The sequence below is a fragment of the Magallana gigas genome, chromosome 9, assembly GCF_963853765.1.
Source record: "Magallana gigas chromosome 9, xbMagGiga1.1, whole genome shotgun sequence".
In the NCBI taxonomy this organism is placed as follows: domain Eukaryota; kingdom Metazoa; phylum Mollusca; class Bivalvia; order Ostreida; family Ostreidae; genus Magallana; species Magallana gigas.
In genome coordinates, this window is record NC_088861.1 from 33,096,246 (window position 1) to 33,240,424 (window position 144,179).

The following is a 144,179-nucleotide window of genomic DNA, read 5'->3' on the forward strand; positions in this document are numbered from 1 at the left end:
ATAAACAATTTACCCGCTCCTAAAACACAAACTTTCTTTTTGTGGATTCAGCTTACCGCTGATTGGCTGCTGTTGCAGCAGACAAATAAGATATGCACGCACAAAACACAATGAACTTATCAGAGAATGAGTTGAGTTTATTTAAACTGTTGGAATTTGGGTATTTTTTTTTAAAATGTATACTTGTGACAAAACATATATGTGGTACATACAGCTGTAGCTTTATGAAGAAAATTTTGGTTAGACCATATATACCTATCATGCAAGTAAATGATATTTACAAAAAACTTGCAATTTATGGCGCACGAAATATACGCTAGTTTTATAAAGATTGACATACATGTAATGTACCACATTCTGTGAAAAATAATCTATTAAAAATTCTTCATTAAGTTTACTCATACATGTTTTATGCTTATTACACGTAGTATTGTTTTTAAAACATGTAATTTATAAGAAAATAAACAAAAACCCTCGCTAAATTTATTTGCAAAAAAAAAAAAAACACAGTAGAATTGATAAAAAATGGTATACCAGAAGCTAATACCAGTACATGTACTTTGACGCTGTTCGGTGGGTAATATTCGTTTGTAATTTACGAATTGAAATATTGACTGTTGCACTACAAGTATGGTAATAAACTCTCTCTGGTAATAAACTCTCTCTCTCTCTCAAACTCTCTCTCTTTCTCAATTTGATAAGTGTTTATACCTATGAAAATTTTTTAATATTATATTATGACTTGATATGCAAATTTTTGATCTTGTACTGCCTAAATGTTATGTCATGTATTGGGATATGTCATACTTATTACACTGCATGGTCAGTGTATTTTTTACAGAAATACTATGCATTTGTTAATGTAAACACAGCTATTACTAGTACATGTATGTAAACACAGCTAATTATTTTTTTTATTTATTTCAGCTCAAAACGGACTCTTGTTACCACATGGCTTTTACCGGTACCTGTTGATTCTTGTGGGTCAGCTCCTGAGATTAACCTGTCACCTCTATCCACATGCATATTCCTTGTGTTCTACAGACTATTTACCGGTAATTCAAATTAAATCCGATAATGCATGAACAATAATGGAACTTGAAGAAAGCATCATGCCATGTTGTGGTTTGTGTTTGATAAGAAATTATGAAAACAAAATTAAGGCTGTTTAAAGAAATTCATAATTGCTGTGAAAATTTGTTTTTCAATAAAAGTATACAATTATGTTTCCTTTATTTTTTATTTCATAAAGATATTTAGATGTGTTTACATAATTGAACCCCCCCCCCCTCTATTTAATTGTCTGCATTAAGATTACATGTAGGATATGTAAATGTACATTTGACTTTGAAATACCATCTGCTATGATAATTACTTTTGAAATGAACAAGAAACAACCTATTTCTACCTTTCTAAGGTAAATATGCATAAAAAAGTAGAAAAACATGTCAAATTTGAACATTTTTCATTGAAATCAACTCTGTCTCCAGCTACCTGGGTGTGTTTGAATTTAATTCTAATTTAAGGCAGATGTCTAACTTGTAGGTTGTAACTTACTGTTTTAGCATGGTTAGAAGGAGACTAGAAATCAGAATAGATTAGATATTCACTAAATATGATTGTTAACTTAGCTTACTTTTTTCATGAAAACAAGAAATCACAAGCAGGACAGCTGTTTATTTGTTAATTAAAATGGTACAAATCATACAATAAACAAATAAAGATCAAATTTTAGAATCATTGATGATTGTTTTCAAATATGTGTGAGAAATTACTCAAGGAAATTGCCACACGTTTCATAAAATTAGGTAAAACATTTCAAACCATGACTTTTTATGAAAATCAAAAGATTGTGGGGTGGGGGATATACATGTAAGGGTATTTCTAAGTGATGTGAAGCTTTTATCATGATTATATCATGTAGGCATATGTTGTATTGAATAAGGTTTCTTTTTAAAGGTGGTTGAACAAAAGTTGACCTCTAAAAGGTCAGGTAAAGATGTTTTACTATGGAGAACCCTGTAAATCTGTGTTTACTAAAGGAAATTGGAAATGGTGGGTTCACTTAAATGGCCATATTTTTATTAAACCTCAATGGAATTGGCAATATGTGGTATTCTTTTTCTCAGAATTGCATTAGCTTTCTTATTCTAAGACAAACCGTCTTTTCATAAAAATGTTAGTGTACTAAGTTAAAGGTACAAGGAACAGTTTCGGATAAAGTACCGTCAAAATTTTTGTAAAATTGAGAGTGACTGTACTTGAAGGTTTATCATTGTTGCGTAGATTCATGAAATGAATTTTAATGATTATCAATAGTTAGAGGGATGTCTCTTGTTGGAATTGGTAAGCAATATTAAGGCCCCTAATTTTAAGTACATGAGAAGCAGAAATAAATTGTGAAACTTGCGGCTATGACAGATATGTTGACTTTACAGTGAAATTGAAGGTTACAAACGGGAGGTTATATAACATGAAATGTAGGTGGATGGGATATTATATGCCTATTTAGTATTTACTGGGTATGAGGACAATATCAAGTTTATTGTCCCCCAAGACAGCAACTATTTAATGAGGCAAAGCCAAGGGAAATAGTTGCTGTGGAATGGGACAATAAACTTGCTATTGTCTGAATAGTCAGTTAATTGGTATTTCATTATACAGAAGAAAACTTTATTTGTCAGCGATGCAGAATTTCTTGATGATAAACAAATTAGAGTTAAATCAAACTTTGTATTTAATGCGGCGATCTGATTAGGTCAGAGGTGTTCCGAGTTTAAGGTGATATGGGACACTTCCATGTTGTGACGTATTGTCTATCGAAATAAACAATAAAATAAAGTGTAATTATATAAGTACATGTAGTTTCTTTTCAAAAATGGTCACCTAACTCCTTAGCACAGTGGGTTAGAGGGTTTACTAGGAACCTGTAAGTCATGAGTTCGAATCCCGCTGGGGTTTTTACAATTTTTACCTTTTCAAATATTTTTAAAAGCTATTTTTTGGTTAAATATTGTAAAATTTGAAAATTCTAAACCGGTGAAAAGTATTCAATTATATAGTACTTTAATCCACATTAATATCGACAGATGTCCCATACCACCTTAAAAAGGAGGGAAATCAAATTCTGCTGATGAATGGTTTTGATGACTATTCACCATGGGCAGATAGCATGGATACTATTTTAAATTAGATAAAAAGGCATGTTTATGCGGGCGCCTTCTAGTGATCAATTTGTCCGTCTGTCCATCCGAGATGGCTTGACAGGAGCATAGCTTCTCTCCCCTTGGCCCAATCTGGCTCATACCTCATCCACAGGGTTCCTTTGGTTGAAGGATGTGCAGTGACCTTGAACCATGTTTTTAGGTATAAGGTTAAGGTCATAGCAGAATTATATATATAAAATCCTTGTCTGGGGCATATCTTTTTTCCCTTTGGTCCAATCTGGCTAATACTCACAGAGTGTCTCTATGGTTAAACGATGTGCAGTGACCTTGCATGACATTTCTAGGTAACGGGTGAAGATCATATCGGATCGTGCAAAAATCCTTTTTTGAGAGCATATATAATTTCTACTAACCCCTATTTGGCTCAGACTTCACATAAGCAGAGCTTGTGAGTAAAGGGTGTGTAGTGACCTTGAACCTATTTTCAGTGAAAAGAAACTGTGAAGGTCATACCAGAATTATATTTTTAAAAATCCTTGTCCGGAGTATATCTTCTCTCCCTTTGCTCCATTCAGCCTCATACTTCACCCACATGATGCCTTTGTTCAAAATATATGCAATGACCTCGAATGATATTTGTAGATGAAGAGTCAAGGTCATATCAGATCACACAAAAATCCATATTTTAAGAGCATAGATATACTCTCCTTTTAGCCCCTATTTGGCTAATATTTTACCTTTACAGAGTTTATTGGTTAATGGCGTGCAGTGACCTTGAACCAAGTCTGTCAATGTGAAGGTCATAGCAGATCTTTTAAAAATTAGTTTTAGATAGTAGATTATTTTCCAAATATTCTTAATCTTGGTCAGATTGAACAAAAATGCATGTATGTTAGGGGGAATGAAATTGAATTAAAAGTTCTATGCCAGCTGGAAAAATTTCAAGTTATAGGTCAAGGTCAAAGCAGAATTCTCTGAAATAACATAAGCGGGGCCCTTTGAAATGTTCACCATTTCAATGTTGTCTGGTTCATAGTAATTTTACATAGAAAATATTCACAGAAGTACATTAAAGTAAACTTTACATCGATAAGTTTCTGACAATTAATGACGCAACGAGCACACAGTACGAAAGGTCAACCCTTTGAAAAGCAGTGAAGAGGAAAAGTTGCTCAGAATTATGTTTTAAACAAAATTGATTTTTTACATAAATTTTAATTTTGCATTCTGGGTTAAGAAAAAAGATGTTAGTTCAAGGTAAAGTAAACTTGTACCTAAAATGAAGTCAAATTTGTTAAGTCGTACTTAAACACATTGTTTTTTTTTTGTTAAGTCGTTCTTGAAATGGTTAAGGGTTTTTGGTTAATTCGTACTTAAAAACATTCGGATCATGTTAAGTTGTACCAAGAATCATTCGATTTTTTTTTATCTTTTTGAACTTATGTTTCTTTGTTACTAGATTAAGAACTCTGCTTCTTAGACGTACTTCTAGCGTTGCTTTCGACATTAGCGGAAAACCCACTCGTTGCTTTGCAACGAGCTTTGCTCTAGTTTATATTGTATTATTTCTTTTACAATACCATACAATTAAACTCTAATAAATTGCCAAATACACGTTTTGATTAGTCACATCGCGGTGCTGATGTTCATTGTGTGGTGAATCACTGGCAACAGTTACTTCTTTGACAGTTGTATCACATTCATTTTCAGTTTCTGGTGAATTTGATGCGTCATTTATTTCATGTTCATTAGGACAGCGTGACAGAGTACGTAGCGTCAATTTCATTTCATCCTGAAGTGATTCATATACCGGTTTGTCTTCTCGATCCCGATTTGTTTCCTCAGCTTTGAGGTATACGGTGTCAGTTGGTGTTTGATGGTTTGTGGTTCGAATTTGAACATGATACGAATCTGTGTCGTTGTTATAGAACATTGTCATGGTTGCATTGCCTTCAAATATTTTATTTTTGCTTTGTTTAAATTTGGAACTAGCTAAATTACGATCGCCATCAATGATAGAGACTGAATAGAAACGCCGAACAGCGTGTCTATAGAATAAACAATTGATAACAATGACAATAACAACAAAGGAAAACCCTCCTGTACAGATATATATCACAATGTATCCGAAATCATCAGGAGGTACTTGTACATCAGAGCTTGTCTTGTTAAGTGGAGATGAATTTGTAAGATTTGAATCCATGCCTGATGAGAATCCAGTACTTTGGGTCGTTTCATTCTGATCGGGCTGCAAGTCTACAGATGATGTTGTCTGATCTAAAAGTTAGCAATGCACCGGTTATTGATTTATATTTACATGTTTCAGTGTCTTTGTGTGTGATAACACTACGAATAGATATTGTACTCTACAGTCCGATAAATTCAAATAACGTATTGTTGGGGCGCAAGCGGGGTTTGCATAAAAAATAAAAGGAATGAAAATCACCTAAATATTTCAATATCTAAAATTTAATTGTACAATTGATCAAAATCATATACATTTAAGTAATAAGGAATCATTCTTCATTATTATGAGGTGATTATTTCGGTCGGGCATGATCAAATCAATCATAAAGCCCTTTAGGCTTCATCGGATTTGACCACGCTCCGACAATAATTGTCACCTCACAATACTCAGAGAATGATTCCTTATTCCTCAAATTGTTACATGTTCCTAATGCATATTTAAGTATGTTATAAACACCAAATTTCAAACCCTTAATACACATTAATCTTTATAGTTGATTAATCTTTTTTTTTCTTTTTTTCAAATGATACAGTTTTGTAAATTGTTACATTGAGCAAAAAGATTTTCAAATGGATGAAACTTACATAAACATCCAACTGACATATTACAGTACTGTTGTAAACATTTACACTCTCCGTTGCAGTTTTCACCATAATACGGATACAGACAGGGCTCTTCACAGTCAGCCCCATAGTAACCTATAGCACACTCTATAATAAAACATATCATACAAATCAGAATATACTTTACATTGCCTGAACAACGTGTCTGTTCTTCATGCATTCATTAAATGTACATACATAAGAAAAGTCTTTTTTGCGCTTCATAATCGGTAATTAGATATAGACCTATTTGTATCATTTTGTTATAAAATATACTTTTACAACAAAGTAATATCTGTGCTCTTTCAAATTTCCTGAACTGTTTAGTTCAAAATTGCAGGAAATCAAAGCTTAATCGTTTTTAATTTATTAGATCTTTCTACGTCTATATATTTAGAATTCAAATAGAACTATCAATACAATAAAGTAAAATGATGTAGATACATGCAATTACTTTTACACGTTTGAAGTGCTTCGTTCCAAGTATATCCAGCACAACATCCGTTTTTCCTATCAAATAAAATAAAACCAAATTATTTCCCATATGCTATCTTGATTTGCAAAAGATAAACTAAAAAAAACCGTGACAAATACTATACGAAGCAATGGAAGCAAAAGCTTAATAATCATTAGAATCCATTGTGACTCAATTTTTTGTGGTATTCGTGGAATTTTTGGGTAGCACCCCTCCCCCCCCCCCCACCCCCCAACAAATTTGCGTCATCAAAGAAAACAAAGAACAAGAGCTAGTGAAACTGAAACAGACGAATCCATAGAAAATACATCCAAACTAGTCAGCAAAAATCCAAAATCTATGAAAATCTCCTCCCACGAATTTAAATGATCCCGCAGTACTTGTTTATCTTTAGTTTAGTTTTTTAATGTTTATTTTGCTACACTTAAGAATGATGCATCACGAGTTTTCTTTTTCAGTTTCTACATTATCATAATAAAATATTCAAAGTGTGTATGCCATACATGTATATTGGTTTTAGAAACGTAACATGTAAATCAATGGAGTCAGGTCGGAATTTTAGACAATCCGGCATTTAGGAGCAATATAAATATCTTTTTTAGTCTAAGATGTAAACAAATGACGATTAAAAGGATATGGTAACCGTCTAAAACATAAGTCTTAAAGTGAACGTTCTAATACAGTCGTATAACTGACTATATCAGTCGGTAGTCAATTACATAGCCACATTTTTTAAATTATAGATTCAGTTCCAATTGTGTATTAGGCAAATAATGTACAATATGATACATGCGACGTTAACCACGTAAAAAATGACAGTGCTATGTATAGAGGAATTTCGCCAAATTATTAATGTTGGACGTCTTTATGCTCTAATGAACTATATGTATATGGATTAGTACAGATTTAATGACAAATAAATAAATCATCAAGTTATGATTTACAAATAAATAGAAATGAATAGAAAAACAATAATCTAACCCTTTTTATTCATTATGATAATTTTTTGCACAAATGTCCTTTTGTAAACGTTAAACGCATGCATTAGATATAGCGATAGGTGTAATATTTGATGCAATGGTTGATGTGAATAATTGATTGTTAAAATACATTATCACCAGTAAATAATTTTAATCAAGGTCCATTTATTTTGAGTTTACTAACACGTTTTAGTAAAAATAAATCGAGTGTCAAAATAGTATGTTATTCAATAAACATAATTAAGTTCTTACCCATCACATAATCTGCCAGCTCCTTGAGCAGCAGTCTCTAAAAACCCTGTATATCCAAAATATATTTGAAACGCTAGTAGGAGCCTCCAAAATGGCATTTCGAAAAAAAAATCTAGATGTAAGGTTTATTGAATTATTTTTTTTATGTAAGTACTTTGTCTGCGGAAATTACATTCTAATGGTTTTCATTTTAATAATTTCCGGTTTGCATCGCATACATGTACATCATATCGCATTTATAAATAGAGAACCAATTTAAGTACAAACTGTAATTCAAACTCCTCTCTTCTCTGCGTTCCGTTGTGAAAATTCAAGTCTTTTTAGTTGGATCCCTAAATTGGGAACACGCACTATGAAATTGGTTCATTGATTTCGTTTAAAATGCATAAACATTCATTTAAACTAAGTAGCACTGTTTAAGCTGAACTTTCTTTTTTTTTGGGGGGGGGGGCAGGTTTTTTAAAAATGACATACTGGTACAGTGTCAACAATACGCCAATAACCTTTTAAATCTATCCTTCTTAACATATTCTATTTCAAAGAACTTAACATTTTTAAGCAAGAATGTTTCAATTTTCATCAACGTTACTCATACATATACTTATCCAAAGTTTCTGCAACATTCTGCAATATTTTATGATTGATAAGGCTTTCAATTCTTTTATGAATTAAAGTATGAACGATCATGCATATTTAAAGCTGATAGTCTTGCCTTAAAATCCTTTCCATATAAACAGGTAATAACGGCTCTAAAACGAGTCTTATACGAGAACAGCACGCTATGCATTTGTTTAGCAAAGATAGCGTGTTTAGCGGACAGAAGTCGATATTGAAGTACATCACATCTGTATTTTACATTCATCTTTGTCTTAAATACAGTATAGCCGATAACCTGCAGTTGTGTCTGATATTTGGTAAGCAAAATAAAAGATTATCCATAATCATGGTAAATCCTGCTTAATTTGCATGATTAAAAAAAACGTACTTTAAACGTGTTATTTAAAGGTATTTAAATTACTTCCCTGTACAAAAATAAATATGAGTGACGTTTCTGTTTCGTTTTAAAGGAAATTCCAGTGAGTTTACCTGTAAAAGTACATGAACTGCATGTAACTAAGGTAAATTAGAATTATTTTAAGCTATGTATTTGTTTAATACATTATTCTTGTCGAAGAAATATGCAATTATTGAGACACAGCATTGTCGATTTTCTTAACGTTTTTATTGTAACTCCAATCAAAAACGTAACGAATTAATTAAAAATTGTCTTTCAGTTTCGATTTGAATGGTAGAATTTCTAACATCCAGTTAGTAGATATCAATACATTTCAAAACGTTAAATGTATACTAAACTGTTGCTTGAAAATATATATTTTTTTGTGTTATGATGCTTGTTATAAAATTCTCAGAAGAGAACATTTGCAACACATTTAAAGTATGTAATTTCGCTATTACATTGTATTTTCTCATTGCTGCTATGTTATGACTATGAAAGGAATAAATATCTTATACATTTTATCTAAACTAAACAATTCAATTTTAGTTGAAAAGATAATAAATCTATTTTTTAAAACATCTGTGAATTTACGTGGATTGTTTTTATTATTTAGTTTAAATCATGAAGATGTCTTCGAAATACATTAAAAAGTGTATGCAGATGACCACGACAATTCCAATATTAGCCGTTGTGTGTTTTTTTAGGAGAGCTCAGGTGGAATCTCTCTCTCTCTCTCTCTCTCTCTCTCTCTCTCTCTCTCTCTCTCTCTCTCTCTCTCTCTGTGTAAGATGAATATAACAAAACTAATATAGATTTTGTGGGGAAACTATATGGATACAGGATTTTCTTTAAATAATAGGATTCGCGGCCTAGCAAAATGCCTCACACATATTTTTTATTGCTTTAATCTGGAAATTGTTTGCTAGGGACGATCTATCTCAACCTTCCTTTTTTCTTCATTAGTTTTAAAATCACATTCTTGTCAAATCTAGCTGGACTTCGCGCGCGACAAACTTGATGGAATGACACGAGTTATAAGAGTAGGAAACTAATATCATGATCGATGTTTCCTTTGTTAAGCTCAGCCTCCCTTAGTGGCGTTTTTGCGAAATTTCTGCGTTGACCATTACATAGTAACGATCATTGTCATAATCAAATAAGACTCAATGCCTTAATTATATAATTATATCGAAATGTTAGTTCAAAGTGAGCAGAAGAAAATTGATTTTCGATTGGTTTATTGTTTACAACTACAGCAATGGATTGTTAAGTAATATTGTTTAGCAATACGGTGAGTCATTGCTGCTGTCGGACCTGGCGTATACATTGTTTTAAATAATCTAAGAAAATACAGTAATTTGAAGATTCAAACAAAATATGTCAACTAAAAAAGAAACAAATTACAAAAAAACGTATTTTCATAAATCTTTTAAAACTTTTCTTTTTTTAGTCTTCGGGTTTTTTTTCAAGGGTTATTTCAAACTGTTCTATGTTTCAAATTTTCATAGGCTGAATATTCACATGCATTCTTTTTATACATCATTAAGGTTCAGACAGCATACTTGGATGCTATTGTTTGTTAGGTAGAGTTATCTAAGAATCAATGGCGTCTTCTAGCAAGATGATGGTTTTGAGCACATCATTGTTGATTATAACAAACTCGGAGTTGAAAGAAGCACCATCAGCGGAACTGGACAGTTAACAACCAACATGCAACTTACAAAAAGTCCTTACATTGTTTCCATGATAATTGCAAATCTAGCAGACACTGCATAGAAGGGCCAATACACAGTTTGTAGTCCAACATGAGGTAATAAAAATAACGTCTTTAAATACTATAAATGATATAAATTTGTATGTGTACTTTTGTATACATGAACATTGTAAATGTAGAGCTTCAAATACTGCTATCTTTTTCTTTTTCAAGGAAATCAATGATTTTAAATAGTGTGGAACATGCAAAATGATGCCGCTGCTTGGGATACAATCCTGCTGTATATAAATACCTCAGACTTACAGATTCTAAGATTTTGAATTGTAAAGCGGAAATCGACTTGACAATATGAGTTATATAGAGAACATACGTCTCTTTATGATATGTAAAGCGTTTTGAAAATGTGTTAATGTTACCATTATATGAGTATATGCTAAAATAAAATACAACATACTAACAGAAGTTTATCTTTTCGATTTTTTGGCATCTTGTTCAGTTATTTACGTTTTGGTTTCAATTGGTATAGTCCACTTGCATTTCCCATAGGCGGTAATGTTAACGTTAGGGTTCATAGCTCCAGCCCTAATTTTCGTTCAGCAACAAAGAACCTCTTGAATGTAAGCTCATCAAATTGTCTCTTTCCTGTTTAAATTTCGTGGTGTGAAGTCAGATTCGTTTTCCGGCAAAATGCATCTGTATTGAAACGTTCTGAAAATAGGGAATTTCATAAATTTGGAAAGGGTGAACATCAAACAATTTCAATTCTTTTCTTCAAATGATGATTCAATTTTGACATGTGTCTTTTCTGACATGTGTCAAGCATTTTGATTTAAATCTTTATACACTCTGCAAGTATAGGAACTATTTTGTTTAATGGCACTACTTTGTTTTCCTTCCTATTCTAAAAATAGTTATAGGGATATACCCAGTTAGAAAAGATTTGTCATTGAAAATGCATTGTTGTATATTTTGTTTATATTTAGGTGCTTTATTAAACCATATTGTTTAAAAAATTTATTAGCGGAGATCCAAGCCTACAATTAAATAAGGTGAGGTCACCAGACCTCGTACACGACAAAGAGCACACGGCGGGTATGACCGGTCAGCAGAGGATGCTCACTCCTCCATGGCAACATATCTTACCTCTACCTATTTGGAGGTCCGTGTCGCTCTGCTTTGAATTTTTTGTTCGTTTTAAGGATTTTTGATATGGTTGACGGTTTGTTATTGTCATTTTTTCATTCTATTTCAAAATCAATACGCATATGTTGTGGCAAATGAACAATTGGTGAAATAAACCATGAGAAACTTAACAGATCTGCATAAGTTGTACATACAGTGATTATGACATGTTTAAATGCAATAAATGGCAGGGTTTAAAAATTTCACAAAATAGTAATGTGAAGGGTCATAACTCAAATAAAACTTATCACATAAAAATTTCATGTAAGTATAATATCTATCAATTTATCATTTCAAACTACAGAATTTCGTGAAACCGTACATATACTTCGTGTTCGAGAGGAGCTGCACTAAATATATATATAAGTGCTGTAATCGATAAAGGTGTACCTATAACGTTACAGGAGGAAAACATTTCGTTAAAATAATCGAATCAAATTCTCCTCTATATTTGCAAATTCAATCAGTACATATTGAGTCATCATTAACTACGATTTTCCTTGTAACTCTATTTAGTAGTTACCGAGGAGATGCGTTGAATAAGTGTTTTATTACTATAACTTGGAACAATTTTTAAAAAAAAAGGGCAACATTCCTCGAAAATCAATGAACACGAACTTTCGTGGGAATCTGCAAATAATATGAATTATGTCCTTGTAACCTACATAACTGCTGAAAGTATTTACACCGTTTAAAAATTTTAAAGGATTGTGTTGAAAAAAAAAATACTCTTTTCAAAAATTCCAAAATGCCACGTTCCTACAAAACTAATAGTAGCCGGTTTTTCAATTGAAAGGCACATTTTTACATTCTGTAATACTAAGTTTCTTGGACTAACTGACTTTCTTACGAGTCATGAACGATTTACTCCAGCGACTTGTTGCGTATGGTATACTAAATATGAGATAATATACATGTATTCTACTGAAAATAGTATATAATAGTATATAAATAGTATATTAACTAAACATTTAATCAATATTTGAAAAATTCGGTAACATTGAGTTTATATAGAAGATAACGGCTCCCACTGATTAATGAATGCAACGTGCTATTTGAAATTAAGGGGAACCCTGTATACACATATGAAACAGCAAATACAATGTCTATATTGTATGATAAAAGCAAATTACATGACTGTATCGAAGAAATTTTATTTTTTTCTCATTTTCGTTAAAGTTTTTACATTGTGTTATGATGTGTTATACTTTGTTTGTTTTTTAGGCCGATTCTGAAGAAATAACCTCCTCCTGTTACGCAGCAAAATTACAAATTGAGGATCGTTGCCCGTCGACTGAGTCTGGATGGATCCGTCAAGCAAAACTGAAGCAGTGCTCAAACATTGTTTTACCGTGTCAAAAACAACTTACTTTGGAGTATCATTGTTTACAAAACACTTGGCAGAATCGAACAATATCCGTTTGTACACTGCCTAAATTCTTAAATGGTAAAACGTTGTAGAATATGTTAAAAGCAAATGCAAAAGAAAATGTGCATTGAATTTAATAATACAAGGTGCGTAAAATTCAAAGTAAATAGTAAATGTTTTATTGCCCGCCAACATGTTTTTGTCTCAGATATTGTTGATAGTAAAATAACATTTAATTTTTTTTCATATGAAAGAAAAACACGAATAAAAGAAAACGATACAGTTAACCACACAAACACTGTTATAAAATGTTTTTTAGAATTAAAACTTTTAATCCAATGCTTTCAATGTTATAAGTGCGATAGTTACATGTAAATGTGTCTTAGAGAAATCGTATTTAATATTTAAATCATATAAACAAAAATGTTTATCGTTAACAATGTGTTTTTCACATTTTAGGCCACAAGTGTGCAGAATTCAACCTTAGAGGAAATAGCATACAGCCTCTTTATGAAACAAACTGTAGCCAATACATCCCCCCATGTCCATTCCGATATTCTTCAGTGGTTGCTTATAAATGTAGGCACTAACTTCTTTTACTAAATATGTATGTCAAATTAAAACATTAAATCATTGATGTACAGAATTCAATTAATTATATTATTTTACACGATCGTTATATATATATTTTTTTTGTATTTTAAGACCAAATGTGCTATATACAGAAAAACAGTAAAAAGACTAAAGAAGAAAGTATCAAAGTTGATCGAAAAAATGATGGGACTCAAAAAGATATTAGTGTCGACAGTGTGTGGAAATTTTTTAAAGATGTTGACATAATCTAACAAGAAATAAAATTGATGTGGAATTAGAACTCCCCTACACATAAATAGTTATTGTATAAAAGCTACTATATTGGTATTGAAACCTTTAATTTCACTAAATGTATCTACATTGTGTGTTTCTCTAAATCATTTTTTGTAGGTCTAATCTAAAATATCCATGGCCTCTGGTCGTATTAGTTTTATTTGTATCTGTCGGAGTTGGAGTACATTGCGTATGGAAAAAAATATGCGGGAAACAACAACGTTCTAGTATGTATAAAACTCTCAGGCTAAACACTGTCTAGTAATCGGGTTTTTTTTTTTAATTTTACATTTTTTAAGGAGACAATATACATTTTATCATTTAAAAAAGACAGTATAACATAATAAAAAAAATTGTTGTCTTTATAGATCATCATAATAGATTGGTTACAACGGCTGTTGTCACAGAGAATTCGTCCTTAACAGAGGTGGAGTTGAATGGTCATCTAGTTTAAAGTACTCTCTAAGTATGACGTACATACACGTGCTTTGCACTAATTAGACCCACAGATTTCCCCCATTTATTTAAAATCTGCATTAACGAATTGCCAACTGTGTGCAATCTTTCATACAAACTCTATTTTTTCAATGTTCTTACCCGCCTCTGTTTTGTATACAGTGTATATATGTTTATTAGTGATGACGTCACTCGAGAAGGGGCCAACCTAAGTGAAAAGTTGACATGTGTTTATGTGATAAATAAACATCAAATGCACATTTACTACGTTATCAAGCCAATTGTTGATGAGAAAATATCTCCACAATGTAAACATGTTATGAGTTGTTTAGCTTAATATATAATTTTTTAAGATTAGAATTAAGGAACTGTTTTATCGAAAAGCGGCATGTACAGTAGCCAGGTGCTGTTTAATATTTTACGAGTAAACAATATTATATAGGATTTAAACACAAATTATTTTTTGGTATCCGTGACGAATAATAACATATTGGTATAAACATACGAGTTGATAATATTGTAATCCGATTCTCATACGTACGATTTATTAATGCGGGATACAGGTAAATTTGTTACCTTGTCCCAAACAATTTCAATTTAAACATCCAATATTTTCAAAATTTACGGTACCTAATTGATTTGATTTTTTACTCTAAATTTTAAAGGGCCTAAATGAATTGAATTCCTTTCGAATGTGTATACAATGTACACAAAATTAATGCGTATCGTATTCTCATTTAAAAAAAAAAAGGGGGGGGGGGATAATTGTTAAGTTTTAAACGGGGAATGGGTAAGCTTGACCGCTTTCATTCAACGTCTCTCTCCTGCTAATACGATAAAAAGTATGTGTCAAGATACAATAGATGCTTGATATAGGCTAGTTATAATTTAAAGTAAGTATGCAAGACTAATTCGACCGAACAAAGGGTTGAATGAGTTGTTGAAATACTTTCTAAATGTATTGAACGACCAAAAAGAGAATTGTTTAAAACCATCAGCACTGACATGACACATTAATGCTAACAACTGTCAATTTTCTTTTATAAAAAAAAAAAGGTTTCAATTCACATTGTTGCATTGTTTAAATAAAAAACTTCTTGTCGTTGTTTTAGAAAAAATTCTGGCATTCCGTAAAAAAAAGTTATAAAACGGAAAATTCGCAAGATCACGCACTATTACGCATGGTAAAAACGCAAATTAATTTTCCCAATACACGCACGAGCCTGCACGTTACACGAACGATCACCTACCTTACACAAACTATTTGACACGATACGCTTGTTAACAATAACATTGGTATCACCGTATCAAGTAATTTTAGTCAAGGGAGATGAAGCCGGAATGTTTAAAACTCAAAAACACTTTCAGTTACCGCGCTTGAAGCAGCTTTAAATAAAACATCTGTTAAAAAACAACGCTTACAAATCTATCATAAAACTCTGTTACTGAAGATTTATTTTTAAATCAACATATTGCATTATAATAGCATCGACACTTTGAATCAATGATTGCTTGATGTTCCTGACAGATACGGTGTTTAAAGAGTAATTTTAGACTCCAACAATATTCTTGATTTAGATTCATTAAGGTAATGCATCACTGTCTTCTGAGGGGATCCAAAAAAAATAATTCAATTAACGGGTGTTTAAACAATCATATTTAAAAAAATTCATAGAACATTTTGTAACTAAATTTCTGTTAAAAATCCAAAATTACTTTGAAGCATTTAACTGTGAAACGAATGGGTCACATGAAAGGTTTAATTTTTGTATGCGTAAAATGATAGAAAGAATGTCAAAAATACTTTAAGTAATGTACAGTGTTTTAGAAAGAATCAACCGAAAAACCATTTATCAATTGTTCATTAATAGCCATATTTTATTAATAGAGACAAAAGTAAGATATATAATTTAAAGGAAAATCTTCAAATCAAATCAACGCACTACACATCTTGTCTTTTTTACTCATGAACAACGCGCGAGTTAAAACAAAACCTTTGTTGTTTGAATAATTAAGCAAAACATGTAGATGGAAATGATATTTTTTACGTTGTTGAATACTACTAATATGACATTACCCATACAAAAGCTTGACAGAGGGAGATGAAGCCGGAATTTTTTAAACTCTATTCATGTAAGTTTTTGTGAACTTCCATTTTTTTAAAAGCACCATTCAAAACTCTATATCATAAACACTCATTTGATTTCACCCCCCCCCCCCCCCCCCCCGAAATTTTATATTGGATTTACGAAGCATTGAAACTTTGAGCCAATGTTTGATTAATTTTCCTTACAAATATCATGTCAGAAAAGTTATGTAATTTTTGAAAAGGATAAATATCATTAATATAATTTATTAGTACAAAACATTTGTAAAAAGAAAATCTAATTTTATCTTAACCAAACGCAAGTTCAAACATATTTAAACAATTTCTATATGATTATTTACTTTTTAGTGTATTTTTCAATAAAATAAATAAAACTACTTGGAAAATATATAACTTGGAAACGAATCGGTCACATTAAGAATTTGACTTTACTGTGTGAAAGAATGTCAGATTTTTGTTATAATGTACATAAAGTGTTTTGGAAAGAAAACACCGGAAACTCGATCATAAAAGTTCATTTATAGACATATTTTATTAAGATAGATAAGAAGTTATTATAAAAAAGATATATAATGACCGTTTTCTACGTACAGTTATATGTTTATAATTGGCGAGGAGTTCATATAACGGGTTTTCAGTTACATTATAGCAGACGATGTGTGTAGTTATTTCTTCAGCCTGCACTAACGCTATTTTTAAACTATGTAGCACAGTAAAAGCTGACCCCGTTTACAGCGGAAATGCACGTGGTGGTTTAAATTGCACACATGTACAGTGTCAATGTTACCAATTACCTCTTAAACATGCATCTTAAATGTACTTTCGTTGACTCGACAGAATATAATCACATTTTCTTAAACAGAAAGTAAACGTCAGTTCTCACAAACGTAACGTTTTGCTTTATGTTTGCATATCCAAAGTATTTAATATTCACTGAAGATCTAATTAGAATAAATATATACTTACCTCTAAAAATTTTTTATGAAGTATAGATAATATTGAGACATCTTTAAAGCTTATATATGTCTTCCGTATTACGGGAAAATAAGATCGTGTTTATAAAATTATATTAATATCTGATAAAACACGAACTACATGCTATCATATATTTTCAAATCATACTTCTTGATTAAAGTAAAGCTCATATTTAATCAATATGAATATTGGGAAAACAGATTTAACTTCAGAAAAATAGTTTTCCACGTTATGATTTACCATTCTGGGTTTACTTAATAAACGTCTTTTGTTAAAACATTGTCATTGTCTAGTTAAATCATTAACAACAAGAAATATGAAAATCAAGCTACATTGTGCGGAACAATATAAAAGGTGTAACATATTAAAGCAATGGTATTTGTATTTAGTCATTAAATCATTAAATACCTACATGGCAGGAACTTAAAGTAACATTAATCAAGGGAGATGTTGCCGGGATATCTCAAGCTGAAAAGTACTTTGAGTTATTCCTCGTGAAATAGCGTCGAATACAAACATATGTTTAGAGGCGGCATTTAAAACATTGTTCTTAATTATCCTGATCCATTTCAATTGCATTGTCAAGTTATATCAATATTCGCCAGGAATTCCTTTTACTGTACAAAATACATGTAGTTTTAGGAATAACAATTTCAATGTGGTATTGGACACTTGTGTACATGTATAATAATGTGGATAGAAGTCAGGCTTGGGACCAACTACATTGTAAAGTAACGTATTATATTTCCATTACTTCATTCATATAGGCATTAAATATCATTACCATTACTTTATTTTCTCGAAGTAATGTATTACATTACCATTACATACTAAGTAAAGTAATGCATAACCATTACTTAATTTAAAAGTCAATGATAAGTTTTAAAAAAGTAATTCAAAAGTTAAAAAATAGTTTTTGCTAGCGTATTTTCTATCAAAAGAAACACGCTTTAACAGCTTCATGTTCACTATCAGGTTCAAAAATGACTAAGACAAGAGTACTGTTGCACTTTGTGGTTATCAAAGTTTCAAGGGTTTCGTCTTTTAATTGCATCCTGTCTAGTTTGAAAATCTTCCCAGCTGTATGAAATAATCATTCGACAGAAACAGTGGAAGCTGGAACTGAAAGAGAGAGAGAGAGAGAGAGAGAGAGAGAGAGAGAGAGAGAGAGAGAGAGTAATGATTTGCCAATGGATTTTAATACTGGCAGAAATTCTAAAGATTCTAGACATAATGGTAAGACAGTGCATTCAGTATTACTTTTAAGGAACTGTTTTCTATTCTCATTGAACAAAGCCAAGAAAAGGGTAGTGATTGGTGTGTTTAGCACCTCTTAAAACAATAGATTGTTTTGATACTTAGATTATTCTGAGATCATTTCGTGTTGTCGACGCATTTTTCACAGAAATAATTTATTAAATGCACAACTAATTGGAGTAATGCTTCAAATGATTTAAAGGTCTAAACAACAACACTCTTAAAAGTTTTTTTAATTGTGTTGTTGTAGCTTAGTTTATTCTGACAATTCCAACAGAGTTTTTTTTTTTTTTTTTTTTTTTTTTTTTTTTTTTTGATTTTTCAACTACATTATTTTATCTAATGAATTATTCCTTTCTTCTTTAAAACAATTTTTAATCATGACAAATACAATTTCAGTTATTCAATACATTACGATTTTAAACATGAACATGCATTAAAAAGCATAGTAATGCAAATTAATGCCATGGAATGCCAGCATTACCATAGATTTTGGAAAGTAATGCATTACATTACCATTACTTGTAATGCTAAAATTACCCCAAGCCTGATAGATGTAAATTATAATAAATTATACTCTCACCGGTTTTAACTCTTCAAATTTAATATGTTTTGGTCCAAAATATGTTTCAATTCTTTGCAAAGGCAAAAAGTATGAAAGCCCCAGAGTGTTTTGAACTCATCACTAACAAATTCGTAGTTATCACTCCAGCCCATTGTGCTACGCTGTTATCTAACCATCTTGGAAAATAATAAAATAAAATATTATATTTGATTTTTTTAATAGAAAGTAAGACACAAAGTGGAGTTATTTCATAATAGTTTAATATAAACAGAGCAAAAACAGGAAGCTTTTACTACCGGTTTTTAAACAAACTAATGCATTATTTACATGGACAGTATGCAACAAACAGACGGAAATGTTTTATCGTAAACACGAACGAGATACAAACCGGTAATCCGTTTTGGAACGCAGATCGTAGTTTTAGTTATTTATTTAAAATTTAAAGTGAACCGTATTTTAGGATGCAATTTGCAATTCAAAATTTATTATAATTTTTGGGGGTGTAATTTTCAGGGTGAACTATTTGTGGTAAACCTTAACCCTATGTAGATATTATGGTTTTAGATGTGACCTATGATCAACTAATTGCAGTTTATAAAAACAAATATATTATGATTAATTGTTTTAAGTGAAGGTACACTGTTCAATTCTAATGCAACTACCGCGTAAAGCGTGCAGACATAGACAATCAGCTGGGTTTAGAATTTGCTGTTAATTTTTATGCAAAAATATAAAAATCGAATATTAGCTAGTTAAAACCAATATCCTGCAAGCACATGAGGGTTATACATGAATGGATCTGATAGTAGGTTCTTGGTCCAAAGGTAGAAATTAAAAAAAGAATTGTCATCGTTAAGTATAGAAAAATAGACATAGACAGTACAAGCCATGTAAGATGGATTCAAATTAAAGTACAAAATAATTATAACTAAAGTTACTTTTCCTACTATTAAACATGAAACTCTTTCACCTGACGAGATCAGAGTTACACTTTTCATACGGTGACATCTCTAATAGAATTATTGTAAGTAATTAAAGTCAATTTAAATTGGGTCTGATGTCTTAGGCTTTTACTATCATTTGAAGTGGTATGCTTGCTTCTTCCTTTTAAACGCTGAAGTATGTCAATTGCAAGGAATTACTTATTACATGTATAGGGAAATATTTGCCCACGTTTTATTATTGCACCTTCACCTTTGTTGTCAGCGGGCAAATTTAAAACTTGGCGAATTCCCTTGTCTTAAATTATCTTTTTTTTTCCACAACTTTGTCTGGGCGAATTCAAAAGGAAGCAAAACCGTTTGCAAGTGAAAAAGGGTAAACTTACGACGGGGCGAAAATAATCCTTCATATTGCAATATTGCACACTACATTACCAATCAGACACGCCCTGACACCAAAGCAGACCCCAAAAGATTACCCCAGTTTATTTTGTGTCTGATTGGAGTCTCCTTTCTTTAAATCTATGTCTACTCTAGGTCTGATTGAGGTCTGCTCTGGGTTTATTCAGAATCAGCTGGTTTTGGGGGGTCCATTTTAGCACGAAAGTGTGATGCAGAACCGCCCTATCCATAACCATGTTAATTCCAAATACACATGTAGTGACATATTGTTATTTTTCAGTCTGCTTCTGAATTCGGTGTCTGCTTTCTATGTCCGCTCTAGTTTTGGTTTTGGTCAGCCTGGTCAGTCTGCTTGGGGTCAGTTCTTGGTCCGCCAAACCGGAAGCAGACTCTGAGCGCGGACACAGAAAGTAGACCAGGAGTTTGGTTAAGGTCGGTATGTGGTGCATTTAAACACAATAAACAAGTATTGATATTTTTACCGGCTAAAACCGACCTTGTTATGCAAATATCTTTCTGCAATGTGTGGATTTTGGATGACTCACTTCATTTGAAATATTGATGCTGTGATCTGCAGATGTTGCATCTCGTCATGCAATTTTATCAATCGTATGCGCACAGCTTCTTATTCATTTCCATTCATTTCCAGCAAAGTGATCATGGACACATGTTTCTCCTTGGTATGACGCCAATGAGGACAAGTATTCCTTTTATCGGAATGACTGGCACATTGTATCAGTTGTCAGCATTATCTAATGTTCTATGTACCTCCGACCGAAAGTATAGATCGCCCACTCGTGTTACTTTTCCAAAGATAAAGGAATAGATTAACTTAACTTTTTTTGGCGAAATGTACTTCTGAAAGAAATTCATCCGCATGTAAAGAAAATTATGATTAAAATTGAGTTGAAACTGTATCAATGTTTGGATCCCAATTCTCTTAGTTATCATAGTATTGCCAGGCGTAATGTGTGCAAAATACTCTAATTAATTTGCAGATACGTCATATTTACGAACACATTCGTCAAAGTTGATTACAAAAAAAAAAAAAAAAACCAAACCAACAAACAAACAAGAAAAAAAAAATAAAAAAATAAAACCGGATTGGCCAAAAGCTAAAATTATTTACACGTCAAATTAATACCTGATTTACCATTAGCAGTCCATATCAAATTTTTAAAATGAAGGAATATTCAAAAACAACAAATAACAATTCTGATATAAAAAAAATACCCGAGATTTAATTTATTCCTCTGTAAGTATATAAAAAGTACTGAAAATGCAATGCATAATATAAATAAATAATACACAACTTAACAAAATAAATTTCGAATAAACACAACCCGATTATTTTTTTCATTCATTTAATATTTTTGAAATTTTGTCTCATGGCTATCCCATACAACTAAGAATAAATCATTATTGTCATGTCATTCATTATGGAATAGTGATAATATTTCTATTTTGAAGTTCATGATATTGTTTAGTGTTAAAATAAATGTTTGTGTAATTTACAAAAAATAAAGCAATTTCAGTGGGTCTTTTAAAAGAAATGCTTGGTGTAAAAAAGAATTGCTGGTTGCTTAAAGGGAAATGTAAGTAACGATTTTTCTGGAAAAAAAACAAAACAATGTTGTCTTAACTCTATTCATGAACATTTTGTATGCTAGATTCCAACATACACTACGAATCTCTTTTCAGTGGATTGAAAATGAAATGGTCATTGTTGAAAACTATCCTGGCAAACAGTTTTGATACTACACGTGGTTCTGATATTTACACAAATGGTTATATGTAACTGGAATTCAATTTAGTATGTTTTAAACTTTTTAAAACTTCAAGACCTCATTACGAAAATTAACAAAATATAAAGTTACGACATAATAATCATGACACGGTTATTAAGATTATCATAATAATTTGTTTTTAGATCATATGCCTAAAGTATGTTTGAATATCAGGTCTTTGCTTTAAAAGAAAGAAATGCTACAAGTTTTCAATAACAAACTAAGTTACACATATAAAATGAAATATACCATTCAAATATTCAATGTATGTTTTGAAATTTTCGACATTTATGTTGGCGGTAAAATATGTACTCGAATTTTTTTCTCCAATGCAAAATAAGGACTGGTACAATTTCTTTTTCTGACCAAAACGGAATAAAATTGATCAATATAAAGAACTATGCTCTTAATTTATTAATTTATTTATTTATTTATCTTTTTTATTATTTATCTATCTATCTTTTTTGTTTTTTTGTTTTTAAAGTTGTAGGTTTAAAAGCCTATTGATGTCAGTGGTAATGTTGCGTTCTAGTTTTGGTATCATATTACTTACACTTGTGAAGGTCGACAAGTTTTAATTAATATATATGTATGGCTTTATATATATATATATATATATATATATATATATATATATATATATATATATATATATATATATATATATATATATATATATATATTGATATCAAGGTACGCAGAGTAACAGAGGAAGAGAGGCACCTGATCCTACCTCGAATGATGGCTCAAAGTTTGCATTTTGACCATCACAAACAAACCAAATCATCAACGTTACGTTTTATCCCTAGTATGATATTTTTTTTTGGACATTTACGTCGATTATGACATGGTAGATTGTGACAAGGAGCACGCGGCGGCTGTGACCGGTCAGCAGAGGATGCTTACACCTTTTAGGCACCTGATCAAACCCCTATCTATTTGGAGGTCTGTGCTGCTCTGCTTTGAATTTGTATTTCGCTTTATGGGTTTTTGAAATAATTGAGAGTTTGTTATTGTCATTTTATTTTCATCCAAAGTAAAATATTCTATGATTCGCACTACATATTCATTAGGTTCTGTTACTTTATTAAACGATTTCGTAGTTTCTATATCAAAATGCAACAAATTAAATACCTAGTGCCAACCTTTGTAACTTTGAGGAAAAATACATGATAATGACTCATTTTTAAAAAAAGTGCTATCTTTAAAAAATCCCGAGATGTCATATCCATTAACAAAAGAGGCTATTTTATAGTATATGGGAAAACAAAAAACCCAAATAGTCTATCAATGCCTCACTATTTTCCCCCGAAAACAACCAATCTCGCCTCAATGTTTTAATATAAAGCTTGATCGTCCTTCAAAGCAATTGAGTCCTTATTTTCTCTATTTTTAACAATAGTTTCATGGAAAATTCGCGAATATTTCAACATTTTTCTCATTCTTGTGGGTGTGAAAGACACATTTAGAGGACGAATGTGGGGATTACATTGCTTCTCATGAGTGTCAACAGTTCCGGGGAATGTTATGCACGCATATTTCAATTTAATGTAAAAAACTGAGAACAAATGGTAAAATAAACCAATACAGAAAACTGTACTTTTTGATCATTAATTATATTTTTAAAAAATCATTTTAATTCTTTTGATATGTAGCTAAGATTTAATGTATTTAAATCAATAAATAAAGTGATTATACTATCGTTTTCATATGGAGACTGTCTAAACATTTTACATACTTGTTATTTATTTCATATTTTTACACAAGAGTTAAAATCAACATAGATACACGAAATTATAATGATGAAAACGTAAAACATGACCATTTCTTCAGACAAGTAATATGATTTCTTTTAACTTGCTTTCAATCAGCAGTAAATCATTTCTTTTGTTTTACATGCACATTGTCGAGAAGAGAGATAGATACCACTCATCTAGAAATAAAATAGTCATATTTTTCACCAAGCTGTTTTAAAAGGGCGTTGGCGGCCTAGTATGCATTAGTTTATTTGCGCATGTGCATATATCAAATAAACATTTTCTCAAATAATTCAAATAACCCCCCCCCCCCCCAAATGATACCTGTTTTACTTGAAAACATTGAAAAATCCTTGTATTCAACTTCCTTGAATTATATTTGGAAAACATTACATATGATTAGTTGCTCAGTTAAAATGAAACGTACTTGTAGGACAATTTATATCAGTTGTTTGAAAACAATCAGCAACAAAAGAATATTGTAAAAGTTACAATTAAACACATTATTATTAATTGATTCCTAGCTCTCTGATCGGCTGACACCCAATAATTTAGAAAAAAAAATAAACGGTATATTCACTTCCTCGTGACTTAGAAAGGTCAATATAACATTTAGTTTGTTTTCCTTCATTGGACTTAAAATAGGTTGGGAATTTCCAAACTGCTACGATTGGTTATCTTTAGTCATGGTGTCCAATGACATATCGAGTTTCTCATTTCTTCGACTGTAGCTTCAAAAGTTATGGTGATGAGGTTTCCTTTGATTAATAACACTCAATTTGATGTCTGACAGCCAGTCGATAAAGTCAAAACACAATACAATTTTATTTAAAGTAACAAATTTAATATATGATAGAATAAAGTATACAAATTGTAATCAAAATAAAAAACACATTTGACAGCATATTATATTTAAAACTTCCTCAATAATATTTGTCAGAATGTTCATTCGAGTATTGCAAAGACTCTCTAGCTGGCAAGGCAATCGTGATAGCACAAACATGACATTGACCAGGGACATTTTAAATCATTTTAAAAGAAAAAAGTATTTGTTTGATGAAAGATACACACAAAATAGATGAAGCTCATCCAATTTTACTAATAAAGAAATATGGCAGTATAAACGTGCACGAGAGCGCAAAATAGTGCATGCATATGGTAACTTAATTTGGACCGTTAGGAAAACATAAAACCGAAATAATAGCGTGGTGTTAACGATAGAACGAATAACAACGCACAATACATGATAAAACATACTCCTGTCGTGCACGTTTTCTCATATAGAGAGAAACATCAATAGTGAAAGTAAACAAAATTAAGTTTTAGTGTGTCACCTATATTTCATCATACATGTGTTAAACGTTTTTTTTTCTCAATTTTTCAACATTATTAGATATAAAAGAAACATTTACGCCAGACATTTCTTAACAGATTAAATATTTCACATGCGTTTGAGAAACACTGAAAGACAAAACATGTAAGAAAAAAATGCCTATTACTCAAATGTATACACGATCAGCACACACTATTCATAAACATAAGCATTAAAGAAAATAAATGCAATTTTAGACAAATTTAGACAAAATGGCCGACATCCTTCACAGGGATTTTGCCAGCAGTTTAGTAAAACTACGTAACATAAAAGTATGTTTAAATTGACTGCGGAATTGTTGCCCGACATGAACGACTTACCATTCATATTCCGTTAAATTAATTGAATTCATTATTAGCGAGCGAGAATCGCAGAGTAACAACAGTCAGTCAACTCTTCTTAACGATCTGGTCGACAATCTGTATGTCACACACGTCTCAAAGGTACGACGTATCTAACAGCTATATTCGTCTGGAAAGGCTCCGAACACTAGCGCCGCCCAATAAATAATTTAACTCCTTCATTGACAGCGCTAGACGGCCAATCATATTAACATAACTAGACTGTATTTTAGTCTGAGGGAAAATAGGTTTGGGCAAGGCACATTGCAGTGAAAAAGGATGTAAAACTTGACTTTTAAATTCAATACTGAGACATTTAAATATATAAAGGTAAGACTCGTACAGAATTTCATATTTAAAGACGATTTTATATGGTTGTTTTTCTAACGTATTGCTACAAATCTACTTGTTAAAAGCAGTGCTCTCTAAAATACTGAACTAAACCAAATGTATAACGGTGACATTTAATGATACAGAGCAGAACTTTAGATTGTAAAACTAAAATACAGGAAAAGAAATAAAGAAAAACATAAATAAATACACAACAGAGACTTAAAACTATTCATGGACTTTTATTAACAAAATGGGCGTTAAATAGCAATTTATTTGTTTATTTTATTGTAAATATTTTTGGAGGACAAATGAGCGTTTACCGATTAAGGATAAATTGGATATAAAGAAATTGGGCGATTTATTTAAGTCATTTCCCTAAAACTATGGCTAATTTCTAATTTTTATATCTGACTTAAATGGGGTATTTTAAGTTTAATATATTTGCTAGTTCACACATATAAGAGAAATAAAGAGGTTGACCAGCAAAGGACTGAAACATAGTATATCGCAAAGGTTGCTTATAATTAAAACAGACTTTAATTTTCTGCATGAAAAAAAAACATATTAGACTACAGTACCGATCAGACCCAACCTAACACCAGAGTAAACCCCAACTTAACCCCGGGTTTACTTTTTGGATTTACTTTGGGTTTACTTTTTGAAAATTGTGGTCCACTCGGGGTTTACTTTGGGTTTATTCGGGGTTTACTCTGGGTTTACTTGGACATTGTATTTGAGGTTAACTGTACGCACTGAAGTGTGGAATAGATCCGTATTTTATCTTATGATCCTACTGACTGTAATTCCTGTCCCTTGTATATTCCGAATACACAGTTTATGTCTGCTTTCAGGCGTATATTTCTGACAGGGTTTACTCTCTGTGTCTACTCTGGGTCTATTTGGGTTTACTCTGGATTTACTCTAGGTCCACTCTTGTAAACCCGGAGTAAACCCAGACTAAACCCAGAAAGTAAACCCAGGGTTTTACTTTCTGTTAGGTTGGGTCTGATCGGTACTGTAGCTTTGGTTAGGTTTATCAGTGAAGAAAAGGATGAACGATATGAAATTTGTTCAGAATGTTTATTTAATATTGCGAAATTAAATATAGACAGGTAAGACTAGTAAAGAATTACATATTTAAATACTATTTCATACGCATGTTTACCAAACTTTTGCTTTGTTTTGTTAGTTATAAAAAAACCCAGTTTTATCGTGAGATATTACATACATTAGCTGATTAATTTTAAAGCATGGTCAGTTAACAGACATCATCTGTATCAAATTTAATGATTGCTAAAGTACAATGAAACAGTTCGAATTTTCCAAAAATCGTTTTTTTTTAAATCACTGCTCTCTAAAATACTTTGAAGGAAACCAAACTTTGCAAGGACTCGGTTCATAAAGAGGCATAAGTTTTGGGCATTAAGTTAGTCTAATCCGAATACTTACATCAAAAGTAAGTCGTGCATATTTTTTTAGTCATGTATATTTTGCATGTCATTAATTGGCGTCACTAAAGGCGTAAATTGTAAAATGCTATTATATATGCTTTTGACAACGCAGCACCACATGTTGTTTTTATTACGCCGTTATGGACTGGTGTATGGAACATTTGAAAACATGACCAATTTTAGAGGTACTCACAAATGCAAATATTTTGCCTACAATTTTTAAAAGAATTTGATATTTACAAAGACGAATACATTACTGCATTACCATGGTTAAATAATTTAAATAATATTCCTTATTTTCCGAAAACTAACGTAACACTAAGAGAAAAAAATAAAATAACTTAAACAAATAGAAAAGAATGAAACGGTATCAATAAACAGAATATTTTTCTGAAATATTCGTATTTATAACTTTTAACTTATTATTGACCTTAACTGTGCATATTTATACATGCACTGCTAATATATAAAGTATGGTAAAACCATATTAATATTTTTTTTCTTTTAATGCGGGTCGATATTCGGCATTTTTTTTTTTTGGAAGTGATGCGCTTTCCATGAAATAATTAAGATATTATTTTATGTAATTAGGAAGCCCGTGTTTACTTACATGTTATATATATATATATATATATATATATATATATATATATATATATATATATATATATATATATATATATATATATATATCTCACACACACACATTGATTTATGATAAATCTTAATTCTCAGTACATAATTTTGACGATAATTTAAAGTATATTACTGTATAAGTAATACAATACAATCGCCGTTTCATGATGTTTTATGTTTACTTCTGATTGCATCAAAAACTTAAACCGACATAACATATTATCTCAACTTTAGTGGGGCGTAAAGAGGCTTTTATCCGTGCTAGTCTCGAAATTACGCCGGAGTAGCGCTAAGTCTGGATGTACGATCAGTTATGAAACATCACCGACATTTAACTTCGACAGTGGGAATTTCTATAACACAGTACGCAGTATCACATGATTGTTATTAACATATTTAATCACGTGCCTGTATCACGCATGTCTAATAGACTCATCTCAAAAACTAGTACAGCTAACTACCACCACCAGGATAAAGAATCTACCTGACTGGTTTGACTAAAGCGAGCTTTCACTGCTTTTCTATTTGAATTGGCTGTTTAAATTTAAAAATGATGTAACCAAGATCATATGAAATACCATATAAATAAAAAACATGCAATATGCTTTTCAGTTTTTTAAAAGGACTTGAAATTTGTTTCATATATTTATTGAATTGTGGAAAATTGTATAATAAGCAGGTAAGATTGCAACAAGTTTTTTTTTTTAATAGAAGATAGACACCAGGACCATTCCATTTAATATTCAAAATAATGTTTGTCTCTGAAACAAAATTGATTTGTTTAGCTACAGGTGAAACTGATGAATTTAAAATTAGCTATTTTCAATCATCAGTTTAGGGACACACTCAGTACCAAACGTTTGTTTTATAGAATAACTTGTGGTATAAACATTTTTTAACCGGGATCAAGTTATATATTTTTTTATAAACAGGTATTATCTTTCGATATGTATTATATTTCGTAAGAATATCTGACAAAAATAATAAAAAGAAGAAGAGGAAGAAGAAGAAGAAGAAATCGTACGAAAACTAAAGGCCTTCCGTTGGAAACGGAAGACTTTAAAAATATTTTTAATGAGCATGTGATTTGTAATATTGTTACGTGTGACAAATATAAATCCTGGTGATTCCAAAACATTGTGAAATCATGACAAGAAATGAATTACTAAGGGCTAAAAACAGCGACACGTTCCAAAAACTTGACTCTATGTGTAATGATGGGTGTGTAATAAGCTTGACTCTATGTGTAATAATGGGTGTGTAATACATGTACGTGTTCTTGTTACTTATGTTTTAACATCCTGAGCATACAAAGATGACGTTTAGAATAAAATTTAACACAGTAAATATGGATAACATCTCATACCATGACAACAAATTGGAGACAGGTAAAACAAACGGGAGAAATAAAGGAACATGCCACAAACTTCACAACATCGGTTCTACAGAAAACTCAGAAAAAAATAATTGCGAAATATGAGAGTGGTTGGTTATAATTTTTTATGTTCATGATTAAAGTAGATTATTTTCAGCAGTTTTTCTTTTTTGTTTTTTGTTCGAAAGCGAAAGTTAGCCTCAATTCCACGAAACGTATCTTTCAGGAAAAGCGTTATGGTTTGCTGATATTCAAGCCTTTATGATGTAATTTCATTTTCCAAAATCATCATATCTGCACGAAAATAACACTAAAGCGTGAGTCGTTTACAATGCATCAGCTGTTGATACGCCCAGCAGGTTTCAATAGGAAATCTAACACTATATATCTTTTTTTATAATATAATTTACGGACAACCCCACATCCCCATTCCCAGGAAAGTGAAACAGCTATTCAAAAGTGTTTATGTTAAACAACTTTAAAAAAAAAATGTATATTAATAGTGCAACTAAAGACTTAGATGCAACATTTTTTTCAATATCTTGTAGAAATGTTACGTTTATTTTATATGTAATTTAGTTTTATATGTACGAGCCCTTTCAATTCCACATGAACTGATCAAATTGAAACCCGTAAAGTAATAGTCTTGAAATGGTAACCTTGGCTGTTTCAACTTTGCGTAAACATGACCGGATTGATGACTGCATATATGTGGCTGTTACTTGGAAACCCAAAACGAAACAAAAGAAGTGTAAAATGATGAGGAACAAAAACGTCTATTTTTTTAAAAGTGTACATCTATCAATGTTTAGGAACTGTGGGATGATAATATTAAGCCAATTCTCATATGTTTAATGTAAGCAAGATATATCATTTAATGAGTTTGATCTTTGATTTTCAATTGCATGTGAAGATGCGCCCAACATGTATATCTTCTTCACATGACCCAATGTTTGATAACCTTTCAAAACAAACTTGTGAAATTTAAATATCGAATCATCAGCATTATTGTGAGTCTGCTTTCGAACAGATACCAACCGATAACTTTTACACGTTTTTGACTTACTGATATATATTGTCTAGACGGGCACTTAAATCACGTAATATGTTGATGAAGTAGTATAGTGTTCTAGCTTATTTTTATTAGTTCAAGGTTACTGTGTTTCTTATCTGACATCTTGTTGTTGAAGTTTGCAACTTATTATGGCTTGATTATAATGATGTTACCTTTTATATATTGGTTTGCAATAAATGTAGCAGAATAGTAAAAAGATAGTTGTGACCCAATGCTCACTTGTGATACCCTTGCTCTAATGTAATAATAAGCAGAGTCGACATTTTACAGAAAGTTGACAGCAAATTTGTAAAAAAAAAATCAAAAATAAACTTCAAAAATCTGCTATTAATAAATGCAGAGAATCCTTTAAGACTTGTTCTCAAACTTAGGGTAAAAAAGGATTAAGTCGTCATTTAACAAAAAGTTGACGTTTGATTGGTACAAAAATTGTTCCCACCATATGGCAAACACAATTAAAAGAGTGTGTTAACATTTCAAGCATCTGCGATTAAAAGTTGCTAAGACAAATGCGATAGAAATATGTAACGTATGGACAGACAGACAAACGTAAAAGGGTAAAACAGTATACTCGCACTCCTTCAAAGCGGGGATATAATAATATGGACATATTGCAAAAAGAAGATAAATACTGATTATACAGGCATTAGTATTGCCCACCTTGTCCAGACAGATCAAAAGGAACATCCAAAGCTTTCCCAAATGTACCAGACATCTCAGATAGGGACATTCCATAGTACAGTCAACAACTTTGCTCTCAAAATGGTGGTCTTTTCTCACTACAACATGTACGACAGGTATGTTGGTGTCAATAATTTTATATGTTCAATAACCTGCGACTGTTCTAGTTGATGATTAGGTGGTCAAAAATTTGTCGTATATACTTTTCAAGATTGACGGTTGCTGCTCTCCATTTAACGAGGACACATCGAGAGCGCAAGCTGCTACAAAGGAAGCGATCATGCATTACAAAAAAAGCTTATGGAGAAAACGGCGTGCAATTTAACCTATGGTAATTATAATCACCCCCCCCCTCGTTTTCCGACTTTATTTACTAATTAGAATCCCTCAAATTATGTATACATTGTAATAAAATAAATAGAAAAGGCAAGCAATTCATTTATGGAACAAAAACAATTGCAGTACAAATACAGATACAACGGTTAAAGTAAAGTTTTTCTCTGGCACTGCTTAAATTACTTGTTTCATTACAGGGGATGTTAGTTTATTGATGAGTGATACATTCACATTAGCGGAAGCTTCATCTTTGACTTCCGGACCACTTCAACCACCTGTCTCCTGCTTGCCAGAAATTCAGCCGCCTTTATGCAATATCTTTGTGCATTCTTAAAAAAGATGAGGCAGTGTTACACTTCCGATCTCTATTTGGGAGTGAAGAGACGTCATTCAGTGTAGAAAAAATGTGCATTGATCAAAACATGATAGATGTATTTATTCATATAGTTGTGTGTATATCATACATGTAAATAACTTTATGTTGATTATTTTATTGGTGTTCTACGTTGTATCTCAAGTGTAAACAAGGGCACCGCAAGCGGAGCATCCCCTCCCGAAATGAAAATACTGTGCGGGGATATGCATTAATTAAGAAATAAACATGTAATTGAAGAGACAAAATATCTAACTTGTTGAAAATCATTTGAATTAAATTGTTTATTCATATCACCATGCACGCTCTGTGTGTATCCATTGGGGATGGGTACATTTACGTGGTTGTACAATTGCTCCCATTAGGGAAAACACACCACAAACGTGTTTAACTTTAGTAATATAGTTTAATAAATTCTCTTTATCCAGTGACATGCATTACGCATGTAGACAATTAGTGTAGGCAAATTTCAGTTTCATATTGAAAAGGAAACGTAGCTAAGATCTGGCGATTTATAATCTGCTCTATGAGAAAATTCGAGTTAAATGTAACATATCGTAATGTTAACCCCAATTTTTTAAATAGAGTAAAATATCAACAGCAATTAACATGACATGAATTCCCGGTTAATCATGTTCACGATATTTGTCAAAGTGTAAATTATGATCCTGTTCTTCTCTAAGTAATTCGTTAAATATAGCCCGGAATTCAGTTCAGACGGCTGCTTGTTTCGATTAAATTAGGGTGAACTCAATCTCCTGCTTGCTTTAGTTTTTCACTTTGGACATCCGTTCAACTCCCCATTTCTCAAAAATATAAAATTTTGCTTCTTACCTTTAAGGGGCTTACATCCAACAATATATTGAGTTGTTGATTTGAAATGTTTACTTTAACGAACCGGAAGTCGTACATAAATTTCTTAGTGTTGTACGGTTAACGATATCTTAAAAATATATAATGGAATTCCTTGAAAATAAATAGGCTTTGTCCTTAAAACGCATGAAGTGTACGAAGTTTGATACACATGCATGCGAGGGTTTTCTTTAAATTTTGCTAAAAAGGCTGAAATGGACACACAGATATATATATATATATACATACACACACTCGCACAGCAGCAATGCTATATCCCCCTCGCAACAAATTGCGCAAGGGAATAATAATTCCCCTTGTACAAGTCCTTTTTAAATATGGGAGCATAAGGGCAGGCTCCACCTCCCGTTCCTTGGTGCAAGATTTATTTTGAAGCTGATGCTTTCATATATCTTATTAATGTTAATTAATAATGTATTTAATTTAGCTAGTTATTTGTACGATATTCTCTTTTCTGCTAATTATTGAAATGTGAAAATAAAATGTCATTCTTAATTATTGATACTGTTCTGTAAGTCTCCATACTGGGAACGATACTCAGTCTGGTAGTATGCAGTCTCCAGAACATAGACATCTAGACGTCAAACAGTCTGGAATCCATGATGCCTTGTTACATGTGTGCATGTGAGCTGACCACTGTCTGACTTTCTATTTTCAGAAAATCTTTTAACTTCTCTGCAGCATCTTCTTTTCAAGGCTGTAGTTATAGATGTGCTTGATCCACAATTGCACCTTACAACTGATATATCAATGAACAATTAAAGAAAAGAACTATCAACGAAAAAAAATATATTACTTCGAGAAATTACTATCATAAAATTTATGTCACCCATGTTTCCATTGCTTGGGTTCTATTTTTTTTTCTTTTATAAAGTTTTGTCTCATACCTAGGCTATACTCCCTTAGTGTAGTTTAGTTCCAATGTTTTTACTGCATCAAGTTATGATTTAAAAATACATTGCTATTACCCTATTAGCACCGCGGTACTAATAATTGTTCGTGTAATTGGCATTATCAAAATCAGTTATCATACTTATTTCAGTATACGTATGATTGTACCATATGGTCATCTATTTAAAAAATAGCTTATTCGCGATACACCTTATTCTCAATGTCCGTCACATTTTCAGAGAGTGAAATGTTGACATATTTAATTGTTTTGACTTATTACGGAATGAAGGTCAAATATGAAGACATCTTTTTTATCCATACCATTTCATCCGTAAGAGAAGACGACACAAAAGTGATATTTATATTTTAAGTCATTCATTTTATTACAGAATATAGGTCAAAACATGTATGAAGGAACCTGTTACAATCAGGCTATACTATTAGGGAATATGATGGAGGTTTCAATGCGTAAATTTCAATGCATTTTCATCCCACTTCTATTATGCAAAATGTCCTAATGCCTTGATGTCTATATAAACTCCTATTATTAGCACAGCGATGATGATCATTTTCAGCCGTTTGCTCGGTTTATTGAACTCTTCACTTTATAGTGAATCCCCCAAAAACATCAAAGCCCCAATTTTTTTTCTGATAGGTCCTCAAAAGAAACCCTCATTCCTGCAAATTCTTCCCTTCATATAGTTTATAGAATGATCTCTGAAACATCGTCTCTCTGTATATATTATTACGTCATTAGCACTGCAGTTTCAGTAACAGGAGTATATACAGATGGACGAAACTATCCTCACTCTCTATACTATGTATAATCCAGATGGTGTATCGATAAAAAAAAAAAATATATATATATATATATATATACATTTATATATACATATATATATATATATATATATATATATATATATATATATATATATATATATATATATATATATATATATATATATATATAATGATACGATGCTATTATAGATTTTAAACCGAAACACCCTTGTTGCAACCACTATTGAAATAAAACCACTATTGAAATAAATTATTTCAATAGTGGTTTGGAATGCATTTCATTAGAAAAATCACTTTGCAACCACTATTGAAATAAAACCACTATTGAAATAAATTATTTCAATAGTGGTTGGGAATGTATTTCATTTGAAGAATCACTTTGCAACCACTATTGAAATACAACCACTATTGAAATAAATTATTTAAATGGTGTTCCAGGATGTATTCCATTTTGAAAATCAATTTACGGACACTGTTGAAGTACAACTACTATTAAAACAAATTTTCAATCGTAGCTTAGAATGCATTTTTTTAAAAATATTACTTTGAAAATTTATATTTTTTTCTTTACATTTCTCCTTCTACAAACATATCATGTCCTATGAATAATGTATATTATTTGCACAATAGTGAAAATCTTGTAAATTGCCAGAACTTCTATTCAAACCCCCAGCTGTACATTGAATAATTGATTATTGATAAATATTATTATAAATATCACTATTGAGATAAATTATTTCAATAGTAGTTGGGGGTGTTCTTCATTACGACCACTATTGAAATATGTTATTTCAATAGTGGTTAAGGATGCGTTTCATTTCAACCACTATTGAAATAAGTTATTTCAATAGTGGTTAGGGACACCTTTCATTTCAACCACTATTGAAATAAAATATTCAAATAGTGGTTGATGATGCATTTCAGTTTTTTGTCTCTTAATATGTCTGTAACACTTTCCATTCTGCTTGGGGAGTTTCTGAATATAAGAAGTATGTCTTATGAGATGATAAATTCCTTTTTTATTATGATATTCTTTGATTTACCTCTATATGGTCATGTTTCCCATACCACCTGTCATCTGGAACCGAAAGTGTTATGCACAGTCAGAATAGGGGCATAAATGACAGTCATGCATCCCTACCACTATTGAAATATTTTATTTCAATAATTGTTGTAATGGACCGCATCCTTATCCACAATTGAAATACTTTACTTCAATAGTGGTTGTAATGAAATGCATACATAACCACTATTGAATAAATTATTTCAATAGTGATTATAATGAAAAGCATACCCAACCACTATTGAAATAATTTATTTCATTCAATATTGGTCATAATGAAGTACATTAGAGGATTGGTTATTTCTGCACAACAGTAAAAATCCTTAAATAAGTACATTTATTTCACAGTCTTGATTATTATTACCGTAAAATATGCAAGTCTTTAGTACCTTAAAGGTGTATTTGAAATTGTTTGTTAGATAAAAACAAATGTATATAATGATTATTTGCGAGAATTGGTTATTTTTTTCTACGCAGCAGTGAAAATTGTAACATAATTGTGTATTTTAAATTATTCGTTAGATTTCTTTTATTTCAAAATCGTTTGCAAATATGATATTCAATTTCTTTCTTTCCAAATGTGTTACAATAGTGATTATATAGTTATATTTATAAAGTAATTCATTTCCTTCTGCGATTGAAAAAATAAATTTACTAGTAGTTGAACTTTATAGTTAGTTTATAAGTACTTCTTTAGTTCTTATAATGAAAAAAAATCCCCAACTTCTATTTATATCATTACTTCATTAGTAGTCGTATTTTAATAATGGTTGCAAAGTGATCCTTCAAATGAAATACATTCCCAACCACTATTGAACTAATTTATTTCAATAATGGTTTTATTTCAATAGTGGTTGCAAAGTGATTTTTCTAATGAAATGCATTCCCAACCACTATTGAAATAATTTATTTCAATAGTGGTTTTATTTCAATAGTGGTTGCAACACACCCTCCTGTTGTGATAAAAATTCATAGATAATGATTTATTGACTATTTCAACGCGTCTGACGTTACGTAAAATAGCGTCATCAACTAATAGCACCACAGTGCTCATAACAGGTAATGCCCAGATATTGATATAAACTAACATAAACAATTTGACTATAACTTAAAGGTTGAAATACATTTGTATTCAATATGTCTAACCATGCAGTCTGGTCGTCTAATTCGTCCTCGCCTAACTCATCCGATTCACTAAAATCAGTCGCTTCCGGCTAAAACTGATAAAGGTCTGTGTTCTGTAGATGTTCACCATGTCTTTTTTCAAAGTATTAGATATTCATAAAAAAAAAATTAAGGAAAAAATAATAGACACTGAAAGTTCACTACGTTACATTTTTATATATTTTTTTCCTTTAAGTCACCTTTTTTATCAATACAGGAAACCAAGAACTGGTAGACCTCTGACGACGGCGCGCCCCGAGAAGTTCAGAAAGACGCTAGAAACATCAATTGATTAACTTTCATGATGTCAGGTTCCAGCTGGTCATGTGTCTTGTACTTTGTGTTGTTGTTTCTTAACTTGCTTAGTTTGAACGCAACGGACATGTTTCGCGAGAAAAGATTTTCAACGGTAATATTGTGTTATAGTTTTACAACAAAACATCTATTTAAAACTAACATATTACAATCGTAGCAGATTCATGTCAGAAATCATAGTTTACCTATTCTAAGTATTTTATTTTATATTTTTTTTTTGCTTTTTTAAACACAAATGATCATTCTTTACTTGTGTTCACTTGTGTATTTGGTAAGCGATGAAATGAAAAAAAATATTCTCAATGCATCTTAGCTCGGTAACATTAAGATGTTATACTAAAAAATACTCAGTATTCTTGAAACTTTCTAGCTTAACAGTTGCAAGATTTGTTCTATGAGTTAAAGAATTCCACCCATTTAATACGGATTTTAAGCACGATCTTTCACATGATAATTCTCCAAATGTTTTAAATTAAGTGAGTTGTTTAGTTAAATACATACAATAAAACATATAGCAATGAGCAGTTTACTAACTTTACATTTATACAAGGTACGTGTTGACTAGATATTATAAACTGAAGCTGTAGCAGCCACTTGGTTTATCTTTTACGGAACAGTCAGAAACGAGTAGCTATTGAAATATGTAATAGTTACTTTTCAGTTTTATATACGAGGGTCAATCAAAAAATACGAAGACTTTTGTCATAGCTATGTTACTTAACGTCATATCATTACTAAATTTGGTAGACATAATTAAGCAATAGTTTCAAACAATTTGCAAGAAAAAAGTTAATAAATTCCTTTATTTCTTAGAGTTATTTAGAATCTAATCCTGCAAAAATGAGGTCACGGCGCACGGTCAAAATTTGTGTTATGTCAACAATAAACCATATAATGTCGAAAGTAATATCTCTAAAAATTCGGCTTAAAATCAAATAATATTGAAACCTTAAATTAAGTTTTGTCTTGGTATTCTATGTTCCAAATAATGACGGGATATTTTGTTTTGACGAACAGATATTAGTAACTAAAGACAGATAGTCCTCTTTAGAATTGACTAAAAACATCGACGTCGCCGGACGTCACAGCGCAACGAGAGGTAGAAACACAATGGATTTTACCCAGGAAAAAGCCGACACAAGCTGTAAAAATGCACAGTGGTGCAAAAAATAAGTCAACAATTATTTGCAAGTTTGTGTTTAACTGTAATAAATTTTGTGGGGGTGGTGGTTATTGTATTTGAATATAAAACAGTCCGAAAAAGAGTAGAATATCTGTAAATATTTAGTAAAAAAAAATAAGTAACGTCAACCGCCGTTAATTGTTATCCTTACTGTAAACTAAGAGATACAGGGTTAGAAATCGAAAACTATGAAGAACTAACTTATGATTCTCGAACAAATGTGTGCAAATAAGATGTTAAGTGGTTCAGTGTAATTTTAAATTGTAAGGAGAAAGGTACAAGAGACTAAGCGTGATATAAAGATGGGGTTTATCTATAAACTGTGCGTCTTTAATCTTGACGTCATGTTTTGAACGTTACCATGCGCCGTGGCGACAAAACATGTTGTTTTTAAAAAGGGGTAACAAAAATACCGTTTCATCAAATGGACTAAAACTTCGCATATCAATAACATAAGTGTTGGTGCACAGATTAATCTGTTAAGTTTGGCTGTCATGAAAAATATATAATAGACAGCCACACTGTCTTCGTATTTTTTGATTGACCCTCGTACATGTAAATTAATCTCATTTTTTTGTTCAATTTATCAACACACGTTGTCATTAGTTTAGAAGAGTTTATTAAAACGACATCATAACTGAGTTTTGATTTCTAGTGACATGTAAAACTTCAATGTTTTTCAAATCAAACATCATTGATAGTAAGTTTGTAAACTATTATTTACCAAATGATGTTTCTGTTACAGGACCAGGTATGTAATGAAACAAACGCTGACCTCGTTATAGTCAATAGTTGTCCAAATAATACAATCACTTTTGAAAAGAGATCAAATGAAAAACAGTGTGAAACAAAACCAAATTGCCTTGGAGAAACATTGGTGTATCACTGTGTTAAATGCAAAGATAACCTTGTAGAAGTATGCGCTCCCAACAGTCTAATCATAGGTGAGTATAGTTGATGATCACTCCAACGGTGATCTGCATGTTTGTCGATAAATGAAAAAATAAATAACGAAACATGTCATAAAACACCATTTCTTTAAACGTTTGCATATAATTATAAATGTTATGAAGCCGTGACATTTGTATGGATATAACTTAACTAAACGTACATGTATACGTTATGCGTAAATCAAACAAATTTTGTTTGCAAAAAAATAGATTGGGAGATGAAGATGGGATGCCTTTTTTCGGTTTCCATAAAATATCAATCAAATTAATTGGGTTTTTAATAAGGATGGTGCATGTTTTAATACTCCAAATATATGGCAAAATTAGTAGGGTTTGATATTTTTATATGACTCCAACTAAAAAAAAGATAGATTATTTTTTTACATATACGATAGAAGATCACACATTATACAATTCGAGAAAAAATTGCTAATGTGGGTATTGACGACAATACAATAGTTTCACTTCGAAGAAGAAAGATAATAAAAACTTGACCAACGCGTGTTGTGTATGGGTCTAACGTTAATATCGAAAGTAAAGCTAGACGTTCCTGTTAAAAAAAACCCACCAGGTTAAGACTGAAATGGCAACTAACAACCCTTACTAAAATTAAATAACGAGAGAGAGAGAGAGAGAGAGAGAGAGAGAGAGAGAGAGAGAGAGAAAACTTATGTAATATTTTATATAATTAACAATTTACATTTGGATTTTTTTTCAAATAATTTAGCGTATTTTATATACAGATATAAGCTATTTGTTAGGTAATCATACATTTTGCCTTTTTCTCAGGAAGATGTTGCGCAGTTTTTGACAGAGGAGTTTGGCGAGTAGTAGAAGACTACAGTAGGCCATGCACAGACTGCCCTTTCAAGTACCAATCACCTGATTGTTTTAGTTGTAAGCAATGTCTTAATATGCAGTTTTAATGACATTTTCAAAAAAACAAAATGAATGTTGCTGAATTATTGTACATGCAACACATATATTAATTTTTTTTTTTAAAGATGATACGTGTGTTAAAACAAAGAAAATTTATCATACGACTCGATTGATCTACAATGAAACAACTAGTACTATTTTCTCTAATGATGGGGGTAGTAAACATAATGTCGATGATCGCATGGAACATTCAAGGTATCATACATATAACGTAATAAGCGTACCAACTTTTCTATAACTACATGAAAACATTTTTTTAACTTTGTTTGTTACTTTGCTATTGAATTAACATGATTTGTTTTATATTTTTTTAATTCATTTTTTTTTGGCAGCCCACAAATACTTACAATAGTGCTAACAACAACAACCGCAGCGATTACGTTGGGTGTTGTGTTTGTATTTTGTTACAGGCGTCATAAAAAAGGTAAGTTATATTGCTGAGTGACTAGCAGTTATGCATAGTGCAGTTGACAAGGAAAGGAAAGAATCCAGGATGCATTATTCATGATATGCAGTAAATAAATTGTATCCTATCTTAAACTATCCTGCAGCCAAACAGAGTCAATAATAGATTTTAGGATGATTTCTCAAACCAAGAACAATGTTAACTTTAAACAGGTTTTAACAACATATTTGAATAATAAGGCACTGATGTGATGTGTTGTTTATCTCTCCGTGCATAGTGTAGGATGCAGATTCTGTGAACGTTTTACGTTGAACTAAACAGCATAAAGTCTGATGCGCAAATACATTTCATTCATTTTCTTCAATTGCCACACAAAAATGATAATACCAAAATGATTTCAAACTAGAATATAAATTGACAAATCCGGAACCTTATTTCGATGTCTTTCTTTGTAAGTATTAATAAATAGTTTTTAGAATGTTACACATATTATTGTTAAGCAAATACAAGGAATGATAAATATTAAATGAATTAAAATAAGTTTTTTCTTTTGCAGATTTGAAAGAAAAACAAAATGGTAATTACTTACCTGAAATCTGCTTCATTTTAGTGTTGTGCTCTTTTAATGAAAAGAAATTAATTGTGTAATTAATTAAAATGTCGATTAATACCTTTGAAAGGCTACTCTTAACAGTATGGAGAAAAAATATTGCAATTGATATATCTGGGATGTTAAAAAGCAAAGATGCATGTATCTTTTGCTTTTTGACAAAACATTGTAAGATGCAAATAAGACAAAAGACATTTGAAATAAATACCAAATCTCAAAAAAATGGCGCATATCCATTATGCATGTACTTCTTAATTTCTGCCTGCGTTCAAACATAGTAATAATTATTACAACTTTACTTATATATATTAGATAAATTATCATACTAGTAGGTACATGTAGGTTGGTGTTGCTGCAGTCCACATTTGATGGAAATTCAATTGTTTTATTTTATGTCAGTATTTTAAAAAAGAATGAGAAGTTAATTTCAATTAAGATAAAATTTTAAAAATATTAAAATATTTTAGCCTAGACACGCTGCATGTACTGTAAGTAAAAGATAATTTATTTTTACTTTGTTGTAGGTTCTGCGTATGAAAATAAATGCCCAGAAGGAATTAATAATCAACCTCTCATGGAAAACGGAAATGCAAATGATGATGTTCATTTTAGGGGGCCATTTTAGGCCCTTATCATATATAGTCCTTTTCCAATTTCTTTTTAACTTGATACTTTAGTGTATTAGAGAAGATACAGGGACAAATAAGTCGTTAATACTCACGAAATTTAGTTCAGTTTAAAACTCAAGTGAACTTTGCTTACTTTGTGAGTTTATTTGTAACAATACACACCAACGTTCGGTGATCAGGATTTCAAGTCAAGTAAGATCAATTTAATGAGTCAACATTGTAACATAGTGTTACTGAAAACTACGATCGTTATATATAGAAGTATCAATTTATTTCCCATAGAACTCAATGCTTTCCGTAACACCCCTGTCTATTTGTTTTGCTTTCATACATATCCTTGTTCAGATCTGAAGGTTCAATCCAAACACTTGTACTTGTTTAATTACAACTCACAGCGTTAAATTAATCCAAGTCTCTAAACAACACCCATTTCTTTTTAACCCCTCTCATATTTTTACTTATAGCAGCAAATTCTTATTTCATTATTGAATTTACACATTGATTAAACTACTCTTAAATGATAATTATTTTGGCAATGAATGCAAACTATCAAATAATCCCTATTTTTTTTTCTACCAGGCTTAATTTGGTAATAACTATCCTCTAATGGCATCAACTGATACATTGGTACTCTTATTCATGATAACTTGTTAATTTAACTCACCTCAGAAATTGGCAATTTTTTGTTTTTCATTAACCTTGTACATACCTCTCATTATCTGTGAAACATGAGTCCTGGAACTTGAGTGATACGTGTATGTATGCTATGCATTTCACCGCTTTTTAATGACTGTAACAAATAAAATACTTTTACAATTTGAATGAACATGTTTGTTTTTATGTACTTAAAGGTATCATGAGTCGTGATCAAACAAGATATGATTTTTCAACAAGAAGCCAATAGGCCTAAACGGCCACCTGAGTACCATAGCTCATAAACAAAATTGTCATATATGCATTTAATTGAGTTTCATTTTGAATTTGAAAAAATATGATATTGTAATGACAACCATCTTCCTGCCTGATATCTTTCATGAAGGGTTCTTAATCCTATAAATTAGCAAAAGACTTAGAGATCGTAATAAAGTTGATGACGTAATATTGAAAAGGTGCACAATTTCAATTGAATATATTTTTCCCGCAGCAACTCTTAACTTTCAAGATAAGTTTTATATTTATATGCTTTCACATATAAACGAAAACAAGGTGTCTAGCATACTAGTTATTACTTTACCATTAACATGTCTACTTGGGTGTATAAGAAAAAAACTGTTTTCGTTTTAAATGATAAAAATACTTGCATTACTCTTTAGACCATGCATCTTCTTTTAACTTAATTATATTCAATGATTAAATACTTAATATGAACAGGCAAAGAAGATAACTCAATGATGAAGAAGCAAGGGAAGATATCTCCATTAACTGTTATGATCCTCTTCCCTGAATTCTTTCAAACTTTTCTGTATATCTTACCGATAACTTTGATAGATAGCTTCAATTTTTTTTTCTTTTTATACATGTGAATTTACTTTTTTCTTTCAGTGAAATTCCTGAGCAGATTAAAATAAAAAGACAAACACATACCCCTTTACCCTCCCAGCCATAACCATTGCCTTGCATGCAGGTGACAAAAAATGCTATTAAAGATGAGAGCTCAAAGTTCTTTAATAATCTGTTATTTTTTTTTCTCGTTTTTGTTTTTGTTTTTTTTTTTTTGCGTCAGTAAAGGTTTTTTGAACATTTAATATACATTAAAACTAAATGACAATTTTGGCCTCCTACCCTCTACATTATTTGATGTTTTGGTCGCTCCTTCGATTCAAATCCCTAAATTGGGAGACATGAAATTGAAAGTTTTGATAGATGGCTTTATTTTCTTTCCTTATATGCTGTCAGTTTTCATTCAGTATCAGAAGAACTAAAGAAGTTTTTTTAAACATTAAATGAATTAACACTACATGACTCTGTCCCCACCCAACGGTCAGAACCCATACATGTACCTTCGGGGAGATGAAATTTATCATTTTGGTAGAGGTCTTCCTGGTATACAAAATTTGGAAATCAGTTTTTCTTACAGGTCTGTGGGAGTAAAGAAGATGATTTTACAATATATAACATTATATGCATTACCACTATACATTTACATGTATTTTGGCGAGACCCTAAAATCAAAACCTATATTCAAGGTGATATGAAATTTACAATTTTAGTAGAGGACTTTCTTGTTAACATAATTATGAAGTCTAAAAACTAACAGATGTGTGAGAGTAGAGAAAAAGATTTTTATACATAAGTGCATTAACACTATAGCTATAAGGTCATATCCCCCACCCCTAGGACCTAAACCCCTGATCCAGAAGCCGTGAATTTCATAATTTAGATAGAGAAGTTTGTGGACATCATCACCATGCTTTCAGTCTTCTCCCACGTATGTGGGGTAAAAAAAAGGATTTTCTACGATTTAATACATTTCACTACATCGCTTAGCATAGTGAGATTATAGGAACTAAGCCCATGTCCCAGTTTTATTCAAATATATGGGAGTAGAGAAGATGGGTTTCAAAGAATTAATACATTTTATTATATGGCCAAAGTGGCCCTAATCTAGAGTCTGAACCCCTGACCCAGGGGACATGGATTTCACAATTGTGGTAGATGGCTTCATTGACATCATAACCATGCATTTATTTTGTCCTCACTGTGTGGAAGTAGAGAAGAAGATCTTTGAACGTTTTGCTTTTTGGGCATACTTTGCCCTTCCTGTGGGGGTTTGTAGAGCAATGCAATTCACAACTTAAATTCCTCTCATCAAAGAGATGCTTTAAAAAAAAAAAACTGTCGCAATTGGCCTTGTAGTTTTCAAGAAAAGTTAAAAATGTAAAATTGTTAACGCGCAACGCACACTGCACAACGACGGGCAAAGACCAATTGCAATAGGTCACTTGAGAGACTCTGGTGACCTAAAAAGGTGGTTTCTACCAGATTTAAAATAATGGTGCCAGAATGACTGAATTCTTAATTAGTGATTATTAGTAATAATCAAAAACTTCAAATCTTATGAGTTGTACACTATTTGAACAGTTGGTGTCTATACCATTCCTTATCTTTGATCCTTGCAGTTAATATATGGGATAAAACTTCATCCCCCCTCCCCCTCCCCACCTACATGGCAACAGTAATAGCAGGTGCTCCTATCTTCTGCTACATAGATCAATTAGAGATGAAAAAAGCCCAATTTTTGGATACAGCATAGCAGCGTAGTCTCTTTTGTGTGAAACATAATAAGCAATTAATTAAAAAATTGGAACTAACATTCAGATAAGGCTCTAACAAAATCATGGCAAAATTGAAGAACGGGTATTCTTGCGGATTTAAACTAAAATATATACCAGTCCACATAACAAAGAGAAAAAAGGTGGCCCGCTGGCAGACGTACCTGTTAGATACAAAAGGTTGTCTGGCAACAATCTTCCTTCCGTATTCGAGAGGTAGGAAATGGTCTTGCAGCGAAGGAACTACATCCTCTTGAAACCAAAGAAGGGTGTTCCTGAAAATTGAATGGAAAATCAGCAAGACCAAAACTAGGAGCACTAAGCATTTTTTATAACTAGAATAAGCAGAAATCAAAATTTTACAAAAACTCTTATTACACTCCAGAACACTTTATTGATAATTCAATTGGACTCTCCAATTTAACAGTTCATCAATTTTGTCAGGTTTAACATTTAACTACATGTACATGTACTTGTAATCTGGAATGATGAAACGTGTATTTATAAATTATGCACCTAACTTGTATGAAAAAATAGAGTTGAAGCAGTATATGTAAAGTTACATTATTATTTAAAAAACACACAAAATGTACAGCTAGTCTAAAGGGGGTAACTTTAAAATCAATTTTCACCATCTTAACAACACAACCATTCATATGCGTTCTAAACAGTACTTACAAATCTTGCAGAGCAGAGAAAGATTCCCACAGGCTTCTTCACTTGAGAAAGACAGCTGAAATGTGAAATAAAGAAGTCTTCTGGAGCCATCAGGAGCAGAGTCCGGGCTGCAATTGATTCTTAACCTGGGACTTGGCCACCTTGGAACGGCGGATGGGGATCATATCCCTTGTTCTTTTAAAGGGTCATTTATTTAAGGAAGTAGAGACGAATGCACCTGGTAAAAAACCGGGGCAACTCTTAATTACTCTCTTCAGCTCAGTCAAACACCCCGTGGTAATGATAAAAAACATCCTGTCCACTATATCCCCTGCTCCTTCCCGTTAGTCCCTGCAAAGCTTTGGCTAAAAAAGAAACCTTTAATACAGCCTACATGAGTCACAGGTCACAGATTATGCATTGGCAAACAATATTACCACCCCCAATCTAATGCAGAAGAATCTCTTGCAAAAGAAAAGTTACATGTACATTATATTACGGGTTAGTCTACGTTGTAATAAACAAAACCGATTGTGTACACTTTTTAAAGTTATGTCCTTAGAAAAGGAGAAACCCTTGCCAATATCAAAATTTTAGTTGGATAATTGAATGTATTCTAGTTCCGAATCACAAATATGCTTCACAATAAAAAAAAAATAGACTCATTTGGTAGATTTAAACGTTTGCTTGCATCATACTTAAGACTGTCTGTCGTAATGGATCAGATAGTAAGGAACCTCCGTCAACATCATAAAAGAGTAAATAATTTATTGCATACAATTTTTTTCTCAGGCACTACTTACAAATAAAATATATACATTTTTATAAGATAAAAACAAACAGAAATAAACTATTAGACTTATTGTTCTCGAACAATTAGATGTCTTTCCGCCTTAAATTAAAAAAAAAATTGCTAGATTGCTTAATAAGGTATACAACCAAATAATTATAATACCTGTAATATATAATATACAATAAAAATGGGAATACCACAAAGCCATAAAATGATTTTTAAAGTTTTGTTTGTTTGTATTTAAAGCCATTGCTTTAAGAATTCCCTGTCGTTTATCTTAAATATCTTTTTAAGTACTTTTCTGATTTTCTCCTCTTAATCTGAACAAAACTGTAATGCTCGACAAGTGAATATGCCTCACACATGTACATAAACAATAAAAAACTGAATAGAAGAGCGTGTTTTTTAGGTTAGCTATCGTGTACAATATGAATAGGTTGACTGTAAAAACAATTTCCACGTGAGTAACCAAAGCATAGGATTCTGAACCGGGGGGGGGGGGGGGGGGGCTATGGGAGGCTTACCCCCCCCCCCCCAACACTTTTTTTGCTAAGTTAGACCTAACCATTATGCACATAGCAGAATAGAGGGTTCAGCCCCCCACTTTTTTTGCAGAAAACATAATTGTTCCGTAATGTACGTTTGAAAGATTGAGAAGTTAGAATCAAAGGCATACTAGCCCCCCCCCCCCCCCCCCCCCCCACCCCCCTACGGATTAGGAATTTCGTTATATCCGAAAAAAAGAAAATTTTGTAGGTAAGACTTTTTTTATATTGGAACTGTAGGTTCCAACCCCTCCCCCCCCCCCCCCCCCCCAACACACACGGATTAGGATTCATGATTCAGGAGAAAATGTTATGGTCGGAAAGATTTTTTGTTTTGAAAGTATAGGATTACTCATGTCTCTATCTTTTACTGTTAAAGAGGTGTAGCGATAACAAGCATTCCGTAATAATACGTATAATAGTGGCAATAACTCTGTAATTATTTAAAGGTTACATTTTTAAATGTCTTAAGATGCACTACTACATCCATAAAAAAGTTTTTCTTTACCACCCTAAACAAAAGAAATATTAAAACCTCTTTAACAGATTTTGAAATGACCTTGACCTTTGAGCTTTATGTCATTTTAATTGGTAGAGGAGGACGTCCCATCCCAAGAGGTCTTCAAATCATATAGCAGATGATAGTTTAAGGTTTGTGGATGTATTGTTCATGTACCTACATATAGAGGCCTTTTAAAGGGGCATGGTCACGATTTTGGTCAAATTTTATTTTTCTGTTTTTATTATTTGCAATGCTTTAAGAATGCATTTCTAATGATCAAATGAAATGTGGGTGCCAGTCGTTGAATTTTAAGCAAGATACGGGGCTCACAAATCTTCGTTATGTAAACAAGGCTCGTGCCCTGTTTTTGTTTACATGTGTTCAATATACCAGAAAAAGATCTTTTTAAAGCTGGTTTGTATATCTTATTACTCATTTTAAGCATAAATATACAGTTCCTAACGACTAATACATTTGTTTTAGGTCTAAAACTGGAATTTTCACTTCAACATTCGAAATGGTGTTTTCAGTACACTTAGGAAAAATTTCATTCTATTCATACCGAAAGAATCTGATGCCCCCTTCTAGTAGTTATTGCCCTGAAAGTATTGAAATTAAAAAAAAATCACTTCATTTTTTTTTTACAAACACATCATTTACATAGCGAAGAATTGTAAGCTCTGTAACTCGCTTATATCTCATCAAATGATACGCAATTTTTAGTTGCCTATTAAAAATGCCTTACTAAAGCATTGTAAACAATAAAATCGAAAACATAATTTTTGACTAAAATCGTGACCATGCCCCTTTAAGGTTAAAGTTTCAAGTCTCTAGCTATCTCTTATGGTTTTAGACGAAAAGCGATAACAAACATTTCCTACTCTAAGGGCAATAGTTCTGTACGTTCTGGCAGTTTTTAGACAGAGGGTAATTTGGTACCATAACCTTTAATGACCATTTACATAAAATTTAATTTGTTTTGATAGCCCTAATAACAAAAAGTCACCCCGAGATAAATAGAAAAAAGAAATGAAAAAATAAAGAAATCAAAAGGTCTTTCACCTGAAAAGTAGAAAGACCTAAGGACCTTTCAAGAATGGGATACATTTAAGAGAGGCTGTCAGTAACCATTGAGAATTTTCTTTTAAAAAGTGGAAAGTGCAAAAATCAAGAATTAGAACAAAACTTTCACACTTTTGTGAACAGTGACAATTAATTATAAAAAAGTGAAAATATACAAAAACTGCGCTTGTATTTCTATGGCAACACACCGTGTTACCGTGAAATTCATGAAATGTTGTATTTTCAACTTTTTCACAAATATCTATGAGTATACAATATCTAAACAATCTTTAGAGTGATAAAATTAAGGAAAACAATCAGTTTATTTTTTATCCTTAAAAAATACATAGTTCTCTCCTTATTCATAGAAAATATTTCATTAAAATATATAAAAATGAGCAAAATGGACTTCTTTTCAGACGCTATTTTTTTTGAGGCGCAACAGGATTGACATTTATTCTATATGCCGTGTTTTAGACAAAAATGTATGCTATCGATTTTGTGAATAAAAGAAGTTAAACAATTTACTAATTTTCTGTAAAACCCGAAACACTATACATATGTTCCTCGCATTTCACGTAATGATTACCCCCCCCCCCCCATATTGCGAACTCTCTAGAATTGAAGGAAGAAATGAATGAACGCTAATATTAGAAGAAGATGGAATGAATCAATGATCATTTTGATTTACCAGTATCAATCGAACATCGAAATCGGGATGACAGCAAAGGTAAGGCAAACAATTTTTATAAAAATCGTGTTCCTCTCGCCCGACTGACCCTACATTTTACCCTCCGACCCTAATATATTTTTTATTTGATCGGTAATTGCCAGAAGTCTCTCGGAGAAGTGGAAGTCGCTGTCCTCTAAGTTAACGATCGTGTAAATTTTCCTAATTGGCAAAAACATGATAGTAAACTAATTTGAAAGACATTTTCACTGTATGAATTAACACTGTAGTGATTTATAACTCGCAACTATCTTATCTTCAGCATGTTCAGAGGTTATAAATACGGGCAACATACCTGTGCATTGGAAATGACAAAAACGGTGTTTATTATTACTTTTAATCCTGATATTACAGTTAGTTGATAACGTTATTAGTTAATAACTCTACAATAAATGCTAAAATTTTCATAAAACCTGTTTAATTATCTTTAGAATTAAACAGATCCTTTACCATTTGTTTACATAATGGTATTAAGTGGATCAAAAGATTAGACTAATACCCCCAAATGCACAGAAGCACAGTGACTAATTTTATTAATGTTGTCATTGATCTATTACAATAAAGAAACATTGATCTATAAAATGTGTAAATACGTTAACAGATTAAATTTGAGAGGTAAGATAAGGTTTTTTTCCAAAGTTTCAAATTTTTGTTTGATATTTCTGTTTGCCCAGAAATGCACATTGACTACACATGGAGGATACATTACATGCAATAACAACACAAAGACCTTGTGGGAAATTTTAAATCTGTATTATTATTATTAATGAACTTGTATCGTACTATACTGTGAGTATACTGCTTTCCTCGTTATTACGCACATGTTCTGAGATTTTAGAATTTTTTTTAAAAATAAATTTTCCCTCCCTACCTATGGTTTTTTTTTTGTTCAAGGGACAGAAAAGAGGAATATACATTTTTTTGGCATATTAAATAAAACTTTCTTATTATATTAATAATTGCACCATAACTCAACAATCGGGAAATCCTTTAATTATCCCAGACTTACATGACTGCACTGGATGGCTGCACTTAACTTTCAAACAAGCAAATTTAGCATTGCAAGTTAAATGAATGGCAAACATTAAAACTACATCTTTATGTTATTATCAAGAGGTTTTTTTTATTTGTGAATATACAATGTAGGCAGGGGTCACCACAATTTCTGAAATCATACATGTATTAAAGTGAATTAAGAGTTAGAAATTTCTCTTTTACATCATTCCAGGCTGAGGATATGTATTCTAGAGTAGAAATAGATGCTGGGAAAGGTTCATCTCTCTTGGAGGAAGCTAAGATTGAACAGTCTAATCAGGTAAAAGAATGCAAACATAAGAACTTTACTTTATAGGGAATCATAGTTTTATAAGGGAGTACCGGTATTTGGGAAGAAATCTTTACAAAAGTTGCAAGACCACACTAAATCATATAATGAACATCTGTGGATGGTCATATTTGATATTTCACTCAAAGAATTCCTATGATCAGGAACTATGTCAAACTTTAATATTAAAATTATCACATAACAAATTATGCTGAGGTTTCAATCATTTTTAGGGAATACCTCTGGTTTTATCCATCAAAATATGCATAAAGTGTCTACCCACTAACCCTTTAAAGTCTATTCACTTTGTGATTCTTTGTAGTTTTGACAGGTTTTTTTTCCCTTTTTTCAGGAACAAGTGCATATGAATAGTCAAGATCAGGATGGATTATCACATGCTGGACACAGTTTCAGACTTTGCACAATTGTCTGAGTGGCAAGAGTCTCAAAAGAATGATTACATCAAAAAAGCAAAGCAAATCATGCACAATGTTCTAGAAATTCCGATCTCGAACAGGAAGGGAAACTAGAAATGTCTTGTATTCAGAGCCAGATACAGAAACAATTGAAAACTGAACTTTATTTATTTTACAACAATTGATAAACAAGTTTTACAACTTAAATTGATATCTCTCGTTAGCACGGATGTTAGGGCGAGGGGGTCATTGATGTAGGAGGAAGCCGGAGTGCCCGGAGAAAACCCACGTGTCCAATTGGATGACCACCATACACTATCACATACAACCACTGTCGGTCACGGGAATCGAACTCGGGTCGCAGCGGTGATAAGCTAACAGAGAAGATGTTAGATACTATTGCATACAGTAGTATTGCAAGTTGGGGAGCTCAGAGGCAGATTCTCTGTTTGTTAGTGCAAGAGTAAAGCTACAGTGATTTGAAAATATATATCCCTGAGTTGACTCGTTATAAGTATTCTGCTGTACATAAACATGCTGTTGCAAATCCTATCCTTGATAAAATAAACAACTGCGACAAGAAGTTTTAAATGAACAATTACCAGGTAGAACATTTCCTTTATTTTATAATGTCCCTATCCATTATGACAGATGCACCTTTAGTATTGTCATTTTATAAGCGTCAAGTGTATCTTAACTGGTCTTTAATAAACTACAGTGGCAGTTTTGAAAATTGTTAGAAACCTGTATTGTTATATTTTAGTTCTTATTTCAATGAAATGGGGTCTTGGGAAAAAATAATAGAACTTGTCGAATCTGGACATCAATGGTTCCATATAAATTGGCCAGGTTAGGCAATATTTCGGATTGGACAAATTTTTTATTTACAAAAAATAAATAATAATATTCTATTGGTTAATATTTCAAAATACACAAATCTGGATTAGATACATGCAAGTTCTACTCAATTTTGGTAGAATTAACTTGCAATTATCAACAAAAATTAACAACAAAACGATACATAAAATTGTATGGAACGCATTTAAATGGCTCAGACTTGTGTTTAAATTTAATTTATCAATAATGCTATATGTAACCATACGATTTTTTGATAAAAAAAATGTTGCACTTTCGAAATTTTTTTCGATGATTACAGACAGCCTCTCTTTAAAACTATTGAATGTAAATACATATATTTATATTACACATATTTTTGACTTGTAAAATATGTTGAAAGCTACGTCAGTTATAACACTGAAATGCACACAGAGTACTCAAAGGTTTGAATGTCGAGTCTTATTATGACGTCACAAACGTTGAACGCTGTAATCTGATACGTCGAAAGCAAAATTCAAGGTTCACGCTTGTGGACAATTTCATTCATATGAACTTACCTTAAGATAATATAAGAATGTTAAGGTATAAGTAAGATTTGCAGACAAGACAAATGTTGAAATTCTTCTGACAAAAGGAAAGCCCTGTTTACTTTACTTAAGAGGGCTCGATGGTCTTTGTAATTTTTAGATTGTAATAATCTAAAAGAAGAAGAAGAAAACTATTTGAAAATGCCCAAATTTGAAAGGTACAATTTATGGATTTTATCTTTACTAAATGATAGTTTATAGCTTAAAAACCACATTTTGAAAGTCTAGATAGTTCTGATGGATAACCACCCAACCGCCTTAATGTATACGGACATCAGGTCAGAAACAAGCAGATACTGCAATAAAAAGAGAAAACAGATGAAATCAAATTCTTGAGTTTATTTCATTGTTCAATTGAAAAGAAAACAAATTCACATAAAACATACTTTTACAATTCAATCGGAAATGCAAATAAAAGTTGCAAAAATCATCATGAAAGTTAATCAAATTCTTATGTTTATTTCATTGATATTGTTCAACTGACAAAAAAAATCATAATGCACAAAAACATACTTTTACAAATTCCCCATCACAAATTTCATAAACAAACTTCAAGATGAAAAAAATGGATGTGACATTAAATATTGGTCAAATGTAAAACCGATTTTATCGCATACGAGAGAGTTTCTTACATAAAAAAAAAATATTTACATATTCTTACATGAGAAATATAAACAGGACACAGATAAAGCATAAGCTAAATTAAATGTATGAAAATTTGGAAACTATGTTTTTCGAAATGATTTGTTTTTCAAAAAAATGAATGAATTACGATTAAGGATATATTTTATTTCGAACATTGTAATTTGTTCCATCTTAAGAACTTTGACGATTAAACGTCTTAGGTTTAGACATTCATTAAATTTTGTATGCAAAATATAAAATGGTTGAATACGATACTAACTATTTTTATTATGGTCTATTATATTTCGGAGAATTGCGAGAACGTAAAAGGCTAACATGTTTTTCTTGTCATAAACCACTCATAATATGGCAGCATAAAATTACAATAAATAAATGAATCTGTATTATTATGCTTATGCTTTATCTAAAAATATAGTTGCTAAAAATATGAGTATCTATCAAGTGGTAGAAAAAAGACGTGATAAAAATTGGGTTAAAGTATTTTACATAAATACAGATAGGAGTATACAATGCTTTAGGAATAAGATGTGAACTTGCTCAAGCTCTTTGTCAATTTTCGTCCCTTTGGTTTCTTAAGTTACATGCAATATCTCTCTACAGCAACAACTGACAAATATGCTACAATAAAAACAACCAAAATGATTGAAAGAATCAAGAGGGGATTGTATAAAGGATTGTTTGCTACATTTTTAGAAATAGTGGATACACTGCGCAATTTACTGGAAACGACATCAGTTACCATTTCATCGACAGTTGTGGTCTTGGGTACTTCAGATGTAACACTTGGCATGGCGCTGGTTTTTATTTCTGCAAGTTATTTGATATATAAAATTAACGGCTTGTAATCGTGTCTATTATTGAAACTACATTTAAAACAGTGTTATATTTGCCTATTTTCGAATTCCAAATTATAACACTTTATTAAAAAAAACCAGTTTATTTGTGCATCAACAGGCATTAAAGGTTTCTAATCACCTGGGGAAAAGGTTAAGAATAGTGAATACAAACATTAACAAGTACCAATTCCTTTACACAATAGGAATGTGTATTGATTACATACTAATTGATAGGTTGGATTTATAAATAATTGTAAAAAAGTGTTCTCGACAACAAATCTATTGTTGTTTTTTTTTTAAATATATGGTACATGGATGCATTTCATAACTCATTTTTAGGGGTGTCAATGTGATTTCGCCTCTACTTCTACCGTACTGCATCCGTGAAATATAAATGATTATGATAGATTTATATACATGTACTTACAAGTTAAAATTATCTTTACAATATTATATAATATATTATTTAAAATTGTAAAAATCATATTAAGTTCTTTAGTTCTTTCGTTACATCATTACAATATTTGTGAAAAATGCATTAATGATATTTTAGTGTTTTCCTGTTCGTCAAGAACATACAAATGGATTCAAAACAAGAGGAAAAAACCCATTGTTTTATATGTATTTAAATAACGAAATGAAAGAGACATTCTGGAAACTATGATGCCATTTATCCATACGGATTTGTTATATCCGAAAAACTGTCAAGTGCTTCTTTCATTACAAAATACCTTTCAATGGTTCTTTGCATGCGTAATCTGGGAAAAGAATAATAAGATATATGCTTGCGCCTGAGTGCAAATGCTAGGAAAAAAAGAAGAGTATGCAATATTTGGCAGTTGATCTATGCTATAAATAGACAAATCTCATGTTTAAAAATTACTGCACTACCCCGCCCGCGCAGCGACTCCGATATTTGCAAATTGGCAGAACGTTATATAGATGTTATTGATCAAAGGCTGATAGAAGTTGTTAAATGGAAAAGGAAATTCATTAACTTTTTTTTTACATCCATGTTAATAATATAGAATATGGATAAAGATACGTAGTATCCCTTACAGATCAATAGCACATTCATATAGAACAAGTTTCTTTATTATAAAAAATGAACTGGTATTTATTTACATATCGCTCTTTGGTCAGACTGCTGCTTTTGTTATTTTGTCACTTGGTAGAAATAAAAGATCGTATTGTACGTCGATGATCTACATAGATGTTATCAATATACTTGCCATTTTTACATCCACTCATGTGATCACAATTTTCTTCTTCACAGGAACACTCTTGACCACACTTTGATCCATAGTAAGGATACTGACAGGGTCTGCTGCAATTTATCCAATAATATCCAACTGGACAATCTTTATGAAAGAAATACTTTGATTTATATTTACATTTCTTTAAATAATTATGGTAACAAGATATCAATAAAACTTAGAAGTTGGCTTTTAAAATGTATTCGTACATATTATTTGCTTTCCACAGATACCAAGACCAAGTGAGTATACAGGATAAGACATCAGAGTATACCTAAACATTTAGAAGAATCATGCATTATGAATGAAATCATAAGTGCAAAGAAATTGTTTTGTTATTTGAATACTATTGTCAAAATCATTAATTATGAATTCTTTGTTGCAAACATTATGTTAGAAAATGTTACTTAATATGTATGAAAATTCAATCTACATGCATTTTCATTTGTTTTCAATTTATAGCACTTTTAGTTTGGGCAGTGGAAAGGGTAAAACAGTTTATGCAACACGAACAACCAATTTCTTAAAACATACTAAAATATGAAACAGATCAGTTTAAAACAAAACAAGAGACTCTTTTGCAAAATCAACTGACATCGATGCAAAACAAACAATCACAGATGCAAGCCAACAGTCATGTGCTGAATAAACCCTAGATGGCGTGCGAAGAGGGATCAGAAGAAATGATACACTGGAGAAAACGTAACCCGAAAAAAATATACCCACATATTAAAGTACATTTTAATCGAAAGAAATCATGCCTTGGAGGAATCATAACAAGAATAGAAATACTTATACAAAACTGTCCTTATGCAATAGATAACTTAATATTCGTTAAAAATTACATTATCTTTGCTTTTATCGTTGTTAATATAACCACGTAAATTAAATAGTTACATAATACAGGCACGTAGCATCGTTTTTTAAGTGTGTGTAAGGGGGGGTGCATCTTATAAACCTTGACATAAAAAGACAAATGAAAAAGACAAAGAGAAAAATAAAAAATAATTCGCAAATCATGAACATCATTATCCGTTGAGATGGGGGGTGGGGGTGGGGTTTGGGGGGTTAGACAGGAGTAGGCGATTACCTAGAACTCCATATTTTCACTGTTAATATCACAATTTTTGCTTTCTCTTTTTTACATGCTCCGGTAAAAGTTATCGCAAACTCCTTGATATATCGACAACTCGGTTTTAATACGTCAATTTAAGCAAAATGCGAGAATAAAGGCAGGAGTGACAGCCTCCCCCTTCCGGTTTTCTTCTCTAACAACCCCCAAATCAATTAAATAGTCTGCAATAAATCAATCGATACAGTATAAGTGAAATATGTACTTCTTTATCAGGCAAAATAAGATTGAATAATTATGTGAGAGTATGAAAGTTCAAATCTAAAGGAAAATGCATCATAATAAGAATTAAAAACAATTACACAGGGCAGTCATCGCAGAGTAAGGCGAAGTGTTGTTTCAATTGTTTAATTCGCCTGTTATCTAATACGTGCGAAGCCGATTCGAAAAATGTTCATCACTGACTTTAAACATTACAGATTTTCACTAATATAAGTCATAATTACATTAGAGGTATAAAACCTGTAAATTCTGAGATAACTGGGTCATGTTACAAGATACATTGTAATTTTTTTTAGATAAAATGCAATATTCAGACTTGCTTAAATGGTCCATTGTTACATTTTTGCAATTGGAGGTATCATCTACACATATCATAATATCTCTACACATATAATAAAATGAAAGCGTCGAAACAATTTCATGACTGAATGTTCAGTTTAAACCACATGCATATGGTCTACGCATTGCAGTTTTTTTTAAAGGACATCAACTTGTTATACATTGTAGTTATTACTAACCCTCGCACATATCCTTCTCTGGGTTCCATTGCGTGTTTGGACAACAGCCGTTGAAATTACTAGAATATGCACAAATGATTTAAATACTAAAGTTGATATTTGTTTTATACTACACAAACATGCGTTCTACGCTTAAACATACTAAATAAAGTTACATACAAATAACATGTAAAACATCATGTAATTTCCGAATTAGGCCAGTTCATTATTTTAACATATATAAACATCATTACGACAATTTTGACCGTGTATCAACGGCAACGAGTATATTTTTCAGTTTGTTGAGCTCTTTCATATGTACTAAAATTATTATATTATTTACTGATAATTCTTCTAAGATAATAATAATAATAATATAATTTCATTCTTTCTCAAACCAAAGCACGTCGGGTAAATTGTGTATTTATGACCTAGGATTCTGATAAAATTAAATCAGGTTCACTTGATAAGCTTTGATTAAAGTACCTGTCTTGTATGAAACATTTTGCAGTTAATTATCATTTAACATCAATTAACTTGTAATTAACATCCACGTTTACTGATGCATGATTCATTTACCCATTTTTACTAAACACTTACAGTTCACAAGGTCCTTTTGCAGCAAATCCAATGTATGGCAATGTAGAGTTCAAGACTACGATTATGTTGATTAGTAGGATTAACTTAATCATACTCGACCAACCCGTTGAATAAAAAAGAATATATTTAAAAACAAATATGGTGTAGTCTTCCTTGTACATTAGCTCTGCGTGAATTTGAATCTAAAAATAAAACTTCCGGTAATTAAATTATAATTCATTTTTTCTGAGCAAAAGCACTTATAAGAGAAATCGAAAGTGATGTTTAATCCAATTGTTTCCCAATTTTGCACTTATCGTTTTCAAAATATCCATTGTTGAATAAACACAAAACACAATTATTATACAGAACATTAACTGAGACACAATCAGATCTTAAAGACGATTTCCTTTTGTAAAATAGACAATGCCCCGGTGTCGTACAGTATAGAGATTACGTTCGCGAGCCTTGCGAAAAAAAGGACATGGGTAGGTCCAAAAGCAATGTCATACAATGTATCACTCATCTCTCTGACGCTGTATTTATCGAAATTAAATGAATTATTAAAGGGTGTCAAATCATTATTTTAATTGGAGTAAAATGATTATAAAGTTTGTTGACTATTTCTAAGGAAATCAGTGTTTTTAACATAGTATATGGCTTTCGAATATACGTGACATCACTGCGTCTTAAATTAACGAGTTTATAATTGTTTCTGTTTCTGGGTAACTTGAATAATTCAATTTTTTTCTAGATTTAGACCTGTGCGTGCACGGGTTGACAGCATATGATATTGGACATTAACAAAAATTTCGAATAGATACATCGACACACCGTATATTGTTGACATTTGCATAACCAAGCTTTAAGCCTACACTAATGCTATTAATTTCACTACACTCTGCTGAGTTTGAATAATGTAACTGTGTGAGGGGAAAGGCCTTCACCACAGTTTAAATGCCTCCCATATACCCGTAATATAGCAGGAAATTGCAGAATTGCTCCGAAACGATTTTGGAGAAAATTAATAAAGTTGCATTAAAATAACAATCAAATTGTCCATAACAATTCATTTTGAAGCTGTAAATACTTTTCTTAAAAAAAGTTAATTCTATTTTTGCAGAATTCAATATTTCTTCAACAACGTTTTTTACACACCATGTTGACATTCAAAATCTCTGGGTTATCTTCCTTTTTTTTTATTTGATAAACAAAAAAAAAATTCCAATGATAATTTACAGGCATTTGTTTTATCGTCTCTGTGTTTATCAATGCAAATGTGATATTGTGGAAACAAAAAATAAAGAGCCTTCCGTTGTGTGATTTAGCGTGAATGTAATGTGCATGCGCAAGATTGTAAAATCTAAAAATGTCAGATGATTTCCGGAATTATTTGAGGAATTTTCGTTGATTACTAATTAGCGAAGCTTGATTGAGAAAAAATAAAAACAATTTGGTAATCTTCAAGTATCAATAATGTTTAGAATATGTAAAACAAAAGACAGTTCTCCTCCGATTTTTCGGTATTAAAGCCAAAATATTAGAGTCTATTATTTCAATATTGTAGTATAGATATAAGCTCCAAACAACTGATATTTTATTACAAATAGCGCATACACTTTTTTAAAATATTAGAGAACGTCACTGTTCATTTTGTTTAACTATGCTGGGCTTCTGTCTCTAGATGGCCTGGCATGTAATTTTGCTTCGATACCAAGTATATTAATATCGCTAAAAAGTATTTGAATCATAAGTAAACCTTAGGGAGAGAGAAAGAGAGAGACAGAGACAGAGAGAGATAGAAACACAGAGATAGACAGAGAGAAACAGAGAGAGAGAGAGACAGAGAGAGAAAGCATTTGAGAAAAAAACATAGACAGGGTCCTACAGAGGCTAAGCAATGTTAACAAAATAGGCACATGACCTGCGACTTAACCTTAATGTTTCAGGTAAGCTGGTCATTAAAAACGGTTATCATATTGTCGAATAGCACTTTTATAAAAAAAAAAGGCTAGTCAGCAAACAACATTAACAATTGGACCACATTCAATATACATGTCTACACTATATATACTTAGAAATGTTCCCAGGAAATCCCAGGAAATAGTATCAAAAATGCACACCATCAGATAATCTGGTGACAGAGTAATTTGTTTCCTTTAATGGGGGGGGGGGTGGAGATGGTGTATATTAATCACTTTAGATAAGGAGTAAATTGGAGGCAAATTTTGGATAAATTATTTTTCCATGCTGTCCAAGGGATTCAGATATTTCAGGTAAAGTACAACATTGTCTTAGACGGTGATTTTTTTGTAAGCCAAATCTTGTTTACGTAAGCTAGCATTACCAAACTATGAATACTTTTTCTAACAAATGTATACGAACAGATGATTAGTTATGTATATTACCCAACATTCACAAAGACTCACGTTTTCACAGATTTACTGTCCTTACGTTGAGTTTTGTTGTTGCTTGTTTATAAATATAATTTATGAATATTTGACATGTTGACAGGTATATCATTCAGTTTATACAAGTTTGTTGTTTTTGTTTTGTTTTTTTTTTGTTTTTTTTTTGTTTTTTTTTTTTGGGGGGGGGGGGGCGTTCGAACAAAATAATCGTATTGTTTGATTTCAAAATGCCAAACGTTGAACCTTGAATTTCACTGTTAATGATACATTGAAAATTGTAAATATTCCTCTCGACGGATATTGCCAAATCAATTTTTGTCTGTTCTCGATGTCAAAATAGAAACAATTGTTTTCCTAATGAGATTAGATTTTTTATCTCCTTGATCATTTATTGTTATGTAGCAGCAATGAGTATGTTTATTTATTAGTGTAATACATGTAAGCATAACAACAAATTATTGCGCAAAATGTTTAAATCTGATGCACGTTGTAAAAAAACATATTAGAAATTTATATTTCATATGTATTATTATCAAGTTTACATGTTGTTATTCTTTAAAGCATTTTGTGTTAAATAATTGTCATGTCTAGCCATGTATACAGTATCGATCGGACCAAACCTAACAGAAAGTAAACCCTAACTTAATCCTTGGTCTACCTTTTTGGTTTACTATGGGTTTACTCCATGTTAACTAGAGTGGACCCAGAGTAAACCCATAGTAAACCCAAAGTAAACCCAGAGTGGACACAGAGAATATACCCGATCAGAAGTATACCCCTGAAAGCAGACGCTGTGTATTTGGAATATATAAGTGGCAGTAATTACAGGCAGTAAGATGTTAGGATACATTATAGGTCTGCTTCACACTTCAGTGCGTACAGTTAATCCAAAAAGCAATGCCCAAGTAAACCAAGTGTAAACCCCAAGGAAACCCCTAGTGGACCCAAATTTTCAAAAAGTAAACCTAGAAAGTAAACCCGGAGTTTAGTTGGGGTTTACTCTGGTATAAGGTTGGGTCTGATCGGTACTGTACATTTAGCAAATTTGGATTCCATAAATCAATGCTTTGTGCATGTTTATATAATGCTGAACGAATTGCTTCATAAAGAAAAAAAAACAAACTTGTAAAGGTAATCTACGTCTGTTTTTCTTTCATTTTAGTGTGCGATAATGAATTTACAAAGTAGAATAGTATGTAATCATGAACTAATGAACATGTTCACAGTAGATTCAGTGAAAAAGCTAACAAATATATGCATGTAATGTAATTTAAAAAGACAAATTAAATTAACAATCATAAGTTAATTATGGGTTAACAGATGAGTAAAGATAAGTAACATATAAACTTTAAAACTCGAGGATTTAAACTTTCTTAATAAATACATTGTCTACGTTTATACTTTTTTCATGGAAAACATTTCCAATCACTGTATATTATGAGATGATATGTTGGCTCGGGTAAGTTATGCCAAACTTTCTATTAAAAAGTTTAGTGAAAGCAAAGGATATACTTTGTAATTCTGATTGAAATGGTCAGACGGTGCATATTTTGATTAAAGCATTTTGTATACTGGCACTTATTATTGTTTTGCTATTAACAGATAAATACATTTGTAAAACTAATTGCGGTGGAATAAGGCTCAGTAACAATTACATTTATACGATATTTAAAGATGCATGAAACATACTCTTATGGTACTACTTACATGTACTTAACTATGAAAAAATGACAATAACAAACCATGAACCACCTCAAAAATTAAACTAAACTACGAGGGTCAATTAAAAAATACGAAGACAATGTGGCTGTCTATCATATATCTTTCATGTAAGTCATACTTAACAGATTAATCTGTGCACCAACACTTATGTTATTGATATGCGAAGTTTTAGTTCATTTGATGAAACGGTATTTTTGTTACCCCTTTTTAAAAACAACATGTTTTGTCACCACGGCGCACGGTAACGTTCAAAACATGACGTGAAGATTAAACACGCACAGTTTATAGATATACCCCATCTTTATATCACGCTTATTCTCTTTTGCCTTTCTCCTTACAATTTAAAATGGCACTGAACCACTTAATATATTATTTGCACACTTTTGTTCGAGAATCATAAGTTTAAATTTTTCATTTTCTTACCATGTATCTCTTAGTTTACTGTAAGGATACCCTGAAGGTCGGTTGACGTTACTTATTTTTTGACCAAATATTTACAGATATTTACAGATATTCTACTCTCTTTCGGGCTGTTTTATATTCAAAATACAATTACCACCACCCCTACAAAATTTATTACAGTTAAACACAAACTTGCAAATAATTTGGTTTTAAGTCCAATCTATAGAGATATTACTTTCAACATTATATGGTTTATTGTTGACATAACACACATTTTGACCATGCGCCGTGACCTCATTTTTGCAGGATTAGATTCTAAATAATTCTTAGAAATAAAGGAATTTATTATTTTTTTCTAGCAAATTGTTTGAAACTTTTGGTAAATTATGTCTACCAAATTTAATAATGATATGACGTTAAATAACATAGCTATGACAAAAGTCTTCGTATCTTTTGATTAACCCTTGTATATATTCTATTTTAAAAAGCTAATAATATTTAGTAAATAATTCGTAAATCATATATTATTAAAAAAGCAACAATAAGTTTGTTCCATTTTTTAAAGATGACCAACAATGTTTAATCATGCTTGCAATTCTTCAAGAGAAATATTGCATATCGAATAAAAGATATGCGGGTTTTCTGGAATGTATTTTAAGCCCAAAACCAATTTTGAAACTTATTTCATAAAAGTAACGAAAGCAATCAGAATGATGGCTATTTATTATGTTTAAAGATTTTTTGTGTATTTTATCAAATCCCCATCAGTTAAAGGACAATTTGTTTTACCCCCTTTTGAAATAAGTGAAAAAAGTCCTTGTATTTTAGTTGTAAGTTTACCAACAAATATTAGGGTGTTCAGTAGGATCTTAATGTTTCCAACCTGTATGCGATATCCACTTGTTTCAAATTACCGAAGAAACTATTGACTGATTGCCAGTTAAAACAAAATATTGTATAATAGTCGCTATCAAAATGTTTGATGTATTGTATTAATTGGATATGGACATGAGATCCATGAGTTCTGCACTGTAAGCAACGACCATCACCCATCATTAAAAGACATCTATAGAATCTAAAAAAATAACAAAACTATGAATTTCTAAATATCACTGTATATCAAGAAAATAGATTTGAAACAAACAAAAAATCCTTGAAATTAAACCTATATTCAATCTTTGAAAGTATTTCAATATCAAAATCGCACAATTTCGCATAATTATTTGATTTTTAAAAGATTTTTTTTAAAAACAACCACTCATCATTTAAGAAATACAAATGACTCAGCTGAGCCTGAAAACATACCAAGTGGATTTAAATTGACCTAAAAAAAAAAACCCAGTTGCTTTCGATTATCTAAAAATAAATAGAAGCATATAATAGTAGATTTTCATAGTTATCACAGACATAGGGATCTAGCTTAACATAATTGATACAAAACACAAAAAGATTCCTCTTGGAATTATAACTAAAAAATCAAAAGAAATACAAGGAAACCTTATCAAATATTGACACATCGATAACAAGTGTATTTACATTAAAGGCCAAAGAAATCTTTTTACGATAACATACTACATTTAGACATTAACGCAGCGCTGCAAGCATTCGAAAAATTGGTTAATAAAGACTTCGAAGAGTACCTTAAAGTTTTCAGATCAAACTTAGAAATGTGAAGAGTGTCTAAGACATTTACACAATCAAACTCCAGTAAAAATTCCAAAAGCTTTAGAATGTTCAGCATTTTTACAATTGCTAGAATAAGAGCAAATGACTCAAAGACCAATGTACACGACCGATGGTCGAAAGTTTTGAAATCGTATCAACATGGATGCGAAAGGTTTGTCATCACGATTTGACTTTCGTATTCTTATAACACGAATTTTGTTCCCAATATAATTTTAAAAGTAGAGATTCAATGGTAAGGCTTTGAAAATATTATAGAAAACTAGAGACGAGCTCGTTGCAAGCAACGATTAGGTTTTCCGTCGTAGCTGCGTCATACTTGTGACGTATTACAAAAAATTGATAGCTAACCATAGTACAAAATTAGATGTATAAACACTGAGAAACAAATTATTATATTCGGTGTTAGCGAATTCGTCTGGATCTGCATCGGTCGTGTGCAGTACGAACCGGGTGAGGGAATGTTGGCGTAAAATGTATAAGGTATAAGGTTGTGGCGCGCTGTGGGCCGTAGGCTAAAACGAAGGGTAGGTTTGCCGTATTCCCGAAGGTCCACCAGTATACAGTTTCAGAGAAATAAACAGGCAGTTGATGCAGGATTCCACATAAATTGGACGAGACTCAACGATGGCAACATTATAACAATTTAACAGACAGACATGTTACAAACAAGTCGGATATGGCCAGTAGTGGCCTCCGGACTCAAGACTCTGGGAGAGTCGGACGTGGCCGGGACTGGCCGCCGTATTCCAGACTGCGCATTGACAATTGTACATAACTATTTATAAGAATCTTAACAATGAGTATATATTGACAGGTAATGATATAAGGAAGCTGAGTGAAAGGTTCACAGATATAAAATAATTAAATAAACTCAATGAGTCTTTGATGTCCAAGAAATGAAAATCTGATAATTGCACAATATTAACAGTCCTTGATACATGATACTTTGTCTCTTTGAAATCACATATAAAGTCTGAAAAGTGTCAATCACTAAATAAATAGTAACTTTGTAAAAATAAACTGTGAGATAAAATTACGAAACAGATGTTGAATTTTACAAGTAAAGTCCAAAAAAAAAATATAATTGAACAGTGCATTTTGCACGATGATACTACATGTTTATAAGCAAATACAGATCTTAACACGTTGTCTCTAGTTTGATTCGCCGCATTTTATTCACAGAGTGGGACTGTGGTTATGTTCGGTACGAAGGTAAAAAGACCATTGGCAAACGTTTTACACGCATTTTTATCGAGCGCCAATGAATCTCTTAGTGTATATGCGGAGATCCTGGAAATTTTTCAGGGGGTTTTGAAGAATAATTTTGTATTTCGAGGAGGGGAACATGCGCGGACCAAAAATTTTTTACGGGGTGGGGGTTGAAAAGTCAGACCGTTATTTGAGTTTGCCAAGGGATGTCCGATGCATATTTGGTAAGTTTATAATGTACACGTAATTGAAAGAAATTTCGCAGGGGGGGGGGGGGGGTCTGGAACCCTTCCACTTCTAGATCCGCGCATGGAGAAGACCGATGCCGGTAATTTTACTGTAATTTTAACCATTTTTATTTAATTAGTCATGTTCATAATTATCAGAAAACCAATATTACCTTTCAAAGCAGTTAAAACTTAAAACTTAAGATTCGAACCATTTAGTCTCGGTGAGTATTGCGTCCGCGTACGAAAGAAATGGCAATTTTCAAGAAATTCGGATGGACGATCTGTGTCCTAGGTCGTCCATCCGATTCTTTTTCAGACTAAAAGCTACAGACCTGCAGTTAGAGATTGTCAAACTCTTATTGATTATGTCAATTTGTTTGTCTCAAAGAATCATTTTTTAAATCATTAAAGTTTTACCTTAAAAAAAAGAAAGAAATCGGGCACAATTTTTAATGTTAGCATTTTACAATTTTATGGTCTAATAAAATTTCAAGAAACAACTCTTCATTGCTTTATCCGAAATATTGCGTGAAAAAAAAATTTACATCGCATTTTTTAAATTACAAAAGGATATTCAAAATGAACTTGGATTAACCGCTAACAAACAGGCATAAAGAGAGACTGGGAACCAATTTCTTCTCTTTTTTTACATCAAAAGAAATTCAAAAATAAATCAAAATATATTTTTTCTTTGTATGCGTTAATGAATATGTAGATCAGCAAGGGGTTCTTTGTCGTGCAAGCACCTACTTAACAGATTGTTACACGGGTCTACAACGATGACAAATATCGAAAAGGCAATATTGTGGGTGAAGGATGAATGTGTAGTTTGTTTTTTAAGTTTATTTTTGATACATGTAATTATATTTATCTGGATCGGTTATGTCTGTTGGTTTGTTTTGTTTATTAAAGAGGGGAATAAAGAAATGAGTAATTTCCAGGCACGTAGCATCGTTTTTGAAAGGGGGGGTGGGAAACTCATCCAACAAATCTTGACAAGCAAAAAAAGAAAAAGAAAAAAGAAGGATTTTTTATTTTCCAAAATTTTCAAAATTTCACTCATAATTTCATGATTTTTATACCATTGTTTTTATATGCTACCAAAAACGGGGGGGGGGGGGGGCTACTCCATGATAATTCATTTTTTTTATGTAAATTTTAAAAAAATAGTTGCTGCGAGAAAAAGTGGGGAGAGGACATGTTTATGTAATATAACATGCGAAACTGATATCATTCCACCCACAAGCTTGAAATAATAAAAATTTTTTAATGAAAACAATATAAATAGACGTCATAAATCCCAAATCAAACGACATATTACCACTTGATTCTGCGCGTCTTTTTAATGAATTTATAAACAGCGGCAAATTCTAAAATTTATTGTTAAAGGTAATGTTAGCTGCAAGTCTGTAGACCTTGTATGAAAAATTTCGGACGGTAGTCAATTTTTCCGGGATACAGGCCGAGCGGTACATATAATCAGCTAAGGTAACTAAGAATGCTTCCAATAAAATACTTTGTTGAGTAATGAAAGCTTTTAAGAAAGCAATACTTATATTTGTTTAAAATATAACACCCCAATACTTCGTCTTACATTCGCTATTTCTAGAACAAGCAGAACCAGTATCAGTCTGACCGGCCTCACCATATACATTGTTGGAATTTAATTGTCCTAGCATTGCATTGCTCTGCATGTACACAATTTCTTTTAAAAATTAAACACTTAAAGAGTTCATCTATATGGCTACATATAACGTACACACGTGATTCAAAATAACCCAGACGGAAAACGGTAAAGAAATCAGTCATTGAGTCATTTTATAGAACTTGTAAGAAAACACAATGCGGGTCTGAATGTTTGTTGATATGTCAATCTATCAATATACAGTTTGTTAATTATTTTCCATTGCTAAGGCTACAGCGTATTTGATGAACATTGAACAACATTTTTTCCATGCCACTTTTTTCCATGGAAGATATAGCGAGTACAAGTATAAAGCTTTTATAAAATTTATTTAATTACCTCTTTAGAATTGTGTATGGAATAAATAATTTATAAGTTGCTGCTGAAGGTTGTGTTGTATTTTCGTTTGTAGATGTAAAAAACGTGAAACGCGGGGCAAGTCATAATTAATATCCCTAATAACCGTAACTTAAAACTAGCGGCTTTGGATTCAAATATTATCGTATACGAATATTAAGTTCACTTTTTAAAATCATCTCCACGATGATAATTATATTATATCCATCGCAAATCAGTATTTTTTTTTTTACTTTTATCGGGAGCTATCCCTCGTTCGTTTCAATTGCTAGCGTACATTTGTCATGCCAGTAATACACATTGTGCTTTATAAGACGGCCGTGTATACGTATTGTAGAAAAGTTGAGTTTAATTACCATGCATTGGAACCATTTTATTAACACATCTCCCAGTACTGAAACAATTCAAAATGTCTCTGTTTAGTGTTACAGTAACACAGTGGGGCGTTAAACGTGTACGTCCGGCTCTACAAGCACATGCACCAGTCTGTCGTCTAGGCGACGGCCTGAATACAGCTAGCGACTCGCCTATCGATCGGTTACCTGAGTCTCGCAATGCATCTAAATATAGACAGGGGCACAGTAATGAGACAAACAACTAAAATAAGGTCAAAGAGGTTCATCTTTATGAAATGAAAATGTACATATGAATAAAAACATTTGGGAAATTTATGTGGAATTATTTTTGCGCGCTACATGTATCAGTTAGTGCCTTACAAGAAGCCCTTTCATAACCTCATAAACGTGCGCACCTCCACAAAAATGGACCGAACTGACAACAATTGTTTCTGCAAATACTGACTATAAGTTACGAAAACATTAAATTGAATACCATTGAAGGATTCAAAATTAATTTCTTTACAACTTTGCTTCAATAATGCATTAGAAATTTTTATTCCTTTTTAAGTTATTGACAAGAAACTTTGGACGCCTCTAACTCCCTAATTATAGGGGCCAGCCCCTTTTTCGGTATACCGAATGAAAGGTCTGAGTAAGACCAATAACTTTTAAAATACATGTTATAACAAATTTTTATCAGGTAGAAAACTGACACGGAATATACGCGAATTTTTTTGATTTTTTTTTCTTACCTTTGTTTCAACATCTATACCACCCCTTTTATTTGCATTTAAATAATAAATAAAATATATCTCGCACAAATTCAATGTATTAGCTTCCAAACCAGCCCATCTTTGAGACTCTGCCAGTCATCGTTAAAGCTAAACCCCCCTGGACAAAAGAAGTCGTTAAATTTTACTAAAAGGGGAATAACTCAAAACCGGATAGGGATTTTCCTCAACTAAAACATGCAACGACAACATCACGCGGTATGTTATCAGTCCTGAAAATTTCAAAACAATTGATGAACAAACGAGCGAGATATTAAGGATCAAAGTTGGCGTGTAGAAGAAAAAAAAAATAATAAGAAATTTGAAAATTTTTCAGAATAATAGTAAGGTTTTCCGCTCCTAGCGGAAAACCTTAATAAGAACGATGAAGAAACTTTGGGTTTCATGTTCGTTTGTCAAGACTTAGAAATATATATGAAGGATGACGCATTTGAAAATGAGTTGCAATGAGTCTGCATATGCTACAAGTTAAAAGAAATATTTAGATTTATGAGCTAACCAGATATGAGACAATGACATAACTAACTATTTTGTTCTGTAAATATTCAATTTCATTGTAATAAATCTGTTGTTTCTTGAGAGTAAAAGCAAATGCTTAAATCGTTCCTGAACAGCCCTCGAACAGTCAGGTTAATTCATCATTATGTTTTCTATGATATATTCTTAAGTTCATGAATTATGGGTGATATGTAATTGTTTTTCAGTAATAAAAAACAGAATTACTATTTATTATGATTGCAGATCTACATTCTGTAGTCGTAAAAGAAAGACGCATGATTTCGTTGTTAGCCATACGTATACCTTGTATCAGCGAAAAACCATACAGCCCCGAAATTAACCCAAATAATTCTGATCATCCGTCTGTATATCGCATATCTCCTAGTTACGGCCAGTCTTCATTCTACTGAAAGCACTTAGAGCATTGCTTACTAGCATTGCCCTTATAAGCTATCTTCATGTATTTAAATGTTGTTTAAAAAAGATAGATATTTTTTTTAAAACGCAAGCACGTGTAACTAGAACACATATGTTTATATTCTATCTATATGTAGGTGTATTGATCAATAACATACTAATATTTTTTAAACTCAAAAACATGTTACTGTCATAAATGGACGAAGAATTTGATTAAGTAACTCTATTCAAGCAACAATTTGGCGACGAGCTGATTCCACCAATTTGATAATAATTTTCCTTATTTTGTAAAGCAGCAGGTATTAATTTGCGCCTGTTAAACGGAAAGACATACCTTTAAATATATCAATGTTAGCATGATGATATTAAGTATCAAATTGTAATATTTTCCATTTTACAGATTCCAAAGACAAAAACCCACAATGTCCTTCATTAAGAACAAAATATGTTTTAAAAAACCTGGCAGAATATCTAGTGCATTTGTTCTCCAACTAAACTTACATTTTCCTATAACTTTTAGGTAGAAAACAAAGACATTGGTGCATAGGTCAGCATCTAATTTAAATGCCATCAGTATACTTGGCACTTTTACATCCAATCCTGTGATCACAAATTTTCTTCTTCACAAGAACACGTTTGACAACATTTTGGTCCATAGTAGCGATACCCGCAGAGACTGCGGCAATTTATCCAGTGGTATCCACTCGAACAATCGTAATGAAAATTAAGTTTAATTCGCGTTTACCTTTTTTGTTAATTATGTAAGCATGAAATCAATATAATTTAAAAGTCGGCTTTTTAAATGTAGTCATACATATTTTTGATTTCCATATATACCAAGGCAAGGTGAGTATACAGAATAAGACATAGTTTACAACTAAAACCATTTAGAAGAATCATGCATTATAAATGCAATTAGAAATGAAAAAAAATAATTTTGTTATATAATTTTCAATGTCAAAAATGTTATTATTGACTTAATTTTTTTTAAAATATTATGTTCAAAAATGTTATTTGTTAAGTATGAAATTTCAATCTCATTAGTACAGTTAGTTTAACTAGTAATAAAAGTGGTATTTGTTTTCAATTTATAGTAAATTTTAGACTCAAAAGTTTAAAACAAACTGTACAGTGTTTATTATCTAAGTATGCCTTGATTGTTATGAGTACGAATGTATTGCTTAAGACATTAAAAAAGAACCATGTTTGATTTGCTAGTAACATACATTTATAGAAGAACAATATTTTTAAAAACTCCAAGGTTTCCCCTAAGGTAAGCGAGGTAAACCCGGATGTAATTAAAATTCGGCTTGCCCTTGAACTGCCCTGGTCCCCACGCAAGATTATGGTAAGGACATCAAACTATTACATGTTTATCTGAATCAGGGTCGGGATTATATGCCATGAGTACGTGTTAAAATTCAAAGAACTGATATTATAATGATGATGTAAACGGTACAGAAACAAAGTAGTTTTTTAAAGAAATTTTCCGAAACAGTTTAAATTTTCTTTTAGTAGCTGAGGCTGGTGTACTTCCTAACGAAAATCGTACGCATGTGAGGCAACCCATGATTGAATAATCATGTGACCGTATGAAAGTTTAAATCCCAAGAAAAATGCATCAAAATATGAAATAAAAATTAATTACACCTAGCAATCACCGCATAGTAAGGCGTAACGTGTGTGCAACTAGTTAAAATCGCCTGATTTCTAATACGGACGAAGCTGATTAGAAAAAAGGTCATCACTGAATTTTAAACTTTACATGTAATTTTCACTTATATAAGTCATGATTACGTTGAAGGTATGGAACCCTAAAATTCTGAGGTAAACGGGTCAGAATACAAGATACAACGTACAGATTTAAAGGTTAAATGCAATATTTAGACTGGTTTAAATGGTCGATTGTTATATTTTTGCAATTGGGGGTATTCTCCACACATATCATAATATAAAATCGTCAAAATAGAGTCTCAGATATTTAAATAATATTTTATGACTGCATATGGTATATGCATTGCAGTCTTTGTTTGTTTTTAAAGGACGGCATTTTGGTATACATGTAGTTATTACTTACCTATGCTTATACCACTCTCTGAGTCTCATTTCGTGTTTGAACAACAACCGTTGAAATACTGAAATATACGCCATTGACATAAAAAACAAACAAGTTGTTATTTGTTCTGTGCTTCATAATCATACGTTTTGACCATTTTATTTACTAATCTAAAAATAATCAATAAAGCTACATACAAATAACATGTTTAACACAATACAATTTCTGAATAAGGTCTGTTTATTATAATTTTACCACTAATATAAACATCATAGCAAGAGTTTTGACAATGCTTCAAAGGCAACAACTATTTATTTGTCAGTTTTTTGAGCTCTTGCAACTGCATTGAACTGATTATATAATTTATTGATTATTCTTTTAAGAACAATATAATTTCGGGTTTTTTTTAAACCAATACACGTCCGGTAAATTGTAAATTTATGACGTAGAATTGTAATAAAATAAAATCTGGTTGATAAGCTTTTGTTAAAGTACCTGCCTTGTATGAACTATATTACAGTTACATATCATCTAACATCAAGTAACGTGTAACTTACATCCACGTTCATGATGCAAGATGCATGTACCCAATATCATTTTAAAAACACTTACAATCCATGATTACAACGGCTCTTTGCAGCAAATTCAATGTAAAGCAAATAATGTAGAGTTCAAGACTAAGATTATGTTGATGAGTAGGATTAACTTAATCATACTCGACCAACCCATTGATTAGGAAAAAAATATTTCAAAACAAATATGTCGTAGTCTTCCTTGTACTTAAGCTCTGTGTTAATTTGAATTAAAATAAAAGTTCCGGTAATTGAATGATAATTCACTTTTTCTTAGCAAAAGCACTCATGAGAGAAATCAAAAGTCATGTCTAATCGTTGACTGCTCATTTTTGCACTGATCGTTTTCAAAATATCCTCCATTGGTTGAATAAACATAAAACACATTTATCGTACAGAACATTAACTGAGACACAAAAATACATATCTCCATAACCTAAAAGACTCTCTCTCATTTTGTTTATATAACAATGCCCGTATCGTATTGATATAACGTTTGCAAACATTGCGAAAAAGGTCAAGGGTGTATCCAAAAGTATTGTTTTACAATGCATCACTCTTCTTTTAGACGCCGTAATTATATAAATTTGATCAATAACTAAACTGTGTCAATTCAACATTTTAATTTGAGTCAAATGATTATTAAATTTGTTGAATAACTAAAAGTGATATATGTGTATAACATGGTAAACGGCTTTTGTATTTACGTGATATCGCCGCGTCTTTAATTTTACGATTTTTTAAACGGTTCTATTTTAAAAGAAATTTGATTTTTTTTAAAAGAACTCCCAACAACCAATATTTTATAACAGATGGAGCAGAAAGTACATGTATACTTAAATATTAGAGAACGTAACTGTTCATTTCAAGGTACAAGATACCTTCAAAGTGGTACCAAAATTTTATAAAAGCAATGCCTTGCTAATAAATGTAACTACAATGTAATGGCGGTGACTATTCTCACCCCATGCTCATAAAATGTGTTATTTCGTGACATAATTATCATAATTGTATTTATCACTGTGTTGAGATAAATCTTTTAAATTCCAAATCGTGCATGTTTGTTTGAAGTCGGGTGGTTTGAGACCATTAATAATAAAATATGCATTACGCTTATAAACAAGCCTCTAGTGTATCTGTTCATGGTTCATCTGCATTATCAAAAAATAAATAAAATGTGCCGGCAGAAATACGAAGAACTATTCCGGTTAAAGAGGAGGGTATCCTACTTCCTTGTGGATGGAGGGGGTTGAGGGATGGTGAATATTGAATTGTGGGCAATGCTCATATCACCAGCTTGAGACCAATATGAAGATTTACCCACATACATTTTAGTTAGGGAGTAATTTGGGGGCAAATCTGGGATAAATAAATAAACATGTCGGTAAACAATACAGAAACAAAGTATTATTTTTATAGAAATGATTGATATATAATATCAACTGTATCATGAAATGTTTTATGGTATGCCAAAACAACAGAATGCTTTAAAAACTTAAATAACGATGTTTTGTTGTTTTCCGAAATAGCTTAACTTTACTTTTAGTAGGCGAGGGTAGTTTACTTCCAAATTAAAAATTTACGCATTTGAGGCAAAAGATGACCGAATAATTATGTGATTCTATGAAAGATCATATCTTTAGAAAAATGCACAAAAATATGAAATAAAAAAAAATACATAAAGCTGTCACCGTATAGTAAGGCATAATGTATGTGGAAATAGTTTAGTTCTCCTGATTTCTAATAGGGAAGAACCCGTTCAGAAAAACGGTCATGACTGACTTTTAAACAATACATGTAATCCTCACTAGTATAAGTCATAATTATGTCGGAGGTATGGACCCCGTTCAATTTTGATGTAAATGGGTCATTGCTATACAAGAAACAACGTAGAAATTTATAGGTTAACGAAACAAAAAGATCCAAGCTTGCTCCTATTGCATCTCTACATAAGAGACCTCCCCATACATATCATAAGATAAAAGCGGGCGGCTAGAGGCTAAGAAATCTCAGATAACCTTAATGCTTTTATATTTCCGTTAGAAACATGTGCATATGAATCATATATTGCAGTCATTTTTACAAGACAACAATTTGTTAAAGATATCACTAACCTACGGACATAACCTTCTCGGAGTCCCATTGCGTGTGTGGACAACAACCGTTGAAATAACCGGCATACACACAAATGATATAAAAAAGAACAAGTTGATATTTGTTTTTACACAATCATACATTTTAGCGCTTTTCAATTACTAATATAAAAATAATTACTAAAGGTAATTTATTTTTATTAAAACGTAAAGGTTATTTATTTATTAAAAGTTTATGTAAAACGTTATGTAAGCCTTATTAAAGTGGTACAGAAACGTATTAATCTATACTCAATATTGGTATTGAAACCTTTAATTTCACTCATTAGTTTAAAGTACTCTCTATATTTGACGCGCGGACATTTACCTTATAAGACCCATATACTTTCCCTAAGTTTATTTAAAATCTGCATTAACAAAAGACCGAACTTTGTGCAATCTTTCATAAAAGCTTTAATATTTTTAATGTTTTACCAACCTCTGTTTTGTGTACAGTGTATAGATGCCTATTAATGCCGATGTCACTCGAATAGGGGCCAACCTAAGTGTAAAGTCGACATTAAATGCACATTTACTGCGTTATTAAGTCAATTGATAATGAGAGAATATGTATCCGTGTTATGAATTGCTTAGCAATATTATGATAAATGAGAGAGTATGAGGTTATTACATTGTAGTCATCATGTTTTGTACTAGGTATACTTTACCATAGATATTTTTTTTAATTACAGATTGCAATTGAAACTGTGTTGTACTTTGTAATGAAAAGTGTAAACAAAACATTCATTATTTATTAATTATCGGTACGTAATCATCATTATATATATATATATATATATATATATATATATATATATATATATATATATATATATATATATATATATATATATAAAGCACTGAATAGAATCAACAACACTAGGCATCTTTAAAGTGTCGGATCTAATATATAGATACTAAGCCAGTAAACTGAATATAAAAAGCACTAAAAATGGATAACGACACGAACAATAGAAATTGTCAAACTTTCGGGACAACCAGTCCCTTCTTCAGGACCAACAGATAAATTACATGAGTACAAAACAAAGAAAACAAAATCTTTGTTCTGCGGAGGTCACCTGTTTCACCGACGTATTGCTTAGAGCAGACTTTGCAACTGATGAGATAGATGCCGAATCAGACGAATCTGTTCTTCTAATGAGATCTTTGAAGAACAGAGCAGAATATTAAAATCCCATCTGTGTAATCGAGGCTATAAAGCCCACACAGTTCAATCTGCAATTGATGAGATTACTACAAAAGACAGGAAAACCCTTTTACAATACAAAGAGAAAACAGACAAATGCAGGGTTCCACTTGTCACTACATATCACCCCGCCCTTAAGAACCTCAACACCATCCTTAAAAATAATCTGCCCATTCTTTACACTAACGAAAGAATGGCTGATCTTTTCAAGGATCCACCAATGGCTGCATTTAAACGCCCGAGGAACTTAAAGGACATGGTAGTGAGGGCAAGATTAGACAACCCGTTGCCAAATGGTGGTTTTAAAACATGTTCCGATACCAGATGCCTGTTGTGCAAACACAGCACCAACGCGGACAGTTTTAAAAGCCCCATCACAGGTCGCACCTACAAGATATTTGGCAACACTTCTTGTCGCACAGACAACTGCATTCATCTCATCAGTTGCAAAGTCTGCTCTAAGCAATACGTCGGTGAAACAGGTGACCTCCGCAGAAGGATTAACAACCACCGCTCTACCATAAAGACCAAAAAAGTCAAGGAGCCCGTCGGAGAACATTTTAATACAAGTGGCCACAAATGGGAAGACATGACAGTATTGGTTATTGACCATAATCCTCATTGAACAGACGCGGAGAGGAAGAGCAAGGAAAAGTTCTGGATGCACAGACTCAAATCATTCAGACCTGATGGCATGAACAAACAAATTGACTTCACTAAAATGAACGTCTCATAGCATACATCACCTGACACCCACATAGTAATTTCATGAAATCTGTCAACTGCGCCTCTTCCATTCATTTATTAGTTTCTTTACTACCTTTTATTTGTAAATCATTTTTTTTCAATTTTATTTATTTATTTTCATTGAATTTTATCTCTTTTTAATCAAAATTCGAGTCTATATCATAAGTGCCGTACGAGTTAACAACGGGGGTTCAAATTTTCATTAGATAACTCGGACGCCAATTTTAATTAGCTAATTAACTTAATCAGGCGTGAAGTTGGCAGTCGATTGATTACTTTAGAGCGATCGGCGACAGTAGCAACACCTTCTTTAAGAATGTGAACAAATGTTTATAATGTAGCTGTTCTTTTTTATAGTTTCTTAAGTAGTTTAGTAGTAGCTTTAGATTTTGTTTTCTTTGTTTTGTACTCATGTAATTTATTTTTTGGTCCTGAAGAAGGGACTGGTTGTCCCAAAAATTTGACAATTTCTATTGTTCGTGTCGTTAGCCATTTTTAGTGCTTTATATATATATATATATATATATATATATATATATATATATATATATATATATATATATATATATATATATATATATATATAAATATATATATATATATATATATATATATATATATATATATATATATATATATATATATATATATATATATATTGACACAGGAAACAAAATTTATTGGTAGGTAATCATCATTATATATATTGACACAGGAAACAAAATATCATATATTGCTAATATAAAATGATAACCGTATTCATAATCGTCCTTTTTATCGAAGATAACCTGTAAACTTAATATATTAAATTTATATGAACATGAACGTAAAATTACGATATTAGATTCAATGTTAAATTTCACAATACTACATTAGAAAATTCTTTTATTTTTTTATATTTTCATTAAATATGTACTCATGGTCTTGTAGTTTTTACAAATTTATAACAGCATCAAGGTAAACATATTAATTTAACAGTAGAAAAAAACCCCAATAGGTTGAACATATTATGTAAAAAAAAATACATGTAGAATGGACTGATGTATGCATTAAGTTTAATCATGTAAATACTCATATTGTGACATAACTCATATTTAGTCAAGGGAGATGAAGCCGTAACATTTAAAACTCGAGAACACTTTCAGTGTTATCACTCTTCAAACAGCGTTCAAAATATGTTAAAAAACAACGTTTAAAACTCTATCATAAAACTCTTTTAATTGAATGTTCTTTTTTTTAATCATCATAATGCGTTATAATGGCATCAACACTTTGAACCAATGTTTGCTTGATGTTCCTTACAAATATCATGTTAAAACAGTCAAGTAAATATTGACCCCGAAAATATCTTTGATTTGGATTCATTATGACAATACATCACTGTTTTTTAAAGGGATATGTGAAAACAATAACTTAATTTAACGGGTTTTAAAACATATTGAAAACATTCTTAGAACATTTTGTAACTTTTTTCTGCTAAAAATTCAAAATTACTTGGAAGAATTTAACTTTGAAATGAATACGTCAAATAACAGATTTGATTTGAATATATAAAATGTGAGGATGAATGTCAGATATAATTTCTGTAATGTACAGAAGGCGTTTTAGAAATAAACAACAGAAACACCGATCAGAAAGAATGTACGATATATAATCATTGTGTTAAAGTATATGTAAATTGTTAAGAAAGGCGTTGACATAAACAGTTTTTGGTTAGTACGCATTTTGTTTGCTAACATCGTTTTACCTGCATTAACATTCCATTTAAACTAGGTTACGCATTTAAACGTCCTGACCTCGTTAGCCACAAACATGCACTCGGTGATTTTAAACAGTGACAATGTCAGCATTGCATACATATCCAACGTTCTTCGATCAACAAAACATTACATTTTCTTCGACGAAAGTACACATCGATGTTCATCAACGTTACGTATTGCTATCACTACTCAAAGGCACTGCAAGTATAAAGAAGAACTAATGTAATTATCACTAAAACTATAATAATTATGGGAAATGGATGGACATCTAATATATATATTGCAAACCTTATAAGTCAATAACTAGATTTTTACTTTATTTCTTTATAAAAACCCAAAGTTACTTGGAAAATATATTATTAGGAAACAAAAAGGTTACCTGAAAGAGTTGATACGATTGTTAACGTTATTCATGTGATTTTGTTAAGTATGTTACTTGTATATAAGTTATGTAAGAAAGAAATGAAAAAATTATCAGTAATAGATGATCAATAGTCATATTGTGTATAATGTATGTAGTATGATAATGTGTCACCGTAATAAAACTCAATGAATTTAACTAAATATTGGAAATACACAAATGTCGTCCACCTGTAAGTAGCAAATCTAATGATGTACATGTAGATTTACTCCAAACCTCAAAACAAGATTTTATTATATCTGGCAACGAACTTATGTTCGTCTTCGCAAACCATATACAGTATCATTATGTAATACATATTGATATACACACAAAATTATCATATACTATCTGTAAACATAATTATAATGGTCCTGAATATTTATAAATGGTATGGACTATTTTGTAAAGTTCTTCTTCTTCTGTTCCATCCATCTTCGCTGGCCAAGGGTTTTCGGTCCACTTTGTTCCCCATAAACCCTTGGCAGATTTCATTGCGAAAACTTGGTGATGCGGTGGCGCTATCTAGCGATCAACTTGAGTTGCGTCCCTTGCATATTTACATTTTAATCGAATTAATCAACGGGTTGTATACACATCATAACATTGATACAACTTGAAAACATGTTGGCTACCGAATATCGGAATATAATTAACGATGTTATTAAATACAAAATAAGTTATAACCTAGAGCGAACACGGGATGTTTTATTCAGAGTATTTTGCAAGGACCTGTATCGGGAGTGAAAAAGTCGCCGATTTATAAAAAGGCTTTTATGCCATAAAGCGAGATATCGTTGTCGTAAATATTGCGGATCAAAGAAATTAAATAAAACACAGCTCATTGAACCATTAAAAGCAAAAACCATAAGCGGGAACGTATATACCAACGGAATATGCTTCTACGTTCGCCATGTTTACTTCCCATGCTATAAAGCAAGCCTTGACAAGTTTGTAGAACTATGTTCAATCCCAGTAAAATATAAAGGTTTTTAAAGCAATCTTGTTAGACCATCGTTGGGGAGGCACTACTCGAGAAAGTCAAAGCATAACGTTAATTTAGCCTATTAAACTCAACTACGTACTTGTAGGAACACATTATTGCGCAATTTACGTTATGCTTTGACTGACCCTCATAATCATTAAGACCGCGGAACATTAATTGGCAAGATTGGAAATGTACAGCGAACGTCAATTTCACTTGTTGTTGTCAAAACATTTGAATAGGGCGGGAACAAATTGACACGGACGTCTGAGAAAACATTGGATTGAAACTGTACATGTAGTTACATGTATAGGAAATGTATTTTCAATCCACCTCGGCATTTCTAACTTGCTATATACATGTAAATTAAAGCGATCCAAAAACATTATATTTAGTATCAGCAAAGTGATTTAAAAAAAAAATTAGTTTACCAATAAGTATATAATCATCAAATATGAGAAGATCTCAATTCGGGAGAGATAATACGCAAGGCAAGGCATTGTCCGATGACTTCAGAGAATCAATCGTCACAAGTCTGATATCAAGTGGGGTTTATTCACAGAGAAGAACAATCAAAGTTTTCATTAATAAGATTAAAATGATATCCAATAATAGAATATATAAAATGTTTCATATAAGAAGTCATCGGACAATGCTTTGCCCTGCGTATGATATCTCCGAATTGGTAATTTTTCACATTTGCTGATTATAAACTTATTGATGAAATAAAATGTTTTTCAACCGCTTTTCTGATACTAATTAAAATGTTTTTCGATCGGTTTACATTAGTATGCAAGTTAGAAATGCTGAGGTGGATTGAAAATACATTTCCTATAACTACAGTTTCAATCAATTGTTTTCTCAGACGTCCGTGTCAATTTGTCCCCACCCATTTCAAAAGTTTTGACTGTAACAAGTGAAACTGACGTAAGCTGTATATTTTCAATCTTGCCAGTTAATGTTCCGCGGTCTTAAGTACCCTCTTGACTTAACGATGGCTTACACTGAGTAGGGTACTTAATGTTTCGACGATCTAAATGGATAAGAGTCAGTCAAAACATAACGTTAAAATATTGCCGAAAATTTCGCCTATTAAACTCTACTACGTGCATGTAGGAACACATTATGGCGCACTATATACACAATGTTGAACAAATATCGATTTTATCAGCTGAAAATAACCTTTTCATACAAATTTCCTCAATTTGTTTAATGTGTGCAGCTTGTATGACTCACACTCTATCGATTTTTTGCACAGAGATTATGACTCAAATGCACGAACGTGCATTTTTTATGGACTCCATACTTTTTTATGATCGTGGACCAGCAGCGTTGTCATAGATAAATGTTTCTGATTAATATGACGCAGGTTAGGAAAACTAAAGTAATACACTCTCTTAATGATTAACTCTTAAGCCAATATCAGTCCATATAAAAATCAATTTCTTGTTGCACTAAAAGTCAGCTTTTTTATATGCAGCTGTGCATGACTGGCAACCTCTCTTTCTCTCTCTCTCTAAAATTATAAAGGTGAACATGCATGACAACTTAATATTTTCTTTTCTAATTCTAATGTCAAACAGCAGTGTACAAAAAAATATGTTTGTGTTGGTACAACAAGCAGATGGTTGGCAAAGCGCCAAAGGGTGAATAAATGGTTTAAAGTTTTAAGTTTTGGTAAGAAATAGAGGATATAACAGTCGGTATATGTAAATATGAAACAATTAAGTAAATATAAGAGACAAGGAAAAAACCCCATTTTTCTGACACTTTATATTTTTGTAAACCTTTGTTGTTTGTTTCCTTCTTTCAATTTTTTTAGTAAAAAAGTGTACAATCAAGCGGAAATTGTAAAAAGAAATATTTTGTCAAAACATTTTCTACAACCTTTAGTGCTGGTACTTACATACATGGATAGGAAGGTGACGTAAATGCTACTAAAATCCATTGAATCTCGCTTTAATCGGTAATTAACGTTGAAATTCGGTTTCATATAATCTAGCAATAGTGCTTGACTAAATTTTTCTGTAAGACGAAATTTTGCAATTTCTAAAGTTTTTAAAGTTTTCAGAAAAAGAATTTGTATAATTTTAATTCAAATGTAGCTTACCAACTTTATTTTATCATCATTGATACAATTTTATTGTTTATATCTACATCTTTTTAAGTATATTATTGAAAAAATTATATACAGTAGGTAAACTGAAGTACAGTCTAAATTGTTGTTTATGTACATTAGTATTTTCGAGAAAGGAAATCACCAACTCATCATGCATGGAAAGACTGGCATCATCTCATTATTTCGAGTAGTTCGTGATTTTTCTTAGGCTGCTGAAAGTTCTGCCCGATCGACAAACTGTTAAGAACTTGATCGTTCAGATTTCAGCCCTATCAGTTGTTATAGCGCTGTGGTTTACAATCTTTGTTTTTTTTAGAAATAAAGTAAAAATACACCGTGAATGTACACGAATTTTTAACCGAGAAACTCTTACATTTAGCAAAAAAAAAAAATGCGACTTATGATTTACCGTTGTGCAAAATGTCGATGATCACAGTGACAATAGGAAACGCATTACGTTTGAAAGTGTTGGTGAATTATGTTGTAAGTGCTTTTAAAACCAAAAATTTGTCATTGATTTAACTGAAACTGTATATTCCATTAGGTACATCGCTTTAGACCCCTAAATTTTACATTTTCAACCGTATTTGTCTGTGACAACAATAGGAATCAGTTTGAAAACCTAAAACCCATTTGGCAATTACTTCATAAAACATGAGTGACATAGAATGGGCGTGTCGTGTAGCAGAGCCGAAAAAAGGTATTGGCTACGCCGCGTAGTAATACATAGCATGTGCTTCATAAAAATAGTGGTTTTAAAATAATGTTATCTCAGCTGAGATTGCAAGAAAAACAAAAGAGGTTTTGTTAACTATTTATTGGCGATAATGGGCACGGCCGATATATACATATATGTATATTTTTTAATTTAGAATTCAAAATCAATGTTTGTTCAAATTTTTAATCAATCTTCAATGTGAGCAAATGTGACCTAGATCCTGGCAGGTGCAGCAGTCAAGGCCAAAGTTTCAACCAACAACAACAACTCTAAGTTAAACAAATGACAGCAATGTGACCTTGTTCCCCTGAGGTGCAAGACTCAAGGTCAAAGTTCAACTCATACAATTGTCAGCATATTAGACCTTGACCCAGGGAGGTGCAGCGGTCAAAGTCAAAGATTTCAACAAGAACAACTGGGCATTTTACATGTTTAAGAGAAGAGCCGCTCGATATGCCATTAGACCCCAATCGTGAGAGTTTTGCACATAGCACTTGCGCTTGGGGTCTCCGCCACCATGGGGCATTTGGGTGGGGGCTTAGAGCGGCTTCCCTTTAGCCGTGCCCTGCCAAGGGGGAATTAGAGATATTGTGGCTGCGGGTAGGCTGATACACCGTGACGAAGAATTTCTTCAAGCCCCCCTTGAGAAGTGTTAAAGAAAATTTGATCCCCTACGACAGGTGTACCCCATCCCTTTGAAAAAATTGTGGGTGATCTGATATATCTGAGCATTGCACTACTGAACCGACTTCCTCACAAACCTTATTCGTAATGAAAGAATTAATACGCTTTCTTGCCTTTCCCATAGGCCTTGTATTTTCAGAGTGACGCCACCTAGTGTTAGTAAAGTGGGGGAGCAAATAATTTGTACATTTGGGAACTCCCAACCTAAGTATTGAAGCATTTTTATGAATGCTAACCTTATGTTCCTAACAGATGTGTTGCCCAAGTAATTCCCGCCAAAAAAATAAAATTAGCACTTAGGAGAGGACCTACTTGCTTTAAGACTTGCAATTTCTGAATCGCATTGACTATCTCTAATCCACCATAACATTTCCACCACAACGTGATGTTCAATCTATCTAGATTAAGATATGACCCACCCGGGCGAAGGAATGAATCTACAAATGCCTTCTTAGTAATTGACGAGCCAACCATCCAAATGACCTGCTGATCTGAAAGTGAATTTTAGGAATTCGAATGTATGATTTGTAACATTTTGATCTCTAGCTCCCCGAAATCTGAATAATGTCTGATGGGTAACCTTTAAGGCCAATTCAGTGCTTGTTCAAATTCTAAACGAGTGTGACTTGTATGCAGTTGAGTCAATATTAAGGGCAGATATGGCCTTGGTTAAGACTACTGTAAATTGGTATCTAGTGACTGGTGCGCCCCCAAGATGACAAAATAGCGGACCCTTAGTGTTTGATTGAAATGATAAATATTTTGTAACAAGTGCATAAAGGCAAGTTCATGTAAGTTACCAGTGTAGCCCCTTTCCCGGTTTGGTTCGTTTTGGAAAATTTTACCAGCAGATGCAAATGTTTATTGTAATGATCAACATAAAGATGTTTAAGTTATAAGACCATATGGTTTTGTTTGAGACACTACTGAATTCAAAATCCACTGATATTCCCAAAAATTGACTGACATTGTCTGACATCTACTGTATAACCACTGTACCCTACTGTAAATCCACTGTACACCCACTGTATAGAGCTACTGTACCACACTGTATCCCATTGTACTCCACTGTACAGAGCCACTGTACTCCACTGGACAGCACAGTACCTACCCACTGACCAGCACTGTAACTCACTGTACACAACTGTACGGGGCACTGACCAGCACTGTACCCCACTGTACACCACTGTACAGGGTACTGACAAATACTGCACACCACTGTAACCCACTGTACCTAGTATGTTTTTATAAGTTATTATGTTTAAACAATGAATTGAATATTTACTTTATTTGAGACCAAAATCTGGATTCGTTTTGATTCTTTCCTATTGCTTACAATAGATAAAATAGGCTTCTATTTCCTTAAGTTCATATATAATTACATGCGCGGTCAGAATTCTTTCCAGGGAAAGGGCAGGGATACTTGTTTTCTGGGGGAGATATTTTGGATAGTTGTACTATGTAAGTTTAAAAAAAATTATCCTCTGACCCCCCCCCCCAATCCTCCGATCCACGCATGTATTTATCTAAAAACTCGGAATCCAATTATCATACAAAATATAGCAACTTATTCAGTAAAAAGGGGAAAATACTTTAATTTATATATATTTCAAAATCAATGTTTTAGTAACTGAATATTTAGTTGATTTTTTTTACAATGAATTTCATTTAATCAATATTGTCAAATAAATACATGTTGTATTAGTATATATGTTACATTAAAGTTTTAAAATTAAGAGAATTTAAAACTATGAATTTATAGATAGTTTTAAATTATCTGAATTTTAAAACTTTAATGTAACACATATGTGGAGGAGGGACAACTTTTGAAACAATAAAAAAAATTCCAATATATTGCTCAATATACTGACTTTTTTTTCAAAAGAGAGAAGATAACTGGTCTGGACTTTAAAATGTCTTTGAAGTTTTGCTTCACAGGAAGATCAGTGAGTCAGTATCTGTGTATAGTATACATACTTTCAGTAGATCAAAAGGTGTGAATGTCCCAATATTCAACCTTGTAAATTGTCAGTCTGAGTCCTTGTTCAAGATATTATGTAATTCCCTTATAAGGGTATTTGTGGTCTTTAGATGATTAAATCCATTTGTACGAAAGCCCATTGAGCTCATTTTCATAGGTAAAAAAAATATTTTTTTCGCGAATAAACGCGAAACTTTCGCGAATAAACGCGAAACTTTCGCGAATAAACGCGTAACTTTCGCGAATAAACGCGTAACTTTCGCGAATTAACGCGTACCTTTCGCGAATAAACGCGTAACTTTCGCGAATTAACGCGAAACCTTCGCGATATAACGCGTTACTTTCGCGAAACTTTCGCGAATTAACGCGAAACTTTCGCGATTAAACGCGAAACTTAAATATAAATATTGTTATTTCATAGAAGAACCCTATGAAGAATAATTACTGAAAACAAATATATCAACTTAAATTAAACAAAATAATATTTTATAAAGATGTAAATGAAATAAATTTAACCTTATACAAATTAACCTAAATTCAAACGTAGGAAATCTTTAAAATCTTAGTACTGATTTTCAAAGGACATAATGCATTGTGCTTCTCACATTCTAATGGGCGCTGTATTATAATTGAAAATGAGGCAGCAACATATTTTAATTATAACAATTTTAATTCGAATTTAACGTTTTATTAAGTATCATTTTAGAATTTAAAGGATATCATTGTTTAAAACGTTACAATATATTGTATATCGCTGCGCCATAACTTAACGTCTATGTCTAGTTTAATATCAGAAAGAAAAATCAAGCTGTGAATAGAAATTTTCAAGCTTTTGTTCAAATCTAGATGACGTAAATTCGTCCTCCAAATTTATCACATATGTCATTTGAAAATTAATACTAAGATTTTAAAGGTTTCCGACGGTTGAATTTATATCAATTTTATAAGAAAAGGATCATCAATGAATGCCTGTTCGAACACAGGGTCGGCGAACAACTGAAAATCGTAATATGATGCCCAAACTTATTATCTACTTTGGACATACATGTATAACATATAAAAATGTTATTAAGTTTAATCAGATTTATTAATACCTAAATGCAAAAAAGATAATTTTGTCTTCATAAATCAACCTAACACGGATATTAGAATCATAATGAATAATAAGTATTTTATGGTATAAAACTTAAAATGTGTTTGTTTTCAATCGTTTTTCATGTTTAACATGTAGTAATGTTGACAGCGGCTAAATCTACATATTGGCATTAAAAAAAATTAAAGTATGTATTTATCTTTAGTTTCGGGATAATGTCCAGGGATTCAAATGATTTGAAGTTCGTTATTCAATGATTGTCTTAAAATTTCTTAGTGATTGAAAGTCAATGCTAAAAAGTAATATTTTATATCGACAGTGTACTGTTTCCTTCTTTGTGTATGTCTACAGAAAAAAAAAATCTTTTGTCTCGCTGGGAACAACGAAAAACCCGGAACTAACAGAAAGGCTCAGACTATACACACGGCCGGGTGACTGTGTCAAGGTGTTAAAACTGACCACCTGTGTATATGTGTTGGGGCCTAGGAATAAATAGATGTAAACGTCGGGGAAATACACTCTTAAAACAAAAAATCTGAATTTTCACTTTTGATTAAAAAAATCATTATGGTTGCTGGGTGCATTAGGATCATAATCATTTAAAATCTGTCTTAAAAGATTATTATAATTTACTTACATGTAGGACTAGTTTCATGTAATGTTTGCACAAAAGTGGGATTTATTATATCTATTTAATAGTGATTACACATCGAGGTCAAAATGTGATAAAAATGCATCAATTTTTATAACCGATTGCTTAACATGAATCGTTTCGACATAACACAGTACTGCAAGGGGTATCAAGTGGATTCGGAAAGAAACAGGGGGGGGGGGGGGGGGGGGGGGGTGATATTATCCATATAATTACATTTCATTTTTCTACTTAAAGTTTGCAGATATTTTTCTAAAACCACGGAGTTGGTTGGCAAAAATAAACGTAAGACATAAAGAAAAATAATCGATATGTAAAAGAAGCAGATTAATAGACAATCAATTTCTTATTATTCTAATCGATTTCTGATAAATGGATCTCTCTCTCTCACACACTCTCTCTTCTCTCTCTCTCTCTCTCTCTCTCTCTCATGAATTTTCTAGTGCTAAAACTTGTGGCCCCGAGTCAGAAAGGTATAAGCACGTTAAAATCCCTTACGGCATCACAACCGCCACTTCCAACATAGATTTTATTGTGAACTTTTCTACGCTTGCAAATGACATCAATACAATATTGTCAGAAAGTGATATACCTGTAATCTCTCTCTCTCTCTCTCTCTCTCTCTCTCTCTCTCTCTCTCTCTCTCTCTCTCTCTCTCTCTCTCTCTCTCTCTCTCTCATTATACAAAAAAAGTGTGTAGCGTAGGGCATTTTATATACATGTATCTTATTTCTTAAACATTTAAAAGTAAATCATATATTAAGAAAACTGTACAGCTACGCATATTACAACATGATACAACCTTCCTTGATTTAAATCCTTCCTTTTATTTCTTGCTGAAATTAATGATACAGTTAATTACCGCTTAATATGTCACTGATTATGTTGAAAATTTATAATGTATTCTGCAGTAGGTGTTATTTTGTAAAATTAAAACCCGACATTTGCAATGTATATTTAAATATTTTAATCAAAAGAAATCAATTAACAAATGAGCTATTAACTCGCACAAAATGTACCTGTGTAGTCAAGCGGGCAGTCATGATATTTGGACATGTGTACAAAAAAAAACAAGCATGGATATATTTTGTGGATTTTGTGTTTATTTGACTGTTTTTAGTGGCTAAAACACAGCTTATGAGACACATAGAATGAACAACTCGATCATTTAAACGAGGGCTTGTGTCATATATCATCAATAAGAAATGATAATGCAACCTTGCTGGTGGGGAGGAGGGGGGGGGGGTATTTTCGAATGACTGGCAGAATGAACATAATGACATGTACATTTTTAATAATCAGATTCAACATGTAAAATTCAATACTTTCACCTTATAGCTAGGGAAATTATCATAATGTTATGATCGTAACATTCAATAACAATAGACATTTATTAATAAAGAAAACGTATTTAATAGATTTAACGACCTGTTACATTCTTCTGTCAAGTTATCTGTATACATAATGATAATGCTTTATACAGCATAATATAAATAAATATCGAAGAAAAAAAATTAATAGTACAGTGCCATACAGTGGGGCACAGTGCTGGTCAGTGCCCGGTACAGTGGCGTACAGTGGGGTACGGTGCTGGTCAGTGCCCTGTACAGTGGCGTACAGTGGGGTACAGTGGAAGTCAGAAGGACTGTACAGTGGGATACAGTGCTGTTCAGTAGAAATGTACAGTGGGGTACAGTGGAAGTCAGTGAAATGTACAGTGAGGTACAGTCAATGTACAGTGGATGTCAGACAATGTCAGTCAATATTTGGGAATATAAGTGGATTTTGAATTCAGTAGTGAGAGTAACTGTTGATTCACTAACTCTCAGTAAGCCATAGAAAGCAATAGAAAAGGCTGATGAGAACAACGCAAACTCATAATTGTCCTTGCATACACTAAGAAGTATTGTAATTATCCTCTGTAAGAGATGCTTTGTGATTGGTAATGGAGTGTGTTTTGTAAGTTTTAGGCCCTGCAATAACTTTGATACCAAACACTGGTCTGTTGGAGCTTGGAAACCCTGTAGTTTTGTAAAGTAAGATAAACCTGCTACGTAAGAGCGCACTGTTGCATAAGAAAGACCATTGGCAGATAGGTAGGCTACAAACTGAACCACAGACTCTAGAGATGGTGACCAAATACAATTATGCCAATATTGTGTACAAAAATAATTGTATGAATTAAAACCAGCCTGGTATGCTCTATGTGTATTTTGAGAGAGAAGAAGTTTGTCTATCTCATTTTGGAAATGAGGTGTTGAAAGGAGCTGGGACTGGTTTGATCTGTGCCTGAGGTGCAGCCTGCCTGAAACGCTGCCACTGTTGAAGAGAGGTACAATCAGCAATTATATTATTTTTTGTAGGTATATGTACTGCCCGGAAACAAATAGTTTGCAACATGCAATTAATAATAATAGGACGAAGTTAGAACATAACTCTTTGTGATTTGGAGGTTTGTTTGTTAAGGATAGTGACTAGTGCCTGGTTATCAATATGAAATAAAACTGTTTTGTTTGCCAGTCTAACACTCCACAGGCATAAAGCCAAAGCAACAGGCATCAACTCCAAAGTAGAAATATCTGAAAAAAATATTTGTTTTTTTTCCAACCTGTGGGTCAAGAAAAATAACACCATTCCCCTTGGAAGTATGCCCCACAAGCAAGATCCTGAGACCCTGCACTATCAGTGAAAAGATCTAAGGTTAAGTTAGAGGACCATTCTGCCTCACTGAAATACACTTTATATTGTACCATTAAAATGATGAAAAAAAATTACGCCATAACTGCATATCATCCTTCATTTCTTCTTTTAACCTAATAAAATAGTGTGGGTTAATTATGCCAATGGTGGCATTATGCATTCTTCTAACAAATGCCCTGCCAAGTGTAATAGCATATGTTATGTACCGGAATTATTATGTTTGCATTGTTTTGTTTTCTACATTGCAATACGGTGTATGAATGCATGCAAATAAAGCAGTTCGGAAAAAGCCATCTTGGTGTATACGCGTGTTTTGCACCCTATCCTAAATTATATAACAGCCTTGGTAACAAAATTTAACTTGTCCAATAATGACTGTAGTTGTTTGAGTGTAATTGACTTTCTGTCTATAAATTTTTGAAGCAACGAAACTAGCTCAACACGCTTGTGCACTAGCACTTTAACCATCATAGCAATAGTATCAATTTCTAATCCTAAGAATACCAAGTATTTGTTGGACCAACAGATTTATCTTCTGCCAATGGAACCCCAAGCTCTTGGGCTACCTGTTTGAAAATTTCCATCAGCTTTGAGCATATGTCAAAGTCATTACCTGCAAAGATAAAGTCATTTAAATAATGGTCAATAGTGGAAAGTACTGTCTTCTGGTCTACAACCCATTGCAATAATGTGGCAAACTCTTTAAAAACATTGCATGATATAGAACAACCCATGGGGAGACACTTGTCTATGTAATACTTTCCTTCAATTTTAATCCCCAGTAAGTCAAAATCTCCTGGACTACATTTAATAGGTAACAGTCTGAAAGCTGATTTGATATCCATCTTGCCAATACAAGCCCCGTCCCTTACTTTTTCTAACATTTGGACCACTAAATCAAAATATGGGTAATAAACTGTAGACTCTGCTGGATTCATAAACTTATTGGTGTTATTGCCAGTTGGAAATGGTAGATATGTAATGAGACGCCAACCTGCATTGTCTCCTTTCGGAACTACCCCTATTGGTGATACCCTAAGATAAGAGATAAGGCCCCCGAATCCTACCTAATTTGATTTCGTTGGCGTTTTTTTCCATTGTCTCCCTAGAATGCTGATGTGCAGCAATTAAATTAGAACTTTCTATATGAAGTCTTGGGCCAGAGTAATGCAAACAAAATCGTAATGAATACCCAGATAGTAGTTTGTTTGCTATAGTTTTGTTTGGGATGTTTACCAAATAATTATTTAACACCAATTGATTGAATGGGGTTTTTCCTAGGTACCAAATGTTTCTGTGTAGCCCTGTAGGTAAATCTTGAGGGCTGGTATTGCTGTGGTATCCATTACTGTTGATGGGACTGCAACCCAAAACTGTGGTTAGCTGTTGTGTGCGACATGCTTGAGCTGATGGGATTGGTACGAAAGGAAGATTGAGATGATCTTTGCCCATTATGTGTGTATGATTGTAGTCTAGTTTGATTCAATGATAATTAACATAGTTAAAAAAGTTATACAATAAAGATAAATGATATTGTTATGCACTCCTTGTATTATGCTTTTCAATATAATTGATGTTACACTTTTAACAATGTAACCGGGTTTTGATGCAGATGACATAATAACACCAGGTCAATTGTATAGGGTTTGATTCTTTTTTTTTAATTGTAAGAAAAATTGTAATTGCAGGAAATCACCTTAGAACAACACATCCATAAAACATATCAGCAGAAACCAAAGACAATACAAACACAAACATTGCAAATACATTCACATATAATATATATATCTTCTTAGGTCACTTATTTATATTATCAGCAAAGAGCAATAATTTGATCATTAATATTTAAATAATTATTTCCAAATTATCATAAATATTTACCGCACAAATATCATAAAAACTAATTACAGCAATGACACAAACATATAGTTACCAATTTATGGAACTGAGTGCAGGTCCTACTTACTTGATTACATATCATGAGTCAATCACCATTCTCAGTATATGGCCTGCATACAATTAATATACATTGTAGTAAATTTACTTTAAATTTACAGTCTGAGCAATTTAATTGAATAAAACATTCACTTGTTGCTTTTCATGATAATTCATTACAAAGTTACACAGTCACATAAATAGCATATCTGATTCGGGGGGGGGGGGGGGGGGGGGGGGGGCCTGGCACCTTAGGTGATGTATATCTAGAGAACCTCTGCGGAGGTATTATCTCGCATCCAAATGTATTGTGTTAAATAAATTCATATAAAAATAAATAAAATAAATAAATAAATTATAAATAAATCTGTTAAACCAGTATGAATGTGGAGAATTAATGTTTTGAATAAAGTTTACATAAATGAATTATACATTTATATATAACGTACAAATTATCTGTTTTCTTCAGTATTTATAATTGTATTTGTTTTTAACGTAAATAGACGTAAATATGATATAACACATTTTAATACAAGTAATAGTAAAGTAAAATAAGAGCACTATTCGGGGAGGTATCATTCAGTCAATTGATATAATATTCGTATCAATACTGTACATATATTTGTGGAACATACCTGTTCAATAAAATATTTTTAGCTATAAATATACAATCGGAACATAAAGCAAATATGCGGCAGGACTAACAAGAACATCACAGTCCAAAATTGCATACCGCATATATGTGAAGAGGGGCAGGTCTCCCTCTTGTACATTACAATAGTACATTAATAAAGTTTATAATATTTCATTTATCATATACTATTTGATAATTTTTCAAGAATGCTTAAGTTTAAATTTACACATTTCGATTTTTTTACAGTAAGATACAATTGCATTAGCGCATTTTTTTTTTAAAAACAGCGCATATCTTCAGATGAAACATGTTCGTTTAAGATTCTACGTTTCATTTTATATTTGTAAATTTTGCATGCAATGAATGACAAAGTGTTGTTTAAGATAAGAGTATAATTGTTGCTCGTGAAAATAAAGTTAATGACAACCAATTTCCATGTAACATCAATATTTAGTATCAGAGAAATTTTCCGCCAAAGTGGAATTATCAAGTCACACTTGTAGATTAAATGTTGTATATTTTCTGGCGTATTGCAATTATAACAGTTCCCATTAATGTTTTTATCCCAATTACTAACCGATAGATTCGTGGTCAACAAGTTGTGAAGTAATTTATAATTAAACTCTGATACAGATTTATCAAATAATGATCGAATCTTGTTCTTGTAGATTACATTAAAGTAGTACTTGTCTATTTGGAATTCCTTACACCATATATTTTCCATAATAGGTTTTTGGGATTTCTTGTTTATAAGAATATAAGAAAATTTAGACTTTTTATTCGAAGTATCATCTAGCTTTCCTTCAAAATAGAAATGTAACTTAGTGAACGAATTCGTGAAATTTATAGTTTGTAAATCTATTCTTCAAAGGTGCAACTTTATTGCATTTTTAACTATGAAGTACTCACATAAAAAAAATTGCTTGTTGATGTCAAGCATTCTTTTATGTCAATTATTGTTTTGAAGCCATTCTCATTAAAAAGGTCTTTTACTAGTAATAAACCACGTTTAGTCCAACCTGAAAAAATAGAGATTTACCCTTAAAACATATGTTTTTATTGAACCAGATATTTTGATTAGCAAAATTGGTTAATGAAATATCTTTGCATTCGTTAAAGGCCACGAGGACCTCTTTATAGAACACAGGGAGGGAGTTTAATTTAAATTCTTCGTATTTTGTAATGCTTGAATTGATCAAAAATGGAATATCGATAGTATGTTTAACTACACAAGCGTTTAAGAGTGAAGTTAGACTACTTCTATTTTGAATAATTTTCGAAACCCATGAAGCTTTTATAGCTTTGTGTTTTGATTCAAAGTCTGTAATACCAATGCCGCCTTCATTTATGTTTCTAATTAAGGTGTTACGCTTGATGCGCTCTCGATTTCCCCAAATAAAGGAGAAAATTATTTTAATAATACTCTTCATGAAAGATTGTTCATAGTTTTCTAAAATAGTAGCTGGTGTACAAGACTTGGAGATTAAAAGAGAATTTATAAGCTGGCATTTTACGAAAATAGTTAATTTTCTACTTCGCCATGAGTCAAGTATTTTTTCAAATTCCTTAAGTTTACATAACCAGTTTCTTTCATTATTTTTGGTTTTATTATATATATATATATATATATATATATATATATATATATATATATATATATATATATATATATATATTTATATATCCATACATTTAATTGTTTCAAAATTAATTTTTATACCTTTAAGAGTTGTTTCGCCTTCTATAGTATGTTTAAGCGCCCCTAAAGAAATACATTCCGTCTTTGATAAATTCAACTTTGTTCCTGATACAGATCTAAAGTTTTCAATAATTTTGACAACATGTTCAAGGTATTCTATGTCCTTAACAGGGAAAGTACTACCATCTGCATGTTGTATGCATTTAAATTAATTTTGTGTGTTGCCTATTTTAAATCCTTTAACACTATCAAAATTATTAATTCTTATTGATAAAATTTCCATTACAAATAGAAATAAAATAGCTGAGACGGGACATCCTTGTCTAATACCTCTATACATATGACATTTTCTAGAGATCAAACCATTGTTTTTATATAGAAATAAGGATTTGTATACAAAATTTTGATCCATTTTATTAGCGCATCGAACACATATTGCTTTAGGTGTTTCCAAAACATTTTATAGAACTCAACAGGCAAGCTGTCAAGTCCGGGAGATTTATTGTTCTTCATTTCAAGTACGGCCTCAGTGCATTCTTGTATTGTTGGAGCTTTATCAAAGAACTCTTTGTCAACGTCACTTAACTTAGTGTTTATTTCTATACCCCGTAGGTAATCGCCAATCTTTTCATCTGAAATTCCCTTTGATGAATATAATTTCTCATAAAATTTACATAGCTGATTTAGTATATCTCCGGTTTTGCTAAACATTTCGTCGATAATTTGTACTCTGTTTATAACATTGTGTGACTGGTGTTTATTTTTAAGCCTTAAAAAGTATGCTGTATTTTTTTCACCTTCATCCAACCATACAGCTCTTGATCGAATTCGTGCTCCTTTAGCCCTAATTTCATAAAGATTATCAAGGTGATTTTCATGATCTTTTTTTTCGTATCATATTTATCTCGGTAAAATGCTGATGTTTCATTTGCTCTCTTTCGTTTTCTATTTCGTGTATATGTTTCTTAAAATTCTTGGACCTGTTTTTTTTACAATACTCTATACTATACTCCAAAAAGAGTGGAAATTATCGTCAGTCATCAAGTTGACAAGTCACACCCGTCTTCACTGTTCACCAAGTCTTGCAGAATTAATTACAAAAACCATAACACAAAAGAAATACACCCGCTACTGTCAGCAGTGACTAATACTGACCAGTCAAAGCGCAGAAAAAAACTGAAACACATTAAAACCAATGTAATATTCCAAAACCATTTCTTTACTTTATATATTTTGATCAAACTATCATTTTGAATAGTGGTGTTAAGCTTTAATCACTCGACACACATAGTATTGAAGTGCAGCGCAAAGAGTGAATGAATAAAATGTGAATCAAAATATCTTTAGTCAATACTATTGAAAATTAAAAATAAAACTAAGTCACACCTCTACAAAAACTGAATATGATCAATCGAAAACCAAAATGAAATCATAATGCTCTGGTAAAATAATGGTGAGTAACGCGTCTTCCATCCTGGGGTCCCTGATATGCTTGTATTAATGACTGAATGTTGTCCTCAATTAGGTCATCCTCATCTTCTCTGGTTCTCCAAGAGTAATTACGATGTTGTGCTGTACTGTACAAGCAATGACAATTTTACATGCTCTCTGGGGTTTCAACCAGATCTGCAAGTAGCAAATGTATATATTTTATACAAATGAAGGTTTAAGGTTCAAAGTGTTTAAGTTCATTTTATTTTAATGAAATTTTAATGCGAATTTCTTGAGATAATGTCCCTTAAAGCCAACCTCTGAGTGTAGTACGTGAAATCGTCTCTTAAGGCGGCCAAAGGTCCTCTCCATCTGACGTCTTGTTTTTGAATGAGCCTGATTATATTTTTCTTGTGCCTCATTTTGTGGGTTGTTGTATGGTGTTAAAAGAAATATCCACTATCCAAAATAAGAACACCATTTTCAAAACAGCCATTGCCTTCCTCCTCCATATGTGTTCTGATCTTGAATTATAAATGGAAGTAAAGTGCACGCGGGGTGTCTTAAAAGACTTGCAGGCATTTGACATTGAGAAATGCTGTTTTAAATGTGGGTAGAATTTAATACAACTAAAAAAAATGTTGATGTTCTGAAAATGTGTGCATCATGCACAGAACTAGGCATTGTTATAAGTAAGTTTTCCTGAAAAAAAGAAGAAAAAAATGTGTGCATCATGCACAGGACTAGGCATTGGTATTAGTAAGTTTTCCGGAAAAAAAATAAGAAAAAAAATGTCTTTCCTAATTTATATTTATCAAACAATAATATCTGTACTTAACAATTGTTTTCAAGTGTGTGCATCATGCACAGAACTAGGCATTGATATTAGTAAGTTTTCCTGAAAAAAAATGGCATATAGAGGTTTATATTGATTATCATTTGACATAATTTCTAAAGGCAGTAGTGTTAAATTTTATCTAATATCATATTTTTGGCCTTGCTTATCACTGATGCATTTTTAATGAATAACTTAAGATGTAGTTATGTAAATACAAGTTGTAAAATAACCATGATCCACCCCCCCCCCCCCCCCCCCCCCCCCCCCCCTATTTCCACAAGGGGAGAATAATCTGGTTTTTATACAATCATTAAAAAATGTAGGTAGTATATTATCAAGAATCGTTCTTATGGCTATTTTTAAAATTGAATCAAGGATTGTGGGAATTATATTAAATGTTCAAATGTTTATGAAGGTGCATGAATATGGTGCGATCCAATTGATGGAAAGAGTGTATAATTATGTGTTTTGAGAAACGTAAGGGGCTTCTGAAATTCAAATTGGTAAACAAGCTGCAAACATCCATGGTCACAAACTCCTTGCACATTGATGCTATGATATCCTTTGCGATTTACAAAGGCGTTTTCATCGACTGATGGAGCCTGGACATGGGTCCCATCAATACACCCAATTACATTGGGGAATCCAGCAGCAAGGTAAAATCCCGTGTTGATGGAAGTTTTTTGGAATGGGGAAGAGGGCCATTTAATAAATATGTCAGCCCTAGCAGCTAAAGCATTGGTGACTCTTTGAACTATAGTTCATACGGTGATTTTATCTAACCCTGTTGATGACAGAATTTTTTTTTTTTAGGCTAGTACATGTATGAATGTTGTATATTAAATCAAGCAAAGGGTCTAGAATTTTTCGGGGGGAGGAGGGGAGGGGGTCCACGCATCTATAAATTTGTACTTTAAAATAATAACAACTAGTTAAAAGAATCATATAAATCCAATATACCCAATGTGTCTCCAATGACTTGCAAGAAGCTGCCACTTTCATAGAATCGCAGAGCAATTAGTATTTGCATTTTGACAGTCAGTGCCCTGTTCCTTTGTGTGGGTCTTTCCAAATCATCTTTCAATAGAGAAGCCGGATATTCTATACCATTTCTTCCAAACCTACAACGTTTCCGTAATTCGTTGTCTGTCCAATGGTCAAATGAGTTGGAACCTCTAAAACAACGCGGTTTCTTAATCGAATGAGGGGTAAATAATATTTAAGCGGCCATTTTTAATCGCTTCGTTATCTTTTAATCTACCCCAAGGGGTGGATTAAAGTAAACACAAAGTTAACACAGAGTTAACACAAACATATCTTTGAAAAACACTTAACCACTTGATTAAATTCAAGACGCAAAATAACACCAAGATAACACAGTGTTAAAGTTAACTACCTTTCGAACAACCGGCCCCTGATATCTAAAACGGACGAGGCCGTTTTAAAATATGTTCATCACGGACTTTTAACTTACAAATGTTCACTAATATAAGTCATAATTACGTTAGAGGTATTAAACCTTTAAACTTTGAGGTAAATGGGTCATAATACAAAACACAAAGTACAAGTTTATAGGTTAAATGTGATACCCAGACTTGATTATACTGTCTATTGTAACTTTTTGCAAGTGAAGGTATCTTCCACACATATCAAATTATAAAAGCGTCAAAGCTAGAGTCGGAGAAATCTCGGATATTTAGTATTTCATGAATGTATCTTTCAGTTAAATTCACATGCATATGGTACACGCATTGCAGACTTTTTTTTTAAGGCGACATTAAAAGTTAATACTAACCTACGCACGTCCCCCTCTTGGATATTTCAGTTGTAGCACTTGGCATAACGCTGGTTTTTATTTCTGCAAGTAATTTGATATTTAAGATTTGAGGCTATAATCGAGTCTATCACTGAAACTACGTTTAAAACATTGTTAAATGCGCCTATTTAAAAATTCCAAATTATTACTCTATATAAAAACAACTTATTTGTGCATCTACAGGCATTAAAGGTTCTATAAACATCTGAAAAAAGGTTTAGAGTAGTGAATACAAACATTATCAAGTACCAACCCCTTTACACAATAGTATTGTGTATTGATTATATATATATTGATAGGTAGGATTTATAGATAATTGTAAACAATTGTTCTCGACAACAAATCGTTGTTGTTATTTCTATTTAGAATATATGATACATAGATGCATTCCAGAACTAATTTTTATGGTATGGAGTTAATGTGATTTTGCCTATACCCCTATTTCATACTTACATATTTCTATACTTAGAACTTAATATGCACTTTACAATATTGTATGATATATATTATTTTGAAGCTCAAAGTAAGTTGTTTAATACTTTTGTTACATTATTACTCTATTTATGAAAAATGCATTGATAATATTTAAGTGCTTTCCTGTTCGTCAAGTATGGAGTTAATGTGATTTAGCCTATACCCCTATTTTATACTTACATGTTTCTATACTTAGAACTTAATATGCACTTTACAATATTGTATAATATATATTATTTTGAAGCTCAAAGAAAGTTGTTTAATACTTTCGTTACATTATTACACTATTTATGAAAAATGCATTGATAATATTTAAGTGCTTTCCTGTTCGTCAAGTACATAAAGAAATGGATACACAACAAGGAAGTTACCCTATTAATATTGTTTAATATACATTTAAATAACATAATGGAAGAGAAATTCCGAGAACTATGAAACCCTGTAGCCATATTGACTTGGTTTGTTTGAAAAACTGTCAAATGCTTCTTTCATTACAAAATACCTTTCAATGGTTCTATGCAAGCGTATTCTGGGGAAAAGAATAAAAAATATACTTGAATCAGAGCGTAATTGCTAGCAAATATGGAAGAGTACAAATTAAATATCTCGCAAATGACCTATGCAATAAATGAAAAAAGTATTCTTTTTAAAGGAATGATCGGCAATAATGATATATTGATAGCTAGAAGCAGTCAACATGATCAGTTTGGTGTAAAATAATTAAAAAAAGTACTGTATTTTTACAAAATATAGAATATTTTGAATCTGTACACCATAATTTCATCATTATAAACCGTTAACAAATTTAATTTCGAAATAAATTTGGGGAAAGCCGTTCGTAAACTAATTGTTTAATTTTATATTTTTAACGTAATTGTTAAAAGTTAATATATCTTCTTCTTCTTCAGAATACTGAGTAGGACTCTTCAAAGAGCATTAACACGTATAGAAAGAAAGAGTTGTATTAAAATAATTTAATGCGACTGAAAAACATTGAATGTCATCATAACTTGCTATTGAGGTCACATTATAACGAAACCTTGTTTATAAATCAAGCCGTCTTCCTAGCTACTATTATGCAATATCAAGAGACCGAGCTCGAGGTCAGTTCATGGAGCATCTTCTTATGATTGAGGTCAATTTATCGAGGTCAACTGCATTACTGAATGAATTTTTCGATCGAAATTCTTACGCGTGAGACAAAATGTGCATTCTTGAATTAAAAGGTCGAACAGCATTTTATGTATGTTTGCATCTCTTAAAGTAAATGAATTTAAATAAAACTCAGTGAAATGTTATATAAATACTAAACCAAACTTCAAGTTTTTGTAAGAACTACTTATGCAAGCGGAATGTGTGCCCACGTGGAAGCATTTGCCGGATGCCTCATATGGACACAACAGTGATCGCCCGAAGCCGATCACAAAAAAGCAAATAACAAATTTGCTTCCAAAACTGCATCTATGTTAGCCAAGAGTGTCCCATACACTTGGTTCCCCAAAAACCCCTGGCAGATCTCACTACGAAAACTCGAGAAAAAACTTTGTTAATGTTTGGCTGCAGTTACGGGTAGCTAATCCGATCGCAGCGTTTAAAACATGTGCTTTAAGATCAACTTTAACAGAAACACATGTGTGATCTATGGTAAAACATTCTGTGCTTTTAAAAAGTTGAGGCGCCAGTGCTCGAGTACAGTGCCTCCCAACAATAGTCTAACCATATTACTTAAAAAACGAAAAATTTTACTGTATGGAATTAAACAGAGATTTACAAACTTGACAAGGCTCGTGTGATAGTATGAGAAGTAAACACTGCGAATATAAAAGTTGCCTATCCCTTTTGTTTATTCTTCTCTGCATTTAATTATTGCTTTTTAAGGTGCAATAAGTTGTATCATTTTTAATCTTTTTTGTCAGCAATATTCACGAGGACGATACCTGGTTTTATGCACATGGCATGCATGTTTTCATATAACAGCGACTTTTTACTCACGATACAGGCCGACCTCCCTGCAAACACTATACAGCAGTTAAAAATAAAGCATTCCTTGTTTTTTAGATAGTATCTTCTTTTTTATTTAATAGCAATGGGGTCGTTAATTATGATCCAATTCTCGCTAGTCAACATGTTTTCAAGTTGTATTTATGCCATAGCGTGTATATTACCAGTTGTTTCATTCGCTTTAAATGTAAATATGCAAGGGGTGCAGCTCACGTTGCTCGCTAGGTAACGCCACTGCATCACCGAGTTTTCGTAATGAGATCTGTCAAGGGTTTATGGGGAGCGAAGTGAACCGAACACCCTTGGCTAGCTAATTTGATACATGTAAAACTGTTATCAAAATTGTTCTCAAATTTGATGAAAATATTATGCATTCAAGTTACACCTACATTTGAGCAGAGAGAAAAACTTTAATATTGTGATAGTTTATTCTACAAACCTAAAGGTTCTATGACATACTAGTATATTTTTTAAACGGAGCTTTAGTTTCACTTTGATATAAGATGCAGATGTATATTTAAAAAAAACTCACAATAAATAGATTGGCCTGTAACACGCCTGGCTTGCTAAACAATACACCGTAGGCCTGAAGTAACCCCCTCCAAAAAAAAAAAAAAAAAAAACCACACCCACACAAAGGATCTCTGAATATAGAATATGGATATAGATTCGTAGTATCCCCTGCAGATAAATAGCACATTCATATAGAACAAGTTCCTTTATTATAAAATATAAACTGGTATTTTTTTTACATAACGCTCGTTTGTCAGACTGCTGCTTTTGTTATTTTGTCACTAGATAGAAACAAAAGATCGTATTGTACGTCGATGATCCACATACATGTTATCAATATACTTGCCATTTTTACACCCACTCACGTGACCACAATTTTCTTCTTCACAAGAACACTTTTGACCACACTTTGATCCATAGTAAGGGTAATGACAGGGTCTGCTGCAATTTATCCAATAATATCCAATTGGGCAATCTTAATGAAAGAAATAGTTTGATTTGCATTTACATTTTTGTTAAGTAATAATGGTAACAAGATATCAATAAAACTTAGAAGTTGGCTTTTAAAATGTGATCGTAGATATTATTTGCTTTCCACAGATACCAAGGCAAAGTGAGTATCAAGGATAAGACATCAGAGTATAACTAAAAACATTTAGAAGAATCATGCATTATGAATGCAATCAGAAGTGCACAGAAATAGTTTTGTTATTTGAATACCATAGTCAAAATCATTATTATTAACTCTTTCTTGCAAACATTATGTTTGAAAATGTTACTTAATATGTATGAAAATTCAATCTACATGCATTTTTATTTGTTTTCAATTTATAGCACTTTTAGTTTGGACAGTGGAAAGAGTAAAACAGACGTTTATGGAACACCAACAACCAATTTCTTAAAACATTCTAAAATACAAAACAGACCAGCTTAAAACAAAACAAGAGACTCTTTTGAAAATCAACGGACATCGATGCAAAACAAACAATCACCGATGCAAGCCAACAGTCATGTAATGAAAAAAACCCTAGATGGCGTGCAAAGAGGCATCAGGAGATATCATACACTGGAGAAAACGTGACCCGAAAAAAATGTACCCACATATTAAAGTGCATTTTATTCGAGAGAAATCATGCCTTGGAGAAATCATATCAAGAATAGAAATACTTATACAAAACTGTTCTTATGCAATAAATAACTTAATATTCGATAAACAATTACATAATTTTTGCTTGTATCATTTTTAACATAAAAATCGTTTAATTTGCCTGTTATCTAAAACGTAAGAAGCCGATTCGAAAATTGTTCATCACTGACTTTAAAGATTACACATTTTCACTAATATAAGTCATAATTACATTAGAGGTATAAAACCTATAAATTCTGAGATAACCGGGTCATGATAAAAGATACAATGTAAATTTTTTAAAGATAAAATGCAATATTCAGACTTGCTTAAATGGTCCATTGTTACATTTTTGCAATTGGAGGTATCATCTACACATATCATAATATCTCTACACATATCATAATATGAAAGCGTCAAAGTTAGAGTCGAAAAATTTCATGACTGAATGTTTCAGTTTAAACCACATGCATATGGTCTACGCATTGCTGTTTTTTAAAGGACATCAACTTGTTATACATTATAGTTATTACTAACCCTCGCACATATCCTTCTCTTGATTCCATTGCGTGTTTGGACAACAACCGTTGAAATTACTAGAATATGCACAAATGAATTAAATACTAAAGTTGATATTTGTTTTATACTACATAAACATGCATTCTACGCTTAAAAATACTAAATAAAGTTACATACAAATGACATGTTAAACATCATGTAATTTCCGAATTAGGTCTGTTCATTATTTTAACATATATAAACATCATTACGACAATTTTGACAGTGTATCAACGGCAACGACTATATTTTTCAGTTTGTTGAGCTCTTTCATCTGTACTTAAATGATTATATTATTTACTGATAATTCTTTTAAGAATAATATAATTTCCTTTTTTCTCAAACCAAAGCACGTCGGGTAAATTGTGTATTTATGACCTAGGATTCTGATAAAATTAAATCAGGTTCACTTGATAAGCTTTGGTTAACGTACCTGTCTCGTATGAAACATTTTACAGTTACATAATACTCATCTAACATCAATTAACTTGTAATTTACATCTACGTTTACTGATGCATGATTCATTTACCCATTTTTACTAAACACTTACAGTTCACAAGGTCCTTTTGCAGCAAATCCAATGTATGGCAATGTAGAGTTCAAGACTACGATTATGTTGATTAGTAGGATTAACTTAATCATACTCGACCAACCCGTTGAATAAAAAAGAAGATATATCAAAACAAATATGGTGTAGTCTTCCTTGTACCTTAGCTCAGCGTGAATTTGAATTTAAAAATAAAACTTCCGGTAATTGAATTATAATTCATTTTTTCTGAGCAAAAGCACTTATAAGAGAAATCGAAAGTGATGTTTAATCCAATTGTTTCCAAATTTTGCACTTATCGTTTTCAAAATATCCTTTGTTGAATAAACACAAAACACAATTATTATACAGAACATTAACTGAGACACAATCAGATCTTAAAGACGATTTCATTTTGTAAAATAGACAATGCCCCGGTGTCGTACAGTATAGAGATTACGTTCGCGAGCATTGCGAAAAAAAGGACATGGGTAGGTCCAAAAGTAATGTCATACAATGTATCACTCATCTCTCTGACGCTGTATTTATAGAAATTAAATGAATTATTAAAGTGTGTCAAATCATTATTTTAATTGGAGTAAAATGATTATAAAGTTTGTTGACTATTTCTAAGGAAATCAGTGTTTTTAACATAGTATATGGCTTTCGAATATACGTGACATCACTGCGTCTTAAATTAACGAGTTTATAATTGTTTCTGTTTCTGGGTAACTTGAATAATTCAATTTTTTCTAGATTTAGACCTGTGCGTGCACGGGTTGACAGCATATGATATTGGACATTAACGAAAATTTCGAATAGATACATCGACACACCGTATATTGTTGACATTTGCATAACCAAGCTTTAAGCCTACACTAATGCTATTAATTTCACTACACTCTGCTGAGTTTGAATAATGTAACTGTGTCAAGGGAAAGGCCTTCACCACAGTTTAAATGCCTCCCATATACCCGTAATGTAGCAGGAAATTGCAGAATTGCTCCGAAACGATTTTGGAGAAAATTAGTAAAGTTGCATTAAAATAACAATCAAATTGTCCATAACAATTCATTTTAAAGCTGTAAATACTTTTTTTAAAAAAAGTTAATTCTATTATTGCAGAATTCAATATTTCTTGAACAACGTTTTTTACACACCATGTTGACATTCAAAATCTCTGGGTTATCTTTCTTTTTTTTTTATTTGATGAACAGAAAAAAATTCCAATGATAATTTACAGGCATTTGTTTTATCGTCTCTGTGTTTATCAATGCAAATGTGATATTGTGGAAACAAAAAATAAAGAGCCTTCCGTTGTGTGATTTAGCGTGAATGTAATGTGCATGCGCAAGATTGTAAAATCTAAAAATGTCAGATGATTTCCGGAATTTTTTGAGGAATTTTCGTTGATTACTAATTAGCGAAGCTTGATTGAGAAAAAATAAAAACAATTTGGTAATCTTCAAGTATCAATGATGTTTAGAATATGTAAAACAAAAGACAGTTCTCCTCCGATTTTTCGGTATTAAAGCCAAAATATTAGAGTCTATTATTTCAATATTGTAGTATAGATATAAGCTCCAAACAACTGATATTTTATTACAAATAGCGCATACACTTTTTTAAAATATTAGAGAACGTCACTGTTCATTTTGTTTAACTATGCTGGGCTTCTGTCTCTAGATGGCCTGGCATGTAATTTTGCTTCGATACCAAGTATATTAATATCGCTAAAAAGTATTTGAATCATAAGTAAACCTTAGGGAGAGAGAAAGAGAGAGACAGAGACAGAGAGAGATAGAAACATAGAGATAGACAGAGAGAAACAGAGAGAGAGAGAGAGAGAGAGAAAGCATTTGAGAAAAAACATAGACAGGGTCCTACAGAGGCTAAGCAATGTTAACAAAATAGGCACATGACCTGCGACTTAACCTTAATGTTTCAGGTAAGCTGGTCATTAAAAACGGTTATCATATTGTCGAATAGCACTTTTATTAAAAAAAAAAAAAGCTAGTCAGCAAACAACATTAACAATTGGACCACATTCAATATACATGTCTACACTATATATACTTAGAAATGTTCCCAGGAAAGCCCAGGAAATAGTATCATAAATGCAGATAATCTGGTGACAGAGTAATTTTTTCTTTTTTTTTTGGGGGGGGGGGGGTGGAGATGGTGTATATTAATCACTTTAGATAAGGAGTAAATTGGAGGCAAATTTTGGGTAAATTATTTTTCCATGCTGTCCAAGGGATTCAGATATTTCAGGTAAAGTACAACATTGTTTTAGACGGTGATTTTTTTGTAAGCCAAATCTTGTTTACGTAAGCTAGCATTACCTAACTATGAATACTTTTTCTAACAAATGTATACGAACAGATGATTAGTTATGTATATTACCCAACATTCACAAAGACTCACGTTTTCACAGATTTACTGTCCTTACGTTGAGTTTTGTTGTTGCTTGTTTATAAATATAATTTATGAATATTTGACATGTTGACAGGTATATCATTCATTTTATACAAGTTTTTTTTTTTTTTTTTTGGGGGGGGGGGGACAAAAGATGCAACTAGAGACTTTCTTACAGATGCTATGGCCCGACGCAAACTAGATTTAGAAATGTTGAAGATGGTTGAAAGTATTTTACTGGAAAGTCCAGATTTCAGTTTGAATAAGAAAATGCCCAAAGATGTTCGTGTGGTCCTAGCGGGTGTGTTTCTAACATCTTTCAAAGCTGATGCACAGATTTCATCGAAATCGTCTTTGCATATTCCAGTCAGATTCAAATAATCATTATTTGTCAGGTTGGACGATGTTTCAAAATCAATTCTGCGATTTTCGTTTTGCTGTGCAGCTGTTCGTAAAATTGTATAAGTTCAGTAATAGAAGTCCTGCTAAGGAGTGAGCTATTTGCTGTATTTATGCTATGCAACATATCGGCTTTAAATTCACCATTTTCCAAATGATTGGGACAACATCGACTACCCGCTGGTACAATAATCTCACAGTTCATGAACACATCAAATCTCGCGTTTGGTGGTACCACCACCAGCTTTGGTCCCGGACGCTTACACAAAAAGCACTGTGCATGACTTTTTGGGGTAGAGGGGATCGACAAAGAGATAGAGGGTGGACTTGATAGAGCGCTTGATTTTGGACGTTTTGGTGTGGGAATGCATTCATCGTTGCTTTCATCATTTTTAGCGACAACTTGAATTTTCTGTCTTTCTGCAGCATAGTTTTTATGCCTACATCTGTTGCACAATGTGTCATTAGTATCTTTGACTGTAATAAGAAAGGTTTTATGAAGGAAATGAGATTCCTGTGTTGTTATTTTACGTCTCTCCCGTGGCTTTGTCCGTTTGTTACACAGCACACATGGAAAAAACTTTGGTCCACCACCGGGCATTCTGTAAAGGAAAGTCATGAAGTTTTGGTCGTAAAGTATTGAATCTTAAGACTATGCAAAAACTTCTGCCTGAAAAAAAAACACAATTTTATTACTGAGTGTGTGTATCAGCATCGAAAATTGTTGAAATTACGCTGTTACAGCCATAAATAAAACTGAACGGCAGAGAAAGCTTATACCTCATTTTTTTTTCAATAATGACATTACTTTATGAACCAGAAAATCAAATACTGAAACATATAGATGTCATCATTCGCCAATATTTAGAGGCCAAGTATAAAAAATAAAATAAATATTATTCATCGATAAAAAATATCAAGTTTAAGACTTCAAGTAATGCTATTTAAAATTTTACATCAGCGACACATAGTATATTAAATTACAATTATCTATTCTTATGTTTCATCATTATGGAATCATTACTGGATATTCACAAGACATTGTGTAACATTTCTAGCTTTATATCAGGACAGGCTTACACTGTCGTTTAAGGTAAATAAACTAATTATCACAATATCAAATTGAGTGAGTGGTTTATTAGTTTTCTGCTTGTTATGTTATTCATGTTTGTCAGAGATGTCATCTTTTTTTATGAAGAGGCAAATTATTTGACAAGCAAATAAACATTAAAATAAATTTTAAAAAATCAAATATTAAAAAAAATCCGAATCACCGGGGAGTGGGGGTTGGTTGTTGGTGGTTGCAATGCTGGTACGTTCATAAAACTTTAAATACATTGATGCATTCGCGTATCTAGAGTGGGATGGTCCGGACCCTCCCCTGGAAATTCAAATGTATTGATTTCACATAAAGGGAAATTATCAAAAATAGGTGTCAGTCCCCTTCAACTCCACCCGCGAAAAACAAAGAAATCCACAGAAAAAAGTCTGGATTCAGGTAATTTTAGTTCCATCAATTTCACTACATTTTTCTACATGCTCCCAAAGTATTGGGGGCATCTTTAAAATTAAATTTACAATATGGAAATTTGGAAATAAATATTTACTGCGTGAGAAAGTGGGAGAGCACCCCTCCCTCCCCCTTCCCATCATGCCACTAGCCTGTTATACAATCATAGGAAAGCAGTTGATAGATAAAACTTGCACATAATATCATGCATTATACGCTGTAAACTCACTATATGCTAAGAATCTCTCTCTCTCTCTCTCTCTCTCTCTCTCTCTCTCTCTCTCTCTCTCTCTCTCTCTCTCTCTCTCTCTCTCTCAAGAGGCGTAACTCAATGCGTAAAAAAAACCTAGTACACTCCCTTTGTATTTTCATTTTCGTTTCCTATGTAAACAGTGTAGGTGATGAATATTGCAGACGATGATCGATCTGGTTAATCAAAATCACTAGATAACGCATGGAGTAACCAGATTTACACCTTTGATGGTAACTTTTATTGATTTTGTATTGTAAAATTACAAACATAACGGTACAGAACTTTAGATGCAGATCATGTAAATATTTTTTATATAGGCTATAATTCGAATTTCCTATGTTCAATTGTAAGTACATTTCGTTGTCTGAGATCTGAATTGGTTTACACGTTGATTTCATATATTATCGTTGACTCTAAATTATAATATTTACTTTTAATACGGGATGTTTGCTTTAACATTACTCTAAATGACAACTTCGATAAATAGACCTACACAACGTATTGTAGATGCAGACGTCATGAACGTGCATGAACCATGTTAATGTAAAGTGGTTAGGCCTATATGATCTGTGTAAATTGATACGTACATTCAAGTCGTTGTATCCATGGTATATCTATGTGTCCTCCATTTTCTAAGCTTGTGTTTTTCGCAATCTTGAACAGAATTGTGGCTATGTGAAATCTAGTACATCATTTCGAGTTATCTCCCGTTGAGTAAACAGTGACCATGGCGACACGGTGCCGAGGGTAGGAATTCGGAAAAGCATCAATCGAAAGATTACAATATGCCTATTGATATTATTTTTTTTTGATTTCAAGCATCATCATATTAATAAGTGAAGTTCCACAACTTAATAAAAAAAAATATCGGTCAGAACATTGGCTAATATATAACGCTATATAGGGCCTGTTATAAATGGAACGTACGACAATATTTCATTAATATATTTTTATTCCCAATAAAACTAAGATATAAAGCAATCCCATACATTTTATTTACTTGTATTTGCAATAAAAACTGTTTTTCAATTAGACCAACATTGTAACACCGTTATTATATATAAAACATAGGGGTTTCCCCGGGATTTTATCGTTCTGAGGATTTTGACGCTGAAAGAAAAGTTCGATTTTCGACGTGGCCACACCTATCGAACAAAAAAAAAGTATGCATTATTTATGCCTTTTTAAATGTCCTTTAAACTGACATATTCTTTATTTTTTTCGAAGGGTGTGGCCATCTCGAAAATTTGAAGTAAAGACGAAAAAACTGATACTTTTTTAATGAAAAGCAGCAACGAGCGCGTGTTTAGACGTCTACAGTTCAGTTGTGACGTCATACAATAATTTTTGTGTACTACAGATTTAGAGTTCATTACTTATAAGAAATATTTTTATTATTATTTTCCTCCTTGGCTTGTTTCATTTTTCATGAAAAAATTAGGCCGATTTTGACCTTTCGTGGCTTTAGCTCTTAATGCTGAAAGATTACTTTCTCTTGCCGAACAGGCTCTTGGTGTAACAGAAATACAACTAGTGGAACTGCGCATGCCCGGCATGTAAGGAGTGTTTTTTTAACGTGCACCCTAAGAGTGAATTTTGTAGTGAAATTTAGATGAAATAGTGAAAAGACTTGTGAAAAATTATAACAAAACCAATATCCGGTGTTTTTCCGTGTTGTGACTGTGGACAGTAAATCAGTAAGTGTTTTATTTGGTCTTAAATCAACAAAGGGGAATCTGTTTGTTTACCTGTTTACCTGTTTGAGCTGTATTCCCTGATCTACATACATGAGTAATAACGCTACCCAGAGTTTAAATAATAGGAAAATACACCGAGTATCTGATTCAGCAAATATGGAATCGGAAACGTAAACGGAGACTCTTCCTCCAAAGGACAAAATTGAAGAATTTCAAATTAGGGATATTTTCCAAGGAATTACCAATATCCAAAATACCCTTGGGGGCTTCACGTTAAGAATGGATGCACAAGGTCGACATCTAGATGAATTAACGAACGATATCCAAGGTAAGCATGGAATGCAAGAACAGGTGGAATTGGTGCAGGAACAAGCGAATGATACCTTATATACCGTTACGGAATTCGGAAGCAATCAAGAGAAAATGCTACGGGAGCTCAGTAGACTAAGAGACTATGTGATCAAACTGGAATTCCGTGTAAATTCCCAAGAAAAAAAGATCCTAGAACTAAAAGCCCGTTCTCTTGAAAATAACATTATCATTAACGGAATTAAAGAACAAGATCCGGAAAGAGGGAACGACGAAAACCTGGCAAAAATAATACAAAACGTTTTTGAAAAGGAACTGGAAATGGATAAGGAGTCTGTTGGAAACATGCATATTAAGGCCTTATATAGAATGGGTGACAGAGACGCAAGAAAAAAATTTCCTAGACCGGTGTGTATCCAGTTTGCTGACAAAATTTACAAATATATGGTGATGAGGAAGATCCCGGTACTCCGCAGTAAAAAGTCGCCCATCAGAATAGCCAGCCACCAGCCAGAGGAGCTGAGGGAAAAACGCAAGAAACTGTTTGATATACAACAGAAGTACGCTGCCAAAAATGTGGACACGAAAATCAAGGGAGACAAGTTGGTTTTTACAAAGAGCGGCAACATATACAGAGACAAACTGGGCCAACGTCCATCCGCTGACGAGGTCATCTCAGGTGAAGAAATCAAAAGTCCAATCTCTGCGGGTAAACAAATAGAGGACAACGGTAATCGGTTCACCGCCCACGCTACACCGACTGAATCTCTCAAGCAGGTCAGAAGAGCTCTCATCGATATCATGCATGTCCCTACAGTGTCAAGTGCAAGCCACAATGTGTTTGCCTATCGATTTAAGAGTAACGACGGAACCATTCACGAGGGGGCGGACGACGACGGAGAACATGGGGCAGGGAGAGCCTTGCTAAGATCCCTTATCGACAATGAACATCTAAATGTAACTGTCGTGGTATCAAGATGGTATGGAAGCAAAATAGGTGCGCGCAGATTCGTTCACATAAAGGATGTCGGATTGAGCGCAGTGAAAAACATTAATACTGACTCCGGGTAAACAATATTGTAGGCGAAGAACAAAATAGAGTATTTCCCTGTGTATAACTTAATGACCATTTTCCCCTTATGGATATATATATATATATATATATATATATATATATATATATATATATATATATATATATATATAAAGAAGACTTTTTTTCTACTATATTATTCTCACAATTGTATGACCTTTTTCATTATTACCTTCAATCTACCTGAATTGTAAATTTTCTATGATTTTTCATTTTTTCTGCATTTTTCCATATTTTATTCTGTTTAAAGTGTTATTAATAATGCGCTATCATCCGCCCATTTCATTTCATTGTGTATGTTACGCCGGAATTACTCAGTGTACAATTCGGGTTTTATATTTAGTATCAACAGAGTCGTATCCGGTTTAACAGCTGAGAATCAGAGAATGGATCTTTTCTCTGTTCTTTTCCGTTGTCCCCCCTTTTTTAGTTCTTATATAAAGTCACAACACTTTGACAATACCTGCGAGATATATATATGCGTGCGTTATCCTTTAAAGAGTAAGTGTTACTTTTAGGCGTGATTTTGTTCTTTATTACATGCTTATGTGCATGAGTCGGGGAGGATGTAATTATACGTTTAATTTTACAAATAATAAGTAATTATCCAATTGAATTTCATCCTCACAATTAACTTCTTAACATAACTGTACATGAGGATAAGCACTGCTGTCTCTTCAAACGTCCCTATTTTAAAGATAATATAACAATCTTTTTTCATATATATGTGTATAACCAAGTACAGGGTCATGTTTTTTGTTGAACAATAATTAGTTAAAATAAACTACATTTGTACCATGCATTTGCCAGTCTGCGCAATATGCTAATTTGCTAATATGCACAGCCTTTTATTTTCAATAGGGAACATAATATCCCTCTTTTCTCTCTATTGGGGCATGATATTTGTTATGTATTTTGTGATTGACAATGGTTAAATTGAAACAGATTTAAACAGATGATTATATGACCAACCAACTGAAAAATCATCTCTGTAAATTGTCAAGGACTAGGGGATAAAAAAAAGTGCCAAAATGCTTAATGAATTTAAAATTGAAAAAATACAATGTTTTTTTTATTCAAGATACACATTTTACAACCGAAGAAGAAAATTATATAGAAACAATGTGGGGTCATGATGTCTTTTTTAATTCATTTAGGTCAAATGCAAGGGGAATTGCAATTCTCTTTAATGATAATTGTGAAGTTAAAGTACATAAAAATTACAGAGATGAAAATGGAAATTATCTTTTTTTAGAGGCTACAATTAACAACCTACAATTTTTACTAGTCAACTTATATGGCCCAAATTCTGATACCCCAGAGTTTTATTCCCAACTGTTAGGAAAGATAGAAGAAATTTACTCAGGCCAATATGTTATAATAGGTGGGGATTTTAACTTAGTATTGAATCAAGACCTAGATACAATGAACTATAAAAGAATAAATAATCCTAAGGCACAAGTAGAAGTTCATAAACTCATGGAGACTCTTGACTTAATTGATATTTTTAGAGAAAATAATCCCACATTAAGAAGATACACCTGGAGAAAGAGAATTCCAATTAAACAGGGAAGACTTGATTTTTTTTTATCTCACAATTTTTTTTTATCTCTGGCTCCACAAATAAAGTTTGAAAATAGTTATCGATCAGACCATTCACCATTAGTATTAATTTTTAAAAAAAATGAATTTAAGAGGGGTTAAAGGTTTTTGGAAATTTAATAATTTACTACTTACAGACAAGGATGATGTTAAACTTATTAAGGACAAGATTTGCGAGGTTAAGCTACAATATGCCTGTTTAGTCTGCAGTAGAGAATTAATTCCAGAGATAAACAATGACATAATATCTTTTACAATTAATGACCAAATATTTCTAGACATCTTGTTAATGGAAATAAGAGGGAAAACAATTTCATACTCTACTTTTAAGAAGAAAAATGCAAGTAAGCGAGAATCACAATTAAAAAAAGAAATACTAATTTTAAAACAAAACTTAGGAGAGCAATCCTTGCCTGATATTACCAGTAAACAAAATGAACTTCAGAATATTAGAAAAGAAAGGCTGAAAGGACAGTGTTTACGGTCAAGAAGCAAATGGATAGTGGAAGGTGAAAAGCCTTCTAAGTACTTTACTTCTTTAGAATCTAAAAACTTTATCAATAACCAAATACCAAAACTAGTGCAAGAAGACGAAACAATAATATATGATCAATATGAAATTTTAAATGAAACAAAAAACTTCTATGAGAAGCTGTATAGTAAAAAAAAACACAGGAAGCTGGAGAAAATTTTGTTAAAGAAAAAATAAAGCAGTTTGACTTTCAAAAATTAGATACTAAGGAATTGCAATACATTGAAGGCCCATTAATCAAAACAGAAGTACTAAACTTTCTTAAAAAAATAAAGAATGATAAAAGTCCTGGACCGGATGGTTTCTCTAGCGAGTTTTTTAATTTTTTTTGGAAAGACTTGGGGTCCTTTATAACACGGGCAATAAATAACTCATATGAATTGTTAAACTTTTCAGAAACTAATAAATAAGGAATTATTACCTGTATTCCCAAACAAGAAAAACCTAGGCAATATTTAAAAATTGGCGCCCAATAAGTCTATTAAATGTTGTCTATAAATTAGCCTCTGGATGTATAGCAGAACGATTTAAAAAAGTCTTAGACAAACTAATCAGTAGTGACCAAACAGGATTTTTGAAGGGGAGATTCATAGGAGAAAATATTAGACTAGTGTATGATTTAATGAACTATACTGAACAAAACCAAATACCAGGATTATTAATGTTAATAGACTTTGAAAAAGAATTTGATTCCATATCTTGGAATTTTATTTACCAGACCCTTGATCTATTTAATTTTGGTGATTCAATTAAAGATTGGGTAAGCATTTTCTATAGTGGAATAAAGTCATGTGTTATTCAAAATGGGATAACGTCAGATTATTTTTACCCTCAAAGGGGCTGTAGACAAGGTGACCCAATTTCACCATATCATTTTCTTTTATGTGCAGAAGTTTTAGGGATTCTTATAAGAAATAACAAAGATATTAAAGGTATAATTATAGAAGGAGAGGAATATAAACTTTCACAGTATGCAGATGATACTACTCTGTTTTCAGATGGATCCCCAGAATCATAAGATGGAATTCTAAAAAAAAACTAGATTTTTTTGCTGAATTATCAGGACTAAAAATAAATTGTTCTAAAACAAAACTTGTTTGGATTGGGAGCAAAAAATTTTCAAAAGAGGTTTTTCATCATTCAAAATGGAAGTTAGAATGGGGAAATAGCACATTTGACTTGTTAGGAATTAAATTCTCCATAAATCTTACTGAAATGATTGATTTAAATTACAACCCAATATTTCAAAAAATTCAAAGTACTTTGAAACAATGGACACGCAGAAAACTAACACCTTTTGGACGACTAGTGGTTTTGAAAAATTTAATTATTCCAAAATTTAACCAACTCATTCTTACCTTACCAAACCCTAACAATGAAATGTTAAAAGAAATTGATAAAGAACTATATTATTTCCAATGGGGTGGCAAAGTCCACAAAATTAAAAAAAAATATTGTCATTCAAGATTATAGACTGGGGGGATTGAAAATGATTGATTACTCTGATTTTACACTTGCTTTGAAATCAAGTTGGATTCGTAGTAGACTCCTCACATCAAAATCCAAGTGGGTTAATTTATTTGAAGCTCAAATGAAAATAAAAATAAATAACTTATGGATACAGGGCTCGGATTATGTACTTAAACACAGTAAAAGTATAGGTAACAAATTTTGGTCAGAAGTGTTCCTAAGTTACATAAAAATAAGCGAGATAATCTCCCAAAACACCAATCCACTTTTTTAACACATATGGTATAACCCAAGGGTAAAGATAAACAAGGAAAGTATATTTTTGAGAAGTTTTTTTAATGCTATTTTTGTTTGCATCATTGACCTTTTTGATATAGATGGTAACTTTAGAAGTTTTGAATCTTTAATTGAACTTGGTATTAAGACTAACTTTGTTGAATATAATGGTCTAAAAAAGAGTATATTAAAACGAATAGGTGAATGCAATATAAAAGAAATTAAACCAACAGTTGGACCATATATCTTAAACACACTAGCCATATTCTACAAAAATAGAAAAGGATGTAAAGATATGTATAAATATTGATAAGGGAAAAGAGGGTCCAAAATAAAGCAATACTAAAATGGGAAGAGAATGACACAATATTGAATGAGAATGATTGGTATAAAATATTTGAACTTCCTTTTAAGACAACCAAAGAATCCAAATTCCATTGGTTACAATTCCAAATTTTACTCAGGATATTACCAACAAATTATTACTTGCATAAGCTTAAACTTATTGAATCCCCTAAATGTTCTTTTTGTAAACAAGATTCTGAAACAATCAGTCATCTTTTTGTAGAATGCCCATTTGTAAAAGAACTATGGAGTGACATTGAAGAGTTATTTTTAAGAAACTACAGGGTTTCCCTAATGTTTGATAAGCAAATTATACTTTTTGGTAAATATAAAAACTACCATATGTATAGAATACTAAACCTGTTAAGTTATATTGAAAAACACTATATTTTCACTTGTAGACTTAAAACTTACCCAACTTTAAATGTGTTGGAACTCAAAAGGAAAACTGAAAACAGGCTTCTTGTGGAAAAATATTTACTTTTAAAGAACTGTGAATTTGAAAAATTTGAGAGACACTTGGAGAATATTATTGAAAGAATTTAGCAAGTCTTTACTATATACCCAAACTATTTGTTAAAAGAATGTATGATGCTTTTTTAAAATATCTAAATAAATCTTTTTGATAAGCAAACCCTGATAGACAGCTATGCCGCAAAGCAACCATTGCCCCGTCAGCTTTTTTCTCCCCGCCTTCTCTCTCATAAATAAAAATATGAACATGTACGTGCTAAATATTATGTTCATGCTGTTGTTTGTTTATATTATAATCACATATTGGAAAATCCTTAAATTTAGAGCTGTCAATTTATAAGTTGGTGTGCATGTTATATTTTGTATTTGCTTTTCTTTTTTGGTGTCTTTTGTTTGTGTTTATATGCATATTATTTCACGCAATGTTTTCTGTCCTTTCTCACCCCCACCAAAAACATAAAAAACAAACTTTCACACCATTGTGAACTATCATATATCTTTTCTTGCATGTATATTGTATGTAAAAAAACATGTTGAGATTCCAAAAGAAATGTAGTATGTAAGAAAGCTGTGAAAGTCATGAATACAAACATAAATAAAAAAAGAAAAGAAATACAACTAGTGGGGTTTTTCATTGAAGGACTAAACTCAGATCGAGTAAAACTAAAAGTAATGCGCGATAATCCTACTACAATGGCAGATGCTATTGGTTCCGCGAGACAAGAATTTAATTTGCAACAAAGATTTCAATTCCGAACTGGCCGAAGTTATTTTGCTCCGCTGAATGATTCTAACGAGCCAATGAAAATTGATCATTATCGTGTTAGACGTGATACACAACCGTGTAATCAACAAATTCAAAGGCGCAAGCCGCGGACTTTTGACATGTCTAAAGTTGTGCACAGAAAATTTTTAGCTATTGATAAAACTCGACCCAGGGCCAGATCTGAAATTATTTCCTGGGACTGTCATAAGAGGGGTCATTATAGTTTTATATGTCCAGAAGCAGGGGAAAACGAAAATCTGGAAGAGTAAAACTAATGGCTCCGTCCAAGATGGGACCGTTGGAGGGAAGCAAATGTAAAATTAGTTTGAAAAAAAAAATCACCGACTGTTACAATTAATGCTGTAGAAAATCCGATTTCAAGTATTATCAAAATTGGGAAACAAAGGTTTAGACCTCATTTAGATGTAGGCGTCTACTTTGTTGGTGAATGTTGATGTTTCTAGGTCCCTCCATGGTCATTTTAAGTTGTCGAAACCAATTAATGTTGTAGAAAATCCGATTTCAAGTATTATCAAAACTTATCTTGTAACAAGCTGAACATTCGTTTGTACATGTATTTGAAAAATTGGCCTATTCTGGTCATACGTTCAATGTAAGAAAACTCAGCTTGTTAAATGTAGCTTAATGTGAGTTTTGGACGAATAAACACATAGACGTATCAAAAACTGACTTGTTATATATAAACACGTTTATCGAGTTATATTATTTGCATTTTTACTAATGCATTTAAATTATGCGTAACCTTTTTTCAGTCTCGCCTGCATTTGACATTGCTTTTAGTTTACCGCTCGTTTCTTTTGAGCAAGAAATTCTCAGCTCAAACAAGACATTTTATAACATTGTTTAGTTATCCAAGTTTGCAAGTTTAGACGGGTTCAATTTTATTTATACAAAACATACAATGTCATTTGGAAAAGACTTATGTCAAGATCAAATAAAAAAAACGGCAAATATAGCGCTTGGCTATTCTACCGGACTAAATTTATCTATTGTTTTATTGGGGAAGGCGTCAAAGTAAAACGAGAGTTATAGTATTTTTTTTTTAAAACGCTAGTGCAGTTATAAATTACAAGAGCTTAAAGTGAGACAATGGGACCCATACGATATTTTCACATGTTTTAATCTAAGTAAAAAAAAAATCATGCGATGTGTATGATATTTAATATTTGGTGGCAAAGTGAAAATACGTACCATAATGACAATCTTCTTCTTTACATAAAGTCCAAGTCTGAACAATCCTTACTTTAATTTGCGTTTTAAGCAAGAAAAATTGACTTCTTTTGCTATTGAGTTTTGCAGAGCCAAATTTTTTAGTTATGTAAAATATTAATTTCATACGCATTTGATTGTAATAAGTATTTAATTTCTTAGTAATACATTTTTAACCGGGTTTTCCAACGGAAAAAAAGGTTATTAATGTGATCAAAATGGCGGGCGGGTGGGCGGGCGGCTGCCAAAAGGGTACCCTCATTATACGGATTCCACCTCCTACAGTTTTCAAGATAGGAAGTTGTTTTTTGCAGATCAATTATACATGTATTAGAGGTGTGCATATTCCTAGGTTTTTGTTTTCCGATAATATATGAAAAAAATATCAGCTTTTGAACTTAGTCATTTTGGGGCAAAATTTTGCATAAAGGGTACCCTCATTGTACGGATAACTCCTCATACAGTTTCAAGATAGGAAGTTGTTCTTTTGCAGATAAATTGTACCTATATCAGGGGTGTGCATATTGCTAGGATTTTAATTTTTTTTATTTTTTATGAAAAAATACCAGCTTTTGAGCGTAGTCTTTTTTTTTGGCAAAATGTTGCATATAGGGTACTCCATTTCACTGGACACGGGATGACATGGATTATGGATACAGTTCACATAAAAGAAAACCCGGTTTGCTGTCACTTTGACAGCTTTTCACTTGTTATCAGTATAATGGCAATGAATGTATCTGATTAGACACATTGTTGACAGGGATGGGGTAATGGTAATTTGTAATGGTAATTGAGTGTAATTAATTACAAATTTTGATGTAATTGAAAGTAATGTGTAATTGGCCATATTTTCAATTACATCTAATGGTAATTTAATTAATTATTTAAAAAAAGACATGTAATTCCAATTACTTTTTAATTACTTTCAATTACACACTGATGTACATAAAAGTTTGAAGCTGTACACTACCTATTGTTCCCCACACTATCAATGGTACAAGGTCAATATAGGAAGAGTATGTAGTTATATCATACTAAATATTTTTGAAATGAATTTTTTTATTGATTCAATATTTAATCATGTTTCCCAGCTTTTATTAAGTACATGAATTTGATGATTTGCTTGATCTTTTTTCCTTAAAAAAAAAATACTTATTTCCCTTCTCATCAGAATAATTAGTGTGTCAATTATCATTGAATTAGTTTAAAAAAAAACCACTGTTTAATTTACAAACAAAATCAGTGTTACCTAAATTGTATAAATTAACTTTAAAGTCGTGCATGCTTGTAATTGATAGCCTAAAATACAAAGAGCTAAAATGCATAGCTTCAAATGGGTGATGCATAACATGTCTACAGGGTGTGTTCCCTTATTGCAAACATTTGATAATTACATGTAGTATTTGATAATTACATGTAGGTACAGAACAACAGGTGTGAATTGTGTTTTGATAACAATTATACTCTGCCCTCTACCTGAGATAAACCTGTATTATTTTTGCATTGTATTTATAAAGAAAAAATAGTGGATAAAAATTCAAACGAGAAAGTTTTCATATACTGTGGTTTCATTAATATTCAGGGGCATCAATTTTTGTAGATAAAGTAAAAATCACAATTTCAAGAATACGTAAATTCGTGGACAATGACCATATCAATACAAAATGTTGATAAAAATTGCACTCCCGTGAACATTTAATTTCGTGGATCAACTATACAACGAAATCCACGAAAATTTGTATTTAACGAATATTGATGATTTAACCACAATTATAGTTGTGCATACAGAAAATGCTTTAGTTGACATGGTAGGGGTAGGTTAGGGGATATGACTTTCAAATTTTTATTGAATATCAAGGTGGTATTGGACACCTTTATATTGTTACCAACGGTACCTGCGTATTGAAATAAACAAAACAACCACATTTATATTTTTTCTTTCCAAAAATTGTTACTTAATATCAGAGTACTAGTTATATGCAAATTCTCAAACAGTGAAAGTATTTTGACTATGACACAATTTTATTCACATTATAGACATACCTCCTTAAATGTTAATGTGTTGTAGATAAATCATGGTTTTAGTAAAATGTGATGAAAATGTAATTTGTAATTTAATTAATTACATCTGCTAAGTAATTGTAATTTAATTTTTTACTTTTGAAAACTTTTGTAATGGTAATGGTAATTTAATTGACGAATTTAGGCAAGCAATTGTAATTAAATTAATTACTTTCCATTGTAATTGACCCCATATCTGATTGTTGATGAAGAATTCTTGTTTTCATTACCTTAGTTTTCATCAATATAGGAGACTAAAATCTATCCACGGGTTGACCTCTGAAGACAGCGTGCCCTAAAGAGTTAAGAAAGACGCTGGAAACATCTTTTATATCCTTCACGATGTCGGGTTCCTGTTCTTCATTTACCATGTATATCCATGTGTTTTTAAGTTATAAATAGCTTTATGGCAATAGATATGTATCGCCCGAAAAGATTTTCGAAGGTAATATTTTTTTAATCTTTTTTTATTATTATCATTATTATTAACGCGGTAAATATGCATTTTCCTTAAATGATGTTTTAATGATATAACGAGGTAAGATCAATTATTTACACTGACATTCACGTTATCAAGCCCATCAAAACTCCAAGCGTACATCCCATAAAATCACGCGAGAACTCACTGTCATGGCTTCTGAAAAAGACTGGTAAACATGCTGATGTGTTTTATCTGGTTTTGATTTATATACGGTTAATTTGTTCAACCTGAATTAAAAAAATCATTTTATCTAAAGGAAATCAAATATAAAATCGATCTTTTCAGACCGAAGTCAGCCGCATTAAAAAAATAATTTTGCAACAATACGGAGATCCTGTGGAATTGTAGCCCTCTCCAGTAAACATCAGATATAACAAATCGGAGAGGGCTACCTTATTGCAGCTATACTTTCCTCAGCCAAGTTTCAAATACTGGTGTGGTGGTTTTCTGTGTATTTAATCATGTGTATTTATTTATCTATATGTGTCCATGCTTTATCCATACTTTCCCTATTTGTGTTTTCTTGTCGTATGGAGTTTTTTCCCCTTTGATTATCACCCGTCCGGGTTAGCAGCGCCCGGGTCTATAGTACCGTGCCAGGATTTGTTGTTTTTTAAGTATTTTGAATATTATGAGGTGATACTTTTGGTCGGGTAAACAAATTCAATAAAGTCAGAAGAGCTTTTTGATAGATTTAATCACGACTCGACCGTAATTATCACCTTATGATATTCAAAGAATGATTTCTTTTTAATCATATTCATATAATTTTCAGGTTTTGTATGATTAAACATTTGAATTTAAATTAGCAAACCCCGCTTGTGCCCCAACTATACGTCCTTTGACTTCAATAGCACATGTAAATGTAAATATTATATAATATATATACGCGACTTACCCCTAGACAGTCCCGTTACATAGCCTAATGACATCCATGTACTAGTAAATATACTGGGCGCTTTGAATGTATGCACATAGGATTATGATCACTATTACATTTTCTTGTGAAAATAGTTTTTAAGTTTAATTTTTAATAGCAAATTATAAGAAATGTTTAGGGTTTTTTAAATGATGTGTCTTCTCATATCCATCATGATATCAATATTGTATATATATTTGTTTTTACTACACAACAACGTTGACAATTTTATCTGCAATTCACGGTATGTAATAGTGAGTTATTCAAATACACTGTGTCTAAGGACTAATTAACTAATCAAAATACTCCAATTTTTCCATGGAACCGTTTTATTTTTCTTTGATTGAAGTCTATTATCAACAAAAGTCGATTTTTACATTATTGCATGGCATTAAAGCATGGTAATAATCAAGAAAATCGTCTTACGTCTTAGCTGATCAATAAAAACATCCAGTTTTTTGTTCATCGTGAAAATAGAAAAAAATAAAAAACGAGAGTGGCCGCAGTCTTATGCGCAGTATTGTGCTATTCTGAAATTTTGGTGTATGTACTCGAATGCGGCCTTGTAGAAATTTCAGATCAAACATTTACAAAATCCGTATACATTGTCCGGTTTCGGAGTTTACAATTACCTAACCAAACGCACGTGAATTTTAGCAAACAGAAATTATTTTCATACAGGGGTGTCTTACATGAATTATTCCGGCGAGCATATTAAAGATATCATATGCATGTGTTTGTTTTTTCACAATTTGACAGGGCTGATATGTTATGTACGGGGACGAATAGTGCCACATAAAAAAATATTTTTATCTCGTAATTACGAGAAAAAATCTCGTTATTACGAGTTAATTTTATCGTAATTACAAGAAAAGATCTCGTTATTACGACTTAATTATCTTGTTTTAACGAGAAAAGATCTCGTTATTACGAGTTAATTTTCTCGTATTTACGAGAAAAGATCTCGTTATTACGACTTAATTATCTCGTCATAACGAGAAAAGATCTCATTATTACGAGTTAATTTTCTCGTAATTACGAGAAAAGATCTCGTTATTACGACTTAAAGATCTCGTTATTACGAGTTAATTTTCTCGTTATTACGAGAAAAGATCTCGTTATTACGACTTAATTATCTCGTTATAACGAGAAAAGATCTCGTTATTACGAGTTAATTTTCTCGTAATTACGAGAAAAGATCTCGTTATTACAAGTTAAATATCTCGTAATTACGAGAAACGATCTTGTTATAATGAGAAAAGATCTTTTCAAAATGGCGCGTTTCATTATTCTATTCTCTTTAAGTCAAGTGTATGAACTACTGCAATGTCTTTTATTATACACATACTTAGCATAATCATCGCTTAGTAGCATAAACAGAATTTGACATAAAATCGGACCAATCAGTTTTAACGAAATTTCATCAGAAGGAGCAAAGCAGGTTGATTGATGAATTGATTGAACTATTTATTGATTAGAAGGATACGTGTAATTTGTTTTCTACTCCAAAATGTTGATATACAAAATCAATTATTTTCAATATACATATAGGTTGTGTATGAACACAATTCAGGTAAATCCTGTATATCAATGATTGAAACTACATAGTCATTTAAGTCAACTGTGACAATAGAATTGTGTTTTTACGACAAGGGCTACCTGGTATTTACTTCGGAGTGGGATTATAATAAATAAGATGAAATGAGAATTACATGAAGTTCTTTCCACTTACTCGTATAAGTTAAATGTCGAATCCGATCATTTTATTTAAAAATTAATGTATAATGTCCGTTGTTATTTAAACATTAATCAGAATTGAATTAACGTTCATGGAAAGAAAAAGAGTGAACCAGTCGACTTGGAGGTGTTTTCAGAAATGCACCATTTATATAAATCTTTTTTCGTAATAACGAGATCTTTTCTCGTTATAACGAGATAATTAACTCGTAATAACGAGATCTTTTCTCGTTATAACGAGATAATTAACTCGTAATAACGAGATCTTTTCTCGTAATAACGAGATCTTTTCTAGTTATTTCGAGATCTTTTCTCTTAATTACGAGATAATTCACTCGTAATAACGAGGTCTTTTCTCGTAATTACGAGATAATTAACTCGTAATAACGAGATCTTTTCTCGTAATAACGAGATCTTTTCTCGTAAATACGAGAAAATTAACTCGTAATAACGAGAAAATTAACTCGTAATAACGAGATCATTTCTCGTAATTACGAGATAATTAACTCGTTATAACGAGATCTTTTCTCGTCATTACGAGATAATTAACTCGAAATAACGAGATCTTTTCTCGTTATAACGAGAAAATTAACTCGTAATAACGAGATCCTTTCTCGTTATTACGAGATAAAAATATTTTTTTATGTGGCCCTATTCGTCTTTCGTAGTTATGCTTAGCGTACCAAAATTAATTTCTGCAGAATTTTCGAGGCGCCCACCCATGCTATGGATAGGCGTGAATTCCTATCTAAATTTATAAAAATGTTGCAAAAATGAGCTATGTGGATTTTTAGAACACATCGATTCAAAATGACCTTGTTTATAACAAATATTACAAACATGACTAAATGCCCTAAAATTGAACGTAGAAAAAAAACACAATCATCATAGCCACAATTAAAGCACTTACGCGGTCCTGCTGGTGTGCTGTTTCTGGGAGCTTGACCTCGTGGTTGTGACTGCATGTTTTGCATGGGTGATCTCTGATGGTTCGGCATTTGCGGAGGTATTCGGTTTAATGAATAAGAGGACGTATCACTTAAAAATTGTTCACGAACATTCGCATCGGTTGACTATAGTTTTCTCGGGGTGTCAATTTCAACTCTTACCCTCCTAAACGGGCACTATTTATATAGTATTGAATGAAAGCTTTTTCGTTTGTCCAAGAGGCCCTCGGTAGCTGCCATTATTACGTAATTCTTTCTCGCATTTCCTATAAAACTCGGATGAAGCGGGTACAGACTAAGACGCATGGTCATGGTCCAACACAATACAATGTGCTACGGAAGGGCTGAGTTTTGTTCTTAGATGTGATTTTTCTGGTGGATTCACCAACTTTCTTGTCTTGTATAGAAGCTAAAATTTTCATCTTTTTTGGTTGCCCAACCAATGCTATATTTAACACAGCGATTTATAAAGAGCTTTTAACCTTTTAAAATTCTTGGAGTCCACCAATTTGGAACTCTAGTTTCGTTTCATATTTCGCACAATTTTATATTGGTGGATCCACCAAATATTGAAATAATGATAGCATTTTTCATTTTGGGCAAGTTCTTAAAATTTGTTCAGTGTAGTAGTTATATATTGACATATTAGAAAACTTTACCTCTTTAAATATTGGTGAAATCACCAAACAATGGTTGCAGAATTGCTGATTTTTAGGCATTCGAAAGGTTTTTAGCTCACCTGAGCTGAAAGCACAAGTGAGCTATTCTGATCACATTTTGTCCGTCGTCCGTGTGTCCGTCTGTCCGTCTGTAAACTTTTTACATTTTGAACTTCTTCTCTAAAACTGTTTATCCAATTTCAGCCAAATTTGGCACAAAGCATCCTTATGGGAGGGCGAATATAAATTGCAAAAATAAAAGTCCGATCTGTATTCAAAGCGGATAAAACCTTGAGACTGTAGAAAAAGGGGGGTGCATTTTTAAAAATCTTCTTCTCAAGAACTACCGAGGCAAATTCAACGTAGTTTAGCATAAATTATCCTTATGGGAAGGAAAATATAAATTGCAAAAATTAAGGGGTAATTCTGTTTCAAATCTCAGTTATTACGAAAATAATAATAAAGGAAAGGCGTGTTTCAATCAGGTTCGGCATCCGGTAAAATGGGTAGGCAAGACTTGGCCTGGGCAAAACAAACGAGTGGCAGTTATTAATCTGCCAATCTCATTAAAATTTCAGGATATTTGATGGACTAGTATATTTGTATTCGCTGTAAATATTGCTGCAAAATAATGCGTATTTGGAATTGACGATTGCCGATCTGCCCCGGCTTTTATTTTGCCACGGCCCGCGTTAGCATACCCATTTTACCAAGACTCGTATTCCATACCTCTAAAACGAGGTTCTTTGTTTAAAGCAGCCATGACATTATACGAAAAAGGGTCGATCTGACTATGATGAATTTGCTAGTTGTGCAACAGTTCGCGTATGAAGGGAAATTTTGAAACATGAAAAATATATTGGTGCCGATTTTGTGAAGTAAATTGAGGCTAAATATTTCAATGCGTTGACAGCTTTCACACATGACGTTGGTGTTAGCTTGTTCTGATTTTCGTTTTGTTTTCATTATTTATGCTTTGTAACCTGGAAACTATCGTCTGTATTTCGTGATTTTTACGTATCAAATCAGACTTCGGTAAATCAAACAGGTACGTTAACTGTTTACCTGCGCAAATCAAAGCAAATTTGATGTAGGGGTACTGAAATACAATTCATTATATCGGTAATTCGGCATTATCTTTTGCGTAATGGTAGATTAATGCAATAAGTTTTGTTGAGATGCTCGGCATTTTCTCGAGTTTATTCAGTTTAAATAGAGTTTGATATCGCTGACGGAAATATGTAGGTATATACATGTATATATATGATTCATTTCGAAAAAATAAATTGTGTTCTTTATTTGTTATACATGTAGTGCATGTTTCTTGTGTTTAATTGTTCACAATTTCTATTTACTAACCATATTTGAGTGTTAAGCTTCGAATTATAAGCAAGATACAGAGATTTGCTCACAATTCTATGTTTGTACACAGATCTTAAAAGATTAAAAAAGTAAAAAAAATTGTCAATATTTATTACGAAAATTTTCAAAATCTGTTCTTACAGAAACCAACTTATTGAATTGTAAACTTAACCCTTTTAGCTCACCTGAGGGTGGGGCTACAATGGGGGGTCGAAGTTTTACAAATGAATATATAGAGTAAATCTTTAAAAATCTTCTTCTCAGAAACTAATCGGCCAGGAAAGCTGAAACTTGTATGGAAGCATCCTCAGGTAGTGTAGATTCAAAGTTGTGAAAATCATGACCTCTGGGGGTAGGGTGGGGCCACATTGGGGGGTTGAAGTTTAACATATGAATATAAAAAGTAAATCTTTAAAAATCTTCTTTTCAGAAACTAATCGGCCAGGAGAGCTGACACTTGTGTGGAAGCATCCTTAGGTAGTGAAGATTCAAATTTGTGAAAATCATGACCCCCGGGGATAGGGTGGGGCCACAATGGGGGATCGACGTTTTACATTGGAATATATACAGTAAATATTTAAAAATCTTCTTCTCAGAAACTAATCAGCCAGGAAAGCTGACACTTGTGTGGATGCATCCTCAGGTAGTGTAAATTCAAAGTTATGAAAATCATGACCCCTGGGGGTAGGTTTGGGCCACAATGGGAGGTCGATGTTTTACATAGGAATAAACATAGTAAATCTTTAAAAATCTTCTCAGAAACTAATCGGCCAGGAAATCATACACTTGTGCGGAAGCATCCTTAGGTAGTGAAGATTCAAAGTTGTGAAAATAATGATCCCCAGGGGTAGGGTGGGGCCACAATGGGGGGGGGGGTCAAAGATAAACAAAGAAATATATATGGTAAATCTTCTCAGAAACTAATCAGCCAAATGATTCTTTATAATTGTTAAGACTTTGGCCCCCGGACAATTCTTTGGCCTCACGAGAAGGTTCAGAGTTTGATGTATGTTTATATCCCATATATAAACTATTGTTAGGGATCTTTTTGAGAACTGCAATACTTAACATATGATATGACTATAAAATCATCCTGTTAGAAAAGGGACTAATGATTATAAACATAAGAATATCCAGGGGAAAATGGATTTTATTTATACAGGATCTATATGTATTATTGTACACTGTCCAGATAGTTTGTATTATGACTCCATTGAGCTGATTTTATCATACCTATTGTTCCTCAGGTGAGCGATGTGGCCCATGGGCCTCTTGTTGTTTTTTGTCATATGTTTTATTATTGCTTTGTTGATGGGTTCACTATTTCTTTGAATGAAATACAAAATTGTATACAGAAACTTTCACACTTGATTTTTGGTGAAACCACCATGGTCTTCTTTGAATGAGGTATTTTATGCTGTTCAAAATATTAGAATCGCAAATACCTTATTATTGGTGGACCAACCAAGTTTATTCGTAAGTGAGATATTCGATGAATAAAATTGGTGGAACCACCAGGGTCCTTTGTGAATGAGATATTTTATGCTGTTCAAAATGCTGTTCAAAATAATAAAATCGCCAATATGTTATTGTTGGTAGACCCACCAAGTTTATTCGTAAGTGAAATAATCGATGAACAAAATTGGTGGATTCACCAATATTTTGACTGATTTTGTGGAATATGAAGGTTTAAAGATATTGTAAAATGTGCTATTGTGTAAAAAAGATCGTGGGTTCACCAATTTATGTTGTGTTCAACAACCAAAATGAATAAAATGCATGTTCATTTCTGTTATTGCATTGTATAGTTTTTTTTTTTATTTTGCACTGAAAAAAAAAGGACACGAATAGAAAATCCTCTTTTTTAATAGAACCAGTTATATGCACTTTTTGCATGGACCCTGAGGTCCACACAGAAAATATATAAGCGAGGTTAAACCGGATGCAATGGGAAAAATTTATTCTGTGCATGAGCTAGCCTGGTTCCTGTGCGTTATGGGTAGCTCAGGGAACCAGGCTAGCACACGCTTTTCTGAATCGGGATCGGGATTCCGTGCCATATGTGTTCATAAGTTCAAAGGCGCTGTAATCGAATGTTGTCGGTAAACAGTACAGAAACAAAGTATTCCTTTTAAAGAAATGATTGGCATGTGATATGAACTATCAGTATTATAAAATAAGTTAATGTTATGCCGAAACTACAACATGCATCAACTATCATAATTTGCAATGTTTTGTTGTTTTCCGAATGCACAATCATGTAACTTAACTTTACTTTTATAGTAGGCGAGGCTAGAGTACTTCTCGATTAATTTTTTTTAAAGCATTAAAGTATGATTGAATAATGATGTCCCTGCATAACAGTTTAAATCTCAAGAAAAATACATCAAAATATGAAATCTTTAATTTACACAAAGCTGTCACTGCATAGTTAACAAAGTAGTGCGAATCGTAATGTTTGCGCAAATAGTAGAATTCACCGAATGCATAATACTATACATACAAACTTCACTCATAGATAGATCATAATTATTTTAGAAGTATGAACCCTTTAAATTCTGAGATAAAAAGTCAGGGCTATACATAAATGTATACGTAATACAACGTACAAATTTAGTGGTTAAAAGCAGAGGGCTAGAGTCGGTGGAATCTCTGATAATCTTATGGCTTTCACGTTTTCGTTGGAAACACCTGCAAATGGTCCACGTATTGTAGTCCTTTTTAAAGGACAGCAACTTGTCTTTTAATTATTTTAGGTGAAAACAGAGTCGGGTGATTTGAAAATTTTGGTAACAGTTGGGTCTGATCTGAAAATACCTAGCTAATCTTTTATTGATGTTCCCCGTATTTTTCGTTCTGCTGGTACATATAGAACTGGTATTTTGTTTAGAGATATCCTTCAAATCAATTGATTGATTCGGGAGTGAACGATCCATTGAATGCTCATAGTCTGAATTAAACTTTCATTTGATGACTATAAATACTATGATACATGTAATTGATCAACCTTCATACTCAAGAGCGCATCCACAACGGCATTTTTTGAAAACTTTTCAGGGGGAGATAACAACCCATCGCAAGGCTTTCATTTGTGTCATTTGAGTCTTTACATTATCCGGAAGCAAACTTAATCTGATCATTATACAACAATGAAATTCTTTTGTCCAAACAAACCGATAATTTTCAGATTTATGACCAAACTTTTATATTTGATGTGTTAATATGAGGTTCATGACAATCATAACGTTAAATTTTATGGAAATTCGAATCATACGATTTCTGTCTATAAACATTTAATTGATGCAAGCACCATTCTTACTTCAAAATATACTCTATTTGTAACAAGTTACATGTAAAATACATTGCTTATTTTAGTGGCTTTCAGTAACAGACATGTCTCCCATATAAGCAGTAGCACAAACATGTTTAATAACTTCAAAAGTAAAATGTTGGTAGGTCAAATTCTAGCAATGAGTATTTTATTTTACACTCATCTGAAAAGAGGTATAAATGGTCGGATGGGTGCGATGTGGGCAAAAATGTGATGTCAGATTTTTTTTAAATTTCAAATATAACAGTCAGGTTATATTCTAAAAAAACAAAATTATCTCACCGCGCAGATTACAGAAGTCACACTACTTACTGCATTCCTTTCCAAATTTAAACTACTGTGAGCAAGCTCATAATTGATACCCCCCGCTAAGAAAAAAATCATATCGCGTGTATTTTTGCTATAATAGAAAATAGTGGATGAATCTATTTCACTGTCCATTTTCTATAAATAACAACTGCTGTATTTTTTTAAAACTGTTAATGCTAATAGGAGTAAACAAACCAATTTCTATCCTTTAATTCCATTTTATTTTAAGTTAGCTGTTAATGCATGAGGACATTTGCATCCTTTCGTTAACAACCATGACTCGAATAAAACGAAATCCACATGTCAAGCAGCCATTTTATATTTTGAATTATTGGTATACTGAGCCCGATTTTTTGCGAATTTTTTTTTTCCACACACCCCCCCCCCCCAAAAAAAAAATCATCATTTCAGAAAAACGGGGATGAGAATCTAAAAATAATTTTATGTGGCCTGAGACAAGCAAGCTTTGTGTCAAATTTAAGCTTCAAATATTTCCATGAATACAAGACATGACACACACAGAATTTAGCATTTTTGAAATAATGACCTTTAACTTCATCAATTGACCTTGGGTGAAGGTCATGTCAAACCCTTTGGTCATAAGCAATATTTGTGTGAAGTAAGAACATGCAATGCTTCTCACTAAGGAAGATATGGACCGGACACGAATTTTGCACTTTTTCTGCCAATGACCTTGACCTTGCCCAAATGACCTTGGGTCAAGATCATGACACACCTTAAGGTCATAAGCAATCTTTGTGTGAAGTAAGAACTTCCAATGTTTCTCCAAAAGAAAGACATGGACCGGACAAGAATTTGGCATTTTTCTGCCCTTGACATTGCCCGAATGACCTTGGGTCAAGATCATGACACACCCTGAGGTTAAAAGCAATTTGTGTGTGAAGTAAGAACTTTCAATGTTTCTTCATGAGAAAGATATGGACCGGACACGAATTTTGCATTTTTTCTACCAGTGACGTTGACCTTGCCCGAATTACCTTGGGTCAAGGTCATGACACACCCTTAGGTCATAAGCAATATGTGTTTAAAGTAAAAACTTCCAAAGTTTCTCCATAAGAAAGATATGGACCAGACACGATTGCACAGACAGACGGACGGACGGACGGACGGACGGACAAGGTGATTCCTATATACCCCCCCCCCCTAAACTTTGTTTGCGGAGTGTATAATAAATAATAATCAGTTGTTAAGATGTAACTGTTAATTCTAGATTGTAACCAGTATAATTTGTTACTTTTAGTGTTGACGTGAGGTATATGGTTTATGATTTGCCACTGTATATCTGACAATATAAAATGTTATCACTATTTGGATTTATTGAAATAACGTGCGAGTACCCATTGTTGCCGAAAAATACACCAGTTGTCTCGATTACTACCTTCATGTTAGTTGTCATGCAAACATTTCTAGGCAAATCTCTGTACTGTTCATTTCTTTAGTTTGAGGAAAAATTTATATTTCATTCTCATCAATATCGACTTTCTTCTGGCTTAAATTAAACCCTGTCCATGACCTCCAATTTACAGGAAGTTAAAGTACTCGATATTGACGTTCATATCTTTTAGTTATTTTCCAGTATTTAATCGATAAAAAGGTCAAAATTTTAAAAGAATTAAACAATATAAGACAAAATGTAAGAATACAACACATAAAATTATATCATAAACGCAATTCAATCATATAATGAACAATATTCTTTTAGATTTCTGCGACAACATGCATACAAGCGAAGGAATATGTGCTTCACATGTCTCGGGATAAATGATTGAATATAAAGAAATGCATTGTTTACTTATCAAAAGCTTTTTAAAATAAGTTTTAGTGTTTCCAGTAAGAGAAATAATGTGTGTGAAAGTTAATAGCAAAGCCTCTTATTTACACCGCTGGATAAACCTTTGATCAGCCTCAGGTTGAAAACAATTAAAATGGCGTCTTATAAGCAAGCAGACGCTCGGTTTTTTTTTCTTAAGTAGTGTGTAGTAGAAATGGTATATTGCTTTTTTTTTGTCAAATTCTATAACAAGGAGGTAAATATTCTTCGATTTTGGACCTAAACAAAATATACCCTATCATCAAAAGGATCACAAGTCAAATATTCAGTGGCATGTGTCATCGCACAGTGATAACATCGGATAATCTGCAATAATAGGTAATCCGCCATAATGGGTACTCGCACGTTATATAACAGTTTCCATGTTTAGAATGGTATGCATATCAGATCATTTTTGAGGTGAACAAAATAATTTAATGTGAAACGGTATAAAGGGCCTTGGGTAAACACCTTTCTTTTGGCATTCCATGATAATGTAAATTAATTAAAACTAAATTCTGTAGACCAAGACATGTAAGGAAGTTATATTTGACATCAAACAATTATGGTCCGTGTTTGCTTAAGGTTTGTATTTTGACACTCACAAACAAACCAAACCATCAACGTTTCGTTTTTTCATTATTATGAAATTTTCCCGATTTTCACAGTTACCTCGATCATGACATGTAATGGTACCTGCTCGCTGAACTGTGATACGTTTAGCAGAACTATGCAATTTCTAGTGTCCGACTTGTCTTGTGTCTAAAGGGAGTCTGACACATAAACGAATTTATTTCTCGTGCGGATACGTAAAAAGGAGGCTGGTTGGAAGTGATGTAAAATGAAAAGGGAGACTTTCCCAGTTCTTAAATTTTTCTGGGTATTTAGAATTTCGTCACGCATAATATATCATAATATTACATTACGCAACCAACAGATTTTCAGATACAGTCTGCTCACGATAGATATTATTTGTTCTTCAAATTTGTCTGATTATTTAACTTTAAATAGGAATTGTAATGTTCTTCATTAGAGAAAAACTGAAATTAATTTATTAATATTATTAAAACGGTGAATATTCTTATCATAATAACTGTACAACAATTCTTATAAAAATAGTTTGTGTAAACCTTACTATTTGACTATAAGTTTTAATGTAAGTTCTTCACAACACATAAAGAACAGTTCTCCTGAATTTTTTATTTTAATTCTAAATTTTGTTCTATAAAACAAACATTCCTAAACATTGTGGCTGATAATTATGACAGTGCCCAGGTGGTATTTTTGCACCTGCCAAAGATTCAGTTTCATAAAAATCCATTATATATACCAATTAATAACCACTTTTGTTTTTGGTATGACTTATTGGACATGTGAGTAACCACCTTCAAAAAATCAATATCCAGTACGAAATAATTCCATAGGAGAAATAATTTCCCTACAGAAAATATTGAAAATCATAGAGGATTTTATAGAAATACTACAATTGTCATACAGGAAACAATAACATATGTGGTTATAAATTGTTTAAGCTACGGTTTATTATATGGCATAGAAGAATCCGACACAGTGTGCTTAGTGTTTTTTTATACATTTGTTTTCATTTTTGTAATTTATTTATGTACATGTACATTTCACGATAAAAGGACAAACTTGAAGGACAATGTTAAAATTATGTTTTCCCCTCTAAATGCCATTTAAAGGACGTCTATTAGATATAAAACAAAGACCAAAGAATAGAGTTATCAATCAATTAAAATAAGTGGCTTTATTATAATATCACAGTCTGAATCAAATTTTATAAAATCATGTATTTATAATCAACACTTCATTCATGGTTTTTCATGGCAAATTTATCAGACTGTTTTGAACATCTAGGAAGTCATGCCACTAAAAAGATATTTTTAGCAATAACGTCATTTTTTGTACTGGCATGCAAATAATTTTTCGGTTTCATTTTCTAGTTAAATTCTACTTAAATGTATTATATGTATTTTTAATACTATCAAATGAATGCACTTACAGAAAACGTAGATATTTCAAAAGTACACATACAGATTTCTAATGATAAGTTCACCTTCTTGGGGTAAATTTGAAAAAAACGCTACAACAGATGGGAAAAAAGAAATATAAGTGTAAATAGCTAAATTATCATAATTGTATCTAAATATAAATGTACGAGGGTTGATCCAAAAGTAATGTCAAAAATACGATATAATCGTGAAAAATCCGCGTAAAAAGACAAAAACTTGTGCTTTGAGACATCTTAAATACAGATCTGAAAATAGCAATGCATTACAATAAATGTTTCTGAAGATAAAATATTTTGTAGAGCGTGAAGCACGGATAGTCGCCGCACGCTAGCGACGCCACTTCTATATCTTTGGCGTTCTGGTAGAATTTCGTAATTTAGTACTCTTTAAAAATTGGCAACGGTGCTCTAATTTCTATTTGTTTGTCTCATTAAGTAACTATTTACTCTTTTTGTTATCGATGGAGTAGTATATCGGAAATTATTTAATGTGCGATTAGTTTGTCGAGGTCTCATCAAGAAGTCATGAAATTAGCTTTATGGTATATCTCATGACGTAAGTAACTAGTATTGGATTTCCTGAAGAGCGTATATCTTCTGTCTATCTAATTTATTTATTAACATGACATGGACTTTTATTAGACATGGGAACCATTTTAAGATTACCCTGTTCACTCGCTCTCAATTTTATGTTGGTATATCAATTCCAGTACATTTTCTGGTGATTTCTATCCATCGAAGCAAAGACTGCCTCATATTACTATTCGAATGTCCAGTCTTTTTATTCCTTGATCTAAAGACAAAATGCATTGGGTAGATATCCGAAATAGACGGTTACATTCTCTTTTCTTTTAAAAAACAGTTAAAAAATTCTAGGATATATTTGTTTCAAAATATTTCATTATACATTCATGTTAAATACTGAAATCTGATTGGTTTAGACGCAGTTGATAATCCGTTTTATTACCCTCAGCGTTAGCAACACACTTAGCAACGGGTTACACAACGAATTGATACATGCGCGTAAATTATGCGCGTACGGTTCGCCGTGGAATTTGCGTCAGGAAACAATAACGAATGTGGTTATAAATTCTTTAAGCTACGGTTTATTATATGGCATAGAAGAATCCGACACAGTGTGCTTAGTGTTTTTTTATACATTTGTTTTCATTTTTGTAATTTATTTATTTAAGAAATGAATTCAATAATTATTTGTTTTATACGATATAAAATGGTTTGGGGCAGTTTACGCTTTATAAACCGCGAAGCGGTTTATAAAAAAGCGTAAACTGTTTCAAACCATTTTATATCGTATAAAATTAATAAATATTGAATTCATTGCTTATAATTTAATTTTTTTACTCTTCATTGTAGATAAAAACGGTCATTTGACCTTTAAAATGACGTAAAATTGTACAAAATTCAAACGTAACGTCAGGCGTATTGATACATTTTTTGACGTTAGTCTTACTATGACGTAGGCAACATTCTTTATACGATATAAAATAATTTTTTAGCCAATCAGAAAGCGCGTTACAACCAGAATTAAATTATGTACATGTACATTTCACGATAAAAAAACAAACTTGAAGGACAATGTTAAAATTATGTTTTCCCCTCTAAATGTCATTTAAAGGACGTCTATTAGATATAAAACAAAGACCAAAGAATAGAGTTATCAATCAATTAAAATAAGTGGCTTTATTATAATATCACAGTCTGAATCAAATTTTATAAAATCATGTATTTATAATCAACACTTCATTCATGGTTTTTCAGGGCAAATTTATCAGACTGTTTTGAACATCTAGGAAGTCATGCCACTAATAAGATATTTTTAGCAATAACGTCATTTTTTGTACTGGCATGCAAATAATTTTTCGGTTTCATTTTCTAGTTAAATTCTACTTAAATGTATTATATGTATTTTTAATACTATCAAATGAATGCACTTACAGAAAACGTAGATATTTCAAAAGTACACATACAGATTTCTAATGATAAGTTCACCTTCTTGAAGTAAATATGAAAAAAACGCTACAACAGATGGGAAAAAAGAAATATAAGTGTAAATAGCTAAATTATCATAATTGTATCTAAATATAAATGTACGAGGGTTGATCCAAAAGTAATGTCAAAAATACGATATAATCGTGAAAAATCCGCGTAAAAAGACAAAAACTTGTGCTTTGAGATATCTTAAATACAGATCTGAAAATAGCAATGCATTACAATAAATGTTTCTGAAGATAAAATATTTTGTAGAGCGTGAAGCACGGATAGTCGCCGCACGCTAGCGACGCCATTTCTATATCTTTGGCGTTCTGGTAGAATTTCGTAATTTAGTACTCTTTAAAAATTGGCAACGGTGCTCTAATTTCTATTTTTTTGTCTCATTAAGTAACTATTTACTCTTTTTGTTATCGATGGAGTAGTATATCGGAAATTATTTAATGTGCGATTAGTTTGTCGAGGTCTCATCAAGAAGTCATGAAATTAGCTTTATGGTATATCTCATGACGTAAGTAACTAGTATTGGATTTCCTGAAGAGCGTATATCTTCTGTCTATCTAATTTATTTATTAACATGACATGGGCTTTTATTAGACATGGGAACCATTTTAAGATTACCCTGTTCACTCGCTCTCAATTTTATGTTGGTATATCAATTCCAGTACATTTTCTGGTGATTTCTATCCATCGAAGCAAAGACTGCCTCATATTACTATTCGAATGTCCAGTCTTTTTATTCCTTGATCTAAAGACAAAATGCATTGGGTAGATATCCGAAATAGACGGTTACATTCTCTTTTCTTTTAAAAAACAGTTAAAAAATTCTAGGATATATTTGTTTCAAAATATTTCATTATACATTCATGTTAAATACTGAAATCTGATTGGTTTAGACGCAGTTGATAATCCGTTTTATTACCCTCAGCGTTAGCAACACACTTAGCAACGGGTTACACAACGAATTGATACATGCGCGTAAATTATGCGCGTACGGTCCGCCGTGGAATTTGCGTCAGGAAACAATAACGAATGTGGTTATAAATTCTTTAAGCTACGGTTTATTATATGGCATAGAAGAATCCGACACAGTGTGCTTAGTGTTTTTTTATACATTTGTTTTCATTTTTGTAATTTATTTATTTAAGAAATGAATTCAATAATTATTTGTTTTATACGATATAAAATGGTTTGGGGCAGTTTACGCTTTATAAACCGCGAAGCGGTTTATAAAAAAGCGTAAACTGTTTCAAACCATTTTATATCGTATAAAATTAATAAATATTGAATTCATTGCTTATAATTTAATTTTTTTACTCTTCATTGTAGATAAAAACGGTCATTTGACCTTTAAAATGACACAAAATTGTACAAAATTCAAACGTAACGTCAGGCGTATTGATACATTTTTTGACGTTAGTCTTACATGTACTATGACGTAGGCAACATTCTTTATACGATATAAAATAATTGTCCCCTCTAAATGTCATTTAAAGGACGTCTATTAGATATAAAACAAAGACCAAAGAATAGAGTTATCAATCAATTAAAATAAGTGGCTTTATTATAATATCACAGTCTGAATCAAATTTTATAAAATCATGTATTTATAATCAACACTTCATTCATGGTTTTTCATGGCAAATTTATCAGACTGTTTTGAACATCTAGGAAGTCATGCCACTAATAAGATATTTTTAGCAATAACGTCATTTTTTGTACTGGCATGCAAATAATTTTTCGGTTTCATTTTCTAGTTAAATTCTACTTAAATGTATTATATGTATTTTTAATACTATCAAATGAATGCACTTACAGAAAACGTAGATATTTCAAAAGTACACATACAGATTTCTAATGATAAGTTCACCTTCTTGAAGTAAATATGAAAAAAACGCTACAACAGATGGGAAAAAAGAAATATAAGTGTAAATAGCTAAATTATCATAATTGTATCTAAATATAAATGTACGAGGGTTGATCCAAAAGTAATGTCAAAAATACGATATAATCGTGAAAAATCCGCGTAAAAAGACAAAAACTTGTGCTTTGAGATATCTTAAATACAGATCTGAAAATAGCAATGCATTACAATAAATATTTCTGAAGATAAAATATTTTGTAGAGCGTGAAGCACGGATAGTCGCCGCACGCTAGCGACGCCATTTCTATATCTTTGGCGTTCTGGTAAAATTTCATAATTTAGTACTCTTTAAAAATTGGCAACGGTGCTCTAATTTCTATTTTTTTTTCATTAAGTAACTATTTACTCTTTTTGTTATCGATGGCGTAGTATATCGGAAATTATTTAATGTGCGATTAGTTTGTCGAGGTCTCATCAAGAAGTCATGAAATTAGCTTTATGGTATATCTCATGACGTAAGTAACTAGTATTGGATTTCCTGAAGAGCGTATATCTTCTGTCTATCTAATTTATTTATTAACATGACATGTGCTTTTATTAGACATGGGAACCATTTTAAGATTACCCTGTTCAATCGCTCTCAATTTTATGTTGGTATATCAATTCCAGTACATTTTCTGGTGATTTCTATCCATCGAAGCAAAGACTGCCTCATATTACTATTCGAATGTCCAGTCTTTTTATTCCTTGATCTAAAGACACAATGCATTGGGTAGATATCCGAAATAGACGGTAACATTCTCTTTTCTTTTAAAAAACAGTTAAAAAATTCTAGGATATATTTGTTTCAAAATATTTCATTATACATTCATGTTAAATACTGAAATCTGATTGGTTTAGACGCAGTTGATAATCCGTTTTATTACCCTCAGCGTTAGCAACACACTTAGCAACGGGTAACACAACGAATTGATACATGCGCGTAAATTATGCGCGTACGGTTCGCCGTGGAATTTGCGTCATTTCTATATAAAAAATTCTCTAAAATTAAGACATTCAGTATAATAAAAAAAATAGTTCCTGTTTGAGGGGATAACAGTTGAAACAGTTGAAACAGTCGAGGGGAAAACCCCTCGAAAACCATTGTCAACCTCCGCTTTGCGTCGGTTGACAATGGTTTCCTGGAGGTGTCAATTTCAACTGTTACCCTCCCAAACAGTCACTATTTATATAGTGTTGTTCGGGTCTTTTTTAAATTTTGATATTATGTTATTTTAACAAAAATACAAATCTGAAAAAAAAAAACGTAGATTCATGACGCAGTGATGTCACGTATATATCATGTCATAAGCATCAATATCTTGTTCAGTGTTCAACAAAATTTAATTAAAATTTTTCTTTAAATTAGAATTTTGATAAGGAAAAGTTTGATGTATCATTTTATACAATTTTATACAATACAGCGCCAGTGTGAACGCCGTGCATAGTGTGACATTACTTTTGGATCAACCCTTGTATATTCGTATATTACGAAATGTAAAAAAAAAATCATCTTTGTGGATATATATGTACATATTTACATATGCCAGAATTCTAGCATTCAATTACTTACAGTAAGCGAGGCTTCCCAATATAATGACATTTATCGCTCTATACAATAACTACATGTATCTCCATTTATTTGAAGTTAAATGACTAAATAATAAGTGTTTCTAATGGTCTATTAAATAATGAATCTTCTATTATAAATTCTCTCAATTACCAAGTTAAAACAGTCCCGTATTTTCAATAGTACCTATACCACTGACTTATATTTCATCAGGACAATGGGGATATCCACTTGGAATGCATGTGTAGTGCTCAATAAAACAACTTTTTTCATTTTCAATTCCAGGCAGATTTTAGACAGACAATGTCCAATGCAGAAAAAAAAAACCCAGATGAACTTCCTACCACATAATGGCAGTATATGCAATGGATAAATGACAGTTCTTTAAATAAACACTATTTCTAAATAAAATTGCATTATAGTAATAACTTTATTATCACTATTGTAACTTGGATTTTTTCTATGTGTGTATGGATTAATCACATAGTGTTATGAGTGGATGTTGATATCTGCAGGAGGAATTTTAAAATTTTAAAGGTATCATATCAGATTAAAGCTTGTTTCTAAATATCCCAAATAATTGAGGTAATCTCAAGCATATAATGTTCCGTATATCAATTTTCCAAAAAAGAAGGAGACGAATTCTTAAAATAATTATCGGTTTTTGTACATGTGATTATTTTGAATAAAGAAATTACACAATACGTGACAGTGATAAACGAATACAAATCCAAATTCAGAGCAGTGTTAATCAAGTTCTGAGAAGCAATCTTGATTATGTTTTTTTTTCTGCTATTATTGAACAAAAACATTAACGTGGGTATTGTTTTAACTTAACAAAACGCGTCTCGGATGTTAAATTCTTTATCTTTGGAAATTTTATTCTATCTCGTTAAATGCTCTAATACCTGCAGTTTGAATATTTTTTTTGGTTGCCAATTACATATGTAAGAATGTCTTAAGAAAGAACACAGTTTTTTTCATAAGCAGCATACATATCTCATGATACGCTACTGAGATTACACATATACTAGAACTTTACATTGATCTTTATTTTCTAAATAGAAAACCTTTTGAGTTAAATGAGATTTTTTCTTCAAATATAATCCTTTGTAAATGAACACTCTTGTTCATAAAAAGGGGATTGTGACAGCTGTATGTTTACGATAGACTGCATTCTTATGATTACATGTTAGATGAACATGGGCAGAGTAAATTTTGATTTTCTTTCGTTTTAGTCGTGACCATGCTCCTTTAACATATGTTAACAATAAAGACTTTCAAATTTAAATTATTTTTGGTACTTCAAATGCCATTTTAGAATAAGAAGTGTTTTCCCGTTTTCGAATTCGTTTTTCAATAGGTATGGTTTAGTTATCATTCAAAGAAAATACAAAAAGAATGATTCAGTGGGTTGTATGACTTTTATCTTTAAGTGATTCTTATCCTGTGAAACCGAAACTACTCGCATTATTACGTAATTTTGATACTGCCTTGAGTATTAAAATTAATACTTCAATGTATTTGCGAAAAACCGCTTTCATTTTACAGCAAATGATTTAATGTTATAATTACACAAAATTTCTTTGATATTCAGTATTAAAGGAATATTAAAATAGATATTAAACTGAGCAGATTTTGTTAGAACTAGATACGATCTCGTTACGAGTAACGAGTATGTCTTCCGTTCAATTTTTTAAACGATACCATTAAAATATCAAAGAAATTTCAGAATTTTCATTCAACCCCTCCCTTTCAGATAATGTATACGATTGTCAATATCCTTTCAAATGCTTAACAAAGAGTTTTGCTTTATCACATACAGCACATTTAAGATTTAAGATTTTAGTCCCCTAATATCCCTAATGACGTCATCAGTGGGTGTTGCAATGGGTTTTACAAACTAATATTGTTACGATCAACAACTTTACTTCTATAATGCTTTACAAAATCTTGATCGTTTTTAAGGTATTTGTAAGAGTTGTTTTTAAGTTATTTGTAATAGAAATTACGAGTCTCTTGGTCCCTAATTAAAGGTGTCAGCCCCTTTTTCTTGATTTCTGTGAAAAGGTCTTAAAAAAACAAACATTTTTTGCTCTTACACCTATCTTAAATTGTTGTTCATTTTTGAGATACAAATGTTTGAATATTTTATATAGTCCTGTAGATCCCTAATGGGGACAGACATTGGTGTTTTGATAAGTGGAATCGATTTAAATCAAAAAAAGCAAACATTTTCCCTTCTATGATGTCTAATAAAATATGTCTCCTTTTCTAGATATATTGCGTCAAAGTTTATGTACTTTGGCCCCTAAAAATCCCTTATTGCGTAATAAAGGGGCGTGGCCTTGATTTTTCTGATAGATATTGGTATTATCAACAACTTTACTTCTATAATTGATAACAATATCTTTATCTTTTTTAAGTTATTTGTAATAGAATTTACGAGTCTCTTGGCCCCTAATTAAAGGGGCCAACCCCTTTTTCTTGATTTCTGTGAAAAGGTCTTAAAAAAACAAACATTTTTTGCTCTTACACCTATCTTAAATTGTTGTTTATGTTTGAGATACAAATGTTCGAATATTTTAGGGGCCAGCCATCTAGATCCCTAATGGGGACAGACACTGGTGTTTTGATAAGTGGAATCGATTTAAATCATTAATGCAAACATTTTCTTCTCTATGATGTCTAACAAAATATGTCTACTTCTCTAGATATATTGCGTCAAAGTTTAAGTGCTTTGGCCCCTTAAAATCCCTTATTACGTAATAAAGGGGCGTGGCAATGATCTTTTCTAATAGATATTGGTATTATCAACAACTTTGCTTCTATAATGGATTACAATATCTTTATCGTTTTTAAGTTATTTGTAATAGAGTTTACGAGTCTCTTGGCCCCTAAATAAAGAGGCCAGCCCCTTTTTTTTGTTATATATGTCTTAACAAAATATCAACTGATAAAAAGATACGGATCAAAACGTATGAAAATTTAGAATAAAAATTCGTACCCAATTTTCGTGCCTAGGCGAGCTCCAAGAGAAAGCGCCACTGGCGTAAAACAACACAATAGTGCACAACTTCAAACTATAGACTACCTATCCTGAAAATTTCATAGTCATATCTCTGATAGTTTCTGAGATCAACTCTGCACAAAAAAGGTCGTAAAAATGAGCAAAATGGCCGATAAATCGGTACCGGAAGTGACGACAGAAATTATCTCAAACATTTTTGAAGATTATCCCAAGTCTCATCTTCTGTGAAATAATGGTTGAAATCGGTCGAATAGTTTTCGAGAAATCGCGTGCACAAAATTTGTGGAAAAAATAATAATAAGAAGAAATCGTACGAAAACTATAAGGTCTTCCGTTGGAAACGGAAGACCTTATTCCAACGGAAGACCTTAATAAGAAATCGCACAAAAACTATAAGTTAACTATAAGGTTAACTTTTAATTCAAGAGGTTTTCATTTGCATTTTTTTTTTCAAGAGTATCAACTTAGAGCTCTGCAAATATTATTTATCAGCTAAATAGGAACGTCAAATTATTAAGAAAAAAGGTCCCCTAATATAAAACCTGTTTGTTTAAATCACAAATACTTTATTCGTTATATGATTAATATAATCAACCTAAACAAATCTGTTGACTTACAAATACAGTCATTTCTTTGTTAATGTTAGCTTAGGTGCTCTGGATACATTCTATATAACGATATGTAAGTAACCATGCAACTTATTTATTCATGTTCACGTGTGTATTTATCGGACATTTTATCCTTTAAGGTAAAGATCTAGTAAATGATCCCCTTTTTGGTGCTAGAACCATTATGACGTCGCAACTGATTCGATAAAGGAAATTCCGTACTTTAAAACTTTAAAGGAGTTATGTAGAAGCTGAAACTGGGTTTTTTTTCACATTCTTTATCAAAACACGGAAAGGTTATCCCGATACCAATTTGAAATTTGACATAATCTTAACGAGGAAGTCAAGTGCTTGGTTAATGGTTTTTTTTAAAGAGACTGTAGACTCTCTAGATATTTTTCATTGGTCAAAATTCGAGAAAAATTCTAAATTTGTTACGTATTTCCTTTATATTACATAGAAATTGACTGCTAAAACTTCTTTTTTTGCAGTGTTAACCAAAAATCTATTAAACAAAGCTACTGTTGCAAAACATCATTTAAAGAAGAATTTATATCCTGAATTTCATAAACCTGAAGACATCTTTTATTTACTAGATTCCGGCCTGAATTCAGCCAGAACGCTCATATAATTATTCTAAAGAAACGTTAGTGTTGTGTTGAATAGAATTGTTTATGACAGATTGATACATTTCAAGCTATTAAAATATATACAACCAATACCAGCACATGTGAAACACTAGATGAAAATATTGACACAATTTAGCATTTAAAAAACAATTTAATATCTGTTTCCTATTTTCAAAAATTCATGTAAGTAGGAAAAACAGATAACATGAAAAATATAAAGTAACATATAACAAAATTGAGACAATTACATGACTATGAAACAAATTGTGAGGAAAAGTGCGGTGGTTTGAGCATTTTCAAAAAAACCTTCTTCGTCTCCTATTAGGTTTCTCTCTTTTGGTATCTTTTTTTTCTTCAAAATGTGACACTTTTAAGCAATCAGCATGCAGCTGTTGCCCTGTGGTACTCAACGGGGAAATACCCATAGGCTGGCTGGTCCACAAACCATTTAACAACCAATCTACAAACATCAATCGATAATATTAGAAGTCAGCTAAATCTATCCACTATCATAGATACCATTGATCATTGTTAATAGCTGACAACTTTAATTTAAAAACTGGTGATTTAGATTGCATTTGTATGTGAGAAAGTGTATTTCTATGGCCTGTCAAACCGCATTTACCGACACAGCTACAAATCTGAAACACATTTACACCTAACATACACGTACCTCTGTAAATTAGTGTTATATAGCCTGATCATTTAGCTTTGATATTCCAAATGGTGCAAAAAGTAAATGAAATTTAGAAATAAAACAAAACTCTGTTAAATGTTTATTTAATATCTAATATGTTTAATATCTTAATTACCTAATCTACAATTATTGTGCCACAGCAATATTTCATCTAAACATCATTCCTCCATACTATACTCTGTCCAAAGATATTCTGGATTCACATTTTGCTTAATTGCTTGAAATTTATAAATACCTCAGGGTTCAAACGATGTTCGTCCAAAAGTATGAAAAAATTTCCAAGATTTCTCAATCAAAACGCCCCTGTTAGTTTATCAGATTCCAATACAATGCTAAAAATGTGATGTCTACGGGAATTTTGCATTGCAGCAAGCCCGGATGATAACGTTGAAAATTTGTGCGATGTATTCTGAGTGTATTCCGAATGGAGAAAATATGTAAACATTCCCCATTATTAATCTCCGTAAGGAATATTTTTTCTTTCCTGTTAATTTTTCCGAGTAAAAGATGATAATATTTCAATGAAATTATCTTGGAAGTTATCCCTTTCAACTATTTCAATTGCACTTCTTTCACAGAAATGTGTACTTTTAAATTAAACTTCTCCACACTTAAAAATACTGCCAACAATGAAGCTAGGTTTTTTGCCAGTAAAAGATAACGACATATCAGGTTCCATAAATGTCATTTATTGAAAATAGACGTTGAAAATAAAACATAATACATAGAAATTTTGGGAGGCCACTCTAAACAGCATATACTAAAATATTTGACAAGATTGTTTACATATCAT

The 144,179-nt window shown here is 32.0% G+C and overlaps 3 protein-coding genes and 3 long non-coding RNA genes across 12 annotated transcripts; 4 read left to right on the top strand and 2 right to left on the bottom strand.

Moving 5' to 3' along the window:
• Positions 1 to 4,721: 4,721 nt before the first annotated feature.
• Positions 4,722 to 8,093, bottom strand: LOC105332075 (uncharacterized). The gene is made up of 4 exons (XM_034477674.2): positions 7,725 to 8,093; positions 6,472 to 6,527; positions 6,000 to 6,125; positions 4,722 to 5,444 (listed from the first exon to the last, which is right to left on the bottom strand). Exons 1-4 carry the CDS (start codon positions 7,820 to 7,822, stop codon positions 4,762 to 4,764), a joined length of 963 nt encoding a protein of 320 aa, XP_034333565.2. The 5' UTR covers positions 7,823 to 8,093; the 3' UTR covers positions 4,722 to 4,761.
• Positions 8,094 to 8,753: 660 nt separating this feature from the next.
• On the top strand, positions 8,754 to 14,753 carry LOC117691495 (uncharacterized). 4 transcript variants are annotated; one of them, XM_066072153.1, is made up of 5 exons: positions 8,754 to 9,435; positions 12,842 to 13,036; positions 13,446 to 13,565; positions 13,971 to 14,080; positions 14,222 to 14,753. In XM_066072153.1, exons 1-4 carry the CDS (start codon positions 9,343 to 9,345, stop codon positions 13,974 to 13,976), a joined length of 414 nt encoding a protein of 137 aa, XP_065928225.1. In that variant the 5' UTR covers positions 8,754 to 9,342; the 3' UTR covers positions 13,977 to 14,080; positions 14,222 to 14,753. The 4 variants fall into 4 exon arrangements, 1 of the variants encoding a protein (XP_065928225.1); XR_010709680.1 differs by having other exon boundaries at positions 8,766 to 9,435; positions 12,842 to 13,132; XR_010709678.1 differs by having other exon boundaries at positions 8,777 to 9,435; positions 12,842 to 13,064.
• LOC136271722 (uncharacterized) lies at positions 9,448 to 10,897 on the top strand. Its single transcript, XR_010709681.1, has 2 exons — positions 9,448 to 10,531; positions 10,649 to 10,897. It is a non-coding gene; the product is annotated as an uncharacterized lncRNA (long non-coding RNA).
• Positions 14,754 to 18,604: 3,851 nt separating the features above from the next.
• Positions 18,605 to 42,722, top strand: LOC117691497 (uncharacterized). Of its 4 annotated transcripts, none has more exons than XM_066070965.1 (8): positions 18,605 to 18,627; positions 37,086 to 37,277; positions 39,112 to 39,310; positions 40,106 to 40,213; positions 40,321 to 40,450; positions 40,588 to 40,679; positions 41,218 to 41,238; positions 41,796 to 42,722. In XM_066070965.1, the coding sequence occupies exons 2-8, from the start codon at positions 37,170 to 37,172 to the stop codon at positions 41,894 to 41,896; spliced, it is 759 nt and encodes a 252-aa protein (XP_065927037.1). In that variant the 5' UTR covers positions 18,605 to 18,627; positions 37,086 to 37,169; the 3' UTR covers positions 41,897 to 42,722. The 4 variants fall into 4 exon arrangements, with proteins under 4 accessions (XP_065927037.1, XP_065927034.1, XP_065927036.1 ...); XM_066070962.1 differs by lacking the exon at positions 18,605 to 18,627 and adding an exon at positions 25,998 to 26,143; XM_066070964.1 differs by lacking the exon at positions 18,605 to 18,627 and adding an exon at positions 27,517 to 27,602.
• Positions 42,723 to 49,356: 6,634 nt separating this feature from the next.
• LOC136271763 (uncharacterized) lies at positions 49,357 to 51,782 on the top strand. Its single transcript, XR_010709747.1, has 3 exons — positions 49,357 to 49,461; positions 50,690 to 50,776; positions 51,138 to 51,782. It is a non-coding gene; the product is annotated as an uncharacterized lncRNA (long non-coding RNA).
• Positions 51,783 to 53,424: 1,642 nt separating this feature from the next.
• Positions 53,425 to 57,947, bottom strand: LOC117690750 (uncharacterized). The gene is made up of 4 exons (XR_010709472.1): positions 57,814 to 57,947; positions 57,235 to 57,293; positions 55,339 to 55,467; positions 53,425 to 54,077 (listed from the first exon to the last, which is right to left on the bottom strand). It is a non-coding gene; the product is annotated as an uncharacterized lncRNA (long non-coding RNA).
• Positions 57,948 to 144,179: the final 86,232 nt, after the last annotated feature.

Coding starts and splice junctions, on each gene's coding strand:
- LOC105332075 (XM_034477674.2), bottom strand. CDS start 7,822: ATGCCATTTTGGAGGCTCCTACTAGCGTTTCAAATATATTTTGGATAT. Junction 6,528..7,724: donor GCTGGCAGATTATGTGATGG/GTAAGAACTTAA, acceptor TTTATTTGATAG/GAAAAACGGATGTTGTGCTG. Junction 6,126..6,471: donor AGCACTTCAAACGTGTAAAA/GTAATTGCATGT, acceptor GTTTTATTATAG/AGTGTGCTATAGGTTACTAT.
- LOC117691497 (XM_066070965.1), top strand. CDS start 37,170: ATGATGTCAGGTTCCAGCTGGTCATGTGTCTTGTACTTTGTGTTGTTG. Junction 40,451..40,587: donor GATCGCATGGAACATTCAAG/GTATCATACATA, acceptor TTTTTTTGGCAG/CCCACAAATACTTACAATAG. Junction 41,239..41,795: donor TTTGAAAGAAAAACAAAATG/GTAATTACTTAC, acceptor ACTTTGTTGTAG/GTTCTGCGTATGAAAATAAA.
- LOC117691495 (XM_066072153.1), top strand. CDS start 9,343: ATGAAGATGTCTTCGAAATACATTAAAAAGTGTATGCAGATGACCACG. Junction 9,436..12,841: donor GTTTTTTTAGGAGAGCTCAG/GTGGAATCTCTC, acceptor TTTGTTTTTTAG/GCCGATTCTGAAGAAATAAC. Junction 13,037..13,445: donor GGCAGAATCGAACAATATCC/GTTTGTACACTG, acceptor TTCACATTTTAG/GCCACAAGTGTGCAGAATTC.